The 144179-nt window shown below is 43.6% G+C and overlaps 1 protein-coding gene across 2 annotated transcripts; it reads right to left on the bottom strand.

Annotated features, from left to right (window-relative positions):
* Positions 1-59509: 59509 nt before the first annotated feature.
* Positions 59510-143291, bottom strand: OAZ2 (ornithine decarboxylase antizyme 2). 2 transcript variants are annotated; one of them, XM_030187952.1, is made up of 5 exons: positions 142886-143291; positions 108620-108770; positions 95671-95846; positions 87725-87810; positions 59510-62014 (listed from the first exon to the last, which is right to left on the bottom strand). In XM_030187952.1, exons 1-5 carry the CDS (start codon positions 142903-142905, stop codon positions 61884-61886), a joined length of 564 nt encoding a protein of 187 aa, XP_030043812.1. In that variant the 5' UTR covers positions 142906-143291; the 3' UTR covers positions 59510-61883. The 2 variants fall into 2 exon arrangements, with proteins under 2 accessions (XP_030043812.1, XP_030043821.1); XM_030187961.1 differs by having other exon boundaries at positions 108620-108767.
* Between the last annotated feature and the right edge of the window lie 888 nt (positions 143292-144179).

Raw genomic sequence — 144179 nt, 5'->3', positions numbered from 1 at the left:
GCCCATTCAAAGTGAATCGGCTGTGTCGACATTAGCACATGACAGCCGCTAGTGTGGCTTAGTAATCAGGGGGAGAGTTTAGGTGGAGTATCAGCGGAATTTCCAAGCATACACATACATTATTTAAGTATGCACATAAATTAGTGCACATTAGAATCTAGGAGTGAGCACTTCCTCAAGAACAGGGATAAATGTCCACACCTATAATAAAGGCATGATTTCTGTGACTTAAGCTAGAGAAACAGAGCTCGTATTTGTTTTTATGTTCAATACTTTTTATTGATGATACGTATTTCAATACAGCATTTGCATTTTACAAAAAGTCCACACCACAGAAGTTCTTAAACTAACAGCCTTCAACTAGATCAGTATCATCGAAGTTTTAAAAACTTTCCTACCTCTCCCCATCCCCCCCCCCCCCCCCCCCCCCCCAAACAAAAAATCCCAATTCTGGTCCCATCTCTTCAACCCAGAGCCTTACTCCCAATTCTGATGATCTCCTCTCTCCTTGGATATTTAGCAAATACCATTCAAATATCATCTGACAAGCCTATATCGTGTAATAAACCCTACACCAGATCTCCCCCGGTCCCACGCCCCCCCCCCCCCCCCCGCCCATCTGGTCCACTCCCTCCCCATAAAGATTCCCTCTGCTCATATTTGTTTTTATAAAATAGCAGCTAAGTAGGCCCCTATTTGTTCTCTTAACCCTTTAGTGTCCAATGTTCCCATCAATCTGTTCCCATATGGCTTATTACAGGAACATTGGACACTAAAGTTAAACTAGCCCCCCTCCTTTATAAACTGACCCTCTTAGAACACATGAAGACATTTACACTTTCTTTGGAGTTGTGTAAATTTGTGCATGAGGATTTGTGCATTAATGAGGCTGGCCTGGGTGCCTGTATCTGTTCCCTCTAAGCTGAGCGGGTGTCCTCCACCTGGAGGTGCTATTTCACTATCACATTTTCAATAGTGAGGGACAGGAAGGTTCTGCAGGGCTCCAAGGAATCTGCCTGTCTCTAGCGATTGAAAAACACAGTATTGAAGCACCGCCACAAGTTGGAAGACTTCCACTCAGCTTAAGGGAACAGTGGTGCCTGTATTATAAGTGTGTGTTTGTGTGTGTGGTACGGGGAGAACAAAAAGACTGGGAGGGGAGCTTGCACTATCTCTGTACCTAATCTATGGATTAAAGTGAGAGTTTCAGCCTCTACAGCTCTCGGCTGAGCCACTGCTGGCATTGCAACTAATCCTATTTGGCCGCATTCCAGTATAAACTATGTACTACAATCTGAAGGACTCCCCTCCTCATGTCTACCAGTACACTGGCCAAATACTCTGGCAGTGGAGCCAGGGAACAGACGTGGCAGCGGACCACTGCACTGCTTATGATACTTCCTGTTGGAAATGTTTAATTCTGTTTGTTGCAGGCATCTAGGTGTGGGAAATGGGCTGTCTGTTTCTGTCTTAATCTTTGAGAGCTTCAGCTGTAGTTTACAGCAGCACAGGAGCCAGCTTTGTGAGTGCAGAGGGTGCTGAATACCCCCAATAGTGAGCAAGCTCCTTCATTGTGTCCATGGAGGGGTAACTTGCATTGTGTTCGGCACACCCAGTAGTGTCTGCTAGATTCTGCAAACCAAAAGCTTGCTTGTATCCTGATCATACTGCATTTTCTGAGGGTTTCATTCTAAGACTTCCTTTTTTTTTTTTAACCTTGGACAGGAACCAGTACTGCAATCTGGCACTATAAGCGTTCATTTGCAACTACCCAGGGAGTCTTAATGAATTTTATACCCCCTCCCAGATCACATTCATCCACCTATTGCAATGATAGTCCTTAGCCAGAGACCATGCACCACACACGGTCTGGAACCCTGTAATCATGGCTCCTAAATTTGGCCACTAGGTGTCACCACTGTCTGATTGGGACTTCCTGACCTGAAGGGGCTCTGAAGCTGTCACGGCAGCACCCAATCCCCAGCCACGCAGCACAATGGAAGACCTGAGGTGGGAATCAGCTCCCAGTTTCTTCTCAAGGCAATGTGCAGCACTGCCACTAAGCCACCAAGACAGCCCTTGCTTTTGCCTTGAGGTATTTTGTTATGGAAAAGGACTACTTTTCAGTGGCAGCTCAAGGTTAAATTCGGCAGCATCATTTTTAGGATTCTGCAGCACTTCTGTGGCACATTTGCAATGAGTATTGATATGGTTCCATATTAAAAATCACAGCGAAGCCTATTTTTCTCTCTGGTGGTATAAAAAAACAGAATTGAGAGACTGTCCTTTGGGGCTTTCCTCTGTCAGTCTTGGCACTAGGCCACTTGGAGAACACCAAGACTTTGCCTTTTAGTGGGACTGGATGGGGGAGACCTGCTTGGGTTTGCAGACTGTGTTTTACTCTGGGGGAGAGAAAGAGAGGGGGTTTGGAGGGAGTTCATTTTTTGCTTTGTTTAGAAAAATACTTTTATTTGGCTCAGGAACTATAGCATATACCTTTCTTTGAACGTGTTGAATTTGTACTTTTTAAAACAATTATCCAATAAAAACTGAAATGGAAAATAAGTCTTTCAAGTTTCCATTCTCATTGAAGGATGGACTATAGAGTTTGGAATGATGGATGCTGGAATGGTACACAGGGGAATGTACAAAGAGGGTCATTTTAAAAGCTACTTATGCATTCTGTATGTTGCTTTGATTACGTTACAGCACTCTTGATCTTGGAGCACTGGCTACCTATTAGCGCACGGTTAAAATGTAATGTTCTTTTGGTGGTCTTAAAGGCCTCTCTTGCTTCATCTCCTCTTTATTTGGGAGACCTTCTTCTCCCTTATGTTCCTACTCATATCCTCAGATCCTCACAGGCTAACCTTTTAACCCTTCCACCCTGTCCCCAATTTGGCTAGATGCTACCCAGAACTCCACATTGTGTTACCTAGGGCCCTCTCTTGGAAATCCATCCCTCCTCCTATACATGCAAAAACATCCTTCAAGGCTAGAAAGCTGTGGACATCTGGCCAGTTAATCCTAACTTTGGCAAACATTCTCTGCTATATAGTGCTTTCCTTGTCTTTTCTCTTCTTTTTCTTCCATTTTCCCTTCCCTCTCCCCCTTGACTGGGATCACTTCTGTTCTCTCTCCACGATGTCTGGAATATCTCCAGTAACCTGTCTTCCAGAGGCATAGCTAGGTGGGGTGCAAAGGGAGCGGCCACTCCCCCAAATGAATTTTAAATAAAAAGGCACCTATGCAAATCAGCCCTTCAGCTTCACACTGACACCTATTTTACAAAAGGTCTGCTCCCCCTGACATCGCTTCTTCTGTCTTCCCTTGTCCCAGCTGATGGACAATCATAAGTATATAAGTAATGCCACTGGGAAAAGACCAAGGGTCCATCGAGCCCAGCATCCTGTCCACGACAGCGGCCAATTCTTTTACTGCTTCCTTTTTCCTCCTCCACCTCCCTCTACAGTCCTGTGCCACCCCCCTGAACCTTTTCTTTTTCATCTTATGTTCCCTTTCTTCCACTTTTTTAAACTACTATTGTATGCCATCTTGCTGTGCCTTATCATTAGAGGTGGTATAAGCAAGCTTAAATAACTAAATAAACAAACAATGCACAGAAATGGCTAGTTATAAAACTGCCTAGAATACGTGTGGGTAACAGTATGTTCACAGGGGGAAATTGTATAAAGAGCACGAAAATGCAGAGCGCTGAGCATGAATTCTCTAATGGCATGTGGGCGCTCAGATTCTCTTATAGAATACATGCCGGACAGGCCAAAGACAGGGAATGCAAAGATGCATACAAGAAGCAGAATGAGCCTTCAGAGTTGGGAAGCATCAAAAGTTTATTGAAATACCCAACATGGGCCATGTTTTGGCAAATGTCTGCGTCACAGGTAAGCCACATTGAGCCTGCAAATGGATGGGAAAATGTGGGATACAAGTGCAATAAATAAAATAAATAAATCAAATGTAATGAAGTATTTATCTAAAAAAAGAGTGGAAGGAAACACCTTACCAACCACAGTATTCCTGTGATGGTTCACTGCAGTCAGTCAAAAACGTCTATTGAAAAAACAAGCGGTATCTCATAAAAATAGAACAGACATAAGACAAGCAATGTGCTATAAAATGTAGTGAATTTGAAAAAATTGCTGGATGTTAAAAAGTGCCATAAAAGGTTAGTGTTTTTTGCACTATTTTTTCCCTGCACTAACGAACATCACACATGCCAAAATTTTTAGGGCCTCTTTTACTAGATTGTGCTAGTGATTCCTGAGCAGCAAATGCAATGCAGCCCATTGGGCACCGGGAATTGCTAGCATGGTTTAGTAAGAGGCCCTTAGTATCATTTAAAAATAAATGTGCGCATGCACAGCTCAAATAAAAAGGTAGAATGTAATAACGTGTACAAAAAATGATATGAAAGCTTTAAATCAATGAGATATACTAAGCACAGAAAGTAGTACACTATCAATCAAAACAAATTTAAAACCGCACCCTTCAACATCCCTGTAATAATCAATCTTTCAGACGTTAGATTCACTGAAACTGAAACATTGGTATGACAAACCTGTCTCAAATTTGTTCCTACGAGACCCTATGAACCTTTTCAGACATCATGTAAGTGCAAGATTTACATATAATTGCAAAAAATACATAAGCTGACTGATATAACTAATGTTTTAAATGTAAATGATGAATGCTGAGGGCTAACGCAAAGGAGCTGCTTCAAAATCCAAAATTAAAATATCTATATATATATAAAAGGCAACCCCAACATTCTATGAAGCCTCCAGCCGGAAGTGTGAAACGCCAGAGATATCCGGTTTCCCCATGAGTGAAGGAAAACAGCACAGCACGAAATCCCTCTCTCTGTAACAGTGAGGGACTCAGAGGGGGGGAGGAGAGAGATGCCCTCACTCTCTCTGCAACACAAACACAGCACAGCAGGAAACTTAACACTGAAGGACTGGACTCGGAGTGGGAGGGAGAGAGGGCAGAGGGCAGGGACACTCCCACATGCACACTCTGAAGAAAACCTTGCTAGCCCCCCCCCCCCCCCCCCCGTTTCATTTGCATCACTACTACTACTACTGTGATATAAAACACAAAGCAAATAACTGGCCTCAGAAAGGATAAAAAGCTGAATACTCGCACTACTAGCTACGAGCAGGTACACCGTGCTGTCTTAACAATGCACAAACAAGTAAGATGCTGGTGTCTGAGTTTTAAAGTGAATGAGTCGCAGGGATGACATCATGGGCTAGTGGAGCATCCAATGTATAAACACCAAAAGGAGAGAACCATTTGACCACAAAAAAACTAAATGAACCGCTACAAAATGAACCTAAATAAACTGATAAAGACAACTAGTCCCAAATGTAAAAGTGAGACTAAAAATAAAAATGTGAAAGTAACTACGTTGTAAACATTGAAACAAACACATGTTCTTTGATCTGGTCACGGATTCTCCTTATTTTTCATCTTCCTTTGAAAATGGCCGGTACACTCTCTGTTCTTCAAACCTGGACATTGAACTTCCGGAATCTAGCCATAAGTTATTTCATCTGTTGCTAGCCTTTGCCACCCACCTCATCATCTGTAACTGGAAAAATAAGTCCAAGCTGTGCTTCAATATGCATAATTAGGAAATATTTATTTATTTACATTTTGCTCACACCTTTTTCAGTAGTAGCTCAAGGTGAGTTACATTCAGGTACTCTGGATGTTTCTCTGTCCCAGGAGGGCTCACAATCTAAGTTTGTACCTGAGGCAATGGAAGGTTAAGTGACTTGCCCACGATCACAAGGAGCAGAGGTGGGATTTGAACTGGCCACCTGGATTGCAAGACTGGTGCTCTAACCACTAGGCCACTCCTGTGAATCTCTACTGGCTTACAGGCAGTTACTTACTTGCTCTGTGTTAAAAGTGTGGTAAAAACATGGGCTCTCCTTGACTCCTTATGCTGTAGCACCCTACTAACTGCATCATAGGTCTTCTAGTCAGGGCCGCTGGAGGGGGGCAAGATTCCCTGAGTCTGGCCTCCAAGGGGTGGGGGGCTTGGCGCCAGAAGGTTTGTCTCTCTCCTGCTCCTGTGTGTCAGGATCTGGGTACGTTAACTTGACAACCTGGGTCCCAACACACAGGAGCAGGAGAGTGACAGACTGAAGGAGGAGCAGATGCAGGAAGGTAAGGGGGCAGTGGCCTGAGTGGGGGGGGGGGGGCGGTTATGGCAGCCCTGCTTCTAATATATTTGATTATGTCATTTATTTATTTGGATTTATTTACCGCCTTTTTGAAGGAATTCACTCAAGGCGATGTACATCAAACATTATCTTTTATATTTTATTCTTTACCGTATTCCTGGAAGGTGCCAGTTATCTTACTTGCATTATCTGCTTTGAACTAATTTTTTTTGGAATATGTGGAATACAAGAATATTATTATTATCCTTTTTTTTTTTTTGTTACACCTGGGGCAATGGAGGGTTAAGTGACTCGCCCAGAGTCATAAGGAGCTGCCTGTGCCTGAAGTGGGAAGAACAAGGGATGCATCTCTGTGAGAGGCTTCGGACCAATGAGGCAGTGAATCAGGGAAACTTGCAGTATTGGGTCCTCTTGAAGGGAATGTAGTGACGTTTTCCAGTGTTTGAGATGGGAATCTTCCAGATAAGAGCAGGCAGCTGTGTCTTCCTCTCAGGTGGTGTCGGTGACTACAACTGCCTGTGTTTCTTCTTGCTAAGCTGGCTGATGTGACCCTTAATATATGGCAATTAATTGCTGATGTAGGTAAGACTATGTCCCCAGGTTCATATTTTGGAACAGAAAGTTTTACAGTTGTAGCTTAAAATTGATAAGAACTCTGCCGATATCTTTGTCTGAGTTGAGAATTTAGAAAGAGAAAGGAATGGAAAACAAAAATGAGGATGTTATAATGCCTTTGTATCGCTCCATGGTGTGACCACAACTCGAATATTGTGTGCAATTCTGGTCACCACATCTCAAAAAAGATATAGTGGAATTAGAAAAGGTACTGAGAAGGGCGACGAAAATGATAAAGGGGATGGGACAAATTCCCTATGAGGAAAGGCTAAAGCGGCTAAGGCTACTCTGCTTGGAGAAAAGATGGCTGAGGGGAGGTATGATAAAGGTCTATAAAATAATGAGTGGAGTGAAACAGGTAGATGTGAATCGCTTGTTTACTATTTCCAAAAATACTAGGACTAGGGGGCACACAATGAAGCTAGAAAGTAGTAAATTTAAACGAATCGGAGAAAAATATTTCCTCAGTCAACATGTAATTAAACTCTGGAATTTGTTGCCAGAGAATGTGGTAAAGGCAGTTAGCTTAGCGGGGTTTTAAAAAGGTTTGGACGGCTTCCTAAAGGAAAAGTCCATAGACCATTATTAAAATGGACTTGGGGAAAATCCACTGCTTATTTCTAGAATAAGCAGCATGAAATGTATTGTACTGTTTGGGAATCTTGCCAGGTACTTGTGACCTGGATTGGCCACTGTTGGAAACAGGATGCTGGGCTTGATGGACCTTCGATCTGTCCCAGTATGGCAATACTTACATACTTATGTATGACCCAAAACATACAATCCACAATTATTAAATTATTACAGCTGTTCCCTGAATGTTTTGCTTCTTCAGCACCCTTAATTCCTTTGTTACATTGGAAGCCAATTTATGTTTGTTTTCTTTCATACTGTTCTTATATGCTATTATATAGTGAAAATTTCTCAATAAAATATTGAAAACAAAATTATGCCAATATGAAAATAAACAGCCATGCAAGGATGACAAAACTCAAACTGAAACAACGTAAGTTAAAGAATTATCTAGTAATGACAACCTTGTTTTTAAAATCCAGTACTTTATACCCACTTATTTATCACAGACAGTCTATGAGCTCTGTGCATTTCTAGTTCTGACATTATGTAATGTTGTGGCCCACTAGGTACTGTAGCCCCTCCTTGCAGGGAGCCCACACAGGCCGGTTACAGCACTGTCATTCTGCATGAGCCAATGATGCCACTCGCCTATTTTTTTGCCACTGAAGTTACTACCCCAAATGAAGACTTTGAGGGGCATAATCGAACGCCCATCTCCATGGGTGTCTATGTCTGAGAACGGGTACATGAAGGGGCAGGACACTACTACTACTACTACTACTACTACTATTTAGCATTTCTATAGCGCTACAAGGCGTTCGCAGCGCTGCACAAACATAGAGGAAAGACAGTCTAATAGACAAAAAATAAAGTAAGCAAATCAAATCAATTAATGTGTATGGGAAGAAAGAGAGGAGGGTAGGTGGAGGCGAGTGGTTACAAGTCAAAAGACCGTATTTTCAAAAAAAATGGTCGCCCTTCTTTTTTTTCGATAATACGGTTTGTGCCCAGAAAATGCATCGGATTTGTGCGGATTTGAGCTGGGCGGTTTCGTTTTTCAGCGATAATGGAAACCGAAGGCGCCCAGCTCAAAAACGAACAAATCTAAGGCATTGGGTTGTGGGAGGGGCCAGGATTCATAGTGCACTGGTCCCCCTCACATGCCAGGACACCAACTGGGCACCCTAGGGGACACTTGTAACAATTAAAAAAAAAGTTAAATACCTCCCAAGTCCATAGCTCCCATCCCTTTGGTGCTGAGCCCCTCAAATCCCCCCCAAAACCCACTGCCCACAACTCTACACCATTACCATAGCCCTTATGGCTGAAGGGGGGCACCTACATGTGGGTACAGTGGGTTTTGGGGGCGGTTTGGAGGGCTCCCATTTACCACCACAAGTGTAACAGGTAGGGGGGGGATGGGCCTGGGTCCACCTGGGTGAAGTCCACTGCACCCACTAACAACTGCTCCAGGGACCTGCATACTGCTGTGATGGAGCTGGGTATGGCATTTGAGGGTGGCATACAGGCTGGAATAAAAAGTTGTTAAAGTTGGTTTTTTTTTGGTGGGAGGGGGTTAGTGACCACTGGGGGAGTCAGAGGTGGTCATCCCCGATTCCCTCCAGTGGTCATTTGGTCATTTAGGGTACTTTTTGGGGATTTGTTCGTGAAAAAAAATGGTCCAAAAAAAGTGACCCAAATTCGCGCTAAAAACGCCTTTCTTTTTTCGATTATCGGCCGAAGGCGCCCATCTCTCCTCGGCTGATAAACACACCCCAGTCCCGCCTTCACCACGCCTCTGACACGCCCCCCCATTAACTTTGCCCATTTCTGCGACAGATTGCAGTTGAAGACGCCCAAAATCGGCTTTCGATTATACCGATTTGGGCGCCCATCTCCCGATTTGGGGGTCGAAATATGGGCACCCATCACTTTCGAAAATATGGCTGACAGTGACCCCATGAGGGGTCGTGACTCACAGTTTGGAATGACTGGTGTAGAGGGATCCTGGAGTGGAATTTGAATCTATGTATGCACATTTCACCTATACTGCCAGTTAGAAAATTATCCCCTAAATATCTCTTTTTGCTATAGAGAATCCAGAGGGGGGGAGGGGAGGTTACCAAAAATGATGTGCATTAATAAATAAATAGCAGTAGTACTGGTACCAGATTGCAGTGTTGACAAAAGCTACAATGTATCTACTGTGCTCTTTGTTAAGAGGACATACATGTTAATTCCTTCCGCTGATTTATTTTCTTATAATAAAAATAATAATTATACAACATCCAGTTTTAAATTTTTATGTTAAACATGAACATAAAATAGGTGTTCATCTTTATTTTCTGAATCTGAATATTTTTTATTTCTTTTCATCTGTTCTTTCCCTGTCCCTCTTCTAATTTTATCCTCCCACGCCTCTCTTGTTACAGCCTTTCTGTCCACTTTTCACAGGTTCCTCATTCACAGTTTCTGCTCAGCCATCTTTTCCTCTTTTCAACCCCACATCCCATTCCTCCTCTCCTTCCAGCCTATTTTCTCTCTTATAAGCCTTTTTTTTTCCTCTTTCCCCTCCGGTTGCTCATCTCATCTCATCTCTACTCCATTCTCCGTTTTCAAGTGCCCTTTTACTAAGCCGTGTAAGCGTCTACATGCGTCCAACGAGCGCCAAAATGGAGTTACTGCCCAGCTACCGCATGGCTCTTGCGGTAATTTCATTTTTGGAACGCGTCCGATACATGCATCCAAAAAATAATTTTTTTATTTTCAGATGCGCGTATCGGACGCGAGCAGTGGCATTTGACGTGCTAGGTCAATAGGTGGCGGTAAGGTCTCAGACCTAAAATTGATACGCGGCAATTTTCATTTTGCCACACGTCTATTTCGGCAAAAATTTAAAAAAGGCATTTTTTAGAGGTGCGCCGAAAAATGATTCTGCACACACCCAAACACACATCTACGCTATCACAGGCCATTTTTCAGTGCGCCTCTGTAAAAGAGCCCCTCAGTTTTCTTCCACCTCTCCTGCTTGCCCTCCATCACATTTTTTTCCTTTTTCCTTATCCTTTCAGTTTCTTCCCTTCCCCACTACTGTAAAAGAAGATATTTGGAAAATATTCAGCAAAACAAGAAAATATTAATCACTGGCTGAACCAAAGATGATTATGACATAATCAAATACTACTACTACTACTATTTATCACTTCTATAGCGCTACAAGACATAAGCAGCGCTGTACACCATACATGAAAAGACAGTCCCTGCTCAAAAATACTAACAACATCCTCTCAAAAGAGGTGAAAAAGTATCAAAATCCCTACCAAAAAAACCCCCAAAACACCTTCTCTAATATATTGTACAAGTACTCAAATTAAATACACTTTATTGTGAAAAATCTTTTTTTAGTACCATCAAAACGGAGGTGACCATATTCCTATGGGTGTAATACTGTACACTGTGGTAAGCGTATCTGGGTTCCTGGAGGAAAAGTCCATAGTTTGCTATTGAGATAGACATAGGAGGAACTACTGCTTTCCCTGGGATTGGAAGCATGGAATGTTGCTACTATTTGGGTTTCTGCCAGGTACGTGTGACCTGGATTGGCCACTCTTGCAAACAGGATACTGGGCGAGATGGACCATTGGTCTGACCCAGTATAGCTATTCTTATGTTCTTACCATCTGCAATTAACATCAGTCCATATGAAACCTTTGCCCAAATTTAAGACAAGTTTTTTTGGATTGGATTGGGTTTGAAACTATTGAATACTTGGAGAATCACTAATATGAAACTATATAACTGATTCATATGGACTGATGATTTCCTCTCTGAGCACACCACCCGAACTCTCATCACCTCTCGCCTTGACTACTGCAACCTACTCCTCACTGGCCTCCCACTTAGCCATCTATCCCCCCTTTAGTCCATTCAGAACTCTGCTGCACGTCTTAACTTCCGTCTGGACCGATATACTCATATCACTCCTCTCCTCAAGTCACTTCACTGGCTTCCGATCAGGTACCGCATACAGTTCAAGCTTCTCCTACTAACCTACAAATGCACTCGATCTGCAGCCCCTTCTTACCTCTCAACCCTCATCTCCCCTTACGTTCCTACCCGTAACCTCTGCTCTCAAGACAAATCCCTCCTTTTAGTACCCTTCTCCACCACCGCCAACTCCAGGCTCCGCCCTTTCTGCCTCGCCTCACCCCATGCGTGGAACAAACTCCCTGAGCACATACGCCAGGCCCCCTCCCTGCCCATCTTCAAATCACTGCTCAAAGCCCACCTCTTCAATGTTGCCTTCGGCACCTAACCACCACACCTCTACTCAAGAAATCTAGACTGCACCAACTTGACATTTCGTCCTTTAGATTGTAAGCTCCTTTGAGCAGGGACCGTCAATCTTTGTTGATTTGTACAGCGCTGCGTAACCCTAGTAGCGCTCTAGAAATGTTAAGTAGTAGTAGTAGTAATAGTATGATGACAACTGCAGATGGTAATTCCAGAAATGATATAATCAGAGCATTATGAAGCAGAAGCCATGTCAAATGCCTTATTAATAATACCTTCCATTCTGCATATAAACTTACCTACTAACAGTCAATCACTCAATATACTGTACACACACTTCTTATTCAACTCCATAAACTTCAAACGGAATACATTTGTTTCTGCTCCAGACTCAACTAAGTACAGGAGGCAGCAAATGACATGAGTCGTGCAATTTCCAGTGCTTCCTATGGGTGAAAATCTGACACATTTTTAAATTTTATTTTTACATGTTTCAAAAGTAACTTGACAAAACCTTCTTCAGATAATATCAAAGTAGTGTTAGAACTCTCTCCTATACTAGCTAGGATTTTGCTAGTAAAAGTAACTTTTAAAATGCCAGTCCCTTTCCTCATCCCCCCCCCCCCCCTTTTACCCTTCCTGCGTTACACTGCTCTGTATCATGCAGTCTAAAATTCCTGTGTAAAGAGACTTTACTCAGATTTCCTGTAAGCATGACCTCTGGTCTATATATATATATATATATATATATATATATATATATATATATATATATATATATATTAGAGCTAAAGAATGTTCTTCAGAAAATTGAAGACGGATCCAAACGAAGATAATAGGAAACAGCATAAGGAATGGCAAAGTCAAACGCAAAGTGCTAATATGGAAGGCAAAGAGAGACTCTGAAAAGAAGTTTGACTTCTATGGTTATGCTATGAGTTTATTTTGTGGGTCAGACTGGATAGATCGTACAGGTCTTTTTATCTGCCATCATCTACTATGTTACTACAAAATGTTACAAAAAATTGATATATTTTTTAAAGTATACAGAAACAAGAAGGCATAAAAAAATAGCTGGACTGCTAGATAACCAAGGGATAAAAAGGGGCACTCAGGGAAGACAAGGTCATAATGAATTCTTTGCTTTGATCTTCACTGAGGAAGATGTGGGGGAAATACCAGTGTCAGAAATGGTATTTAATGGTGATGAGTCGGAGGAACTGAATTAAATCTCTACAAACCCAGACGATGTAATGGGGCAATTTGACAAACTAAAGAGTAGCAAAATCACCTGGACCAGATAGTCATTGCCAGGGCATGTGCAGGTCCCGGCACAGAATATCCAGGTATGTCTGCCTACTCAAAACTTAACCAGGCACTGGCTGATACTCAGTTAACTCGGAGCATAAAGTTAGGACAGCTGTTTTGCTATCCTAACTTTATGCAGGAGAAGTGGCCTAGTGGTTAGGGTGGTGGACTTTGGTCCTGAGGAACTGAGTTTGATTCCCAGCACAGGCAGCTCCTTGTGACTCTGGGCAAGTCACTTAACCCTCCATTGCCTGCCGCATTGAGCCTGCCATGAGTGGGAAAGCGCGGGGTACAAATGTAATAAAAATAAATAAAATACTTAGCTAGTTAACAGCCAGTATTCCCTTCTCACTTAGTCTATTCTCTCCGCCCCCACCCCATGCCTCGAGCTCTTCGGCTTTGCTACAATTATGTTGCAGTTCAATTCTTTCTTCCTTATTGTTTAGATTGTAAACTATTTGATTCCCCCAGTGAAAAGTGATATATCAAACACTAAGAAGACATAAACAAACAAAATTGCCACTAACTGGCCAAGCTGACACTCCACCCTAACCCCACCCACCTCATTTGCATGCACAACTTAATTAGTTAACAAGCCAATGAGCGCTAATAATTTAGGCATCAGCATTTACACCAAGTTTTACTTGGTTTATCTGCCCGTGACTAAATGTAGTCACACAGACGGGCACTCAGCATATTCTATAAACCATGTGCAAATTTAGGCTTATTCTGTAAAGCACACCTAAATTTAGGTGTACTTTATAGAATACTCCTAGGTGTATTTTGTTTCAGTGCCGATTTTATAGGCATGATATATAGAATTTAGTCCTAAGTGGGGATGTTCAGCTGCACTAATTTAATGCCACTGAATATCAGCTGCAAGTTTGCTCAGCCTTTCATGCCCGATTAAACCCTTTTAAATATCGGGCCCAACGCTATTCAAAGTTGTTAAATCACAAGAGAATTGTAGGAAACTGCAAAAGGACTTCAGAAGACAGAGACTGGGCATCCAAATGACAGATGAAATTTAACGTGAGCAAGTGCAAAGTGATGCACAAAGAAGAGCAACCCAATTTAAAGCTACATGATGCCGGAAAAGATCTAGGTGTCATGGTTGATGATAAAGTTGAAATCCTAGTGTGCAGCTGTGGCTAAGAAAACAAATACACTGTTAGGAATCATTAGGAAACGAATGGAGAATAAAGCAGAGATTATAACGCCTTTGCATTGCTCCATGGTGAGACTGCACCTTGAATACTGTGTGCAATTCTGGTCACCGCATCTCAAAAAAGATATAGTGAAATTAGAAAAAGGTACAGAGAAGGGTGACGAAAATGGGTTGACTTCCCTATGAGGCAAGGCTAAAGAGACTAAGACTCTTCAGCTTTCAGAAAAGACAGCTGAGGGGCAATATGATAGAGGTCTATAAAATAATGTGTGGAATGGGTAGATGTGAATCGCTTATTATTTACTCTTTCGAAAAATACTAGGACTAGGGAGCATGTAATGAAGCTACTAAGTAATAAATTTATGTAAACACAATTTTACCATACATAACAATGGTAACACAATGAATCCCACATTTCACCTCCACCCCCTTCCACCGGGGGTGCAACAGTCTGAAAATACAACTGATATCACAATTGGGGGTAAGTCTGGGTTCTTATGACTCCTCCCTGGTAAAACAAATCACATTAGCAAGAATACCTATGTCATTTCAACCACTCAAGAACCTCCCAACTTCCCACCCTCACTAAGTAATAAATTTAAAACAAATCGGAGACATATAATTAAACTCTGCAATTCATTGCTAGAGTGCACTACGAATGCTGGTTCCTCCCACGACCAAAGGGCTTGCATTTGGTTGTTTCTGAGATGGGCGTCCTTGGTTTCCATTATCGCCGAAAATCAGGGACGACCAGGGGCATAGCCAGACTTTGGCAGGAGAGGGGTCCAGAGCCCGAGGTGAGGGGGCACATTTTAGCTCCCCCGGCGCTGCTGACCCCCCCAGCCATTATCGACCCCCCCGCCATTGCTGACCCCCCCCGCCGCCAACTTTGACGACCCCTGCCAACAACCCTCTCGACCCCACTCCCACCGCCAACCCTCCCCAACCGTCGCCTACCTTTGCTGGCGGGGACCCCAATCCCCACCAGCCGAGGAGGTCCTCTTCTTCCCGCGAAGGCTTCGTTCTGTTTCTGACGTCCTGCACGTTGTAAGTGCAGGACGTCAGAAACAGAACAAAGCCTTCGCGGGAAGAAGAGGACCTCCTCGGCTGGCGGGGATTGGGGTCCCCCATCAGCAAAGGTAGCCCACGGCGACGGTGGGGGAGGGTTGGTGGCAGGGGCGTTCAGGGCCAAATCTACGGGGGCCCAGGCCCCCCTGGCCCCACGTAGCTACATCACTGGGGACGACCATCTCTAAGGACGACCTAAATTTCAGGATTTGGGTGTCCCCGACCACATTATCGAAACGAAAGATGGACGTCCATCTTGTTTCGATAATATGGGTTCCCCCGCCCCTCCATCGGGACGTTTTGCGAGGACGTCCTCAGCAAAACTTGGGCGTCCCTTTCGATTATGCCCCTCTTTATGTTCTAACTCTTGGAAAACCCATTCTTCTGTTCACTACGCCAGTTCCATTAGTACACTATAAAAATCCTTGGTGGGATTCTAGTTAGCGCTCTAACGTTTACACCTCAAGTTTCTCTAGCAGTAAAGTGCTCTTTTTATAAACTGCGACTAATCCATTCTGTATGATCTCTACTCCATCTTCCAGCATGCAATATCTTGATCCACTCACTGGTTCTTAGCTAACTAGACTATTGCAATGCTTTATATAAGGGACTCAGAGCAAAGGACCTCCAACGTCTGCAATTAGTTCAAAACACCGCTATCAAACTCATTAAAGGTGCAAAAAAATATGATCATGTGACCTCACTCTTGAAGACTGCTCATTTGCTACCTCTTTCTCATCGGATAATACATAAACCACTACTGCTAGTCTTTAAAATTTGTAGTTCTGGCGAACCATGCTTCCTTTCATATTTCTGACACTGTACTCTCCTCCTAGGTCACTCAGATCATCTAAGCAAAATTGTCAGGTTGTTCTCACATTTAGGGAAATTGTTTATGATATGACTCGGCAATCTATGGGGTCCTTTTACTAAGCTGCGGTAAAAGGGGGCCTGCGCTAGCGTCAGCGAGTGTTATTGACGTGCAGTGAGTAAAAGGCATCTTTTTTTCTCCCAAAGAAATGGCTGTGTGGTAAGTGAACCACTTGTGGCACGGCCATTTGGGAGGGGAGGGGGACTGGGAAGCACTTACTGCCACCCATTGAGGTGGCTGTAAAGGCTCCTGCGATAATTCAGCAGTAATCCGGCTGCTCGCTGTGCTGCCCGATTTCCACCAGGTAAGCACCAGCGCTACAAAAATAGAAAATATTTTTGTAGCGCTGGAAATAGCGTGCACTGGGGGTGGGAGAGCCCGGCAGTAGTTCCAGATTGGCACACAGCAAGCCTGTTGCCATTTTGTAAAAAGGCCCCTATATTTTGTGTCCAAGGACCAGAACTTTGGAAGATGCTACTCCAACATCTAAGATTACAGTCTTCTCTTGAGTATTTTTTCTTTTTGCCAATGCTTTTCACCAGCCTAGCCATTCACATTTTTTTTTTGGGTTGTACTGAATGGAAGTCTTAGCTACACAGTCTCCTTCCCCGCCCCACTATCCTATTCAGAATTTTGTAGTTCCTCCCTCCTTCCCTTTTCTTTTCTCCAGTCTTGTTTATCCATTACAGTACCTCCCCTTTTAGCCTGTAAGCCACCCAGATAGCTGGTTTGATGAGTGAGATAGAAAGTTCTGAATAAACTTGGAAACTTGTTTACCCTTTCCAAAAGTACAAGGACTAGGGGGCATGCAATGAAGTTACTAAATAGTACATTTAAAACAAAAAGGAGAAAATATTTTTTTCACTCAATGTATAATTAAGCTCTAGAATTCATTGCCAGAAAATGTAGTAAAAGCTGTTAGCGTAGCAGGGTTTTAAAAAGGTTTGTACAAGTTCCTGGAAGAAATTTCTATAAATCATTAAGGTGGACTTTTGAAAATCCACTGCTTGTACCTGGGATCTTTGACCCTCTTTCTCTGCACATATCCAACAGACTGCTAAAACCTGTCATTTCTTTCTCTATATCACAAAAATACAGCCCTTCCTTTCTGAGAACACTACCAAAAACCTTTATCCACTCTCTTATCACCTCATGATTAGACTACTGCAACTTGTTTCTCACAGGTCTTCCACGAAGCCATTTCACTCCCCTTCAATCTGTTCAAAATTCTGCTGAACGATTTATATTCCGCCAGTGTCGCTATGCTCTTATTAGCCCTCTCCTCAAGTCACTTCATTGGCTCCCTATCCATTTCCGCATACAGTTCAAACTCCTCTTACTGACTTGCAAGTTCATTCACTCTGCAGCTCCTCAGTATCTCTCCACTGTTTTCTCTCCCTGCACTCCTCCCCGAGAACTCCGTTCATCGGGTAAATCTCTATCATCTGTACCCTTCTCCTCCACTGCCTACTCTGGACTCTGTTCCTTTTATCTTGCTGCACCATATGCCTGGAATAGACTTTCTGCATCAGGATATCAAGCTCCGTCTCTGGCGGTCTTCAAATCTAGGCTAAAAGCCCACCTTTTTGAGGCTGCTTTTAACTCCTATTCACTTGTTCAGTACCCAAGTCTGTTTTATCATTCCCACCGTAATTTCCTTATCCCTTATTTGTCCTGTTTGTCTGTCCTGATTAGATTATAAGCTCTGTTGAGCAGGGACTGTCCCTTACATGTTCAGTGTACAGCACTGCGTACATCTAGTAGTGCAATAGAAATGATAAACAGTAGTAATAGTAGTAGTGGGATAAACAGCATGGGTTCTATTTTACTCTTCTGGGATCTTGCCAGGTACTTGTGACCTGGATTGGCCACTGTTGGAAATAGAATATTGGGCTTGATGGACCTTCAGTTTGTCCCAGTATAGCAATGCTTAAGTGCCTAACACAGGACACAAATATTTATTTACTAAATATCAATTGAAGGTTTGTGGGTCACTTATATAGCCATACAGATATTATACCAAAAGATCTCCACCATTTCAGCTGTAAAATAACAGCATCCAATAACAATATCCACTGAGGAAGGAAAAAGCCTCAGGAAGCGCTTCTCACAAAACAAAATTTAAAAAGAGTCTTCCATATCAATGATTGGCATAAAAAACTGTCCCAGAGAAATACTTAACTTCTAGCTTCTTCAAACAAAACAAAAATCAGTTACTAATCTTGACAAGTTAACAGCCAATACATGAAGTGGCCTAGTGGTTAGAGCACTGGTCTTACAATCCAGAGCCAGGGTCGTGCAATCCAGAGATGGCCAGTTCAAATCCCACTGCTGCTCCTTGTGATCTTGGGCAAGTCACTTAACTTAGATTGTGAGCCCTCCTGGGACAGAGAAATATCACCTTGAGCTACTACTGAAAAAGGTGTGAGCAAAATCTAAATAAATAAATATTTCCTAATTATGTATATGCTTGGACTTATTTTTCCAGTTACAGATGATGAGGTGGGTGGCAAAGGTTAGAACATTTTTTTCCTCTCTCTTAGCAGCACTAAGTTATGGTCAGATCAAGAGAGAGGAAAAAAATTTTCTCAATGCTTTCCCTGTCGAAGCACAGCCTTTAAAAAAGCCACAAGCGAAACGGATGGGGCCACCGTCGGGCAACAGATAAGTGCTCGACTTTACTCTATCTTTGTAAAGCTGCTTTAGAGCACTTCATGAGAATCAGTGAAGGTTTTTATGAACCAAAGAAAATTTGAAGTTAGCATTGATATTGTCAATATATTTAAAAAGATTTTCTTGTAAAAAGAGCAAAATTGTTAAAATCTATTTGGAAATAAATTAAAAGTTAAAATAATTCTTTCCAAGCAAGGTTTTTATGACCAGTGATGAACACCACGCCCCCCAGTTAAAGTCACTGAAAACTGAAAGTAAGCGGTCGGGCGTTTTGAGGTCTTTTCCTTGCTTTCTAGAAATATTTTGTTAAAATCAAACATTATATTTCCATATAAATTTTATTGGATTCCTCTTTATATGTTCGGTGACCTTACATCTTGGAGTCCTGTATGGTAATCCTCTTACTATTGTCTACTTAAGGTCCCTAAAGTTATGCCAAGTCAATGGCAGTTGTAACTGCTGGTGCCTAAGTGTGCCCTCAAGTGTGTGTAACGTATAGTATTCTGTAAGTGATATGTGTATTCTAAAGCCACTCCCATGACCCACCCATACTCCACTCACATTTATGCCCACTCATGGTTATATGTTTAGACTGGGGTAGGCAACCATGGTCCTTGACGGCCATAGTCGGGTTTTCAATATTTTTACAACGAATAGGCATGAGACTGATTTGCATACACTGCTTCTAGTGTATGCAAATAGATCTCATGCATATTCATTGTGGAAATCTTGAATATCTAACTGCGTTGTAGCTCTCAAGGACAGTAGTTGCTCACCCCTGTGCTAAGCAATGTTGGCACATACATTATAGAATAGCACCTAGCACTTATGCGCACAATTGCTAATTAGTGGTACCAACACATAAGTGCCAATTTATAGAATTGCCCTTCATATCTTTTTATTTATTGTTTACACTTGCTTGCCTGATTTTAATCACAAAACCCCATTCAAAATGTATAAGAGCAAGTCAGAACACTCCTCATTTCTTAATCTCTTCCTGGGCTAGCATAAGATCTGAGAAATTAGCTAATATTTGGTCCCTTCGGGGGCAGTTCTACACTGGGCACTTCTATTTAGGCATCCCAATGCTGTCTGGTGAGACCCAGACTCCTTTATAGAATATTAGCATAACCCAGCATTAGCATGCCTACATACCCACAGTTGCACCAGCCATAGACCTGGCATAACTACAGTCTTGTCAATGTGGCAGGGATGTGCGTACTTAGAGTATTCTGTAAACTATGCACATAAGTGGCAGCCCCGCCCATTGTCTACTCACGCTCCGCCCATGTGTTCACCATCTTGCATTTATGCACTATTCTCCAGATTCTATACATGATGCCTAAAGTTGCACGTGCAAATTTAGCAGTACGGCTAAATTACATCTGCACCTTAATTGGTTAACGAGCCAATCGGTGCCGATAACTGGCCACTAGCACACAATTATCGACACTAATTGGCACTCCCTGGAATTTACACACGCAACTTTCTAAGTGTATTCTGTAAAGTGGTGCACGTAAATTATAATGTGTGGATCACAAAAGGGGGCACAGCCATGGGCGGGTCATGAGCATTCCTAAAAGTTACGCACACAGTTAGGCATGGGCATTTCATCAGGTTTTAGTTGGTGTAAATGGTCACGCCTACATTTTAGTTACAGGAATAGGCACGATGCATATTCTATAAACCACGCCTAGGTGAGGTTTATGGAATATTGCTAATCGTGGTTTTTTCAGCAACGATGTTTTTGGCACCATACATAGAATTCACCCCAGTGCCACTTATGTGTGCTCTTACGGGATAGCGCTTAGGTGCCCTGCTAGCACCTTCACGGGTAAGTGTAAATTTACACAAGTGCTAGTATTTTGTAATTTTGTGTGTGCAAGGGGCACAGAAACGTGTGCACCCAGTTATAGAATTGCCTTGACTTTAGTCTGGGCTTAAGAATCTGTGCAATGGTGGGGGGGAGGGGTAACATCTTCCTACTGAACCCCTATTGAAGAGACAAAAGTCCTATGAACCTTTCCAAAAAGAGGAAAATTAAACCCATGTTAAGACAAAATGAGTAGGTTAGAGCCCTAAAATCTAGTTTTGCTCTGCTTCTTCCCTTGATGCTATGTTTTCCTTGCAAGTGATTTGAAGAATGAAACTCAAGATAATTACTCTGCAGAATTTAATAATAACATATGTGAGTACATAATGAAGTTTTTGTTCAACTCTGAAAAATGATCACAGGTATTATTTTGGGGGCAGATTTAGTTCACTGGACTTTTAATGAAATGGCACAAAAAGTATGCAGAGGAGAGTGAAACAAGCATAAAGTAGCTGCCTCTATTGTTTGTATCACAAATTTGAACATATTTATAAAGCCTGAGTCTTTTGTATTTGCTATGTGTGTCACCTATATATAATCTGAGGTTTAGTATCTCGCACCAGGTGTACAATATGTTTAACGCATACAGTTGAGGAGCAATTTGCCTCCACCGTGGATAAAGATCTTTCCTTAAGTTCTAAATACAGACACACGTACATACAACAGAACAGGTTTGGGGAACGGTTGTGAGACCCTGGAAAAAAGCCACAGGTCGCCAGGCTCCTGGCAATCATGGTAACTAAAACTCCGCCTTCTGTCCCCGTTCAAAACCGACAGCATCAGCACAGCAAGATAAAATAAGCACAAGTCAGGGAGAGAGCAAAATGGGCACCAGGACCTTGGGACCATAACAATGCAATGCAATAAAATCCAGCAGTCTTTTCCAAACGGGCATAATCTCAGCCTAAAACGTAATTTTTATCAATCTGCCCGGTGGCTCCTCTTCATGATGAGGGATGCTTATGATGCGCCTGGGGAATTAACTTCCTCCTCCCACCCACCACTCCTAACGCAAAGTCTAAAAATAGCAAGCAGTCTGCAGCCCCATCCCTTACCTTTTGTAATCTGAAGAAAATATGCCCCCACTGGCAGGATCGTGCCCGTATTCGGGCTCCCCCAGGCTGGAAGATCCCCCTTTCTCATCATTATAGGCTTGGCTAGCGGACATGGCTGAGAATGAAGAAGGTGTACAGGCGATTGAAAGAAAGGAGCGCGGCAGACCACAGCCGCTGTGCCCTTATAGAGACAATGGCCTGAAAATCAGCGTGGGGGAATCAGAGAGGCCGAGGGGTGGATGGGATTGCAGCTCTTTCCCTGGTGCTGATGTCAGAGCTCGGATCTGCTGGGGAAGAACGCTCCGGCTTCCTCCCCCACCTGATCTCTAGTGAGAGGTTCCGCCTCTTAAAGAGATACTAATCTCTTGTGCCAGGAGCTTCTCAGTTACACAGCACGGTCGATATTTGTGCCAGGTTCTGTATGTGAGGTTGAATTTGATTATGGCATCCCAAGTGTTTTATTCCAACCGGAATTCAATTCCAACACCAAATCCTAAACTCCGTTTGTTTCAGGGGTCCAACAGCTGCACTTTATGAAGACACCTGCAGGAACTGAACTGAACTGAACAGATTGGTTTTCAGGCTGAAATTCTGGCGCAAATCATTACAAATAAAATAAAAGAAAGCATAGAAAAGAAAATAAGATGATTCCTTTTTTATTGGACTGTCTTAATACATTTTTTTATTAGCTTTTGAAGGTAGCCCTTCTCCATCAGATCAGAGATAAGCAAATGTTGATAAATAACTGAGGGGGGGGGGGGTCTTTTACTAAGGCACACTTGATTTACTAACGCGTGCACTAAAAATAGGCACGCGGTAAACGTCTCTTACATTTCGCGCATGCCTATTTTTAGTGCACGCTTTAGTAAAAGACCCCCTGTAAATATAAGTGAAATATCAAAGCATTTCAGTGACAGTCTCACAGGATAAGGGTGGGGTGCGTTAGGTGAGAGACAGGGAGAGCTGGGTGGATGAGGGACAAGGAGATATGCATGGTGATAAGAGGATGACAAAGCAGTAGAATTTAATATTTCATAATGCCCTAGAAAACCCAGATCTTTGTTAAGTGCTGTCTGGTGGGTGGCAAAGTATATAGTCATTCTGACTTCAAAGGTCTTAAGTTTCTGGATTGTCTCAAAGTTTTCTTTTAGTATTTTCACCATAAAATCATTGCTACGGTGTTCTGGTTTTGTAAAGTGCTGCCCCACAGAGGTGACATATTGGTTGGCACTGCCATTTTTCATATGATGTCTATGTAAATTAAATCTCTTCTTTAGCATCTGGCTTGTTTCTCCAATATAGCACCTTTCCTCACACTGCCCAAATCTCTTTTAAAGTAAGCTATACCAAATGTTCTGGCAACCCATTCCATCACTTAATTAGTATTAAGTGGACCCCCCCTCCCCCCCGCTTTTCACAAATTTGAAACCTGCTACCTATTTTCAGTGTTCTTGTTCTAGAACTATTTGAACATATCTACACAGATAAATGTATAAAGTTATTAGTAGGGTTATTAGTGTTCTGTGCAACATTGATATCTCACCTTGAGCACTTTGCTGATAAATAAATATTGTAAGCAAATAATAAACAACTGTTCCTTATTTACCTCATCATGTTTTTTATAGACCTTTATAATTACTGTTCTTAGCCATCTAGTCTCCAAGTTGAAGATTCCTAACCTCTTTAACCTTTCTTCATAGGGAATCTGTTCCATCCCCTTTATCATTTTCATTGTGTAACCCAGGCGCAGTGGTGGAGTATTTCTAGGGTCTTCCTTCAGGTCCAGAATGAGCATGACCCATAACTCCTCTTAATAGTTCAGGACACAGGCTAGGCCTAGAATACACTCCGGTAGGCTGGAGGGGTTCTCACCAGCTTTTCCACGCTTCAGCTGGGGAAAACCCCCCACTGCACACCAGGTAGTTAACTGAGCCAACAAACTTTACTAAACTTTGATGCTGAACTTCTCAATTCAAATGTTTACATAAGGAAATGTATATACAGTATTTGCAGTTCTCATGATGAAAAGTGTGGTTCAACAGTTCTGATATTCAAGCTTCTCAACCATATAAATCATTTTGTCACCAGGTTTCCACCCTTAATTTTACTAGGGTGCCAGTTATCCAACTGTCCTGTCCCAGCAGAGGCAGCCCTACCATTAGGCCTACTGAGGCGGAGGCCTCAGGCAGCTGACTTCAGGGAGCAGCATCCTCCCTTCCGCAACCCCTTCCCCCAATCTACCTTCTTTTCTTGTTTTCCAAAAGGTGGCAGCATCAGCAATTCCCATAGGCTGCCCTACCCCCGGCATTGGCTTCTTCTCTATACTGCAGCCCTCCTCTCTGATGTATCTTCTTTTTTCCTCAGAGGCAGGCCGCAGTAGAGAAAAGAGCCTATAGGAATTGCTGCCGCCCCCACCACCTTTTGGAAAACAAGGAAAGAAAGTAGGGGATTGAGGAAGGAAGGGCAGGGGGAGTTGTCAGACCATGGCTGCTGGGAGGAGGGAAGGAGTTGGGAGAGAAAGAGAGTGTGAACAGAGAGAGGTTTTATTTGTTTATTTATTTGTTGCATTTGTATCCCACATTTTCCCACCTATTTGCAGGCTCAATGTGGTTTACATAGTACCGTAATGGCAATTAACAAGTCTGGTATGAGAAATACAGAGTGGTATTGCGTTAAAGTTCATGAGTGACAGAGTAAATTAGGTAAACAAGGAGAGAGGGTTAAGTTTTGTCCTGTTCTGGTATAAGTTTCATTGTGTTGCAGGGCTCAGGTGTTTAGGTTGGATCGTTATGGTATGCCTTTTTAAACAACTTGGTTTTTAATGATTTCCAGAAGTTTGTTAGGTCATGCATTGTTTTCATGATGTTTGGTAGTGCATTCTATAGTTGCGTGCTTATGTAGGAGAAGCTGGATGCATATGTTGATTTATATTTTAGTCCTTTGCAGCTTGGGTAGTGGAGATTTAGGTATGTGCGTGCTGACCTTTTTGTGTTTCTGGTTGGTAAGTCTATGAGGTCTGCCATGTAGACCGGGGCCTCGCCGTGAATAATTTTATGAACCAGGGTGCAGATTTTGAACGCAATTCATTCTTTGATTGGGAGCCAATGTAGTTTTCTCGTAAGGGTTTGGCACTTTCGTATCTCGTTTTTCCAAATATGAGTGTTTTGGGCAGTTTGGAGTTTCTTAATGATTTGTTCTTTGCATCCGGCATAGATTGCATTGCAGTAGTCTAGGTGACTTAGCACCATTGATTGTACCAGGCTGCAGAATATTTCCCTCGGGAAGAAAGGTTTTACTCGTTTTCCACATTGAGTGGAACATTTTCTTTGTTGTAGTTTTCGCTTGGCTTTCTAGCTTGAGGTTTCAGTCAATTGTAACTCCCAGAATTTTCAGGCTGTCTGAAACAGGAAGGGTGTAGTCTGGGGTGTTTATATTGGTGGGTTTGTTTGTGTTGTATTGTGATGAGAGGATGAGACAGTGTGTTTTTTTTCTGCGTTGAGTTTTAGTTGAAATGCATCCGCCCATGAGTTCATGATTTGCAGGCTGAGTTTGATTTCGTTTGTGATTTCTGTTAGATCGTGTTTGAACAGGATGTATATTGTGACATCGTCTGCGTAGATGTAAGGGTTGAGGCCTTGGTTGGATAGGGATTTGGCTAGTGGGGTCATCATTAGGTTGAAAAGGGTCGGTGATAGCGGTGATCCTTGGGGTACTCCGCATTCAGGTTTCCATGGTGATGATATATTCGAGTTTGATATCACTTGGTATGTTCTGTGGTTAGGAGACACTTGATCCAACTACGTACACTTCCAACGATCCCGAAGTATTCTAGGATGTTGGGCTCGGGGGGGGGGGGGGGCAGTGGGGTCCAGGGATGGCATCTCATCCCTCACATGAGGTGGTAGATGGCCTTGGGCTACCTTTTTGTCCCAGACCTCGAGGTGATCTCTATGTCCTCCACTCCAGGCCCCCTTGTATCTTTGTCAGGTCCTCTTAGAGCTGCCTGCCTGAGAGCAGGGCTCACCAGTCATTGCCCTCCCTCCCCAGGCACAGTTACATCTCACTTTCCCTGCTCCTCAGGGTGAGAAGCAAATTCTCTTTAGTCATGCTTTGCTGTAAAGAAGAAGATAGACCTCATTTGGTTACTGTGGGTCAGGCTCTGAGGCCTGGGACCCCCGTCAGTTCTGTGGGTCTTGGCGGGTGGTAGGAGGACAGGCCACTAAAGACCTCAACCCTCAGTTACCACACCTTTTTATCTCCCCACTTATCCTGCTCCTCATGGCCTGGATCAAGGAGGTTAGATTGAGAACAGGAGATGGTATGAGCCTATCTAATCCTTTACATGGGCTGAAGCCAGTAGGCAGAACTTGCTGGTAGTGGGTGGAGATTGCCATCATTTTCTCTCACCCAAAACAATAGCAAAAGATTCTTAGAAATAACAGACTGCCTATCCGGGGTCCATCTGTAAAAAGTCAAAAGCTGTTCCAGTTGGATAGGCAGTGCCTTAAAAAGTGGAGGACAAAATATATTTTTTTTTATTTATTTGACAGCTTCCCAGATTTAGATATAAATATCATGAAGTAAAAATTAAATATCACTAAAACTACTTAAACAATTATTGTAGCTGGTAGAAATAGCAGTTATTAACTCTGTTTTCTAATCATTTTTCTGCACTGTTCTATACAATACAGATGGCTGAGGATATCCTGTTTCCTGATGGGTTAATCTGAACTGTTGTTGTAATCTGCCTTGGGAAGCCTGGTGTTATAAAAATGGATGGAAATAAAATTAAACTCTCCTTTCATTAGGGCACATGGAATCACATATTCACTTCATCTGTTTTGTAGACGTTTAACATTTTAGATACACAAATGGATTATGCTGTTTTGACAAGTTGTTTTATAAGTCAAAATAAGAATACATATTTTGTTTCATGCACATCGCTTTTGTTTAAACATAACTAAATAGGCTATAAGCCCCTAATGCAGTCCATTGGGTTTCTTATATTTTGTTCTTCTGATGACATACTATGCCAAAACTAAAAACTCTTTATCTTTTCTATCTGGTTGATAATAAAAGGAGCTCATTGTAAGTACTATCCACCCTAAAAGGTTGTTTTGTGACTGTACATGAGGAATTGTGATATTGAATAAATAAGTATGTTTTTGTTCCTAGTCATGCACCAAAGGTTATATAACCCTTTCAAGAAAGCAGTTAATCATTTAACTCATTAGTGGAACATAACCACAGAGACATGGTATGGTCACATTTTCAATATGGTAATTGTTAGAGCTAAGGAACAGGTTATTTTGAGTTAATTTTCACTGGACCAAACTTGCTTTCCTTGTGCCATCACCATCCAGCTGGATAGGCAATATCTTAAAAGGTGGCGGATAAAGGATTTTTAAAAAACATTTATATCCCACACTATCCCAAGCAAACTCAGGTTCAATGTGGCTTACATTTGAAAATATGAGTGAGGCAGAATAATAGAGTTCAGTTATATCATGGGAGCAAGTAGATGAATATGTCTGAAAGACTTAAAGTTGAGATTAGCATATATACCCAACTGGGCATGTAAAAGTCTGTCCTTTAATGATGCTGCATGTTCAGAAATCATAGCCATAAGTATAGACAGTTATTCAAACATTATCACATGCACACACCAGAACAGGCATCCATACACACATTGCAAACGTGAACAACTTCTACAGAGTACATCTAAAACTTAATTTTGATTTTCTTATTTCCATCTTCCAAAATTCTAGACAGCAGATGAACAGATCAGTATGACCCAAAGCAGTCCAAAACAAGTAAAGTCAGGCTCTACTCACCCACATTGTCTGCCTGTTCCCTGGATTGATGTGCTGCCGTTCGGTGGTAGAGGAACCTGAGGGAGGCGGAGATCGGAGACAGGCCCTTGCACCCCGTTCCCGGTGTGGAATCAAGCCGCTCTCTCAGCCCAGAGGTAGTAGGCACCAAGACTACTCCATGCCTTCATTCAATCTGGCTTTCGCCCCCTCGCCTCCTTCATTCAACCGAAACAGCACTTGCTAAAGTCTCCAATGATCTGTTCCTGGCCAGATCCAAAGGTCTCTATTCTATCCTCATCCTTCTCGATCTATCTGCTGCTTTTGACACTGTTGATCACAACCTACTCCTTCATACGCTGTCCTCACTTGGATTTCAGGACTCTGTTCTTTCCTGGTTTTCTTCTTATCTCTTCTAGCGTACCTTTAGTGTATACTCTAGTGGATCCTCCTCTACTTCTATCCCACTGTCAGTTGGTGTACTTCAGGGATCTGTCCTGGGACCTCTTATTTTCTCCATCTATACTTCTTCCCTTGGTACTCTGATCTCATACCATGGTTTTCAGTATCATCTTTATGCTGATGACTCCCAGATCTACCTCTCCACACCAGAAATCTCAGCCAAACTCCAGGCCAAAGTATCAGCCTGCCTGTCTGACATTGCTGCCTGGATGTCTCAGCGCCATCTGAAACTAAACATGACCAAGACTGAGCATCTTATCTTTCCCCCTAAACCAACCTCTTCTCCTCCACCATTCTCTATTTCTGTGGATAACACTCTCATCCTTCCTGTCTCATCAGCTCGTAACCTTGGGGTCATCTTCGACTCCTCCCTCTCCTTCTCTGCACATACTCAGCAGACTGCTAAAACCTGTCGTTTCTCTCTCTATAATATCACAAAAATTCGCCCTTTCCTTTCTGAGCACACTACCAGAACCCTCATCCACACTCTCATCACCTCTCACTTAGACCATTGCAACTTGCTTCTCACAGGTCTCCCACTTAGCAATCTCTCTCCTCTTCAATCTGTTCAAAATTCTGCTGCATGACTAATATTCTGCCAGTGTCGTTATGCTCATATTAGCCCTCTCCTCAAGTCACTTCACTGGCTTCCTATCCATATCTGCATACAGTTCAAACTCCTCTTATTGACCTATAAGTGCATTCACTCTGCAGCTCCTCAGTACCTCTCCACTCTCATCTCTCCCTACATTCCTCCCCGGGAACTCCGTTCACTGGGTAAATCTCTCTTATCTGTACCCTTCTCCTCCACTGCTAACTCCAGACCCTGTTCCTTTTATCTTGCTGCACCATATGCTTGGAATAGGCTTCCTGAGCCGGTACGTCAAGCTTCATCTCTGGCCGTCTTCAAATCTAAGCTAAAAGCCCACCTTTTTGATGCTGCTTTTAACTCCTAACCCTTATTCACTTGTTCAGAACCCTTATTTTATCATCCTCACTTTAATATTCCCTTATCTCTTGTTTGTCCTGTTTGTCTGTCCTAATTAGATTGTAAGGTCTTTCGAGCAGGGACTGTCTCTTCATGTTCAAGTGTACAGCGCTGCGTATGTCTAGTAGCGTTTTAGAAATGATAAGAAGTAGTAGTAGTAGGAAATCCCGCAAGAAAAATGAAGTCCAAAAAGAGCAAGACCGTCCCAGCCTACGGCCTCTGTCTTGCCCCTCCAAAGGCAACCCACTACCCAACCAATATGCTGCCAGCTTCAACCCTCCTGTTTCCTTAAACCCCAAACATTGTACAACCCCAAGCACATATTTCACATTCACACCATAACTCCAATGCAGACCCCCCAGACCCACACAACCCCTCCCCCTCCTCCTCTCCCCCCATCCCTACCTCTCTGCCCCGAAGATGTTCCCCAATGGAACAAATCACGTTCCCGACGCCTCCCCCTCCAACCTCCCTTATCAAAACTTACGTACAGGTCCCTTAGCATACCCCACCTGCCCACTTTAAACCCCCAGAGGTTGACCACAAGTTGCCCGTCTCTACAATAAATTGCAACATTATCTTACTAATCTCTCTATAACATGAACAAGGCATTAAACAAGTATTCACTACATATGTAAGTGAGAAAGAGAGAGAGAAAAATTTTTGTTCTCAACCTCTCCAATCGGGCTTCCATATAGGCAAATTGCAGCAAAATGGAGATCTTATGTGTCTGAGAAAAAAAACAAAACACCCCTATTCAAACTCTGTTCCACTCAATCCGTAGACTGTGTACCTGGCCGGCACATACTCCTCCACTAATCGGGATAGAGCTGATCCAATAATAATGTTACAAGCAGTCATCAAAAACAATCTGATGACCAGCTCCTTCTTGGTGCTACCACAGGCCACAAATAGCCCATTTAATCCAAATGATCCAGCGCCCTCAGTCCTCCCTCAGTTCTCAGCTGGGCCCAAAAGGCGCCAAAGGTTCTTTGCCTCATCCACCGATCCATATGTTTTTGTAACTGACTGGTGAGTAATTCTCAGCTTAGCCAGATATAGTAAAGCAAATTTTATCTTTCTAGCAAACAGTTGAGAGCAGACTGGGGAAAAATTCTTCTTTTGTGCTGCTACCGATGCCGAGTAGTCTCGGAAATACAAGAATTTTTAATTGTTGAAGCAAAGCTCCTTCCCTCCTCGCAGTGTTTGTAATATCATTGATTTCTGAGAAAAATTAAGGAAGCGACAAATTACCACTCAGGGCCTGGACTCCACATGCTCGTTAGGGCCTATCCAATGTGCCCACTCTATTTGAATTGGGCCTACAGAGGGGGCCAGCGCCAGCTCTTGTGACAGCCAAGACTCCAAAAATGTGCGAATTTCACATTCGTCCATTTCAGGCAGCCCCACAAAATGTAAATTGTTCCTCCTGGACCTGTTTTCCAGGTCTTCAATCTTTTCCTCATATGCTGTTATCAGTTTTTGCATGCGGGCCTGTGCTTCCTCTGCTGTTGCCATCCAATCCTCCAGCTCCCCAGTGCACTGCTGGTATGCTACCAGATCCTGGCGTAACTTTTCCACATTATTCTGTAGCAACTCCAATTCAGAATCTATCGGGCTCAGTCTTCTGTCCAAAATGACCTGCATTGCCCCAGTTACCTCGGCCGCAATCTCTGCCGCCCACGCCGAGCTGCCCAATGAGCTTGTGGGGCTTGCAGGCGCCGCCATCTTGTCCTCGTGAGCCCTGCTACGGTCTTTGTCTTTCCGCAGCGATTTCACAGCCATTCTCCATTGCAGCTTTCCAATACCTCCTTGCAACTCTGCAATAATCTCCGCGCACTTTGGCGTCTCACAACTTTAGGGGCTAAGTCAGCAAAATTGCGGGAACCTTGAAGAGGTGGCAGGAGCAGAACCGTTAGCAACTGCTCCTGATCATAGTGTCATGTGATCATCCAAAATAAAACAAAGTTTAAAGCAAATGCCCTTAATATGTAATACTTGGTAGCAATAATGAAACAGTGATGGAATATTCATATAGCAAGCAGCCTGAGACAACAGATTTATTTTTCATTGAATGTAATTAAAACTTTGTATGAACTTGGCAGCTAATAGTGTGCTGAACTGGACAATGTTGGCACATTTAGACTGATTCTGGACAGAACTTCTGCATGAAGGAAGCCCTTCCCTCATTATTCAATACCCCCATGTGAAATAGTAGTAATAAAAGTGAATTTTTTATAAATATACCACTGCATTCCATAAAACAAAAGGAGCAAGTTCCCACATGCCATCTTTTTCTTTTGATGTAGGCACAGAAAAAAAAGATGTTAAATGCTCACAGGTTTCAACTTAATGTTTTTTTTTAAATTGTACTATAAATAGTCTTATTGTTAATTGCCTGATTCTCATAACATGATGTCTGTGTTCCTGGCCCTTTACTAGGTGAAAACATCTCTGTACAAATACAGGAACTCCCTATAACCAGCCCTCCAAATGACAGAATGATTTACAATTTAGAACTAATTACTACTCTAACCAATGAAACCAATACTTCCTCTACGTACATCTATGCTGCATAAGCTAGCATGTTTGACAATATAAGTGAAATCAAGTAAAAATGCTACCAATAATAAAGAACGTCAATGTGGGTAGAGCAGTTCATATGTTTGCTTTCTTTGTTTTAGGGTGCACAGAGGATAGGGGAAGGGCCTGCCCTGGGCTCCTCCCACTTTTACCTCCCCCCAGCAACAGACTGATGTAGGGGCTGCACTTACTCTCCAGAAGGTTCGTGACATCCAGGATCCAGCATAGATGGAGTTCTTCTGGGAGTTACAATTACTCTTTTGATTGATTGATTGATTGATTGATTGGGATTTATTAACCACCTTTATGAACAGATTCATCCATGGGGGTATACAGCAGCTACAATGTAATATAAAACTTACAATTTTCTGAACAGCTTAATAATAGTAAAATGACCAAACATAAATACAATCAATGAGGTAAACTTGGAAATGGCAAACTGAAACCTAGTAATAGGACTAAATGAAACAATATTAGAAATATATACAAGTAACAGCACTGTAGAACAGCCACATAACAGAAATATGATAAATGTCAGTACAATACAAATAATGCCATAATAGACAGCATGGAAGAACATTAAAAAACAGATATGATGCTAATGCTGTTCATACAGTACAATGAAACATTTTACTATGTAGCTGAGGGGCCAAGTGCAGTTGAGATATATAGATGGGGATATGATGGTTGAACAGAGTCAATTGGGATAAATAGATGGGTGGCTGACCTGAAGGCAAATTATATGTATAGTTGAATAAAATATAAGGAATGAGTCTAAGTTACAGGGTGTTCAGCAAGTTAGCCCACTTGCAGAGTGAGTGAATACTCAGTCAGGCTTGAGAGAAGAGCCAAGCTTTCACCTGCTTCTTGAAGTAGAGATAGTCTTGAGTTAGATAAAGCCCCTCTAGGAATAAGATCTAGTGTAGGGACTACTCCTGAGAAGCAGCAGCGTAGCCAGACCTGCCATTTTGGGTGGGCCCACAGTTAACCTGGGTGGGCCCTTCCCACCCTCACCCTCGTAAATGCATACAGTTTTTTTTAACCTTCCCCTCCCTTCCCTTCCATCTCCTCTGCCCCTACTCATGTTTTCATCTTTCGCCCTCTCCTCCACCCCAGACCAGCATCTGCTCACCCATTCCATGCTCGTCTGTCATCTGCCCATCTCTGTCTGAACCCCCTGAAGGGCACCAGGTCCATCCTGCCGCTACGCTGCTGCCCTCTGTTGTCATCTTTTTCTGGCAGAGTTGTTAGTTCTTCTTCTGCTGCTTATCTGCAGCGGATCCGCGCGCTGCCAGGGCTGTATGCTGCTGCGCCTGCTTCCTTCCGGCTGGCCTCACCTTCTCCGATACTCTTAAGAGGCGGGGCCAGCGCAGAGGAAGCAGTCGCAGCAGCATACAGACAGCCCTGGCAGCGCGTGGATCCGCTGCTGCAGATAAGCAGCAGAAGAAGAACTAACACCTCTGCCAGAAAAAGATGACAACGGAGGGCAGCAGGGTAGCGGCAGGACGGACCCAGTGCCCTGCAGCTTTGCTGTAGTAGACTGCTGCGGCGCTGTCCAAAGGGGAGGTAGGGGAAAGAAGGCCTGCAGCGTGCCGGCGGCAGATCGGTCTAATTCTTTTGGCGTCTGCGACTCTGCACCGTTGCTGGGTGGGCCTGAGCTCAAAGTGGGTGGGCCCAGGCTCACCCAAGCCCACCCGTGGCTATGCCCCTGCTAAGAAGGCTTACTGGCAGGTATCATATCGTGTAATTTCTTTTGTTGAAATTACAGGTAGTGATGCTTCTTGAGAGGACCTTAGAGGTCTCAAAGGTGTGTGGAGGGCTGTTATTAAGTACTCTGGCCCATTTTGTCTGAGGACCTTGAAAATCAAACAGTTTTAAATTTAGCCTTGAAGGTATTGGTTTTTACAGGAAGGGTGTAACGTGGTCACACATCTATGAGTCGTTCTACAGCATTCTGAATTAGTTGGAGCCAGTGCAAACTCTTTTTGGTTTTTGACCAGTGTACAGGGCAATGCAGTAGTCCGTTCATAATGTTATCAATGCATGGACCATTGTGGTCAGATTTCATAGTTGCTGCAGGTGACAGAAACAGTTAGTAAAGGTTGTTTGAATTTTCAGGATCAGAGTTGAGTGATGACTCTAGCAGTATTTCAAGATTCCTGACCTGTGTTTTGGGGGAAGTTCATACTTCCCAAAAAGTATTTCAAAGTCAAGTACTTGTCAAAATCTCTGTTTTGCTTGGGTTCAGGCAGAGTTTTATTTTTTGGTCATTCCTATGTTGCAGTTAGACAGGCAGGTCAGTTTATTCAAAGCTGTGGGTAGATCTGGTTCCGTGAATACGAGCAGTTGCACATTATTGGCAGAGATATAAAATTCTGCATCCACTGACTGAAGCAGTTCAGCTAAAGGCTTGAGGTAGAAGATATTAAATGAAATAGGTGACAGTATGGATCCCTGTAGCAATCCACAGTTCAGTGCCCAAGGTGATGATGTGCTGTTGCTGAACAGAACTGATTGTTGTCTGTCTGATACAGAGGCGTATCTGGACTCGGGCGGTAGGGGGGGCCAGAGCTAGAGGGAGGGGGCACATTTTAGCCCCCCCGCCACCACTGATCCCCCCCGCCATTGCCAGACCCCCCCGCCACCGATGACTCTCTCCACCCCCCTCCCGCCACCAACCCTCCCCCGCTGCCATCACTTACCTTTGCTGGTGGGGGACCCCAACCCCCCGCCAGCCGAGGTCCTCTGTTCCGTTGCAGGCTGCAAGTTGCAAAGCTTCCTGTTCTTCTGAGTCTGACATCCTGCATGTACAACACGCAGGACGTCAGACTCAGTTTCAAATTCTGAGTCTGACGTCCTGCACGTTGTACGGGCAGGACGTCAGACTTAGAAGAACAGGAAGCTTTGCAACTTGCAGCCTGCAACGGAAGAGATGACCTTGGCTGGTGGGGGTTGGGTCCCCTGCCAGCAAAGATCGGTGACGGGTTGGTGGTGGGGGGGTGGGAGGGTGGAGAGGGCCAGCGGTAGAGGGGTCCAGGCCAAAATCTGCGGGGGCCCAGGCCCCTGTGGCCCCATGCAGATATGCCCCTGGTCTGATAGATAGGATTTGAATCATGTAAATACCAGAACTTTCGATGAATATACCTCCTGGGATTATGGTAAAAGCGGCAGAGGTATCTTTGGATACTTTGTGGGACTTAGTGGCTCAAATGGTACAATATTTATTACAACAAACCAACGTTCTCTCTCAAAAAGTTGATGTGATTGAAAGAAGAGTGGAGAAAAGTGAAACAGATATTAAATCCTTTTCTGAGCGGTTTGATATTATGGAGGAAAAAGTTACCAATATAGGAAATATTCAGACAATTAGGTTAAAAGATATTTCAAACCTCAGAACTAAAGCGGAATTATATGAAAATCATATGAGAAGATATAACCTTAGATTTATAAATTTTCCGAGAGTAAAAATGGTAAGCCCATTGGATATGTTAAAACGATATCTTAAAGAAGCCCTAGAGATACCAGAGGCAAACTTACCACCTTTTACCCAAGTGTATTATGGGCCACAAAAAGAATGGGACCAAACATAGCAACAGACCCCTGGGGAACCCCACTAACTACCCTTCTCCATTGAGAATACTGACCATTTAACCCTACTCTCTGTTTTCTATCTTTTAACCAATTTTTAATCCACTATCTCCTATCCCATGACTCTCTAAATTCTTCTGGTGTCTTTCGTGAGGTATTTTGTCAAATGCCTTTTGAAAATCAAGTTACAACATATCAACCGGCTCACTTTTATCCATATGTGTGTTCAGAGATAATCAGAAAACATAGATAAAGAAAAAAAACACTCAAATATTGTAAGGAAATAGACATTGATCTTTCATCAACAAGTCAGGAAAATAAAGACCCAAGATACAAGACCTATATTATTTTCAGAAAAATTAAGATTCCTAATTCAAGTAGAAGCTCCCTCCAACTGCTATCTCTAGCTTGCCTCTAAAAGAATGCATTCAGGATTTAATTATGACTTTCAATTCCTCTTTATCTTCTAGAAAATCAATTAGCTGTTTTGGGTCAAAAAATTGAAATTGTTTACCCTCATAAAATACAAAACATAAACAAGGAAATCATAACACAAAATTGGCTCTTAAAGCTAATATTCTAGGCTGAAGGGCCAAGAAAGTCTTACGCCTCATCTGTGTCTCTCTTGAAAGATCTAGAAATAAAAGAACTTTTGATCCCAAAAAAAGCATCTCCAAATGTCTAAAGGAAAGTTTCAAAACTGCATTTCGATCAGGTTCCAAGGCAAAAGTAACTAGCATAGTGTTGGGGTTTAAAGGAGGAATCCAAAAGAATCTACGGTAATTATTGGGTAGTCTGTGTTAGTGAGACAGGTTGTAAATCCACAGCAGATCACATGTGTATGCACCTACACGGCTTAGTAAAAGGGCACCTGAATCTACTGCTGATGCTCAATGATTCTCACCATACAAAGCCATGCTAGAACCTTTGGTTCCCCCTTATGATACTTATGCATAGACAAAAATGGAAGCAGTCTCACTCCACCTAGTGGACATAACACATTTGACTTAAAACTTCCCTCACAACATTTTCCCTTCTCTAAGTTACAAAATACCAAAAGGATGTCTACAAGTGTTTCATTGACTACAGCAAGGCCGTTGAACGCATAAATCATAGAAAACTCCGAGTCACATTAAGAAGCAAGGGTATAAATCTGAAAGTTTTCTTGCAAAATCATTACATCGATCAAGAAGCAACAGTTCAAACAGAACAAGGAAAAACACCATGGTTATTGGTTAAGGTGTATGACAAGGCTGCAAACTTTCCCATATCTGTTCAATTTATGTACTGAACAAATCATCAGAGAAACAGGACTGTATGAAGGCACCCAGGGTGTGGAAATTGGTGGAAGACTCATCAACAATCTTCACTATGCTGACAGTACCATGTTACTGGCTGATAATGAAGGTGATCTGAAACATTTGCTTATCAAGATCAAGGAACATAGTCTCAAAATGGGTCTGCACTTTAATGTTGGAAGAAAAAAATCCTGATAACTGGTAAATCAATAATTTCATCTTTGATGGAGAAGCAATAGAAACAGAAGACAACTTCAATCTGCTCAGATCAATCATTAATAATGAAACAACATGTAATCAACAAATCCAACATAGCATCACTTTTGGCACAATTGTTATGAATGATCTACAAAAAATCTTCAAGTGCAGAGATGCATCTATGCATACAAAGATTTGACTTGTCATAGTATTTTCAATAGCGTCATATGGATGCAAAAGGTGGACAGTGAAGAACAAAAGGAACATCACCACTTCACCTTATAGTCTAACTGGTCTCTTTCTATGCCTATTATCCTATTCTCTATACAACTCCAAATGTAACTTACTACTCTGGAATGGCGAAAGCCATAACCGAACATTGTAAGCCACATTGAGCCTGCAAAAAGGTGTGAAAATGTGGGACACAAATGCAACAAATAAAAATTATGATGCTGTGTATACCTTGGACTGCAATCAGTAAAGAGATCAAACTTAAGCTTTCCTTGGCAACTTAAATAATGAGATTTTTACTTTTGTATTTTGGATACATCATGCAAAGAGAAAGATCATTAGAGAGAGACATCATCTTTGGCAAGGATAAAGATCAACCTAAAAAAGGAAGACCAGCAGTGTGATGGATCAATACTATAACAGTAGCTATGGACAACCGATCTGGCAAAGATATTATTTAATCTATATAGTAATATCAATGCCCTTAAAATAGATGTTTTTCAGCAATCCTACAAATGTATATCAGTACTCAAAGCATAGACAATTGCTGTATAACTAATTATTTGACATTTTTCTTTTAAGACCGTCAGAGTTAGACCCCGACTTAGAAAGTCATCACCATATCAATATTTTGTATGGGATAAAGGTTCTTGTCTTCTCCTCATCGGTCCAACTTATCTTTATATCTTTACAATTATATATATATTTTCAACAAATTTTTTGATGACTAATAGTCTTTTACTTAGCTTTATATAGAAGGCTCAAGTCGGTTAGGCATTCTACTCTACTTCTTCCGAAGTTAATATCAAAGGTAACACGCTGACACGTGTTTCGCCTCACAAGCTTTCTCAAGGCATGTGTTACATCTGTGCTTTCCTCGCCCTCTGGTGGCCAGAATGGGTGGCTGCTATGGACCATCACCCGTTCCAGATTTCTGCTGAGTCTGGTCCGGATCTTCCAGGCTGCCAGGTTTGCTTGTGTTGTTTGAGCCTGCACAGCACCCGTAGCTGCCTGGTGATTGCAGCAGCTGAGCCTCAACTGTTTCTGGGCTTATTAGCCATTTTGAAACATTTCTGCTTTACCTTTGCATCGTCTAAGGCCCTGGTATGTTGGGGTGCTGGTGCACTTCTGCTGAGTCCAGTTTCTAGTTTGGTTTCCTGCCTTGATTCTTGTCTGTTCTAGTTAGTCTGTGGATAGTTAGATTAGCTTTTTGTTTGTTTGTTATTCTTGTCTCTGGGTTATAGTTTTGTGTGTAGTCCTTGTCTGTTTGTATCTTAGTGGCTGCTCTGCAGCTTTTAGTTTTGTAAACAGAACTAGATGCACTTAAAGCAGCATCTAGGACCGCACAATATCATACTGCACAGAATCATACCAAATTATCACCACTACCACCACAAAGGATAAAACCACCTAAGAATAGATGGATCATGGTAGGTTCAGGCAGACTTCGTTATGTGAAAAGAAAACATCCGACCTCACAAGTGTTGCCCCTACAAAATTCTTTTACTCCATTACAGCACTGTGATGTTCTTGAAAACAGAACGGAAGCCAAAGAAAAAACAATAAAAGTGGAACAAAAAGATATGAAGGTGCCCAAAGAGAAAAGAACCCCCCAAATCACTAATGTTGAAACGCATACCAGGAAATGTAGATGGAAAGCGATGACCACAAATGCTCGCAGTCTAAGCAATAAAGTTCATGACCTTCAGGCCCTGATGTTGGAGGCAGACTTAGACATTGTTGCAATCACGGAGACGTGGCTCAATGGTTCCCATGAATGGGATGCAAACATACCAGGCTATAATCTATTTAGGAAGGATAGAGAGGGTCGTAAAGGTGGAGGAGTAGCTCTGTATGTGAGGAATGATATCACGGCAACTGAAATGACAGGGACCTGGGGAAAGGAAGAAGCAATATGGATCACCTTAGAAAGAGAGGATAGAACCTCTGTCCACGTGAGTGTTGTCTACAGACCCCCGACACAATTAGAGGAACTAGATAAAGATCTGATGGCAGATATTCAAAAATTAGGAAAGAAAAAAAGAGGTTCTGTTGATGGGAGATTTCAATCTGCCGGATGTAGATTGGAAGGTTCTGTCTGCGAAATCTGAAAGAAGTAGAGAGATAGTGGATGCTTTACAAAGTGCTCTGCTCAGACAAATGGTGACGGAAACCACGAGGGAGGGAGCAACACTGGATTTGGTGCTCATAAATGGGGATAGTGTATCAAATGTCCGAGTGGGTGCTGTTTAAAATAGGGGTTCAGAGACCTCAAATCTGACTCCATCTCTAAAGAACACTAGTACGGGGGTAATCAAGAAGTTGTGAAGTTCTAAAAGGAATTGCCACTGAGAGAGACGTTAGGTCTAAGGAAAAGATACCAGCCTTATGACAACCTGGATTTAGATTACAAGTTATACAATGCAGCGAAAGATAGCCTGATACAGCAAAAGCATTTATACTTACAGCCTCTGATCATAAAGTGAAGTCCACAGAACATCATTTGGGATGAGGAGTTTATTTGCCAAGATACAAGTCAAATCAGTGATTGAGAACAGGCATGTACAATCAATTAATTATAGGAATATAATAATCCAGCTGCAAACAGGTGTTAATTAGTTCCTAATCTTTTATAATTTCTTTTACCAATTAAAGGTTTTACAAGGGAAAGCAATTAGGTAATTTGTCAATTCTGCTGGTCACATTGGTTTCCCTTGGAGAGAGAGAGTGGCAACCCTTCTCTCTAACTTAAACCAGGAAATACTCTGATTTTTATAGGTGCCCTCAGGATATGGATAATATGACAATAGATATACCTGATTGGATCTATGCTAATGTCATGGTTACCACTGATTGGCTCATACTAATGAGTAGCTTCTATCTTTGTCTGTAGCTCGCTTGACCACAAATCTTAAGCAAGACCCTGCATCCAGCTACACCTTTCCTTTCTCACACCATGGCTGACCACAATGTCACTCTGTCCTTTGGACCCCCACCTTTGTGTTTCCTGTTGTTCTCCTTAGAGCTCCAACACTGGGAGTTCAAGCAAGAGTCACACAGGCCTATAAGCTTTTCCCTCATTTTAGAACCTGAATCAAAGTCTAGGCAGGGGACCAAGGCTCATAGCTGTAGCATTTTTATACAGTGCCCACCAAACGGTTTGGTTTGATATGACAGCTGAAGTGGAGGATGGCCACTCTAAACTCAAAGTCTTAGATTTCAAGCTTGCTGATTTTAGTAAAATGGGGGAATACCTGAAGAAGGAGCTGATGGGCTGGGAGAACGAACAAGAAGTGGAAGGATAGTGGTCCAGGCTGAAAGAAGCTATAAATAGAGCCATAAGCATTTATGTAAGGAGAGTAAATAAAAGCAAGAGAAAAAGGAAACCAATATGGTTCTCTAAGCAAGTGGCCGAGAAAATAAAGGCTAAAGAGTTGGCATTCCTGAAATACACCAAAACTCAAGAAGCTGAACACAGAGAGGAATACCGGAGGAAACTGAAAGAAGCCGAGAGAGATACGTCTGGCGAAAGCGCAAGCGGAAGAAAAAATGGCTAGAAATGTAAGGAGAGGTGACAAAAATTTCTTCAGGTATATTAGTGAAAGGAGGAAGACAAATAAGGGAATTGTGAGACTGAAAGACGCTGCGAACCGCAATGTAGATAATGATGAAGAAAAAGCAAATTTGCTAAATAGATACTTTTGTTCTGTATTCACAGAAGAAAATCCTGGAGAAGGACCGCGATGGACTGGCAAAAGTGCAAATGAAAATGGAGTAGATATAGCACCGTTCATGGAAGAGAGTGTGTATAAACAACTTGAAAAGCTAAAGGTGGACAAAGCCGTGGGACCGGACGGGATTCACCCCAGAATATTAAAGGAGCTCAGAGAGGTTCTGGCGGGTCCTCTTAAAGATTTGTTTAATAAATCATTGGAAACGGGAGAGGTTCCGTGGGATTGGAGAACGGCGGATGTGGTCCCTCTTCACAAAAGTGGTGATAGGGAAGAAGCTGGGAACTACAGGCCGGTAAGCCTCACTTCGATTATTGGAAAAGTAATGGAAGTGATGCTGAAGGAAAGGATAGTGAATTTCCTGGAAGCCAATAAGTTGCAAGGTCCCAGACAACATGGTTTTACCAAAGGGAAATCGTGCCAAACAAATCTCATTGAATTCTTTGATTAGGTGACAGGAGAACTGAATCAGGGATGAGCTATAGACGTAATCTACTTAGATTTCAGCAAAGCTTTTGACATGGTTCCCCACAGGAGGCTCTTAAATAAACTGGATGGGCTGCAGATAGGACCCGAAGTGGTGAACTGGATTAGGAACTGGTTGACGGACAAACGCCAGAGGTTGGTAGTTAATGGAATTCGCTCGGAGGAAAAGGTGAGTAGTGGAGTGCCTCAAGGATCGGTGCTGGGGCCGATTTTGTTCAATATTTTTGTGAGTGACCTTGCCGAAGGGTTAGAAGGTAAAGTTTGCCTATTTGCGGATGATACTAAGATCTGTAACAGCATGGACACCCGGTAGGGAGTGGAAAACATGAAAAAGGATCTGAGGAAGCTATAAGAATGGTCTAAGGTTTGGCAATTAAAATTCAATGCGAAGAAATGCAAAGTGATGCACTTAGGGAATAGAAATCCATGGGAGACGTGTTAGGTGGTGAGAGTCTGATAGCTACGGACGGGGAGAGGGATCTTGGAGTGATAGTATCTGAGGATTTGAAGGCGACGAAACAGTGTGACAAGGCGGCGGTCGTAGCTAAAAGGTTGTTAGGCTGTATAGAGAGGTGTGACCAGCAGAAGAAAGGGGGTGTTGATGCCCCTGTATAAGTCATTGGTGAGGCCCCGCCTGGAGTATTGTGTTCAGTTTTGGAGGCCGTATCTTGCTAAGGATGTAAAAAGAATTGAAGTGGTGCAAAGAAAAGCTATGAGAATGGTATGGGATTTGCGTTGCAAGACGTATGAGGAGAGACTTGCTGACCTAAACATGTATACTCTGGAGGAAAGGAGGAACAGGGGTGATATGATACAGACGTTCAAATATTTGAAAGGTATTAATCTGCAAATGAACCTTTTCCGGAGATGCGAAGGCAGTAGAACGAGAGGACATGAAATGAGATTGAAGGGGGGCAGACTCAAGAAAAATGTCAGGAAGTATTTTTTCACAGAGAGAATAGTGGATGCTTGGAATGCCCTCCCGCGGGAGGTGGTGGAAGAGAAAAAGGTAACAGAATTCAAACATGTGTGGAATAAACATAAAGGAATCCTGTTCAGAAGGAATGGATCCTCAGGAGCTTAGCTGAGATTGGGTGGCAGAGCAGGTGGTGGGAGGCGGGGCTGGTGGTTGGGAGGCGGGGATAGTGCTGGGCAGACTTATACAGTCTGTGCCACAGCCGGTGGTGGGAGGCAGGACTGGTGGTTGGGAGGCGGGGATAGTGCTGGGCAGACTTATACGGTCTGTGCCCTGAAGAGGACAGGTACAAATCAAGGTAGGGTATACACAAAAAGTAGCACATATGAGTTGATCTTGTTGGGCAGACTAGATGGACCGTGCAAGTCTTTTTCTGCTGTCATCTACTATGTTACTATGGTAAACTTACAATACTAGTGTTAGGGCTGAAGCTGTAAGCATCATCCCCTTTAATCTTTTTGTACCCATACTTCCATAAAGTATTTCAGTTGCCACATGGCAACAAGGACATGAAAGTGTTAAGCAGCAGCTCAGGAGCATCAAGCTGCAGCTTTGTGACCCAACACTCCCCAGGCTGGCAAAATAACTGCTTATGAGGTTGACTGACGTGTGTTATTGTTCTGCCATGAAAGTCAGTAACCTGCGATACTAAAGCTACTGCTGGTTGGTGACTCCCATTGTACATCAAAGTGCAGTAAAAACCTGATTTTTATCACAACTTAATACCTACCACCCTCGGTTTGCAAAAACTTGGCAACAGTTGTCTAAGGGTGGAATTCTGTTCTTGGTTCTAGTTTACAATTTTATTTGCCAAGGACGAGCAGGACTATGAAATCCTCACTACTGGGGACATCACTGATAAAGCCCAGTGTGGAAAACTGTTAATCCAGCAACTTTTTCTAGAAGTGTTTGGGTAGTTTCACCAGAGAGATCGCTGAAGAGGGAGGATGCCAATGCAGGGTTAAGAAAATGCAAGTACGGTCAGAGAACATAGCAAAAGCAGCAGGCAACAGTAAAAGGGGACAAAACAGAAGAAAATTATCAATTTGCAACTATAAATGAGGATGAAAGAAAAAGGTTGTTTTTGCAATAGAATCTAGTTACTGCTATAGGTCTGTTGGATCTCTGGGCTCTTCACAGTTTTAAAGACTTCGTGGGATTTAGATGGGAGTAATTTGCAATATTAGTTACCTAAGAGCATGGACAGTAGGCTGGGTGAAATCACTTCCAGTGATCTCAAGAATACAATTAGAAAGTATTACCATTCTGGATCAAGTTCTGGTAAAGATCTACAGCAATACCGAAAAGGGCAAATGCACAATTAATGCTTAAAACAGTCTTAATCCATCTGCCGGTTTCATCACTAAAGTGAAACAGGATTCCATAATTAGATTTGATTTTCTTAAATTAGCAGGGGGGTGGGGGAATGGGAACCATATACTTTTTTGACCAGCACCGCTTAACTTCATGCTGAGAGAGCAAAAGATGTATTCCTTACAATGAACAAATCTTTGCCTCTCTTTTCTTCAAGAAATTTGTAACATTTTAAAATACTTAGGATAGAAATCTATTATTCACTCGTATTCATAAATAAAACTCAAAAGAACTACAACGTTTAAGATGATAAACTCCATCGGTAACATACTCCCAAATATTATATTAACCAAAGCATCAACTGTGGTACAGTACAAAACATGAACCTTGTAGGAACATAGGGAGCTAGCAATATAAAACATAGTTATATTAAATCTCTCTCTCTGTTTCAAGGCCAGCATCAAAGAATTAGGGAGAGTCCATAATATATTATCAAAATTATGCTCAGTAAGGCAGTTTCATATATCTTTTATTAAGTGTGCAGGGCATGGTGGGAGGGAACTGGTGAACTTGTACAACATCCAGATCAATTTAAAACATGTGGTGCATTAGGCCATCAGAGAAAAAAAGAGGAGCATATATTTTTACAATTCAAGATGTGATCTCATGAGTGGAATGCTCACTCAGGAACTTAAGGTTCAGTAGTACAGAAAATCCTTTGGGTGCTTAAAGGTAATCCTCATTCTGACAGAATAGATGAAGCTGAAGCAGGTGCCCATTCAATTTAGCTGTTGTTTCAAGGCTGGAAACGGCGGATAATTGGTCCCAGTAGCTTTGGCCAAGGCAGCCACAAGCAGCAGTTCATTGACTCCATGTATGACTGAAGACTTAGATTTTGGCTGCTATGAGAATCTGCAGTGTTTAAAGAAGATTGGGAAAAGATTTTGCTAGCAGTGGAGCACAGGTTCATTCATCCTTACAGGAATAGTTAAGGGTAAGATTAAAACACTTCAGAATAAGATCTCTACCAGATGGCACAGGCCCTTGCGGCACTTCTGGGAGACTGAGGATGTTTATGTTATCATCCATTTCTTTTTTAGGTCTGCTGAAGTTGCCAGGTATCCTCAAGACCAGTAGCATTATCATCGGCTTTGGGGTTACACTGTTGCCAAGCAGCCCATCCTCTCTTTTTAATATCATGTATAGTTTCTCCATTCTCTTTTTGCATGACACAAATACCTTGGATCGCCTGCATAAATTAAGCTAGCCCAGCCTGAATCTTATGCAGAGGTGCCATTTTTTTTTCAAGGAGTGCGTGGAGCTTGTACCAATGGCAATTAGCAAAAAAGTCACAGGAGCTAGCTCTGAGGGCCAAGGACAACCCTAATACTAAGCAAGCTCCTGCAGTAGGTCAAGGCCCCTAATAACTGTGAAATGGTATCAATGGCAAAAACGTTGCTTTGATTTTATTTTACTTTCTGTCATCTTCTGAAGTTTAAGCAATGATTGAAATCGGCTAACCTAACACCAAGACAAACGATATGGCAGAAACCTGTCAGGGCTCCCATTCTAGATTTCTAATAAACATACTACTCTTTGAGTCATTCTTTAAAAGGATGATTATAAGCTCATATCACTTATTCAATTATAAATAGCTATCACTGAGGGCAGGAAAAAGAAGGTATATCCTTCATTCTGCTCATTTCACATAACTGGAGTGAGGCAAAGCTCACAGCATCTGCTGACTCTAGACTCCTCAACATACCCATTTCCAGTTGCCCCAGATGTTGGTTGACAGATGAGCATTTTCCTAGTAAGCATAACATAAACATCCCTTATGGGATGGTAGAAAGAGTTTATTAGCTGTATTGATTGGGGATGGGTGGCGAACAGAGCAGAAACAGGTTAAAAGCTGAGAACAGAAGGACAGACTGTGAAAACTTAATTTACACATGCTGGATTGTTCAAACAGGCAATCATCACTGAGAAATTAGTTTATCATGCAGCACTGAGTTTATCCCTTCACAGCAACTTGAAATATAAATTGTATTTGCCAGGCAGATTCAGCTCACTTTACTTGGAATACTCCGTCAACAACACTAGCTGTCCCTGGCCACTACCACAGCAATCATCACTAAGGCAGTAGGCAAGCTACAACATAAAGATGACATTAAAAATAGGAAATAAGAGCCAATAAATACTTGGGAGCCAATTCACAAAGACATACAAAAAAAAAAATCAAAAGATGACTTTTTTTAAGGAAGATATAAACATTGTGGAGTAAAGTATGGAGTAAAGTGGTCACAATTCTACTGCGTAATCAAACTAGAGCTATTTAATAGCAGTATAACATTTAGAAATGTACTCTGAAAAGATTATCAACTATATTAATTTCTATAGTGCTGCCAGACATATGCACCATCACATTTTGTATATGACAACATCATAAAATTTCAATGAAACTATACAACTAGCAACCTAATTAACCCATACGACTGAGCTTTATTAAATCCTAAACAAAAACAGTTATGAAGCACTGGCATACCTAATGTCAAAAGCAACTTCAGCAACAAAACGTAAAGTGTGCAAATAAATCAGTAAAATGATACAGATGCAAATCACTTATTAAAAAAAATAGCATCTCTTCCCACTATGCATTCTAAGTACAATTTTCAAAATCCCTCTACTTGGGTAATAGGCTCTCTAAAGACTGACCACACACTATGTGGTTAAATTACATCTAAGCTAACATGCATACTTCTAAGCCAGAGGGACAGTAGACAGTCTCAAAAAGCAAAGTTAGGATTAGGGAGGCAACATGTGCAACTTGCATTTTGAAAAGGCACCTGCAGGTAAAGCAGGTGACACTATCGGTGGATACTATTTCCCTAGGCAATTCTCAAAGAGGGCATTTACAAACTTTCCCGTTCAGAACTGGTGCAAAGTTCAGGTTCCATTTCTTTGATATACCACATGTTTGTCAATGACAAAGTTGGTAAGTACTTAGCAACTACCCACCTAGTTTTGAAAACTATCCCCCCCCCCCCCACCTTAAGCTTTTCTGTTTTATACACTGCTGCTCTTATCAATTTTTAGGGCTAAAACTCAAAAACAATAGAAGAAGTATGTATACTTGTAGTGATGTATTAATCCATCACATCTGGTTTCCCTTGGAATAGTTAATAGAGGAGGACTTCTACAGGCACAATAATTCAGCATCTAACAGATTTAATTCATTCTTATAATACATGTTCTGTTTATGTCATCTTCCTGGTGTCTGTCTTTGGCTTTTTTTTTTTTTTTAAATAAAAGAAAACCAGAAATGCAAACATAAAAAGCTGATCATCTTTTACCATGCACAAATAATACATGTAGTAGGTTTGAGATTTAAAAAAAAATGTCTTGATGATGCATTGCTGTATCTAATGAGGTAAGTTTTTGATGTCCACTTTGGGAGAGTTAATAAACATGCGAAATTGGCTGAAGCTCATTCATCAAGATAGCACAGTCCTACAGCTGTTTAAATGAGGATCATCCACACAGCTGAACGTTTGACCTGAGTGGAGTGGAAAGGGTACACACGAATCGCTCGTTTATTCTTTCCAAAAACACTGGGACTAGGGGTATGCAATGAAGCTACATAGTAGTAAATTTAAAACAAATTAGAGAAAATATTTCTTCCCTCAACGTGTAATTAAACTCAAATTTGTTATCAGAGAATGTGGTAAAAGCAGTTAGCTTGGAAGGGTTTAAAAAAAAAGGTTTGGATAGCTTCCTAAAAGGAAAGTCCATAAGCCATTATTAAAATGGGCTTGGGAAAATCCACTGCTTATTTCTACTATAAGCAGCATACAATGTATTGTATTGTTTTGGGATCTTGCCAGGTACTTGTAGCCTGGATTGGCCACTGTTGGAAACAAGATGCTGGGCTTCATGGACCTTCCATCTGTCCCAGTATGGCAATACTTAGTTTTTACTAACAACCTATTTTATCCATAATATTTTAGACTATAAAGTACTTAAATATATCTGATTCATCATACGCATCCTGAAAAATGCTCACCAAGTGACTGCTCATGAAGCCTCCGAGTGATCTGCAATCCACCATGAATTGGCATACTACTTCACAACATTTGCTCTGTACAAGAATGCCAATGTCTCAAACTCTAATGCTCAAGCTATGTAGACAGTAAGGAAAAGGACCAACTGTGTCATACTGCTTTGTAAGAAGAACTCCGAGTTTATGCCAGTCTCCCCTTCTAACTTAAGAATGCACAAGATCAGTGTTTCCCAAGTCTTGTCCTGGAGTACCCCTTGGCAGTCGGGCATAGGCGTAGTTTGACTGTTTCATTTGGGGGGGCAAAGGAAGGGGCGGGGCATATTAGCATATTCATTTGCATATATGTATATGCAAATTATGCTAATATGGAGGAAGGAAGGGAGCAAGAGCTGGCTTTTTTGGGAATAACCAGTGTTCGTTTGCCAATGGATAGCCACTGAATCAGAGAGGCAGCTGGTTTGGCGACAGGCAGTGGTGTGCTGGCAAATGTTTAACAACAGGCTCTCCCCCCAGTCCCCCTCTGCGCCCCCCCCCCCAAATTGCAGAGCTGGCTATAGCCGGGGAGAGAGCCTGGGGGGGGGGGGGGTATAAATAAGTAAATATAAACTTTTAATGTTGAGCACCTGATTCTCAAAGTGAACATATTGTAAACACTATAATGAAAATAAAATGATTTTTTTCTACCTTTGTTGTCTGGTGACTGTTTTTCTGATCATGCTGGTGCAGTATCTGATTCTGCTGCTATCTGTCCTCTTAACTCCGTTTCCAGGGCTTCCTTTCCATTTATTTCTTTCTTCCTTTCTTCTTCATTTCTGGTCCTCAGCTTCTGCCTATTTTCTTCATCCATGTGCAGTTTTTCTCCTCTCTTCCTTTTCCCTCATCTCATCTCCTTCCTCACTCTTTCCTCCCCTCCATCCATGTCCAGCATTTCTTTTCTCTCCCCTGCCCTCCATCCACCCAGTCCAACAGTGACCCTCCTCTTCCCTGTCCCCATACCCAGTGGCCCTCCTTTCCCCTGCCCTCCATCCACTCAGTCCAGTAGTGACCCTCCTCTCCCCTGCCCCCATGCCCAGTGGCCCTCCTTTCCCCTGCCCTCCATCCACTCAGTCCAGCAGTGACACTCCTCTCCCCTGCCCCCATACCCAGTGGCCCTCCTTTCCCCTGCCCTCCATCCACTCAGTCCAGTAGTGACCCTCCTCTCCCCTGCCCCCATGCCCAGTGGCCCTCCTTTCCCCTGCCCTCCATCCACCCAGTCCAGCAGTGACCCTCCTCTCCCCTGCCCCCATACCCAGTGGCCCTCCTTTCCCCTGCCCTCCATCCACCCAGTCCAGCAGTGACCCTCCTCTCCCCTGCCCCCATACCCAGTGGCCCTCCTTTCCCCTGCCCTCCATCCACTTAGTCCAGTAGTGACCCTCCTCTCCCCTGCCCCCATGCCCAGTGGCCCTCCTTTCCCCTGCCCTCCATCCACCCAGTCCAGCAGTGACCCTCCTCTCCCCTGCCCCCATACCCAGTGGCCCTCCTTTCCCCTGCCCTCCATCCACCCAGTCCAGCAGTGACCCTCCTCTCCCCTGCCCCCATACCCAGTGACCCTCCTCTCCCCTCCCTTCATTCCGCCCTCTCCCCGTTCCTTCCCCCCCCCTGCGAGCCAGTTCTCCTCCCTCCCTCCGGATCCCCCTCACCAACGATCTTCGAATTTTTCACCTGCCCGGCCCGCTAGCGCTGACTCTCCACTGCCGGTTCACGCTTCAAAATGGCCGCCGAGACTTCTCGCGAGGCCGCCTCTGAAAGTCTCGGCGGCCATTTTTAAAGCGCGAACCAGCAGGGGAGAGAGCGCTAGCGCCTAGCGGGCAAGCAAAGGATTCGAAGATCAGGTCGGTGAGGGACGGATACGGAGGGAGGGAGGAGAGCCGGCTCACGGGGGGGCCGGGGGGGGGGGGGAGGAGAAGGAACGGGGAGAGGGTGGGGTGAAGGGAGAGCTGCCTGTTGCCGGCCCTGCGTTTGGGGGGGCATTGCCCCCCCTCGTCTACGCCCATGCAGTCGGGTTTTCAGGATATTCACAATGAATATGCATAAAAGATTTGCATATAATGGAGGCAGTGCATGCAAATCACAGCCATGCATATTCATTGTGGATATCCTGAAAACCTGACTAGTAAGGGGTACTCCAGGACTGGATTTAGGAAACACTGCACTAGATCATTGTTCCTGAATCTGTTAAAGGTATTATGGCTATTCCATAATATATCCACCAAAATCAGATGTAGCACATGTAAGAAAACCTCCTTTATTTCAGGGATACTGGGCTTGGACCTTTAGTCTCTTCCAGTATGGCAAAGCTTATGTTCTTATATAGAAGAATTTTAGCTAGGGTATAAACCTATCTACAAACGCCTTAATATACATCCATTGGTTGTAGGTTTCCGTCCAGTAGCAAGTACTTGAATTCTTAATTTATGAGCAGGTTTATTAAGACATATAACATTCTGCATAAAACTCAACACAGGGTTAGATCAAGATACAGTACTGAGACCTTACTTCTGGTGCTTACTTCTGAAATTAAACAATATCTAAGGACAGCAGGTTATCCTGCTCCAATTTATTTCTACAGCGTTTGATGCTATAAATCACACTACATTGCTTCTCAAATTAAAGTGAGCTGGGCGTAACAGGCACAGTATTAACCTAGTTTGGACTTCCGGTGGAGACGAGCAGCGAGATGGAGGTCGCGTTGTGAGCTCCGCTCCGCCCGAACGAAGCCCCGAATTTTTTCAGCGCCGATTCCGCTCCTAAAAAGACCCAATGAGCACAGGGGGCTCCCGGGACCCGGATAAACAAAGAAACGGCGCTGCCGGCGCCCTGCCCAGCATAAAAAAGAACTTTTAAAATGCTCGCGAGCGCTTCCAAGATGGCGGCGGCAGAGGAAGTACGGAGCTTTTGAAGAGAGCGGCGGGCGGCTTGCAGGAGAGACGGGAGTCCCGGCGGATGGGGGAAAGCTGGGACCTGCTGCGAGGTCGGAGGCAGTGAGTACCCATTACTGAATTTGGGGCAAGAAGCCAAAAGCCAACCATAGTAATGGTTTAGAAGGGGCACCACAGGAGTCAGAAGAGTGAAGGAACGCCAGCTGGAAGACACGCTCTCTCGGTGGTCGCAATAGTGCAATTGGTGGATGCGACCCCGGGATAGAGGGAAGAAACTTTAACAGAGTGGGCTTGTTGGAAGGTTTCTAGGGGTCTGGAATTGCCCGCTCTTTGAAAGGATACTTTGGAGTGTGTAATCACGACAGCGCGAGGTGGCGGGCTGAAGGCCCAGTATAAGAAACCCACGAAGCTTGAAGCCCAGAATAAAAACGGCGCCCGGATAGAGGCCACTTGTCTTAGAGCGATTGAGCTGCACGTTAAAGTGTCGGGAGAGGTCTGAGGGCAGTGCTGCTGAATGTATGGAGCAATATTTGAAACCCATGCCACCTGGAATCACCCGTAGAGGCACAAAATTTGATAAAGAAAGGTCCTCACCTCCTAAGCCTGGCCACAAAATGGCGGACTTGAAAGGTACAACCGGGGGAGAATTCACTGAAAAACAACTGGCGCAAATAACAGCAGCGGTGAGTGCAGCTCTCAACCCACGATTCGACCTGTTGGCCGGACAGTTAAAGAACTTAGAATCTTCAGGAGCCGAAACGGAGAAGAGAGTAGGAGAGGCGGAGACCCGGATAGCAGCAGTGGAGGACTCCAGCTCCCAAAACACGCAGGAGCTTGCCAGGCTCAGGACTCAACTTAAGTTGCAACAAGACAAAATGGATGATATGGAAAACCGAGCCCGGAGATGCAACTTGAGAATTCTGGGGATCCCTGAAAAGGTTCCAGAAAGACTTCTTGGACAATTATTAGAACAGTGGTTGAAAAAAGAGTTGGCTCTATCGGATAGCCGAGGGGAGTTGTGCATCGAGCGAGCCCATAGGCTAGGGCGCTGGCAACCAAATTTGCAGAGGCCACGAATTGTCATTATTAAGGTGTTTAATTACCTTCATAAAGAAGAAATATTACGAGGATTCCGGACGAGGCGAGACTCTCTTCAGTATGAGGGTTCCCCAATAAAGATTTTTCAAGACTATTCGGCAGGAGTGCAGGAACAAAGACGTCGCTTTCATCCTATATGCTCCACACTGGTCGCCAAAAACACTAGATTCATGTTATTATACCCAGCCATTTTAAAGATTCAACATGGAAACCAGTGGAGATCCTTTCAGACGGCCCAGGAGGCTCAAAGGTTCCTGGACGTGGAAATGAAAGAACCAGATACATGACTTTGCAGCAGAGTCTGAGCAAAGACGGGCACCTGGGGGAATCTTCCCTTTGGTGAAAGAGGTTACGGGGGTTAAACCCGCATGAAGTGGTATATGGTGGGAGATGTATTGCAAGTTCAATTTACTGTTTCAAGGTTCTTGTTGTTCAACCGTTACGGTTAAAGTGGGCTGAGTTATAAGGGACCCCAGTATATGTTGGGGGATGGGGGATGTGGGTGCCCCGGACAAATAACTTAGTTGATTACTATGGGGGAGGAGGATTAAGGGATCAGAAGGTTATAGATAACCTAGGGGCTTCAAAGGGCGAGAGAAGTCAAAGGCATGGAAGGGCCTTGGGAGAATGACAGGAGGGATAGAGGGGGGAGGGGGAGAGGGGAGGGACGGAGAAGGTTGGGGGGGTGGGGTGGGAGGGAGGGATAAGATTTGGGAAGAGAACAGGGTGTGTGTATATATGCAGTGATGTTATGATTGATACATGGTGTGGTGCACGAGTAAGGATAATTTGGAAAGAGGAGTGGGAGGGGTGGTGGCTGGGACACCCCCCCGTAAAGATTGTGGAAAGATTGCAGAGAAATATTGATGACCAAATGAAGATTACATGACCCCAATACAAGTAGTAACTTGGAATGTAGGGGGCATCCACTCGCCCATTAAACGACAAAAGATTTTAAAAATCCTCAATGATCAAAAGACATCAATTGCATTTTTGCAGGAGACACATTTAACAGGCATAGAACATGCTAAATTGAAGCGATGGTGGGTGGGAGAAATTTTTGAATCCCCGGCAGTGGGGGGGAAAGGAGGAGTGATTACACTGATACGGAAAGGTATACACGTGAAAGTAAATCAGGTAGTAGGAGATACTGGGGGAAGATATGTATTAGCATCCGTAGTATTAGACAGGCAACCAGTCTTGCTTTGCAATATTTACGCGCCAAATAAGTTTGACCACCACTTCTATACACAGCTCACTAGTGCCATGCAAGGGATGGGAGGAGCCCCGATTATATTGGGGGGAGACTTCAATGAAGTCGCAGACCCGGCGCTAGACAGATTGGGCGTAAGTGGGAGAGGGAGAGCCAAACCAGGGAAGGGCATAGCAACATTGGAGGAAGCCTTCGCAGTAGTAGATGTGTGGAGAACTCTGAACCCCCTAGAGAGGGATTACACCCATTTATCGAGGGCCCATGCCACTTTATCCCGAATCGACTACATATTGGTAACTGGAGACATCTTCACACAGGTGGACACAGCGAAAATAGGGCCCATAGCGGTTTCTGACCATGCCTGGGTTATGGTGAGGTTGGAGTTGGATGGAGGGGTAAGAGAGGATTACATATGGAAATTTCCAACTTGGCTATATAGGGATGGACAATTCTTACCCCATTTGACTAAATGTTGGAAAGATTTTGGTATCAATAATGAGATTCACAAGAATGACCCGGTATTGTATTGGGAGACAGCCAAAGCAGTGCTTAGAGGGGAGATTATAGCATATGTTAGTTTTAAGCGGAAAATGAGGCGCCAAGAAATTCTTAGATTAGAACGGAGAGTGACTAAATTGCGACGTCAGTACAGCATGGGACACACTCAGAGCCTCCGAGTGCAATTGCTAGAGGCCCAACAGAGCCTTAATGAATTGTTGCATCGAACAGTTAGAAAATCCCAAGCTTATTATAAATATCAACTTTATAAATTCGCAAATAAGGGAGGGAGCTTCCTAGCGAAGGTTATGGGCAGAAGAGTAGGTTACCAAAAGATACTCTCACTCAGGGACCATCAAGGGACATTAGTACACAAGGACAGTGAAATCTCAGGAGTCTTTAAAGATTTCTTTGCACGGTTATATAAACCACAGGAGGACCTGGTCAGGCCTGCTGAGACATACTTGGCTAGCGTTGATTTACCTCAAATGGAGGCTGAGGAGTTAAGGGTGTTGAACGCAAATATCACTGTAGATGAAGTTATGTGGGTGATTAAACAAAGCCCTCTGGGGAAGGCACCGGGCCCTGATGGAATGAGGAATGAGTTTTATAAGTTGCTGCAAACCGAAATTAGCCCGGTGCTGACTGAGGTGTTCAACTTAACGGTCCAACGGGGCTCTTTACCATTATACATGAACCAGGCCCATATAACAGTACTGCTTAAACCCGGTAAAACAGCTCTCCATCCAGAGTCGTACCGACCAATTTCACTCTTAAATTCAGAAGCCAAGTTTTTGGCTAAATTGCTGGCAAATAGGCTGGCCAGATATCTCCCCTCCTTGGTAGAAGAGCCACAAGCAGGATTTGTCCAGGGCAGAAAAATAGCAAAGAATATGAGGAGAATACTTATAGCGTTGGAGAAAGCACAATGGGAAAGACAGCCAACCATGTTAATTAGTTTTGATGCCGAAAAGGCTTTTGACCGGGTGGATTGGGGATTCCTATTGGAAACACTTAAAGCATATGGGGTGACTGGGTTTTTTATGCAGGCGATTAGAACTCTGTACACTGATCCTAGGGCGAGAATTCTGGTTAATGGTCTGGCCTCGGACTGGTTCCCCATTGGCCGAGGTACACGTCAGGGCTGCCCTCTCTCACCCTTACTTTTTGTTCTAACACTTGACCCATTGATACGGGAGATAAGTGACAATGTAGACATAAAGGGAGTACAAATAAAAGACAGGGAATTTAAAATAGCAGCCTTTGCAGATGATTTACTGGTGTTAATAACAAACCCTAAGAATTCTTTGGGACATCTAATGGAAAGTATAAAGGAATATGGGGACTTTTCTGGCTTTCAATTAAATTTGACAAAATCGGAGGCCTTGGCGAGCCCAGACATTAAACATGCAGATTGGGAGAAATTCCCCTTGCGGTGGGCGACGGGGTCCTTCCGATATTTAGGTGTTCAAATGGCCCTGGACCCGGCTCAGATATACACTTCTAATGTCCCACAATTGTTGAGAGATACGAGGGAGCAATTGAATAGATGGAGTTCTTTGCCATTAACTCTTTTGGGCCGGATCCACTTGTATCGTATGGTGGTGTTCCCGAAATGGTTATACGTACTGCAGGTATTACCAATACGGCTCTGGAAAAAAGACCTTCGGGCCCACCAGAGACAGGTGGCACGATTTTGTTGGGCTGGAAGGAAACCAAAGCTTAGATGGGAATATCTTAGTGGGGCACAGGTGAAGGGGGGCTTGGGGATCCCCAATATGCGTACATACAATCAAGCATGCCTCTTAAGACACTTAGGAGATTGGATCATGGGTACGAACAATTACACAGATGTACAACTAGAGAGATTGCATTTCAGCCCCTGGCACTTTAATTATTTAATACACGCAAAAGGTAGAAATCTTCCGCAGCAAGTAAAGCATAGTCTACTTTTACAGCCTTTAAGATATCTGTGGAAAGAGATAACGAAACTTTGGCAACACAGCTCAGAGTGTAGCGTGCTCTTGCCAATCACGGGTAATGCGGAGTTCGCACCTGGGAGAGAAAGTAAATTCTTTCAAGACCTGGGGAAGCAGGGTGTCATACTATTTGAAAACTTTTTACAAGCGGATGGGACCGCTATGGCTTACTCAGAGTTTGAGAGACACTATGGGGGGGGGGGGGATGTTAGCGAAATTAGCCTATTTCCAACTCTCACATTATATACATGAGCTCCACACCGCAAGTCTCCTACCAGGTTTTGAGAGGGAAATTAGGGAGCTTCTAGCTGGGGATGCAGTAGGACAGATCTCAGTGTCCGGGTTCCACAAGGTGCTGGAGGGGAAGCAACCACAAAGAGATGTTAAGATGGTCGTGGAAAGATGGAATCGGGAGGTGAAAGATCAAATAACAGAAGGGAAGATATTAGCGGCACTTCAGGGAGGGGTACGGGTGGTGCATAGTGCTGAGTTGCAGGAGTGCCATTTCCGCACCATACATAGGGCATATTTTTCAGTTAAACAGGCATGGTATGCAGGAGTGGTGGAAACACATAAGTGTCCCAAATGTGCAGAAGTAAATGCATCACTTAGCCACGGCTTGTGGCAATGTAGAGAGATACGGGGGTTTTGGATGGCTCTCTCCAGGTTCATGGGCTGGGTCCTGGGGTATCGGGTGGATCTATCCTTTGAAAGGGTGATACTAAGCTCCATGGCGGCATGGCACAAAGGAACGTTGGAAGAAAAGATGTTCCTCAGTAAACTTTGTATTTTGGGGAAAAAATGTATTCTAAATTGCTGGACAATGGATAGAGGACCCTCATACTGGTATTGGAGAAATAGGCTACATGAGCTCATGTTATGGGAAATGCAGGACGCCCGTAATACACCCAAGAGACGCCAACGATTTATAAAGATCTGGGGGGCATACCTACACAAAATATCACCACGAGCACGTAGCCATGTGTTGAATACACTGGGTTAGTTTATAAACATGACAAGAGTATAATTAGAAATATGAGACACAAATACAAAGTCAAGGTGGGGAAGGGGGGGGGGAAGAGAGGGAAACCAAAAAAATGATAGTATCACGGATAATGAATATTCAACTGCCTGAAGTGTCAAGGTATGACCAATGGTTCTGGCATTGGTATGATACAAATTAGCAGAGCATTACGAATTGAAGAAGATATTGACTAGATGGGCATGGGAGGGGTGGAAGAAAGGGGGAAGCGACACCAGTTGGTTGATAGAGGATACCCACATGTATTAGTTGTTTGTCTAACCATGGTTCAGTTAAGGTACTTTTTCAAATGGAATGTAGTATTTATTTTGCAATGTTAACGGGAAGTGCCGAAATATTAGAGGTAATATTGGGAGGGGAGGGCGGAGAGGTACCACTGAGCCTATAAGAGTACAAGGCTCTGTGGGGAGCTATATGGGATGGGTGGGAGGGAGGAGGGGAGAAAACGAATTAAAAAGTTTGATGATGGATGTTATTGCTGTTTGGTATGATGGAAATCCTTGGGGTAGCACTGAGTGTACCCATGATTGTTGTTGTAATAATATGTGTCATCAATAAAAAATGTTGAAACATAACCTAGTTTGAACAGTTTTTGACCTTAAGATCATGTGAGGGGGAAGGAGAGAGATTTGTGTAGCTGGAACCTGAGCTGTGGAGTCCAACAGGGTTCTCCATTCGCTCCTTCTCTTTTCAATATATACTCAGAGTTCATTAGGAAAATATCTTACGGAATTGGGAGTTTTTGCATTATCCTATGCAGCTGATATTTTTAATGTCCCGTTTCAACCACAATTACAGAAACTATTAGGTAAAAAATTTATATCTCCATTACAGATGAATGGGTTACTACTCATTTTTTAAAATTAAACAAGCAAAAAAATTTTTTTAGATCAATAGTCCAAGCAGTGATACTTCCGCAGCTGGACTATTGCAATTCTCACCCGAATTGCAGACACATTTGCAGTTCTTGCAAAATACAACAGCTAAACTTATCTACGGATTGAATTTGATAGAATTTCTCCAGTCTTACATGACCTGAATTTGTTGATGGTGTATACAGTTTAAGAATATTAACATGATTTACAAAACTGTGTATATGGATTAAATTCTGAGGGGGTAGCTGATTTATTAGCTGATTCATTGCAAGGTCGATGAATGTTTTTCAAGGTCATGTTTGGGATTTTCACACACTAAGAACATACGTTATACTACTACTACTACTTAGCATTTCTATAGCGCTGCCAGGGTTACGCAGCGCTGTACAAGTAAGAACATACGTTATAAAACTATACATAAGCTATTTTCAGTTCAAGGCAATAGCTTCTGGAATTTATTACCAATATGTCTGAAAAAAGTTGTCACCTTTACAATTTCAGAAACTTTTTAAAACTTTCCTCAGAGTCTTCTTAGGTTTTTGAGATTTAAAGATTTTTAAGAAATGTTATTTTAGTGTTGTGTTGATACAAACAAAAAAAGGAGCAACACTGGGCCTTCAAGGCTGGGACAACAGGAGTATTTTATTGAAAAATGACCCGACACGGGCTGTATTTCGGCATTAAGTAACGCCTGCCTCAGGGGTCAGAGTTTGGTTGTAAATTATACAAGAATGAATTGGAAAAAAACTTCTGAGCCAAGCGATCCTGTCAAGGACAGCCATGGTAAACTCCTCTGTTAGCCATTCCTTTGATAAAACTCTGACCCGAGGCAGGCATTACTTAACGCCGAAACACGGCCTGTGTTGAGTCATTTTTCAATAAAAGAAAACTCCTGTTGTCCCAGCCTTGAAGGCCCAGTGTTGCTTTTTTTGTTTGTATACTTTCTATGTATGCTGTATACTCTCTCTGTTTGTTTAGTGTTGTGTTGATACAAAGTTGTTTTGTTCTCTCTTGATGAGAAGAGCTTTTCTTATTATGAATTGCTTAGACATCCTTTTCTTTTTGGGATAATTTGTGCGGTATACAAAACAAAATAGCATAACATAAAGGCCCATAGTGGTGGGAGGGGGTTGTTTCATACTGTTGGGTCTTCATTGTTGTTGGCTTATAAGCAAATTGCTCAGGTCAAGCTTGCTGAAGTGTATTTCTATATACCTGTGATAGAGTAGCTAGAAACAAAAAAAACAAAGACGAGAAAATTAAAAAACATACAAGTAGAGCATCTTTTGTAGCTGTAGACCAGCTATCCAGACTACCTATAATTAAAGTGTAAGAGTTCAAGATATAGCTAATGAATGCACACAAAACTGAGATCCTTGAGGATGGGAAGGTCCATTCCCCTGCAACAGTATTTTCACTATGTACCCTCCCTGACTACATATTCCCTTTAATGTATAAAAATGAGAAATGGGCACAGCTGTAATAAAAATCATTTCTGGAGCTCAATAGCACTTTTATTTATAATCTGCTATTAAACAGAGCACAGGCACCATACAGAATTCTCCTTCAATATGTTTTGTTTTCCCAGAGTACAATTTGTTCAACACTTTTCCTAACAAAAAAAACAAAAAACAAAACAAAACCCCAAACCCCCTTTTAAAGGATGGCTATGCATATACACACATAGCCTTGAAGAGATTCAATATGCTGCATTGTAACTGTTGCCATGTTGTACCCAAAAGTCATCTTATTTATTGACATTCCTGATTTGTGAATTTAAAAATATGCATGGATATGCTTAGAGAACTGGCAACTGAAGCCACTGCATAACAGGGATATTACAGGATTGATAGGGCCATTTGCAGAATAATGCATGCCTAAGTTTAAACATCATAATCCCATTGATTCCCCAACTGGAGTGTATTCTACAACTCTGGCATCAATTTAAAAACCAACAGCCTTGCTCCCCTGCTTTCACATGAGCTATCTTGTTGTATAATCAATAAAAAAAAACATCCATTACACCAAACAACTACAACCTGAAAGTCACAGAAGGATCAGATGCAAGTGTCCTCATCTTAAAGCAGTTAAATTTAGCAATATTTTAATTCCTTTTTTTTTTAATCTTATTTTTAAGTGTCCATTTTGTGCCTTGAGTGTTTTTGGTCCTTCATTTTCAACTCTCAGCAGTCCCCACCTTTCCTAATGAACACAGCATTTTGGGGCATCACAGAAATCAATCAATGGCGATGAAGGCCTTAGAGGTACTGTTATATACATCAATGCAACAGTGTAAATTTGGAGTTTGACTTGGAAAGGTAAGCTAATTAAAATCTAGAGCTCAAAGTAAGTTACATGTTCTGGTACAATGAATATTTCTCAGCCCCCCCCCCCCCCCCCATGTCTTCGTAAGTTTTATACAGTCAGTATAGGGTAAAATGACTTGCCCAAGGTTCCTGGTTCTCAACTCACTGCTCTAAATACTACAGCAGTGCTTCCCAAATCAGTCCTGGAGTACCCCCTTGCCAGTCAGGTTTTTAGGATATCCACAGTGAATTTGCATTGAAGATTTACAAATAATGGAGACAGTGTTTGCAAATCAATTCATGCATACTCTTTGTGGATATCCTGAAAATCTGACTGGCAAGGGGGTACTCCAGGACTGACTTGGGGAAACACTGCTCTAGGTCACTATTGTTACAGCTAGTGTAGATATCAGTAGTAAACACCTGCCTTCCCTCCTTTGGTCATGAGCACCCCACCTTTGCATAATACTTTGTTTCTTCTATGAAAAATCTAGTTACATACCTCTGAGATGACAGTTTCCTCCTCTGGGCTTCAAGGTCAACAGAAAATAGGCCTACTTTGGCTACAATATCAAGAGTCTTCAATTACAGTCACTCAGGACTTGCCTTTCATATTTATTTTCCCCTTCCTGACATTGCCCATCATACTGCTGCATCAGCCAGGAGCCAAAAGAGTAGGACTTACTCCAGAAGCTGGTATGGACTTGGCCACCCTGTGAATGCTAGGACTCCCTCCCATCCATGAAGTATGAACATTCACTTTCTCATTAGTCTAACAGAAGTTGGACTGAAGATAGAATCCAAATGATCTGCTCACATATTTAAACAAAAAGTTTAAGTCATTTGTCACCTGCATATGAAATATAGTGTAGCACTCTGGTAGAATACTGGTCTAGAAAAACACAAATCCTGAGCCTTTGTCATGGACCAACTTAAGAGCTGTCTAAACATACTATATATGAGCTTGAGACCAAAGGTCATCTCCTGCAATGTTGCCACCAGTGAAATAATAAAAATTCATGTAATATCTTTGGATAATGCTTATGATAGTCCAATGTAAGAGACCAGGGTCTACCCCCCTAAAACAAACATCTTGTCATAAAATGTGCTCCTGGAGTTCTGATGAAAGTCAGCATGCAACTCCACTTACTAAGAATTATACATATCAGAACATTAACCCCCCCCCCCCCCCCAAGCATATCACCTCAGAAATTAAAGGTAGAACCTTAATCACTTTTATTACTGCATTTGGTTAAGAAAAGATTACAAGAACTGCTGTTGAAAAATTGACAAACAGGTACTGTAGGATCAAACCTCTACCTTCACACCCTGCTCCCCATATTAAAAAAAATAATCCTACAATTTCAGGACCAGTGAAGATTAAGGGTGGTAGGCGCCTTAGGTGAACCTTCAGTCTTATGCCTCTCTCAATTTCCATAGACCCAGCCTGCCCCCACACAAAATGATAAATTAAATCTCCATCAAAAATGCATAATTGGACATCATACCTTTAAACTTTGTTTTGGGGGTATATATACATTACACATAATGAGGGCAATTCCCTAAAGCTAGTTCCCTATTTAACCTACAGGAAAGATGGCTGGTTTACAAAGTACTTTGCTAATGGTTCTTTGTGATACCATGACTATCGGGACCTACTGTGTCTGCTAAACTCTTACCCAATAAAGCTGGCTGGCCCTGTATGGAGTGGTTGTTGCGCTTGTGGTTAATAAACAATGACATTTTACAAAGTTTGCTCAGTCAGTGTAAGGTCTTGCCTCCATCTCTACAGTTTGGAAACCACTAATGAACACAAATGCATAAAACACAATAGCAACTTTGAACATACACCAGTGCTGAGTAACTTAGTGCAGGGATTGATATTGTTTCGCAGCTGAAAACCATGAGTTATTCAAGTTAAAACACATGCCCCTTCAAATTAGTTCACATCCAAAATAAATCATATATTTGAGTTTAAGTAAGCATTAACCGATACAAATCTGAACAAAAAAAAGAAAATAGAAAAAATCCAGATATAAAAAAAGGAGCTCAACTAAGATTCAAAACAAGTCATACACATAAAATTCCAAACTAAGAAGTGCAGAAATTGTAACTTCACTCATGCCCTATTCCTTACCATACCTCAAGTATTAGGTACATCTACGCTAATGGCTATCACACAGCTGTCTTTAAAATGCATCTAAACAGTTCATGAACAGCTTCATTTACTACTTGAATACATGTTTGCGTGTATATATTTTGATATATATAATAGATTATCTTGATCTAAGAAACACGTTTCCAATGAAAATCAACTCAAGAGAAAACATAGCCCGCTCTAATGACAAAGCAATGCAGTTTCAGTTCAGGGGTCTGTGCGTTTTCCTTTACGTCAACCGAGCTGCTAAGAAAATTCCTCAGTTCCACTTTTCCCCTCCCTCACGAACACATCATCTGCATTCACAGCAAGTTATCTTCAGATTTGAACAAACATGTAGCATTTTACTATGGTTTCTATTCTTCATCAGAGGAATTTTGATCTAGAGCATAGACCATGAACATGACATCTGGTCGAGATGGAACACTGGGGTGACCTGGCCGCACAATCTCAAAGCCCAGGAAACTGAATGTCTTCAGCAGTGGTCCTACAAAGATAATGGAAGATAAGTTAAGCTTTAGACTTGAAAACACAGACAACCTTTTAGTAAAAAAAAAAAAAAAAAAAAGTAACTATTTGGACCATTATGTTGTACTGGATAAATACCAGTTGCTGTTCAAAATTCTGAAATTTGAGAAATAGACGTATGATATGAAAATTCTCTACAGAACATAGCACAGTGTACGATCTTGATTTTTTTTTACATTTCAGAATAGTTGCTGCATACTATTTAACTGTAAAGAAAGGGGAGAGAAATAATTTACTTGATAAATATGGCTAAAACCATGAGAATGAGTCAAGAAACTGGAAACACACAATGCAGTACATTATTCACACCTTTCAGTTTGTGCAATTTTTTTTATACATTCCTTCAGCCAAAAATACCATTTCAGGATCTGCACAAGCAGACTTCCAAATGTCTTATTTTCTCAATATCTAAAGTAAAAATAACTTTGGATTTATAAAAGTGGTATTATGCAGATTTTGCTTTTACTGCCATTTGTTAATAAGCATGATTTGAACATAAAAGTGATATGGCAATTAAATGGGGATGGGGGGCTTTCTGGTGCCCTTTTGGAGAAATAAAATGTTAAAATACAACTACAGCCTTACGCCAGCAGTGGAGCAACAGGGTTTTACCATAGGTTGGGCACTTTTGAAAAAGATCACACACTTTGGGCCCCTTTTACAAAGTTGTGGCAAAAGGAGACCTGCACTGGTGTCAGCACGTGTTTTTGACAGATGACGAGGCCCCCTTTTACCGCAGCGGTTAAAAGGTAGATCTTTCTTGTTTAAAGAAATGGTATTACGGCAAGTGAAGCACTTGCCATGCAGCCATTTTGTGTGTGTGTGTGTGGGGGCCCTTACCGCAACCCAGTGGCGGTAAGGGGCTCCAGTGCTAAACCAGCAGTAACTGGTCAGCATGAAGCACTGCCTGATTACCGCTGGGTACACACTGGCGCTACAAAAATAAATATAAATAAAATAAATATATTTTGTAGCGCTGGATATGACGGCATGCTGGGGGTCAGAAGTACGGTCTGGCTGCTGCAGTAGCAAGCCCACATTGGGTTTACCACCGCTTTGTAAAAGGGGTCCTTTGATAGGTCTGTAACAAACCAAACAGCTATCATAAATTATATAGTTGCACACCTCACGATTGAAACGTTTAAATAACTAGCTTTTCTTTAAAAAAAAAAAAAAAAAAAAAAGATTATCTGAACACCGATCATTTGGATTTCCAATTAAATCTTGAGACAAACATCTGTTTCAATAATTTGCTTTTCTTTTATATATATATATATATATATATATATATATATATATAAGGAAAAAAGGCCCGTTTCTAACACAAATGAAACAGGCGCTAGCAAGGTTTTCCTCGGAGTGTGTTTTACAGAGTGTGTGTGACAGAGAGTGAATGTGTGAGTGTGTGTGACAGTTGCAGGGTGGCCCTCTCCCTCCCATTTCCAGGATCACCACTCCCCTGGGGGGTGGGGTGTCAGTGATTGAGTGTGTAATACATACAGAGTGAGTGTCCATGTCCTGCATCAGTGTGTCTGTGTGTGATCGGGGGGGGGGGGGGGGGGTGAACGGGGTTCCTGCATCGTTATCGTTATGTGTCACACAGACATTGTGACAGGGTTGATTCTGCTTTATTGGGAGGGGGTGGCAAGGGGCTTGGAGGTTGGTCAGCGTTGCTGGGGGGGGGGTGGCTGTTTGTAAGAGTGCTGTTTTCATTTTATTTGCTGTGGGGTTTTTTTTTTTTGAGGTGTGAGGCGAGGTGCAATGAGTGTGTGTGAGGAACTGAGGGGTGGAGGGGTCACCACTGCTGGGCAGGGGGGGGGGGTCAGTGATTGAGTGTGTAATACACACAGAGTGAGTGTCCATGTATCTATGTCCTGCATCAGTGTGTGTGTCTGTGTGTGTGAGTTTGGGGGGGGGGGGGGGGGTTAACTGGGATCCTGCATCAGTGTGTGTGTGTGTGTGAGACAGAGAGTGTGACAGGTTTCATGCTTCTTTACGGGGAAGGGGGGGCTTGGAGGGGTGTCAGCGTTGCTGTGGTGGATGGGGTGTCAGTGATCGAGTGTGTGATGGGGGGGGGGGGGTGAGGAAGGTTCTACGGGGTTCCTGCATCAGTGTGTGTGTGTCACACAGAGAGTGTGACAGGGTTGATGCTGCTGTTCTGGTAGGGGATGGCAGGGGGCTTAGAGGTTGGTCAATGATGCTGGGGCGGGCTCAGCTGTTTGTAAGACTGCTGTTTTTAGTTTCTTTGCTGTTGTTTTTTTTCGAGGGGTGATGCGAGGTGGAATGAGTGTTTGTGTGAGGAACTGAAGGGAGGAGGGGTCAGCATTGTTGGGGAGGGGGGGGGGGGTAGGGTGTCAGTGATTGAGTGTGTAATACACAGAGTGTGAGTGCCCACATATCCATGTCCTGCATCAGTGTGTGTGGGGAAGGGGGTGAGCACTGCTGTGGTGGATGGTTTGTCAGTGACTGAGTGTGTGATTTATTTGTTGCATTTGTATCCCACAGTTTCCTACCTCTTTGCAGGCTCAATGTGGCTTACAATACATCATGAATAGTGGAAACATATAAGATATACATTTAGCATTACAGAAGGAACATGGGTTATATGATAATGGTAAAACATACCAGTAGTTTAATAAGCAAATATTGTAAGGCAGTTCTGGATATTTGTATAGGAGTTCACATTTGCTGATCTTTGTGGTATGCCCTGTCAAAGAGATGGGTCTTCAGTAGTTTGCGGAAGCTGGTTAGTTCATAGAGCGTTTTTAAATTGTGCAGCAGCGCGTTCCAGAATTGTGTGCTCAGGTAGGAAAAGGTTGACGCATGCGTTAGTTTGTATTTTAGACCTTTACAGTCGGGGAAGTGAAGATTAAGGAATGATGGGGGGGAGGGGGTGAGGAGGGGCTGAACTGTGTTCCTGCATCAGTGTGTGTGTGTGTCACACACAGAGAGAGTGACAGGGTTGCTGCTGCTCTACTGGTAGGGGTTGGCAGGGGGCTTGGAGGTTGGTCAGCATTGCAGGGTTGAGGGGGGGGGGGGGGGTGTCAGCTGTTTGTAAGAGTGGTGTTTTCTTTTTCTTTGCTGTGGTTTTATTTTTTTGAGGGGTGAGGTGAGGTGGAATGAGTGTCTCTGTGAGAAACTGACGGGGGAGGGGTCAGCATTGTTGGGGGGGGGGGGGGGTAGGGTGTCAGTGACAGGTCTCAGATCTTTCCGTGCTGTTTTACTGCGAGTTGCTGGCAGGGGTCTTGGAGGTTGGGCAGCATTGCTCTCAGTCACAGATCTCCGACAGGTCTCAGGGCTGGATGCATCAACCAAACGTTAAAAAAATCTAAATCGTAAAAGTGCTTAACGAATTTGAAACAACGAAGAATGCACAAAAAAAACAGCTCAGAAATGTTCGGTGCGGTATTGAAAAGTACAATGTATCAAGCGTTCGTTATCCCCGTCGTTAATTTGCTCCTTAAGCATGCGCAGAGCAGCCACAAACGTATTAAACCTACGTAGGTTGCTTACATCAGACTGGGGCGTGCGAGGGGGGGGATCCCGACCTGCAAGCCTTTTAGCTGTCTGATCTAGCAGAAGAGTGCAGTTGAAGATAACTCTAAAAAGAACGACCCTCGTAAATCCCCTTTTGTAACAAAAGACCTCTTTGCAGTTTTGTTTACAGTACTGGGAAAATTGGCTTTAGGGGATAGCAGAGAGTGTTAATTTTCAAAGCTGTTGGAGAAGGGGAGAGACAGGATTTTTAAGCTGCAGGGAGAAGCAGTATGTTTTGTTTTGTAATGATGCAGGGGAAAGCGGAGAGCCACGTGTTTGTGTCTCACTTTTCTTTTTAAACATGCTGGCTTGGATTTTTATGGTGGAGGGGGCAGCGGGGAGATGATAGCTCAGGCCTTAACGACAGGTCTGAGCACACGTAAAATTTCTGACGGTAAATGATTCGTTGCAATCATCGGTATGGTTAGTGCATTCCGAATTGTCCACATTTCAATGGTAGTTTCTCCTTTGCATTCCGTTTTTGTTAGCTGCTTGCTTCGAAGGAAAAAGGCCTTTAATGCATGCAACGGTTAGGAATTTCCTTCGTTAAAGGGTTGTTAGAGGTCGTTAAGGTTTACTGCATCTAGCCCTCAGATCTTTCCGTGCTGTTTTACTGTGAGTTGCTGGCAGGGGGCTTGGAGGTTGGGCAGCGTTGCTCTCAGCCACATACCTCCGACAGGTCTCAGATATTTCCCTGCTGTTTTACTGTGAGTTGCTGGCAGGGGGCTTGGAGGTTGGGCAGCGTTACTCTCACACACCTCCGACACGTCTCAGATCTTTCCATGCTGCTTTGACTGCAAGTGTTTTCCTCGCTCGCAGGGCTGTGACGTGAGGAGCAGCAGCTTTGAAATTGTTGTTTGGGAAGCCTGTCGGTAACGTTCCACCCTCGTCATCACGTTTTGACGAGAGGGTGGGACAGACAGAGATGGTGACAGATTTACGAATCTAACGAAACTTACGAACCCTTCACTTCAGTGAAGCCACGGAGTCAGCTTCAGAACGTTGGAGGTGCTTGTTACTATAGTAGATATATATATCCAGATTTCCAATTATACAGACCCCACTATCTGCCCAACATTACAGTACCTTACTAGCCAATCCTTGCAGTCCACACAGTCTTCTGCAGGAAATGATGTGAATGATGTGAACGAGAGCAGGGACAGGAGAGGAAGGGAGTTGTTCCAGAAAAACCATGAAAAGGTCATCTATTGAAAAGATAGATAACGCTTTATATCTGATTCCTGCAAAAATGATCCTTGGGATATCTGATTTCTGGGCCGCTACTAGCCGAAAAGGCGATGGCTTTTAGTAAGCAGCTTCAGGGGGATTCAGACTTCAAAGCCTGCATTGGATGACTTTGAAATTTCAAGCAATAGGCAAGGAATAAGGCAAATCAAAATCCATGGTGAAAAACTTTCTGGAAACATACCAGCAGCTAATGACCTTATCAAGAACTATAAGTCTGACTGTGACTATAATGCAGATGAAATGGGTCTCAAATGGAAATCGCTCCCCAGTAAATTGCTGGTTAGTCGAAAGGAGCAATCTGCTCCTGGATTCAAGTCATGTAAACATGTCACACTGTTGGTTGGGGGAGATGCAACCGGTAGTCATAAGATGGGAGTTATTGCTGATTTGTAAATCTAAAAATCCTTGTGCATTCAAAAACATACATAACCTTCTGATGTTGTACAGGAGCCAAAAAAAAAAAAGCTTGTATGAGTTGCGAGGTTTTCCTTGAGTAGTATGACACATGCTTCATACCGGAGGTGAAAAGATTTCAGCTTCATACAGGAAAAGATGAAGATGTCATTTTAGTGTTGGACAATGCACCTTCACATCATACAGCAGAAAGCCTAGAGCGAAAGGAAGGTAGATTCAAAGTGCTTTTTTTTTTAAACCACCAAATGTAACATCTGTAATGCAGTCAATGGATCAAGGAGTTATCGTTTCATTAAAACAACTTTATAGGAAACAGATGCTACAAAAACATTTTTTTTGGCTAACAGAAACTGAATGTGGCATGATTCAATTCATAAGAGATATGAACATAAAAGATTGTTCCTACCCCTCCGAAGGGACACCACCTTGTTAGTGGTGGAGGGGCTTCCGTGTTTCAATGACTCAGAGGGCTATGCTGAAGGGCTACTTGTATCAGACAGGCCTCTGAGGAGAAACCAAAGAGTGTCCCAAACTGGGAGAGTGGTGAGATGGTGACCTGGAGTTCGTATGCCCAATGGCTCAGCTGCCCTCTGAGGTTCTGTCTTCTTTATATAAATTTCCTCTCTGCAATTGCATTTTCCTTAACTGAGAGGAAGGGAACAACCGGTGGTCAGCCGCTGATGGCCAGCGTTTTGTCCCCTGAGCAGCAAGTGTGGGGCCGCTGCGCATTGAACTGCCCACAGATGAAAGGGTTGGAGAGTCCTTTGATTAGCGCCGGTGAAGGAGCGTCGATGCTCTTGGACCTGGAAAAACAACTCCATCGCTCCCGAATTATTCAACCACCATGTCCAAAGGAGTGGAGGAGTGAGTTAGAGGCATATGCTAAAATGGAGGACGTTTACAGCAGAACCCGAATCAGCGGAACCACTCCTAAACACCTCAAGAGAAATCATCTTGGGAGTTTTTGGCTTCCATGGAGGTCACATTGAATACCATCTGGAAGGTGCTTCGGGACCTAATGGCGGTAGTAAATAACTTTGTTTCAGATATGATCTTATTGGAGAGTTGCATGGACAATTTGACTGAAACCTCTGAGAGTGAAAAAAGTGATATGACAGATGAAGTGGTTATGATCTTGAAAATGATAATGGACCAGAAACTTTGAATAAGGTGGATGCTTTTGTGGATGATTAATGTTGAGATTATTGTTTTTCCCAGAGTTCCAGGTATGACTCAAAGTTTTCCTCAAAAATATTTCCTTAATTATTACTTCGAAAGGAGTGAAGCCTGTGAAAACTGGGATTGCTTTAATCAGTGGGATTTGAATTAGAGATTTGAGTATATGTACCGTTAAATAATTTCTGGTTTTTAAGAGAGAGAATGTAATCAGATGTATTATTTCTAACTAAAACCTGGATAATAAGTATGTTCTCAATGAAATGAATTGACTATACGCCGTATTTGGTCTTGAGGAAGCCAACCAGATGATCAATGTGGAATAATGAAGTAGATGAGTAATATCTGGGGATAATCAGGTTAATACCATGTTTTCTTTTTTCTGTTTACTGTTTGATCTCCTTGTCTTATTTCACTCTCCCTATTATTCTTCACTTTGTGGTCTAAGAAAGAGGAAGATTGTATATAATCCATATATCTAGTTGGGATTGTTTTCTTCTTGTATTGTATTGGTGTGCAATCATCTCTGTATTACTGTTTGCAAGTGATCCTTGTAAAATGAAAATTATAAATAAATGATTTAAAAAAAAAAAAAAAAAAAAAAAAAAAAAGATTGTTCCTACATGGTTGCTGATGCTTGGAATCAGGTTAAAAACGAAACCCTGAAAAATGCACGGAACATCACATTAAACAAATCAGACAGAAAGGGAGAAGAAGTTGATGTCCTTGAAAACATTGCAAAAGATCTTCTACAGGTTCCTAGTTGCTCTTACTAATGTTGAGAATGCCAGCGAATTGATATGCAGTGATGCAAATGATCCAGGATATCAGATCATAACAGATGATAAAATTGTGCAATCAGTAAGGAACGTGAAGAATCAGAAACTGATGATGATCACCAGGTTAATGCTGATGCGGGACTGACACATGCAGAAGCCTTTGAATGTTTAAATATAGCAATGGCTTGGCTGGAAAAGCAGGAACAAAGCAATGTGATTCAGCTCCTTTGAAAAGACTACTTCATCTTGCAGCAAAGAAAAATTGGACTTGAAACAATTAAGAATTACTTCTTTTTTAGTGTACAGTAGTGTATATACTGTACATACTTTACTTTTAAATACTGTACTTTATTACAGCATATATCCCTTTTTTGCCAGCTACTGTTGAAAATAAAACAATTGTTCAACATTAATTGTTAAGGAGTGAATAGCTTTTTAGATTCACTCCTACTAGTTTTACCCGTGACGCAGCCTGAGGGCAAAACGTGGCCACGTCGGGTATTGTTCCAATAAATTTCTTAACCCTCTCTGCTTTTTTGTTTATTGGAAATATTTTTACAGAGCAATATCAACCTTGTTAAGTCTGATGGTGGATCAGGAGTCACATGGCAGGGATATGCATTTGTTTGAAACCACAGGGAAATGTCAGACATTTCCCATGTTGTTTTGGTGCAATTTTTCCCCTGAAATTTGCTAAGAGGGTTCACGCTCCAAAAGAGCATGCACTCTTTTTGATACTGCCCCTGTAAAGAAAAATAAAATACAAAAGAAAATTTGACAGCGTCAAAAGAGCACAGGGTTAAAACTGAACTGATTAATGAAGAAAACACTGAAGTACGGCTCAGACACAAGCCACAGCATTTATAATATATAGTACATGATACAATTTTGCTGAAGCTTACTTTAATGACATCAGTGCTCATGAACTGTAAAGCAAAAGTTGCTTACCTGTAAACAGGTGTTCTCCAAGGACAGCAGCATGTATCTGTTCCTGTATAACTGAAATGCAAGCTACTAGAGTTTCATAGGATGCTCAACTGAGTATATGTAGACATTCGGCATCACTGCTGTTGTGCAGAGCCGCCTCAGTATCATATAATGCTTGGGGGACGGGGGGGACCTAACCCTTGCAGGTCATATAATGCTTGGGGGACGGGGGGGGGGGGGGGGGGGACCTAACCCTTGCAGGCCGATGCCCAGAACTCCTGTGGTAAAGCCAACAGAGCAGAAAACCAGCTTACCAATGCTTAAAGATAACAGTATTCAGGTTTTAAAATTATATGCATGCAGTAAAAGTGAAAGGGTGGGGGGGACACAACATGCTTGGTATATGCACAGAGCAGTTTTGCGGTAAGCTCAGTTCTTCTGCACATGTGCCAGGCAAACCTGAAAGCAAAATACACATTGGTGCCTGTTTTCTGCACCTTTAAATATAAAGCTTTTTACATCTTTTTTTTTCTTGGAAGGCTTATATTTAAGCACAGGAAACAGGCACCAATATGTGCTTTCACTTTTGGGTTTACTCAGACTTGTGTATATTTCTTCCTTAGTACAGGCACTTAAAGGCTTGGATGGGCTTTCTTCCAAAAGAAGTCAAAAACTGGCAGATTTTTAAAAATGAAGACATGATTTATCACGATTTTAACACCTTAACGACTGCTCTGAGCTGGAATTAGGTTTTCAGTGGTAAGGGTGGCTTTGTTTTGTGCACTCTTCTCTGAGTATTGGGATAGAATAGGAAATGACCTCACTAACATCAGTTTGACTACATTTGCATGCTATCTGTGCTAATCTTTGGTGCACATGGTCTCCTGCAAAAGAGCCCTCTGAGCATTCACTGCTCACTAATGCCAGTGCTATCGCTTCTAGTGCCGGTGTTATGTTTTGTGCATCGGTCTGTTGGAGAGGAGGGAAGACTAATATCCTGGTATTCACTGAGAACATGTGCTACAGGTAAGCAAATTTGCTTTCTCCAAGAACAAGCAGGATGATTGGTCTTTGTATTATTTTTCTCTTACAAAAAATCTGTGGCTAAGGTTCCAGTATGCAATGGGCAAAACAAAGTATTTGTTAACAGGTCATTTTAACAAATTTTCCTTGTTTTGGTTTACAAAGGCAAATCTGGAGATAAGCAAGCCCTAAAGGAATGAAACTAGATTCTAACCACTGGAGAGATCTTATAGAACAGAGGAACCAAATGCTGGAAATCCCTTTCTCTTAACAGTATGGAGATGAGAGTGAATGCATGTATGGAACGGCACCAGCATATTTCTTTCATGAGGCCTTGGCAGATGGGTTACTACTGCACTCCTCAGATGTACCTGAGTGTTAGAAAGACATCATCTGTGTGCTTACCAATAGCAATACTAGGTTTATTAATTAGGGTTAAAAGAAAAAAATGCTGGGTGGACTTCCGTTCACTTCAGGTGAGATCCAAACTATACAATGCTCATTCATCTCATGAAAATGGGGCCTGGGGAAAAATGTTGGAAGCATGACTGACTGACTGGATAATATGCACATATCCTATTATGAAGAAACTTCATATAGGGTGATTATATAAAACTAAGGGGATGGACTTTATATCACCTTTCTGTGGTTATAATCAAAGGGGCAACAGAGCACTAATTGACTTGCCCAGAGTCACAAGGAGCTGCAGTGGGAATTGAACCCAGTTCACCAAAAGCCCTCTGCCCTAACCACTAGGCTACTTCTCCACTCACTTAAATGATTTTTTTCCAACCAGACTTCCCTTAATCTCCAACTGCTCATAATCTGCATGCAAAAGTGACCACTACCAAAAGTAAGACTTTCATGCTCAGGTACATTACAGCAGCCAGACTTATATTCGGCAAACCAACATACGAAAGCGCAACACCCCTTCGCGAAAAACTACACTGGCTTCCACTCAAAGAACGCATCACGTTCAAACTCTGTACCTTGGTCCATAAAATCATCCATGGCGACGCCCCAGCCTACATGTCGGACCTAATAGAACTACCACCCAGAAATGCAAAAAAAATCCTCCCGCACATTCCTCAATCTTCATCCTCCTAAATGTAAAGGCTTGAAATACAAATCAGTGCATTCATCAACCTTTTCCTATACAAGCACACAGCTCTGGAATTCACTGCCATGTAACCTGAAATCGATCTACGAAATGACCAATTTCTGCAAACTCCTGAAAACTTATCTCTTCGACAAAATATATCATAAAGAACAACACGCATAACTCTACTTTCTTTAAGTTACCCAGGAATGTTCTTAATGTCTTCTGCTTTCACACTATCATGCACCTAATGTCTATGGCTTTAACACTATTATGTATTTTACCATCATGTAGCCAAAACTTCTGCTAAAACAAATGTATACTCTTTTCTATTTCTAATATTATGTATTTCACCATCATGTACCCAAAACTCGCTGTAAAACCAAATATACATTCCCTTCTATTTCCAATATCCATGATGAATTGTAAGCCACATTGAGCCTGCAAAAAGGTGGGATAATGTGGGATACAAATGTAATAATAATAATAATTTTGCCAGGTACTTGTGACCTAGATTGGTCACTATTAGAAACAGGATGCTGGGCTTGATGGACCTTCATTGTCCCAGAATGGCATACTTAAGTACTTATTTATGTACCTGTATAGTCCATGCAGTCTGCCCAATAAGAAACTAATAGCATATGTTGCAATAACACATATTCTTGATCTGTTCTTGCCATTTTCAGAACTCTGCAAGGCACTGGACATATTCCCCAATTACTGGAGTTGCCATCGAAAACTACTCCAGCCCATCCAGATGTGTCTAGCTATAATCGGGGCACAGACTGTAGAATTCTGCTCTACTCTGGCCTCATGTCCCACTGCAATTAATTACTATGGCGTATGTTTGAACTTACTGTATGACTAAATGTTTTCCTATACTATATGGAGTCCCTTTTCTTAGATATTTTGACTGTACACCGCCTTGATTGGCACTGTAAAAAAGGTGGTTTTAGAAAACTCAATAAATGGTAAATAGGATTAGCTCTTAAGCATCTAATGGCACAAAAAAGTTTTCATCAACTGAGTTAATAGTGAGGTCCCAAGGCACAGCAGGTGGTTTGATGGGAGACCAATATTTATTTATAAATCATCTATATAAGGGCTTCTTTTATAAAGCCGTGCTACCAATTCTTGGTGCGGCAAATCAGAGAAAGCCCATTCAATTCATATGGGCTTCCTCTCATTTGCCGCACCGAGAATCGGTAGCATGGCCTTGTAAAAGAAGCCCCAAAATTCTAAATGGTGGACACTAAGAAAGTCTAAAACAGATATCAAAACGTATAACAAATCATTAAAAAATGTACTAAAAAAAAACAAAGCACAACAAAAGCCAAGAAAGAAAAAGTTGCATCCTTGAGCAGAAGAAAGCAGTTGGTGATTAAGGGAAGTCTGGTTGGAAAACAATAATTTAAGCAAGTGGTTAATATGAGCTTTGGGGGGGGGGGGGGGGGGGGGGGGATTTTTCTCTGTCTCTCTTTTTTTTATTTTTTCACACACATAGGTCCATGTTAATATCTCATCTACATCAGGAGTTTCTCTTGGAGGAGGTGGGGTGGGCGAATGCTGGCAGAAAGAAGAAAACACAACACATTTAGATTACTGACATTTTCTTTAATGCTTTTCTTTGCTTTTAACAATGTAATTTAAGCAACTTTAGGTAATTAGTACCAAAATAAACATCAAACACTTATTTTACCACAAGAACTCACTCCTAATTTACTCTACCATGCAAAAGCGACATCAGTTTGATGTCACTGTTTACATTAACTGTGAAAATGGTGTCTGGGTTGTTATCAAGTTATTGCAACAACTAAGCATTATGGTGTAGAATGACGTATTGCTGAATTTCTGACAAAGAATTGGTGGGGTGGGTGAAGGGCCTGGGAGAAAGAAAAACAAAAAGTTAAAAAAGAAATCCCAAAACTTAGGTTACTGACATTTTCTTTAATATTGAATTATGCATAACCATAGAACTGCACTACAAATTTAGACAAAAAAGCTAAATATGACAGAATAAAAGCAGTATCTTTTCTTTAAATTTTATAATAGAATTCTATGGTTGTGCATAAGTCAGTATTAAAGAAAATGTCCAATACCCTAAATGTCTTTCTTTATCCCTACCAGGCCCTTCACCCCCCCCCCCCCAATTCTTTGTCAGAAATTCAGCAGTCACCTTACTTTCTAATTCTTCCTACTTTCTTACTCATCTATATGTTGCAACTTTACCTTACCCTTCACTACCAATTATTTTTTTAATTTTTTGTTACATTTGTACCCCGCGCTTTCCCACTCATGGCAGGCTCAATGCGGCTTACATGGGGCAATGGAGGGTTAAGTGACTTGCCCAGAGTCACAAGGAGCTGCCTGTGCCTGAAGTGGGAATTGAACTCAGTTCCTCAGGACCAAAGTCCACCACCCTAACCACTAGGCCACTCCTCCACGTTCTATTACGTACTGTGTAGTCATTGCAAGTAGTATACCATGCCATACTTTGTATTGTTACTTGAATATTTTTACTGTTGTAATTGCATATTGCTCATGTTTGACTATTCTTATTGTACACCGCCTTGAGTGAATTCCTTCAAAAAGGCAGTAAATAAATCCTAATAAATAAATACATCATTCTACACCATAATGTTTAGTTGTGGCAATAACTTGATAACAACCCAAACACTATTTTCACAGTTAACGTAAACAACTACATGAAACTGATGTTGCTTTTGCATGGTAGAAAGAGTAAATTAGGAGCAAGTTCTGGTACTCAACTATACAAAGTGTTTGACATTTATTTTGGTACTAATTACCTAAAATTTGCTTAAATTACACTGTTAACAAAGTTAGAAGACAAAATCTAGGGGTTCCCTTTTCCACCCCCAATCACCTCATATAAATGTTATATATCTATATAAAATTATATGTGCATGTACATATTTTATTACCAGGTGATACCCAAACCTGGTCCTCAAGGGTCCTAATCCAGGTAGCTTTTCAATATTTCCACGGGGAATATGCATGAGATCAAACCAAATACAGAAGACAATGCATGCATTCATGCATATTTAGTTGGGGAATCCTAGTAATTTGACTGGGCTATGGCACTTCAGACTGAGTTGATGACCTCTGTTCTGTACACACAACCCCCCCCCCCCTCATGTATTCCTAAACTCAACAGGAAACCTAGATGTTTGCAACTAAACATCATCTGTTGTTCATGCTCCATGTGCCACTCAACAGGTAGCAGAGTATGGAACCCCTAACTAGGGCATCATGTGGGGTAAGACTTGAACATGTACTTGTGGTTGAGTTTGGGTGAATGGGGTGTTGGATAAACTGATGCTGAAGGATTCCTCCCCAAGTCCAATTGCACTGTCATTACCAGGGCACTGTTTTGAATGGACAGTGTGTAGCACCAAGACATGCAGAAGATGTTGATAAAATATATAATCAGTATAATATATTCTTCAGTGTCCATATCTTCAGTTGCTAATTCAGGTAACTTCTCATATCAATTACTGTATTGTTTTTTTGGCCTGGCTCCTCACATCTTCATTACAGATATTTCAGTACCTTCAGGACTGTGTTACAATGGATTTCCCAGCTGCCCTACTGGTCCTCAGCCATTCCCTCCTCCCCACCCCCCACCCTAACTGGCCATCTGCCCAGTGCTACTCAATTCTAATATACTTGCTCTTGTGTTCCATTTTTCTCACTGTTCCTTATGCTCCTAAGCTCATATACTCTTACTGCACCAAGCAATCCTCTTCATTGCTTTTTCTTCTATCATTCTGTGCTTGCAATAAACTCCCTTCTGAGGCTGCAGACCAGAAGTGGGCAAACTATGGCTGTAAACTAAAACTGGTTTATGGGATTGAGATGTATAGAACTTCACCTCATTTATTTTTATGAAGTACACAGCCAAGGAAAATATGCATGCAACAAAAACAGGAAAGAGCAATCTAAAAGCTCAAGCACAAAGAACAAGACTCCCATAAAGTGATGCTTTAGAAAAACTATCATCTCTGTATATATTCCTGCTGTCTGGTCTGCCGATGCTTACTCCATCCCTGGCAAAATGCAGCAACCCCTAGATCTAAATCTAGCTCTGTAGTTTCCCTGGCAATGTTATCAGTAAAAGGCAATATCTGGAATATTTCTGGCAGCAACAGAGCTAAGATTTATTGTTTCCCCAGTGTTTTAACATCAAAAAAACTTTCCATCACAGAGCACCTGACACTGCAGTGAGACCCAGGTCCCTAGAGGCTCACTGCCAAGTACTGTTTGTTTTCTACCCAGAGAGGTATGCAGACTACACAGGTATGTACCATGCACTTGCACTGTGAGGTAGATATAAGTGGGTGTAGTTATTAGTATACTAACCATTACTACTTTTCTCATGTTTTCTCCCATGACTGGTATCATCGGATTCAATTTACTACAGAGCTACCACAGCTTTCAAGCATGTTCAAATGACCATGTGCAGTTGTCTTGTAGTACAACATTCATGAGTTCAATACAGGATAAATAAGTTGCTGTACTTGAGAGTAGAGGCCGACCGAATTTCAATTTCAGCACAGAAACAGACCTGAAATCTAGGTTTGGTTTTTGGCCAAAAAATGCCTGTTCATTGTCGTCATAAACCTGAAACTGTAACCCTGTCCCACCACCGCTGCAAGCCAGTATCCACCCATTCCCCCTTGCAGAAAGCATGTTCCTCCTCCCAGGTCACCCAATCCCCTCCTGGTGGTCTAGTGGTGTCTTCATAGCCGGAGCATCCCAAGTTGATAAAATGGTGGGCGAGACTGCCGCAGCTGCCATTTTGAAATTGGGAATGGCCCGAGCAGCAGGGAAGATGCGGCTGCTATTTTTACAGTTCAGCCAATGGGGGCAGGAGTAATTTGGGATGCTCCTGCCTTGAAGACACCACTAGATCACCATGGCCTTTACAAGATAGGCTCAGGGAGGGCAGAGTGGTAGGTGGTGGTGAAGATTGGCTTGCAGCAGCAGTGGTGGGGGATGGGGCCAGTTTCAGTTGCAGCTAAAACCAAGCCATGGATTCTGGTTTGGTTTTGGTTGGCCTCTACTCAACAGAAAAAAAAAAAGAAAGATTCTTGTTATATGTGAACAGCTTCATAAACAAGCTGGATAGCAGTCATTACTCATTGCAATATTTGGCTACAGGCTGTACTTAAACAAGGTAGATGGGTAAAACAAAAGCAATTCTATAAGGTACCAACAGTTAATCTAGATTATAGATTACTAGCATTTAAACATGTGCCTGGTGCCAATAATTGGCAGATAAATGCACTGTTTATATAATAGTGCCTGGCACTTATGCGTATAACTCGCTTCACATGCAACTGTCATAAGGACATACTGCCAAGCGACGCAGGCAACGTTTAGAACACTTTCAGCTACACAGAATGCATGGCGTGCTTAGCTTGCATCCACTATCATAAGCAGGTGTGTCTAACTTTTGGTATGCCATTGTGGCTTTGCACTAATATTCTAACACAGCATGGGCACACTCAAGCCATTATAAAAGTCACACTTGTTGCCCTTTTTTGGTACTTAAAATGAGGCACCAATTTATAGAATTGCCACTACTACTGGATTTTATTATTCACTTTTTCCAAATCTGAGCTGAAGGTAAGCAACATACAGGTACATAAATTGTTTTCCCTGTCCAAATATACTCACAATCTAAGCTGTACCTGAAGGGACTTGCCCAAAGTCCAGATTAGAACCCTGGCTTCCCTGCTTTCAAGCCCACTGCTTGAAGCAATAGGCTACTCCTCCGCTCCATTTGCAAACAAGTTGTTTAGGGTTTTTATTTAAGCCTGGTCAGTTACAACTGAAAAATGGCTGTGATTATACTTTAATTGGATTTAAATCTTAGTCGATAAGCACCTATGAAATGGTGAAAAGTAATGGGTAAATATCTACTGCAGCCTCACCTGCAAACCAGTATCCTAAATGTGACGTGTCACAAAGAGAAAGTCGATGTATACACAGAAGAAACAAATCCTCGCAGAATAGGAAATATACAATATAACAGCAAAGAGGACTAAAAAATGAGCAGATGATGCTTCAGATGTGTAAAGGTTTATTGTGGAACAAATGAGACTCGACACAGCTGTGTTTCAGCCAACAAGGCCTGCATCAGGAGTCTCTTGGATTGTACTGAAATGTCCATTTGAAATAATATCTGTAGTCAATATGAGACAGCAACTAACAAAATGCACCATGCATCAAAAGCAATCCACTGGCTCACATGAACTTCTAAACTCCGAACCAAGCTCGTTTGAAAATTGGATTTTTCAGTCCAATCCAAGAGACTCTCCTGATGCAGGCCTTGTTGGCCGAAACATAGCTGTGTTGAATCTCGTTTGTTCCACAATAAACCTTTAGACCATCTGAAGCATCATCTGCTTATTCTTGAGTCATCTTCGCTGTTGTATTGCATGTGTCACAAACAGCCATAACAAAAAATATCTTGCCTGATAATTTTCTTTTCCTTTAGTTGCAGCAGATGAATCCAGAGACCTGTGGGTTGTGTTCATCTACCAGCAGGTGAGATAGAGAGCACTGATTTGCCCTGTGTATAGCCCTGTGTATACAGAACATGACACTGCCTGTCCAGTCAGCATATCTTGTACCAAAGCACTCCTTCATAGACATGCCTCTCACATAACAGCGATGAATTGAACCTTTAAAAAAGAATACAAACACAAAAGACAACCCCCCCCCCCCCCCGGAAACCTGTAGCAAAACCCTGCTCAGGACAGAAACCTTCTACCAAAAACAAAGTACAAGCAGATAGGGCGGTACTTTGGATTCATCTAAAGACTAAAGGAAAGAAAATTATCAGGTAAGACATAATTTTTTATTCCTTAGCGTCAGCAACAGATAAATTCAGAGACTTGTAAGATGTAGCAGATCCAAAAACAGAATCCACCCGGGCTGAAATGTCTACACAATGTCTGACAAACATGTGCATGGAGGACCAAGTAGCTGCCCTACAAATCTCTTCCAAATTCCCCACACAGGTCTCTGCCCAAGAGGATGCCAAAGCACGCATGGAATGAGCTTTCAGCCGCTCCACAGGGGAACAGCAAGCCAAAACATAGGCTGCAGAGATAGCCTCCTATAACCACCGAGCAATGGTAGACTTGCCGACCTGAACATGTATACCTTGGAGGAAAAGAGAAACAGGGGTGACATGATACAGACATTCAAATATTTGAAAGGTATTAATCCGCAAACGAACCTTTTCCGGAGACGGGAAGGTGGTAGAACTAGAGGACATGAATTGAGGTTGAAGGGGGGGGGGGGGGGGGCAGACTAGGGAGTAATGTCAGGAAGTATTTTTTCACAGAGAGGGTGGTAGATACGTGGAATGCCCTTCTGCGAGAAGTGGTGGAGATGAAAACTGTAATGGAATTCAAACATGCATAGGGTAGACACAGAGGAATTCTGTTTAGAAGGAATGAATCTATGGAATCTTAGCGGAGATTGGGTGGTGACGCCAGTATTTGGAGAATAAAACTGGTGCAGGGCGGAGGTCGTGCCCTGATCGTGACTGAATAGATATGGAGGGGCTGGAGTGTAAATTTTAAGGGGCTTCGATGTTAGCTTCATAACTTTTAATACAGGAACAGTGCTGGGCAGACTTTTACGGTCTGTGCCCTAAGAAAGGCAGGGACAAATCTATAAAGTATTGCATACCATGTAAAATAAGCTTATCTTGTTGGGCATACATGAGCTTATCTTGTTGGGCAGACTAGAAGGACCGTTCAGGTCTTTATCTGCTGTCATTTACAATATGTTACTAAGATAGAATTGAAAAATGAACTGGCGGAACTATTGTTAGTAATATGCAATTTATCTTTAAAATCAAGTGGGGTACCGGAAGATTGGAGAGTAGCCCATGTAATGTCAATATTTAAAAAAGAGGTTCCAGAGGGGATCAGGGAAATTATAGACCGGTGAGCCTGACATCGGTGCCAGGCAAAATGGTAGAGACTATTATAAAGAACAAAATTACAGAGAAAATTCAAAAGCATGGATTAATGAGACAAAGACAACATGGATTTAGTGAAGGGAAATCTTGCCTCACCAATCACATTTCTTTGAAGGGGTAAACAAATATTTAGATAAAGGTGAGCCGGTTGACACTGTGTATCTGGATTTTCAAAAGGCATTTTACAAAGTATCTCATGAAAGACTCCAGAAGAAATTGGAGAGTCATGGGATAGGAGGTAGTGTCCTATTGTGAATTAAAAACTGGTTAAAGGATAGAAAACAGAGAGTAGATTTAAATGGTCAGTGTTCTCAATGGAGAACGGTAGATAGTGGAGTTCCCCAGAGGGCTGTGCTGGGACCGCTGCTTTTTAACATATTTATAAATGATCTAGAGATGGGAGTAACTAGTGAGGTAATTAAATCTGCTGATGACACAAAGTTATTCAAAGTTGTTAAATCACAAGAGGATTGTGAAAAATTATAAGAGGACCTTACGAGACTGGGAGACTAAATGGCAGATGTCGTTTAATGCTAGCAAGTGCAAAGTGATGCATGTGGGAAAGAGGAACCCGAACTATAGTACGTAATGCAAGGTTCCATGTTAGGAGTCACCGACCAAGAAAAGGATCTTGGTGTCGTTGTTGATGATACGTTGAAACCCTCTGCTCAGTGTGCTGAGGTTAAGAAAACAAATAGAATGCTAGGTATTAGGAAAGGAATGGAAAACAAAAATGAGGATGTTATAATGCCATTGTATCACTCCACGGTGTGACTGCACCTCGAATACTGTGTTCAATTCTGGTCGACGCATCTAAAAAAAAGATATAGTGGAATTAGAAAAGGTACATAGAATAGCAATGAAAATGATAAAGGGGATGGGATGACTTCCCTATGAGGAAAGGCTGGAGCGTCTAGGGCTCTTCAGCTTGGTGACAAGACGGCTGAGGGGAGATATGATGGAGGTCTATAAAATGATGAGTGGCATGGAACAGGTAGACGTGGGACTAGGGGGCATGTGATGAAGCTACGAAAATAGTAAATTTAATACGAATCAGAGAAAATGTTTCTTCACTCAACGTGTAATTCTGGAATTCGTTGCCAGAGAATGTGGTAAAGGCGGTTAGCTTAACGGTGTTTGAACTTTTTTGGGATCTTGCCAGGTATTTGTGACCTGGATTGGCCACTGTTGGAAACAGGATACTGGGTTTGATGGACCTTTGGTCTGTCCCAGTGTGGCAATACTTTTGTACTTCTGTAAAGCAGCCACTCCTTTTCGAGGACCAAGGAAAAGCACAAAGAGATGATCCGACCGATGAAAATCGTTAGTAGCTTCTAAATACTGAATCAGAGTATGGTGCACATCCAGACAGCTCAAACGGTGAAATTTCTTCAGATACTGACTCACGCTAAAGGAAAGAAGAAACAATGGCTGATTAAGATGAAAGGTGGAAACCACCTTTGGTAGGAACAAAGGTACAGTCTGAACTGTCACTCATGTGTCTGAAAAACAAAGGAAGGGGGTCTCTACCAGAGTGCACATAAAGATCTGACACCCTGCGGGCTGAAGAAATGACCACCAGAAAAGTTGCTTTAAGAGCAATATCATTCAATGTGATGGAGCGCGAACAGGCTTGAAGGGAGGCGCCTCAAGTACCTGCAGAACCAGATTCAGGCTCCAACTAGTGTAAAGGCAAACAAGCAGAAGCTTAAAATGGGTGACCCTTTTAAGGAAATGGACTATATCTGGATGAGAAGCCAGAGGAAGACGAGCAATGCGACCGCAATAGCAGGCAAGAGCAGCGACCTGTACTCTCAGTGAACTGGCAGCTAAACCCTTCTGCAGCCCTGACTGCAGAAAGGCTAAGATATGCGGCAATGAAGCCTGAAAGGGGGAACTGCCCGCTTGGAACACAGGACCTAAAAAATGTGCCAGACCTGTGTGTAAGCTGCCGAGGTGGATCGCTTTTTGGCATGAAGCACAGTACTGATAACCGAATCAGAATAACCTCTTCCTCAATTTCACCCACTCATGAGCCAAGCCGGAAGACCAAAGTGGGAGGGATCCTTCATGAGGACTGGCCCCTGCCGCAGAAGATAGGAGGAAGGCGGAACGGTCTGTCCACCGCCAGACTGATAAGATCCGCAAATCATGGGTGTCTGGGTCAATTGGGAGCTACAAGGACCACTCAGTCTATCAACGACCAAGGGGGAAAGACAAGGAAGAATCTTCTCTGGCCACGGTTGCAGTACAGCATCCAGCCCTTCGCGCCACGCTCCCTTCTTCTGCGGAAGAACCAAGGGTCCTTGGCATTGGTGCTTGTCACCATCAAGTCCATGGCTGGACTTGAATGATCAAGTGAAAGGCCATTGACGAGAGTTCCCATTCGCCTGGATTCAGAGTGGTACAGCTGAGAAAGCTGGCCTGTACTTTGTCCACCCTGGCGATGTGCACCGTGGACAACTGCTAAAGGTGATGCTCTGCCTCCAACATCAGCAAAGGACTATGAGTGGTCTCCTGACGGTTGATATAAGCAACCACGGTTATGTTATCCGAGAGGACCCAAACTGGTTTCCCCTGGAGAAGGTCCTGAAAAGCCACAAGTGCCTTGCGAATCGCTCAATCGATTGATGGACCAGAGCGCCTCCGTCGGGGTCCAAAGGCCCTGTGTGTAATGAGAGACAATGCGCTCCCTATCCCGAGGGACTAGTATTGGTGATTAGCACCATCCAGTTGGGCGCCAACAGAGAAACACCATGTCAAATTGCTGGATTGGAGCCACCACTGCAGGCTGTGGTGAGCCAACGGTTGCCAAAGTGGTCACCTCTTAGTCTTCTGAAACAGTGGACCAACGACTCAACAAGGATTGTAGTAGGGGTTGCATGTGTGCACAAGCCCACAAGACCACTTCCAGGGTAGCTGTCATCGACCCCAAAACCTGAGTATAGTTCCACACCCGAAGGGGGGGGGGGGGGGGGGGGGAGGTGGATCCCGTAGTAAGAGCCAAATTTGTTGCTGAAGTTTGATTTGTTTCTGCTGGGGCAGAAAAACATGACCCTGCACCATGTTGAACAGCACCCCAAGCTTTTTCAGGTGCTGGGAAGGGACGAAGGGACTCTTGGGCACATTGATCATTCAGTCTAGGGACTACAGAAGGGATACCACTCGAGACGTGGCTCGCAAACTGTCCTGGAGCGAGGGAGCTCATATTAGCCAGTTGTCCAAATAGGGATGAACTTGACTGCCCTCCCACTGCCAACACCACTGCCAGAACTACCATCACTTTCAAAAAGGTACATAGAGCAGTGGCCAGGCCAAAAGGAAGGGCCTAACTGAAAATGCTGATCCAGAATCGCAGAGAGTACAAACGTCTGATGTGGAGGCCAGATGGGAATGTTTAAGTAGGCCTCCAAGAGATCCAAAGCCGTCAGAATTTCCCCTGGCTGAACTGCTGCCGATGATTGAGCAAACAATCTTCATGCAAAAGTGATGCACTCAAAGTGAATTGTTCACCCAATGAAGGTCAATGATCGGACAAAAGGATCTGCCTTTCCTGGGAACCAGAAAGTAGATGGAGTAACGTCCTCAACCGAGCTCCAGTGAAGGAACGGGGACCCCTGCCCCCAGATGGAGCTGTATTAGAGTGGAATAAATGGCCTGTCACTTGAGGAGCAGCACATGGGGATGCCAAGAAAAAAAAAATCTCCAATGGGAGAGGAAAACTTGAGCTTGTAACCGTCTCGAAGGAAAATTTGAGCTTGTAACCATCTCGAATAAGCTCTAAGACCCACTGGTCTGTCGTCAGTTTGGCCCATTCTTCAAAAAAGCATGACAACCGTTCCCCCTACAGAAACCAATGAGTGGACCAATGCCCCATCATTGGGCATGTCAGGTAGCAAGAGAGGTTCTGCCAGCGCTCCCATACGAGTGCTTATTCTGTCAAAAGGACTGCCGTTGCTAGAAAATCGAGACTTGACACGCCAGAAGGGTGACCAGGATGGTATGTTCTAGTATCACGAAAATGTGACTGCTGCCGACTGGGCCTAGATAAGGGCCACAGCCTGTCTTCCAGCAGGCGCTGTGTCTTTGAATCCCCCAGGTCCTTGACCAACTTCTCCAATCCTCACCGGGGTTTATCCTTAAAAAGGCAATTTAACTAAACACTGCGTCTGTGGCCCAGTGGAATAACCACAACTGGTGGCCCGAAATAGCCAAAGCCATCTGCTTGACTAAAGCTCTAACCAGATTATATAAAGTATCTGCCAAATATGCCAAGCCCGTTTCCAAATCAAGAAATTCCAAGGATGGCCAAGTCCCCGAGGCCAACAAGGTGTCAGCCACCTGTTGGACCCACAAAAGAGAAGTGCGGGCAGCATAAGAACCACAGATGGCCGCCTGCAAAGACAAAGCAGCCACCTCAAAGGACATCTTCAGAGTGGATTCCAGTATATGGTCCTGCATGTCCGAGAGGGCAATGCCACCCTCCACAGGCAGGGTAGTCTTCTTAGTCACTGCCACTACTAAGGCATCCACTCTAGGTAAGCACAAATGATCTAACTCATCCTAAGTAAGCGGATAAAGATGAACCATAGCCTTCGCCACATGGAGTTCGTGTCAGGCATGGACCACTCCACAGAGCTCCTGAATGACTTCATGCACTGGAAAAGCCCTAGGAAGCTTTTTACAGCTGGCAATTTTAGGGTTAGCAGAAGCTGCGGATTGCGTCTCAGGAGAAGAAATATCCAAAGCCTGCAAGGCTTTAGATATAAACGAGAGCAACTGCTCCCTATGAAAGACCCGCACAGCTGTGGGGTCATCTGCCTCTAAAGCCTGAAGGTTTGGGTCCTCCAGCCCCTCCAAGTCAGCTGCAGCTAAGGACACTGAAATCACTCTCCTATCAAAAGAGGCAGGAGAGCCAGGGGTGTCTAAATCCCCCTCAGACTCGGACCTCCAATGTCCCCACTTCGATGCAGGAGCCACTAACTCTGCAGAAACAGAATCTAAGGGAGCAACTTGTAACGTGACAGCCAGGCTGTCAGACCCAGCAACAGCCTGTTTCAATAAAGACACACAATGAGCAACAGCACAAATCCCAGGGATAAGGGAATGCCCACAGGTCTCTGGATTCATCTGCTGATAAGGAACTAATTTTTATAGCATTAAAGGACATGACATATGCAGCCATGTACAAAAGGGGTATCTCCGCAGATGAAAAATCACAGATGGAAAAAAAATTAATAGCAAAACTAGAATAAAAAAAAAAAATTGGAAGACTTCAGACTATTCACATTTGTACTGTGCAGCTGCACAGGCTTAAGTATAAAAATTGAGGTCAAGGATATGGTGGAAGTTTGGAGCAGAAATCAGAATATGGCACAAGTAACACAATTCTGGATGATGAAAACGGCACTGAAACTCACTTAGACCCAGATGATCAAAAGCCCTGCGCTGTTCCAAACAGCGCCCTAAAAATAGCGCCGGGACAGCGCAGGGTTTTCTGCATCGATGATCAAAGATAATGCATGCAAATCTAAGCAACGCTATTATCTTTGATCATGATGTTTAAAGTGCGGGAGAATTATGCTGAGCGCATCCTCCCGCACTTGTTTGACAGGTCTGGGCTGTCAAAAGCCCAAACCTGTCAAACAGCCTGCCCCGAGGCCCGAACGAGCCCCCCCCCCCCCCAAAAAAACGTCCTGGCCGCCGGCGGCCAAACCCTCTCCCACCCACCGACGGGGGGGGGGGGGGGGGGTGATGGTGGAGGATCGGTGGGTCTCCAGCCCCCGAAACCCCCAGAAATCGTTGATTGGATCTCCCACTGTGATCCATCGAGGGGGGGGGGGGCTCCTCCCCCCAGCGTTGTCCTTAGATTCCCTGGTGTGCTGTGGTGTCGTGACACCCCCCTGGCCCCCTCCCGGCCCCCCTACCTTTTGTTGGAGGAGGGACGCAGCCTGCCTGCCTCCCTCCTCTTCCAGTCAGTTGACGCCCAAAATGGCGGCGCCCAGCACCGCCCACTGCATCCTGGGATGCACTGGGCAGGGCTACAGACCATGTCGATGGATCACAGTGGGAGATCCTTTGGCCGGAGGCGGCCAATCAACGATTTCTGGGGGTTTCGGGGGCTGGAGACCCACCGGATCTCCAGCCGTCCGTGAACGTGGGGGGGGGGGATCGTCGGGGGGACCGGAGGTCCACCGGACCTCCAGCCCCCCCCCCGTTCGCGTTTGCCTTGGGGGGGGAAGGGGGGGCCTGCCAGCATGCAACTGCATGCTGGACAGGGCTCACCATTCCTCCCCAATGATCCTCAAAATCTAACGCCAGCTCGGAGCTGGCGTTGATTTTGCTGCGGCCAGCGACCCAATCTTTGGCGCGCTGGTCGCTGATCACTGGGGATGAATGCGTTAAGCGCCAATTAGCATGCATTTGCAAGCTAATTGTGCTAGAAGCTCTGTTTAGCATGCATTTGCATGCTACTTGTGCTGAAAGCCCTCGAGTGCGCTGTTTCAGGCGCTCGAGGGCTCTGATCATGGGTCGGCTGCAAACTCTGGCGCTAGTATGGCGTTAACAGCCTCTAGCACCAGAATTTGCTTTTGATCATGAGGGCCTGAGTGACCAGGAAACAGAACTGGCCCTACCAACTAGGGAGACTAGGCAGCTGAGGGAGGTTGCATGATGGCAAGGAACAGCACTTTATTAATGTTGCTCTTGGCACAGCATGGGGCCTCTAAACAGAAAGCTGCATTCCAGCACTGTTGCACCTGCCCCCTCCAATTCAAACTTCCTGCTGGGGATAAGGGTGGCATGCAGCGGTGCTCAAGTATAGGCCTGTGCCTCATGCCATGCTCTTATTTTGCTGCATACAGGGTAGTGGGAACATGCTCAGCAGGGGGTTGGGCGAGATGTTTGATATGGCAGTGAGGAAGGGGAGGTGATGGACTGGGAGGGGTCAGGATAGGGCCTCAGCTGCTCCCAAAGGGTCCCCCCAAAGTACCATATAATCCTCAAGCCAGTCCTACCATGAAATACAAAGTTACTTATTCAGTGATCTCATATCTGACAGTAGAGGAGAATGCTCTGAAGAATAATATTTCTTTAGAGCATTCTCCTCTACTGTCAAATGTTATATAATGTCAAACTAAGGGAAGGGTTAGGACAGTTAGTGGTTTGACCCTTAGCAATGTCAGCTGGATGGCTGGGAGGGTCCCTTGATATCTGTCTGCCTGGTTTGAATGTGATGAATCTTACATCACCTAGACAGATTTTATAGGGTGTTGGGGAGGTTGTTTGTGGATACCTGTATTTTATGAGGTCTTTCCAAAATACACATAAAATAAGTGCCTTTTGGACCTGTCCTGTTATAGATAAAAGAAAAAAAAAATCAGGTCTTTTAGGTATGCGAATTTAAACAGGAAGCCCAAGAGAAGAGGTTGGTCAGTCTCTCACCTTTGTCTTCACGACTTTTTCTAAAGCATATAAAGACATAGCCCACTTTCATCTTCTCTTCTGCAAACTCCAATAGTGCCAACAGTCTGCCAAACACAGGGAGGAATACATCAGTTTGATCCAAGTCTTTAAACAAAGAGACAAGTTGTCTCAAATAAACCATGCAAACCTGATAGAAAAAGAACTAGAAATTGAAGGGGGATAGCATTAATTCAGAAGGGAGCGGGAAATTACCCGCTATCAAAAAGAAATTCAACTAACATAATAAATGAAAGCAGATAAGGACCTCTATGGTCCATCCAGTCTAAGACCTATTACTAAATTCTTCTGTGGTACTGGTGATCTGAAACGGATAAATTCATGTCTGCACAGTTTAATAATGTTAGCCACAATTCTTTTAACCCAGTTGATTACAACTTTAATTAGAACCAGTGCTGGGATCCTGCTGCTACACCACTTCATTTGCAACTATTTGGGGAATTTTCCTTATTTTAACCGATTCCACTCTTTCTCCCTCTGTATCTACTGTAGTTATTGCAATATACACCTGGACTCTAAATCTGGCCCTGATGATCCATCATCTGTGACCACCACCCCCTTCCCTCCACCAAGCCACAGTGTGGAAGACCTGACCTAGGAATCAAGCTGCCAATGAACTAGGCCAGCTTGATTTGTTATTCAAGACAGTTTTTTTTTTTTTTTTTGAGTGTAGCAAGTCATAGTAGTAAAGATTCTGGGTTTTGGCACGCAGCAATTTGGCCATATTAACAACATAGGATTAAAATATTTAAAAGAACAAATTAGCAAACTGTACCAAATACAAGCTTAAACATAAAATGTATTTTAATTAAATAGGGGATTCAAATTTTGGAAACCAGTCGGTGGATTTCAGAACCATTTCCTAGAAAAGAATCCAATGACCAACATGCAATATTTGAGTGCAAACAGTTAAGTTTACGTTTAGACCCGTGTCAAGTGTTCACACACCAGTGGATCATCAGCTGCTGCAGGAGTTTCCACCAGAGAATCTTTTTTGTTGAGCTTGTAAACATTGTATCCTATAATAGTATTCTGTTCCAGACAACTCAAGAACATCTTACATAAAGAGAAACCCGTTCTCATTCTGTAAAGTCAGTATCATTGCATTTATCTTCATTACCCCTTGCATCACAGTAATAGTTCACTGAATTTACAGAACACAATCTGATTTAATTTTGGCTACTTCTGAGTCACCAGAAGGAAAATTTGCATCCCTGCCATGTCCCCCCCCCCCCCCCCCCCCCTCTCTGCAATTGGCTTTAAAGTGGCCCGGCAACATGATTATTCAATTTCTAATATGTTAAAATGTTATAATTATCATATTTTTGATGTTTTTCTTGAATGTAAGCCACATTGAACCTGAGCTTCTTCAGGATAATGTGGGATACAAATGTAATAAATAAAATAAATAAATGCCTGCCCTGAATTGTTGTATTCTCTACTGGTATGAGAATAGAGGACACGTGAAGAGTTGCAGAGCAACTGTTACATCAACTTCATATTAATTTACAGAAAATAAAAAATCCAAGTCTTGCCTCTGCAATGGGATGCTAAGTAGCTTGGCAAGTGGCACCACCTTGTAAACAAACCAAACCAAACCAATCTGAGATATGAACTTTTGAGGACTACAGTCCACTTTAGTAGATGCATTTGGGGAAGTGGACTTTGGTTCTCAAAAGCTCATACCTATAAAAAGGTGCCACCTGCCTAAACTAAATAAACTGTAAAGATGCTAAAATACATTAAAATTACAGGGGAATTCTATAATAGTGTTCAAATATCAAAAAGTAAAGGTGAAAATATTCAGAAGCTAAAAATGTATATACCAGGGTTGTCCAACCTCAGTCCAAGGGTCACAATCCAGTCAGATTTTCAGGATTTCCTCAATAAATATGCACAAGATTTGCATGCACTGCCTCCAAATAAATCTCATGCATATTCATTGGAGAAATCTTGAAAACCTGACCTGGCGGGAGCTGAGGTTGAACACCCCTGGTATATAAACTTTTACATGATCACAATTGTGCTTTCTCAGTTACTTTTAGTATTCACTTAACAGGCAAACTTCAAAACTGCAAGAGCTGCTCTGCTTGAAGAATCACAGTTGTTGATGAAACAGAGCAGAAAACTTGTAATTAATCCTCCTGGGCATTCTCCAATAGCATTTTTAATATAATCACATACTTTAATTATATCTGTACTCATACACACAATGAAAAACAGAATGCCTTGCAAAAGCCTTTATACCTTTGTACATTGTTCATGTTCTGTTGTCTACAAAATATAATCCAAAATGCATTAAAACAGGAATTTGTTGTTTCATGGTGAATGCATGAAATTATGCTATGTAGATCAGTGAAAATTGAAATATTCAGAAAATAATTAAGAAACCAAAAGTTCTGATGTCAGAAGTCTTCAAAACACCTGAATTAATTCTTGGTGGAAGGCCCTTTCACAGTAATAACAGACGTGAGTTGCTTCAGAAAGGTTTGCAACTGTGCACTTCTGCCAAGAATGAGCGAGTGAAAACTGCACCAGGCTGAACAGCTCAAGCTCTTTTACTCTGGCTGGGGCTCAACTGGCCTGCAGTATTCAAAGTCCTGCCACAGATTTTCTACTGGATTCAGGTTTGAGCTTTAGCGCATATTGCTTCTATTCGTAAAGTCATTATTTTCATTGCCATAGCTAAAACAGAATGAGTCTGTAGCACCACATTACAAACCCAGGTAGCAGAGGCCTATCAAAGCTCTATTCCGCAGAGAGGAAATGGTCAGGGGAATGTGTGGAAACTGAAGGGTATCTGTAGTAGAAGTATGTGAGGACAAAGGTTATACTGAATGCAAAGGGTGAGATATGCAAGAGACAACAGGACCTTTTCTTTATTGGGGGACACAGTAGGGGTGTGGTGTGTGGGATTGTAAATATATGGAGGGGAGTCGGTTGTAGAAGTGTGTTAGACTGAGGAGAGAGGTGTCAGGCACACAGCAATTGTGAGGGTGGAGATATTAGGGGTGCAGAGGAGGGTCAGTGGAAGTCTTCCCCACCATAATCTGCCTATATTTCGCACCATCCATCTTTCCCTCAATCTTCATAAGCCTCGCTGTTCCTGCTGCTACAAAAACATCCCCATAAAATAATGCTACCACCAACATGCTCTACTGCAGGGATGGCATTAGCACAGTGATGTGCCGTGTTTTATGCCGCACACAATTTCCTAGCACTGAGACCAAACAAGCAAAGTTCCATTGTAATCTCAGACAACAAAAAACAAACACTTTCTTCCACAAGCGTGACATGTCCCCTAAGTATTTCTTTGCAAACACTATAGTGCTCATTTCCGAAGCAGATGGATGTCTCAAAATGGCCAAAAAAGGTCCATCTGCCGAAAACTCTAAGTTGTGATTTCTGAAAAGCAGAATTTGGACATTTTATACTGCAGTTCATCCAAATAGCAAGACGACATGTTTTGGGTGGGACAACGGCAGGCCCAAAATTAGAACGTCTTTCAGACATAATGGACTGGGAAGAAACATCCAAGGCAAAAAAAGAACTTTTTTTTTTTTTTAATAGACTGGTTTCAATTATACCAGCCTACAAAAAAGGTGCCCTGATTTGAGTAGCTGACCACTGGAGGAATGATAGCATGACCCCTCCTTAATCTCCCAGTGGTTACTGATCCCCTTCCACCCCCTTAAGAAGTGAAAATGACAATGGATACCAGGCCCTAAAACAGCTTCAGGTCAGGGGCGTTAGCTACGGGTGGGTGCTTGTATTCATCGCTATTGGCGCTGCCTCCTCCAGCCTCCGTCTCCCACTCCCGTGGCAGCGCTTGCAATTTGCTACGGCACTGCCTGACAGCTCAGCTGACAGACGCGGCGCAACGTCCTGCTCGGGGGCCTTCCCTCTGCCGTGCTGATTCAACTTCCTGTTTACGCAGGGCAGAACGCACACGGCAGAGGGAAGGTCCTGGAGCAGGTGGTCGGCTCCGCGTCTGTGATTTGATGTCAGGCAACGCCAGTAGCAAATTGCAAGCGCTGCCACGGGAGTGGGAGACGGAGACTGTGAGGTGGAGGATGTGACCACCTGTGCACCAGAGCCTTGTTTAGCAGTGCCCAGACAGACTGCTTTTAGATGTAACGGTACCAAAACAACTCAGCTACATTCCAGTAAGTCCACAGGCATTTCCACATTTTTATGGCAGGCTATTAAGTTTTATTTTTCATTTGAATCGTGATGGGGACCGGTGGTCATGCATGTTATGATTCCTGACACTTACTTAAAAGCTAGCTGTATTAATGCTATTTCCCGTAGTGTCTAGACTCTGCTGAGTGCATCTGGCCCTTAATGAAGTTAGCTGGCTTCTCCGTTTCTTTTTGAGCTGTTGAAGCCCAATTTCTTTCTCGCTTTTAAAATTTCCTATAATAGTTCAGGTCAGCCCCGTATCCTCGTCAAACTCTATCCGTGTGTGTGTGGGGTGGGGGGGGGGGGGGGGTAGTGCCCACCCATCCAACCTGTTGGCCCACCCAAAAATTGCCTTCTGGCTATGCCACTGCTTCAGGTATTATGGCTACTCCTAATAGCGCAGCAAGCAATTGTAAGGAGTAGCCTAGTGGTCATGGCAGTTGACTGATCAATTTGAAGCGGGGGAGTCGGAGAAACTAAACAAATTCTCTGTAACCTTGGAGGATGTAATGGGTCAGTTCAGCAAGCTGAAGAGTAGTAAATCACCGGGACCTGATGGTATTCATCCCAGAGTATTAATAGAACTAAAAAATGAACTTGCGGAGCTACTGTTAGAAATATGCAATCTGTCCCTAAAATCGAGTGTAGTACCGGAAGACTGGAGGGTAGCCAATGTTACTCCGATTTTTAAGAAGGGTTCCAGAGGAGATCCAGGAAATTATAGACCGGTGAGTCTGACGTCGGTGCCGGGCAAGATGGTGGAGGCTATTAAGAATAAAATTGCAGAGCATATACAAAAACATGGACTGATGAGACAAAGTCAGCACGGATTTAGTGAAGGGAAGTCTTGCCTCACCAATCTAATGCATTTTTTTGGGGGGGGTAAGCAAACATGTGGACAATGGGGAGCCGGTTGATATTGTATATCTGGATTTTCAGAAGGCGTTTGACAAAGTGCCGCACGAAAGACTCCTGAAGAAATTGCTGAGTCATGGAATCGGAGGTAGGGTATTATTATGGATTAAGAACTGGTTGAAAGATAGGAAGCAGAGAGTAGGATTGCGTGGCCAGTATTCTCAGTGGAGGAGGGTAGTTAGTGGGGTCCCGCAGGGGTCTGTGCTGGGTCCGTTGCTTTTTAATGTATTTATAAATGACCTAGAGATGGGAATAACTAGTGAGGTAATTAAATTCGCCGATGACACAAAATTATTCAGGGTCGTCAAGTCGCAGGAGGAATGTGAACGATTACAGGAGGACCTTGCGAGACTGGGAGAATGGGCGTGCAAGTGGCAGATGAAGTTCAATGTTGACAAGTGCAAAGTGATGCATGTGGGTAAGAGGAACCCGAATTATAGCTATGTCTTGCAAGGTTCCGCGTTAGGAGTTACGGATCAAGAAAGGGATCTGGGTGTCGTCGTCGATGATACGCTGAAACCTTCTGCTCAGTGTGCTGCTGCGGCTAGGAAAGCGAATAGAATGTTGGGTGTTATTAGGAAGGGTATGGAGTCCAGGTGTGCGGATGTTATAATGCCGTTGTATCGCTCCATGGTGCGACCGCACCTGGAGTATTGTGTTCAGTACTGGTCTCCGTATCTCAAAAAAGATATAGTAGAATTGGAAAAGGTACAGCGAAGGGCGACGAAAATGATAGTGGGGATGGGACGACTTTCCTATGAAGAGAGGCTGAGAAGGCTAGGGCTTTTCAGCTTGGAGAAGAGACGGCTGAGGGGAGATATGATAGAAGTGTATAAAATAATGAGTGGAATGGATCGGGTGGATGTGAAGCGACTGTTCACGCTATCCAAAAATACTAGGACTAGAGGGCATGAGTTGAAGCTACAGTGTGGTAAATTTAAAACGAATCGGAGAAAATTTTTCTTCACCCAACGTGTAATTAGACTCTGGAATTCGTTGCCGGAGAACGTGGTACGGGCGGTTAGCTTGACGGAGTTTAAAAAGGGGTTAGATAGATTCCTAAAGGACAAGTCCATAGACCGCTATTAAATGGACTTGGAAAAATTCCGCATTTTTAGGTATAACTTGTCTGGAATGTTTTTACGTTTGGGGAGCGTGCCAGGTGCCCTTGACCTGGATTGGCCACTGTCGGTGACAGGATGCTGGGCTAGATGGACCTTTGGTCTTTCCCAGTATGGCACTACTTATGTACTTATGTACTTATCATGTGGCTTTCTTTCAGCAGTGGCTTCTTTCTTGTCACCCTCCCAAACAGGGCATACGTGTTGATTAATCTTGAACAGACATTACCCCTGTTCTCAGCCTCGGACATCTGTAGTTATTTTCAAGTAAACTCAGGCCTTGGTGACCATCAACATTTTCTTTAACCAGGATGGCTTGATAAGGTAGTTTCTTTGCGATACAAAATTGTTTCAATTTTAAGAGTGGTGGACCTGACAGCGCCCTAAGGGATGTCACGCACCGATATTTTCTTATTGCTATCCCTCAATCTGTAGCTTTAAACAACTCTTTAAGTTCTATTGTTAGCTCCACATTTGGCATGTTCAGACCTGTATATCAAATTCAATACATACAATAGAAACAGCTTGATTCCTTAGCCAGCTCAAGTACAGAACTGAACAGAACACAGCTGGGCTCTATTTAACTTATGTGCTTTAAGGCAATTTAAATTTAGAGTTAATTTGTGTTTGCTATGACAAAGGGTATGAAAAGACTTTATGAAATTAAGATTTTGATTTCTGATTCTTAATTACTTTTTCGGTAGTTCTATAACTGTCACATTGAAAAGTGTAAGTGTATACTGGGCAGATGAGTGAAACACTCCTATTTAAAAATACATTAGAAAGCTGAAAGCCAAACTGTATAAGAGTGTGAAGATTTTTTACAATGCCCTGTATAAAAAAGGTTGTGCTTATTCAATTGATAAAGCTTTAAAATTTCAGATGCTAATGAAGGAAATGGGAGAGAAAAATCTATAAAAATCCAAGCAAAGCATGGCACCACAGCCCAAATCAGTTTGAGAATACCTTCAACCAGGGGCGTAGCCAGACTTCGGCGGGAGGGGGGGCGAGCCCGAGGTGAGGGGGCACATTTTAGCCCCCCCCCGGCGCCACTGACTCCCCCGGCGCCGCCACCACCACCTTGGACCCCCCCCCCCGGCGCCAACCCTTTCGACCCCCCCGCCTTTCCGCCACCACCAACCTTTGCTGGCGGGGGTCCCTGACCCCTGCCAGCTGAAGTCCTCCTCTCCAGCGCGGCTGCATTGCTGATCTGCAAGGCTTCTGTTTCTGTGAGTCTGACGTTGGATGTCAGACTCGCAGAAACAGAAGCCTTGCAGATCAGCAACGCGGCCGCGCCGGAGAAGAGGACTTCGTCTGGCGGGGGTTAGGGACCCCTGCCAGCAAAGGTACCTGACGGCGGTGGGGGGGCCCATGACCCAGTGGCCCCACATAGCTACGTCCCCGCCTTCAACCTGCTAAATTTCATTCTCATAGAATGCAGGGTTGAAACCTCATTTGTGTTACTGCTCACAAGTGTCAAAATTTGAGCTAATCAACTCCTTTGTTGTTTCTATCATTATGTGAATGTATTTTTCTGTGAAATCAGTATCCAGAAATGAGTAACCAGCCTAGAAAGGTAGGTCAAATGACAGTAAAAGTCATATGCATTGCTTATTGAACAACTACACCAGCATTCATTCTATACTATCCTTTAGTCCTCAAATCCTGAAGGTATAATAGCTAACGTACCCTTCTTTACTTCCATCAGCTAACAGACCATCAGGAATTTCTACAAAGAGGCTCTGATTGGACAGCACTGCCTCCCAGGAAGACACTTTCAAATCTGTAACCTTGTAGTGAAAGTGGATGTGATGAGGTTTCCCATCTTGCACTTGGAGATCCTGGGTAACAGTTAACTTCTCGTCCTTAATAATTTTAAAATATTAGAGAAAAGAAAAAGAAAATGGTTATAAACAGTAAAGCTCAAGGAACCCTTCTGAAATCATTACTAACACTATCATATAACAAGGAAGTGACTCCGTCCCCACACTATTGGAGAAAAACATCTTGAGTGATGAGAAGATGAATATAAAAGTTTTATTACAACACTGTCAAATTTTAATACACAACAGGCATAACGTAGAATAAGACCAAACATATAAATTGTGAGTGACCGTACTCGCCCGCAAATGCGCAGTAGAGACTTTCCCTCTCTGTCCCGCCCCCGCGTTAATACGTGATGACGGGGCGGGACAGAGAGGGAAACTTAGCGAACGGGAGGGAGGGAGGGAAACCGTCGAGGTCGCTACCGCTCCCCCCCCCCAAGCAGAGTCACTGCCGCCGCCCCCCCCCTCCACCCGCCCCGGGCCCTCTCTTCGCAATTCAACTTACAGCACCGAAAACGCAGCAGGCAGATCAGCTGAGCTGCCGTCGGCCTTCCTTCCCTGCCTCTGTCCCGCCCTTGCCGATGTTATGTCACACGAGGGTGGGACACAGGCAGAGAAGGAAGGCCAATGGCAGCTCAGCTGATCTGCCTGCTGCGGTTTCGGCGCTGTAAGTTGAATCGCGGAGAAGGCCCGGGCCGGCAACTCGGCGAGGAGGGTAGCTGGAAATCTCGCCCGTTTTAACAGGCATAATGGCTAGTTAAGAAATAAACCAAACATTATATCCTTTTGCTATACAAGGCAACTCAAATCAGACTGCACTACTGCTGAATCTTGGGTACCCAAAGGCAGTCCATCGAGAACCCCCAAGTTCTGAGCAGAGTATCATATGAGAGCTTACAGCCTTGATCAGGGGAACAGTAGACAAATACCCTATGCATCCCACTAAACTAGTCATCAAAATGACAAATTGCCGGAGGATACATGCCATTTCATACCAGTTTCCTAGCCCTCAATCTTATTCCTTGGCAGCATTTCATATTAATATAATTACACATACTGTCAGACTTTCAATTATTCTGGCCATGCCTACAGAGCAACTATTTTCTTCAAGTTTCTTGAGCTACACATGGCTAGACCCAGATCTTCTTTGTGCCATAAACTGGGAATAGCTTTGCAGGTGTAAGTTAAAATGAAAAATAAAAACCACCCCTTCTATCGTCTCTGGAATGAAATGATATACAAGAATAAATGAGAAGATTGAAACTATTTCTTGGATAGTCTTATCATATTTATTGTGAAATACAAAGCGCTCGGAAAGCAGATCAGGAACACACAACAGGCAAATCCATGTTTGGTCTCAATTATGGACGAACAGAAAAAAAAAACCCAGCACGAATTCCGAGGTGCAGCTTGCCTGCTAATAGAGCACATGCTAAAGACCTTCAGTGTTTTACAGCAGTTAAAAGGAAGGCTAACATGACAGACTGCCATCAGGTATAAAAAGCGCTAACATTACATATTAAGGTGAATAATCTAAAAGCTAAGCAAAAGGAAAAAGAGCATGCATGCTGCTTCTCAGTTGATTTTCTTTTCCAATCCAGGAACTACCATATAAAAAACTACAGCATCAGTACCAGCAGAACACAAATAAACCTAGATAAAAACAGACTTGATGATGCAACATCTATGTAACACCATTCACATAAATATGGTATTAAGAATGAAACCCACTGTACCAGAGAATTTTAATCCCAAAAAATAGTCTACTAGCAATATTTACATATACACAGTTGCATCAATTCTACAGACTAAAGTCCTCATTTACATGCAAGTATATACTCAAAAGAGTAAAGCATAGCAGATGAAGTGACTCATCAACTCTGCTCAGCAAGGTGTTAGGTACTTGTACAGAGCAGAGTTTAACCCTGTTATAACCTGAAACTATGCAGAACATTCTCATTGTTTGCTCCTCTCTGTCCTATTTTCTTGGAAAAGAATATCACTCAACTATTTCCTCCATACTCACAAACAAACTTTAAGAAATATTTAGTAGCACAGTCTTATGGAGGACAGCATTGCAGTCTATGCTGCCTCTCGGGAAGCTGCCTTGATTAGCCAGTCACTGAGGTAGGGGAAGACGTGTATGCCCCACGTGCACAGTGTTGCAGCTACCACTATTAGGGAAGGGAAGGGAAATGGGACTTGATATACCGCCTTTCTGTGGTATTTTGCAACTACATTCAAAGCGGTTTACATATATACAGGTACTTATTTTGTACCTGGGGCAATGGAGGGTTAAGTGACTTGGCCACAGTCACAAGGAGCTGCAGTGGGAATCGAACCCAGTTCCCCAGGATCAAAGTCCGCTGCATTAACCAATAGGCTACTGTGAAGACTTAAGGAGCCAAAGCTAAGACAAAATGGTAAGAACTTGTACTGATAATGTAGAGTTCCACAGCGGAAATGGAAGAACTTTCTGTGGGCAGGGAGAACAGGTATGTGAGTGTATGCCTCCTTCAGATCTAGACAGCAAAGCCAGTCATTGAGTTGGATCATGAGGAGAAGTGATCCCAGGGAGACCATGCAAAATTTTTCTTTGAGTAGGAATGTGTTTAAATCTCACAGGTTGAGAATTACTCCCCCCAACCTCCCCAACACACTATTTTTTGGTATGAGAAAGTACCTGGAGTAAAACCCTCGACCCATCTCTGGCAGAGGAACTGATTCTATTGCTTTCTGCCAAAGGAGGACAGAGAGCTGCTCCCGAAGTTTATCGTTTGGAAGACTGAAACGAGACTCTTGGTGGACGGTCACCAAACAAGATATCACCATAACAAGGGACACTTGCTAGACTCTCTTGGACAGAAGATTCGAGGTCAGATACTCTGAGCCAGAAATACAACAAAGGTTTGCCTTCCCAGATATTCACGACAATCTAGAAGTGGAGGACTGTGAGGTTTCTCGAGCTGAATGGAATGCAGGACCAGAGGCAGCATGGCTTCAATACAGGCAGATCATATCAGACAAATCTGATTTCTTCGACTGGGTGACCAAACAGTTGGACATGGGAGGGGCACTAGATGTGGTGTACTTAGATTTCAGCAAAGCCTTTGACACGGTTCCACACAGGCAACTCATAAATGAACTAAGTACCCTTGGTAAGGGACCTAGAGTAACTGACTGGGTTAAAAATTGGTTGAACGGAAGGAGACAGAAGTAGTGATAAATGGAGCTTGCTCTGAAGATAGGGATGTTATCAGTGGAGTACTGCAGGGATCAGTCCCAGGGCCAGCTCTTTTTTAACATCTTTGTGAGCGTTATTGTGGAAGGGCTGCCTGGTAAGGTTTGACTCTTTGCGGATAATACCAAACTCTGCAACAGGGTGGACACCCTGAAAGGTGTGGATGACATGAGGAAGGACCCAGTGAACCTTGAGGAATGGTCCAATATTTGGCAACTAAGATTTAATGCTAAAAAAGCATGGTAATGCACCTGGGTCACAAGAACCCAAGGGAATGGTACAATATAAGGGGTGAAGTGCTTTTGTGTAAAAAGGAAGAGCTGGACTTGGGGGTGATTGTGTCTGATGACCTTAAAGTTTCCAAACGGGTAGAAAAAGCAACGGTCATAGCCAGAAGAATGCTTAGGTGCAAAAGGAGAAACAAAAAGGCGACAGTGCCCTTGTAAAAGTCTCTGGTGTGGCCCCATTTAGAGTACTGTGAAATTCTGGAGACCACACCTATCTATGGAAGGATATAAAACAGGATGGAGTTGGTCCAGAGAGCGGCTACAAAATTGATAAGTGGTCTTGGACATAAAACTTGACAGGCTTATGAACTTCAACATGTATAAACTAGAAGACAAGAGAGAGAGGAGATATGATAGAGACGTATAAAAAATATCTCAGGGGCATTAATGTACTGGAAGTGAGTCTTTTTCAAATGAAGGAAAACTCTGGAATGAGGGGGCATATAATGAAATTAAGAGGAAATAGGATTATGAGGAATCTAAAAAAGTATTAGTACATGGAAAGGATGGTGGAAGCGTGGAATGGCCTCCCGGTGAAGGTCGTGGAGACAAGGACTGTGTCAGAATTTAAGAAAGCGTGAGACGAGCACGTGGGATCCTTTAGGAAAACAAGCAAACAGTTTGTGGTTACAGAGGATGGGCAGACTGGATGGTCCATTTTTATCTGCTGTCATGTTTCTGTAGGTTCCTGTGAAGCCTGAGGAACTCATCAGCCTTCCCACGGGGGAAGGAAGTCTGCAAAGGAGAGAGTACTCTGTATTAGAGATTAAGTAAATTATGGAATAAACTTGATAATCTAATATGTGATTAGTTAGCACAGAGGCCTGAAAAATTCTTCTGCCAAAAGAGTCAAATGTTCTAGCAGGAGCACAAGTTGTGAGTACATTTTAAAGCAGATTCCACAACTAAGGAATTGTGAAGTAACTGTATTTTTGTAATCAATTTCCTTTGGAGCAATTTCAACTGTCAATGGAGTCTCCCAGTTTTTGAGCAGAGTATTTTCATAATTGTATGAACTGGGACAGCGATTCCCTCTTTAGGAGGAGAGTCATAATAGAACCTCAAAGAATTCTAAACGAGATTCCTCCTCTGTCTTCAATTTGAAAGGTAAAGTAACTGATACAAAAATACAGGGGGTCTGAAAAAACAGTTTCCATTGGAGCAACTTCTGCTGTCAATGCAGTCTCCCAGTTTTTGATCAGAGTATTTTTCATAATTGTATGAAGGGGGACAGCAATTCCCTCTTTAGGAGGGGAGTCATAATAGAACCTCAGCGTTCTAAATGAGGTTCCTCCTCCGTCTTCAATTTGAAAGGTATGGTTTGGGCAATCTCATAGAAGGCCAGGAAAGGATATAAAATGAATAAATGATAAATGAATGATATACTTTCTGGACGAACATTACATCTTTCAGGATGCTGAGAAGGATCAGATGGAATACCATAGGACTTCTCAGCTGAGTGGTCCTGCTCTGTCTCCCAGGAGAGGTCCGAGTATGACTCTTCAAAAGTACTGGCCCTGGGAAGTACATGGAAGAGAGCGTTGACTAGAACATTGGCTGTGCATCAAATTGCATCGAGGAAGATGAGTCTATGATGCTGTTCCTCTGCCGATGTTGACACATTCATTGATCAGGTTCGTGGTGCCCCGAAGGTCGACGCCGAGCTGGTGTGCGGGACCCTCTCCTGTGTCTCTCTGATGTAATTACAGGCTTGGCCGAGGCTGGCACAAGCACCCTGTTAGCCTGAATAGACTGCGTATGCAGTAGGCCCGAGAGTTCCTCTTGAGTATAGCCCGTATTTCCTTCTGTACAGTAGGCGTCTGTACTGGTTGAGAAAGTAGTGTAGACGCAGCATGAGCTATAGCCTGTGCAGGCTCTCAATAAGTAATTAGTTGGAGAGAAGGACAGCGTTCACTGCGGTATGGACACTTTCTGTGCACTCAAGACATCAATGCAGGGCAAATGCTTGCTGAGTGCCTGGAGCGAGAACCGATGGCAATGCTTCTTAGCTTTTTCATGCTGCAGGTCTCTCAATGTATGCAGCACCAAAGAGGACGGTAAAGTTTAGTCTACATGATAATTTCTTTCCATTAGTCCCAACAGATCAATCCAGAGACTTGTGGGTTATATCCCTCTGCCAGCAGGTGGAGACAGAGAACTTCAGAGGTTTGCTATATGTAGTTCCATGCAGCAGCCTAAACCTCAGTATTGTTGATAAAGCAGTGGAAACACCTGAAAACCAAAAGAATAGTCCTCTCCTGCCTCTATAAAACCTATGCAGGCCTTTCAACCGCTCCCACGAAGGTAAAAAGAAAGAGCTGGCTTTGAAAGCAAAGTGGCCTGTTGGCTCAGGGAGGCATATCCTCAGCTTACCTGGCCATGGGCAAGTTGCCTCCATTGCAGCTGAAAGCACATTCTACTAGGGCACAGGCGACTTCCTCTGTGGCCGAAGTTATAGCCACCAAAAAGACTGCCTTCAGCGTGAGATCCTTCACCGACAAGGTGTCCAAAGGCTCAAAAGGTGGTCTCTGCAGAGCGCACAGCATGAGGATTTATTTATTGCATTTGTATCCCACATTTTCCCACCTATTTGCAGGCTCAATGTATCTTACATTATGCCGTAATGGCAATCGTCATTTCCGGAATGAGAAATACAGAGTGGTAGTGCGTTAAAGTTCATAAGTGATAGAGTAAATTAAGCAATCAGGTATAGAGAGTTCATTACCGGAATGAGAAATAAAGTGGTATTGCATTAAAGTTCAATAGTGACAAAGTATTTAAGCAGTCAAGTATAGAGTTCGGTTTTGTTCAGTTCTGGTATAAATTTTGTTTGTCTGGTATTTAGGATGGATCATTGTGGTAAGCCTTTTTGAACAGGTTGGTTTTTAGTGATTTTTGGAAGTTTGTTAGGTCGTGCATTGCTTTTATGACGTTTGGTAGTGCATTCCATAGTTGCATGCTTATGTAGGAGAAGCTGGATGCATATGTTGATTTATATTTTAGTCCTTTGCAGCTGGGGTAGTGGAGATTCAGGAATGTGCGTGCTGATCTTTTTGTGTTCTTGGTTGGTAAATCTATAAGGTCTGACATGTAGAACGGGGCCTTGCCGTGAATGATTTTATGAACCAGGGTGCAAATTTTGAACGCAATACGTTCTTTAAGTGGGAGCCAGTGTAGTTTTTCTCTTAGGAGTTTGGCGCTTTCGTATTTCGTTTTTCCAAATACGAGTCTGGCTGCTGTGTTTTGGGCAGTTTGGAGTTTCTTTATGATTTGTTCCTTGCATCCAGCACAGATGGCATTGCAGTAATCTAGGTGGCTTAACACCATTGATTGTACCAGGCTGCGGAATATTTCCCTTGGGAAGAAAGGTTTTACTCTTTTGAGTTTCCACATTGAATGGAACATTTTCTTTGTTGTATTTTTCGCATGGCTTTCTGGTGTGAGATTTTGGTCAATTGTAACTCCGAGAATTTTCAGGCTATCTGAAACAGGGAGGGTGTAGTCTGGGGTGTTTATAGTGGTGGGTTTGTTCGTGTTATATTGTGATGATAGGAGGAGACACTGTGCTTTTTCTGCGTTGAGTTTTAGTTGAAATGCATCCGCCCATGAGTTCATGATTTGGAGGCTGTGTTTATTTCATTTGTGATTTCATGTTTGAACGGGATGTAGATCGTGACATCGTCTGCGTAGATGTAAGGATTAAGGCCTTGGTTGGACAGCAATTTGGCTAGAGGTGTCATCATTAGGTTGAAAAGGGTTGGCAAAAGCGGTGATCCCTGGGGTACTCCACATTCTGGTTTCCATGGTAATGATGTATTTGAATTTGATATCACTTGGTATGTTCTTACGGTAAGGAAGCCTTTGATCCAATACGCTTCCTCCAATCCCGAAGTATTCAAGGATGTTTAATAGTATTTTGTGGTTTACTATGTCGAACGCGCTGGACATGTCAAATTGTAGGAGGAGTACACTATTGCCAGTTGCAATTGTTTGTTTGAATTTGGTTAGGAGAGTGATTAGTACTGTTTCAGTGCTGTGGTTGGATCAAAATCCTGACTGTGATTCATGTAGTATTGAGAATTTGTTTAGGTAGTCGGTGAGCTGCTTGGTTACCATACTTTCCATTAGTCTGACTGCCAGAGGGATGGATGCTACCAGGCGGTAGTTGGTTATGTCATTTGCTTTTTTCTTTGAATCTTTAGGTATTGGGGTGAGTAGCATGTTTCCTTTATCCTTAGGGAAGAGACCATGTTGTAACATGTAGTTTAGGTGTGACATGAGGTCTGTTATGAAGCATCGAGGGGGTGGATTTATTAGGTTGTTGGGACATATGTCCAGTTTGCAGTGGGTAAGAAATTTGATGCGCTGTCGGGGTGCAAGAGTACACCAATTTGCATAAGATAAGTGCTGTGTGCATAGTTATAAGAATGGCTATGTTAATTGAAATATGAAGATGTCAGAAGCAGATAGAAGTGTTTAAATATTGAATGGATTAGGAGGTGGGGCATGAGTCTATGATTAATAAAAGAACACGAGCACGTGATTCACCCTAGAGTGAAATGAAAACAGCCGTGTCAGTTATATGAGACTCTACCTCACTGAGAACTATATAGCCAACTCGTTAAACACACTGTTAGCAGTTTTATCCTAGAAATAAGCAGTGGAGTTTTCCCCAAGTCCATCTTAATAATACCTTATGGACTTTTCTTTTAGGAAGCTATCCAAACCTTTTTAAACCCTACTAAGCTAACTGCTTTTACTACATTTTCTGGCAAAGAATACTAGAGTTTAATTACACGTTGAGTGAAGAAATATTTTCTCTGTTTTAAATTTACTACTTTGTAGCTTCATTGCATGTCCCTAGACCAAGTATTTTTGGAAGAATAAACAAGCGATTCGCATTCTCCCGTTCCACTCCACTCAATTTATGGACCTCTATCATATCTCCCCTCAGCCATGTGTGCTAGAAAGTTCCTTTATCAGTTGTCTATACTTGTTATATCTTCTGAACTCTGATGCAAACACTATGATGAGCAGTAGCAGTACATTTGACACCCCAAAACCATACGCCATACACTTTGGCTTAGTGATGAAGCTCATTACTGTTATGGTGTGTGCAGAACTTATTCAGTTGCACATGAGGGAAAAGTCTCAACTGCTATGGCTATGTTTGCACATGAATGTTCATTGTATAGCACATAGAAAAAGTCATCATAGACTTGAAAAAACCCTCTAGTATATACTCAAAAAATATTTTTTTAATTTTTTAATCAATCTGTGTGTAGGTCTAATTAGACTTGAAACTCTGTGATCATATCAAAATAATATCAGAAAAATGACGATAACAAAAATAACATCACTTAGCTTATCACGAATCATGGAATGATGTCGTTCTAATAAGGCGGTGGATCCAAAAAAATATATATTATGAATGCATTGGTTCCTACGGTCCCGTTTCGTAAATCTTCATCAGGGAACCCGCTAATTCATGGAACCCCCGCACCTAAATCGCTGTCAATCAATCAGAACGAAAGAAGGTATAACTAAACACGGACAAATCCATTGAAACAAATAGTGAGATCACAATTATCATAATCCCTTAAAAGCAACATCATGTCGTTTTACCTATATTTGCAATGCAATTCCCACGAAACTCGTGTCTTCTAGAAAGAATTGTTGGCGTCCTCACCTGACTTCAGTATGAAATTAAAGAAAACTTTACCCAATCAATGACTGGAGCGTCATATGACGCAAAGATCGCTTTGACCAATCATCGACTGCCACATCAGTAATCAATTTAAATTTAAAGGGCCATAGACTGACCTCTGTTGTCACAATCCAACACTGAAACAACATTCTCTTTCAAAGAAAAAACATTCTCTTTCCAAGAAAAGTATAATCCCAATCTGATGTATTTATAGGAATGCTCCCCATTGTATGGTTGAATTCAAACCACTAGGTTCCAAAGTCTGTAATCTGTGGATCCATCTTTGTTCTGCCTGAAGTAACAGTTTGCTTCGATCTCCACCTCTGATGTGTGCCACCACATGATCTATCACTGTGCATTGAAAATGTTCGAAATTGTGCTTGAACTCTTTGCAGTGAGAGACTAAAGGGGCTCCACATTTTAAAGAATTAATACAGGACTTATGTTCACTCAATCTCGTTTTTAAACTTCTGTCTGTCTTGCCGATATATAGTTTTTCACACGGACATTTGAGAAAATAAATCACGTAATCGGTCTTGCATGTAGTCAAATGTCTGAATTTATATGTTTTAACCGTCTATTGGATTGCAGAAACTGTCATTTTCAATCATAATATTACAGAAAGAACAGGATCCACATTTGGTGTGAGAACCTGTAACGGTGTTTTTTCTGACCACAATATCTGCTGGACATAAAAGTTCCCTTAAATTGCGTTCTCTTGAAAAAGCTATCTGTAATTCAGAATTGTTGAATAAAGGATGTTGTTGTACAATATCCCAATTTTTTCTAATTAAATTAGCCACCTCTTCCCCACCCTTCTGATATTTTACAACAAAAGTGTGTTTGCGATTTTTATCTTCAATGCCTGATCTGTTGTTATTGGAAAGTAATAAAGATCTGTTGTTGAATTTCGCTCTTGTGTATGATTTCTTAAGTACATGCACTGGATAGCCTCTTTGATGTAATGAATGGGCTAATACTTTTGCCTGTTGTTTGAAAAGACTATCATCTGAACAAATTCTTTTGTATCTCAAAAACTGTGAAAAAGGTAAGCTGTCCTTTAAAGTTCTAGGATGACAGCTATTGTATTGCAACATAGTATTTTTATCCGTGGATTTTTTAATTTAATTAGAAAAAATTGGGATATTGTACAACAACATCCTTTATTCAACAATTCTGAATTACAGATAGCTTTTTCAAGAGAACGCAATTTAAGGGAACTTTTATGTCCAGCAGATATTGTGGTCAGAAAAAACACCGTTACAGGTTCTCACACCAAATGTGGATCCTGTTCTTTCTGTAATATTATGATTGAAAATGACAGTTTCTGCAATCCAATAGACGGTAAAACATATAAATTCAGACATTTGACTACATGCAAGACCGATTACGTGATTTATTTTCTCAAATGTCCATGTGAAAAACTATATATCGGCAAGACAGACAGAAGTTTAAAAACGAGATTGAGTGAACATAAGTCCTGTATTAATTCTTTAAAATGTGGAGCCCCTTTAGTCTCTCACTGCAAAGAGTTCAAGCACAATTTCGAACATTTTCAATGCACAGTGATAGATCATGTGGTGGCACACATCAGAGGTGGAGATCGAAGCAAACTGTTACTTCAGGCAGAACAAAGATGGATCCACAGATTACAGACTTTGGAACCTAGTGGTTTGAATTCAACCATACAATGGGGAGCATTCCTATAAATACATCAGATTGGGATTATACTTTTTCTTGGAAAGAGAATGTTTTTTCTTTGAAAGAGAATGTTGTTTCAGTGTTGGATTGTGACAACAGAGGTCAGTCTATGGCCCTTTAAATTTAAATTGATTACTGATGTGGCAGTCGATGATTGGTCAAAGCGATCTTTGCGTCATATGACGCTCCAGTCATTGATTGGGTAAAGTTTTCTTTAATTTCATACTGAAGTCAGGTGAGGACGCCAACAATTCTTTCTAGAAGACACGAGTTTCGTGGGAATTGCATTGCAAATATAGGTAAAACGACATGATGTTGCTTTTAAGGGATTATGATAATGTGATCTCACTATTTGTTTCAATGGATTTGTCCGTGTTTAGTTATACCTTCTTTCGTTCTGATTGATTGACAGCGATTTAGGTGCGGGGTTCCATGAATTAGCGGGTTCCCTGATGAAGATTTACGAAACGGGACCGTAGGAACCAATGCATTCATAATATATATTTTTTTGGATCCACCGCCTAATTAGAACGACATCATTCCATGATTCGTGATAAGCTAAGTGATGTTATTTTTGTTATCGTCATTTTTCTGATATTATTTTGATATGATCACAGAGTTTCAAGTCTAATTAGACCTACACACAGATTGATTAAAAATTAAAAAAATATTTTTGAGTATATACTAGAGGGTTTTTCAAGTCTATGATGACTTTTTCTATGTGCTATACAATGAACATTCATGTGCAAACATAGCCATAGCAGTTGAGACTTTTCCCTCATGTGCAACTGAATATCTGCTTTACAGCCATTTAGATTATCTAGTATAGTTAGCAGAGAATCTGTTAGGTATTTTGATATTTTGATGTGTGCAGAACTTACCCATTTGGAGATACTGCCCTGGAAGAAAATCCAATGTTTGCCTAACAATCTTTTCTTTCCAGGATTCCAGATAAACACAGTTCCACGATTTGTTTTAAAATGTGCCATTACCCTTTCAAGTTCTATTTCCATAGATTTGCCAACTCCCATGTTAGATGTATGTCTTAGTTGACTGGCTTGTTTCTATTTCTGTGGAGACATACTATCTCCTCAAAGCTTTTTGGAACCTCCCCCATTTGAAAAGGCAAGCATAACAGACAAAAAAAAGCTTGAGCTCTTGATATCCCAGGATGCACTCCAGCAGGTCCAATGGACTCATCTACTCATTTGAACAAGTACTTCCAGAACTTCCTTGGGGGTAGGGTCTCCAAATGGGTTATTTTTGTGCATACTATAACCAGTAATAAACCTCACTCCTAAGCCAAAGTATATGGAGTATGACCTCCGTATCAAAAATTTACTAGTAAAGCCTCTCTGTATGTTTGTAGGCCATTTGAAGCCATTTAAGCCACTTGTTTGCTATATGTACATCACTTCCCCCTTCTGTAAATGAGTAACAGGACTTGCTCAAAAGGATTAGCTGGCCTCCCTCCTCAGTAAGTCCACATTTGCTCTTTGAGTTAACCCCCCACCCCCATCAAAAAAATGGAGGTAGTGGGGGGGGGGGGGGGGGGGGAGTAGTCTCTATATATCCAAATAAAATTAAACCCATTTATTGATTATTCTATCTTCTCTCCTTGTCTCTTCTTTTCCTCATAATCCTAATCTTTTTTTCCATTTTGTGAACGTTAGTCTCTTTGCCCTTACCATTCCTGCTTCATTAGAAAGACGTTAGTTTATTTTATCTCTTCCCTCTATATTATTTGTCTTACATGGGTTTGTTGCCCTCTTAAATTTTCTCTTTTATTGCTGCCTACTGTTCTGTCTACCAGTCATATTCTCGATTCTGAAAAGATTATATACATGGACTTAGTTATTATTAGCTATAAGCTTACCTTGTATATCACAGCTGGGAGAGCAGGATCCCTGCTGTCCCCTCGCCCACCGGGGATCTTCAACAGTGGGTGAGGGGCATCAGGAGCACCACAGAGGCCCTGGAACATGTGCGTACAGCACTGGACACAATTACTCAAAGGTAAAATACTACTGCAAAAAAAACAAACAAGACAATACAGACAGATTAAAGATACTTAAGGGTCTCCTACAGAAAGGAGAAAAAACATTAAAAAATTTTACAAAACCATTTTCTTAGAAATTCACGGTTTTATAGCCTGAATTTTAAAGACCTTCTATAGCAAAAAATTGTAAAGTAAAATGTTAACAGTTTGCTGTCAACCACACTGCTTCACAGTAGAATCAAGAGTAGGAAATTGAGTTGAAGAAAGGGAAGAGACAGGTACCACAGATTTTAAATGTAATAACAAAGAAATCAAACATGCACAATCCTGGTCCTCAAATATTTCAGATAAATACCCATGATGAATTATGTACATGTCCCACTGGTACAGCTGCAAATTCCTTTGGTCAAGTGCTCTCCAGGACACCAATGTCCACTGTGAGAGTCATGCCCAAACCTGCAGCCACGCTCACCTCTCCAGCCACCACCTCTACTTGCAATTATATGCAATAACTCTTGGGGTTCTGCTACAAGGAGTCAAGGCTCTCACAGAGCTTCAGTGCCATGATGTTAACACTCAAAGTAGCATCTTGATTGGTAACCACAGATGGTGAAGGGATGGATACTTCATCTTGTACAATCTCTGCTAACATTCTCTGAAGTTCTCTGCCAATATTGATCATGCAGTGTTTTCCCAGGGTGTACAGGGCTAAGTAAAATTAGGGAGTTGAAACTGGAAGCAAATCCCTTTGTTCTGTAGTTGAGGTGGCATGAATACCTACTACAAAAAACTCAAACAAGTGGCAGCAAACGACAGCAACAACTGAGGCACAATCAAGAGGCTGACAGACATGCAGGCAGGCAAACTGGCAGTTGGGAGGCAATGAAAGGAAAACCAGAGGAATCAGTACACTGAATCTAATAGATGAGATGAGAGAATATGACAAATTACAATTGCAGAAGAAGATACTGGAAGGATGGAGGTAGCTGTAGGTGATATTTGTCAAAGATAACTAGGTCTGACTGTCATGGCACTAAGTAGGCAGGCAAAGAGAGCAGCAATTGTATGAATGACCAGTTGAAGATCGTGATTCATCCAGTGCACTGAATCAACATTTCAGTAAGAAACTTGAGAGAAAAAAAAAGGGGAAAATGTGGAAGAGAGGGCATTGGTGGCTGCTCTAAAGACTTGCTCCTGCTGGAAAGCAGCTCGGGCATTGATGGCTGCTCTAAAGACTTGCTTCTGCTGGAAGGCAGCTCAAGGAAACAACTTTAGCTCAGTGGAACAGCATGTGCTTTGCATGCAGGTAATCCACGTTCAGTCCCCTGCACAAGTCTCTACCCAAGAAGGGTAGAGAAAAAAGCCTGTCTGGTCCCTGGGGAAACGCTGTTAGCCAGTGTTTTCTTTACTCATTTCTGTCTTCTCACCCCTGACTGAGTAGCTCGAATTCAGGAGAAGAGAGAGAACAGACTGCCCTTGCACACACTGCATTCTTGCATGCCCTCTTTTCACTATGGGGCTGATGCAATATGGTTATTTTCCTTCCAAATTTCCCCAAGCTAATCTTACTCCTGATGTAGTAAGAATTTAATGTGGAAAAATCTGGAATAAAACCATTGTAATAAAGGGTAGCGAGATAGGCACACAAAACTGCCAAATCAGAAATTCTGTGTTTAACCTCCCCCCTCCCCCCCCCAAACCCTGCACTTTTTTTTGGCTTTCCTTGTAATGCTGAATCCCAGGAATGGAGTAAACTGTATTCTAGCATGGAAGCAAAAGGTGATCTGAAGTGCAGCGTTTCAGCTCTAGATTACCCAGACTAAAGATCTTCAGTAGCCCAAGTGGGCCCTAGACATACCCATTGATTCAGGAAATCTAGACTGCCCCAATTTGATTGACTGCACTTTCCTGTCCTTTAGATTGTAAGCTCCTTCGAGCAGGGACTGTCCTCTGTGTTAAATTGTACAGCACTGCGTAACCCTGGTAGCGCTTTATAAATGTTAAGTAGTAGTAGTAGCAATACTCCAGCCTCCCAACCCACCCTCCCCTTTCCACCCAGCGTCTGACCATTCTCTCTCCCTCCCCTTTCCACCCAGCATCTGACCCTTCTCTCTCCCTCCCCTTTCCACCCAGCGTCTGACCCTTCTCCCTCCCTCCCCTTTCCATCCAGCATCTGACCCTTCTCCCTCCATCCCCTTTCCATCCAGCATCTGACACTTCTCTCTCCCCCCTTTCCATCCAGTCTCTCTCCTCCTTTTCTCCCTCCTCCATCCAGCATCTGCCCCCTCTCTCCTCACTTCCATCCACTCAGGCCCCTCTCAGCAGCAGCAGCAGTAGTGGTGGCCGTGGCAGGAGGGTATTGGGTGGGAGTGGGGAGAGGGGCAGGCATCCAGGCCCAAATGGTCAGTTCTCCCCTGGCCTGTTAAATGTATTGGATATTTCCCCTATTCGGTCAGAAGATGGTGCATATTTATGCTTAAAGGGGAACAACTTGTTTTTTGCTTAAAACAAGCAGGAAGCAAGCAGCTGTATATGTTTAAAACTTGTTGACTGGGCTCTGATTGGCCTGGAATTTGACATTTCCCAGTAGTGCTGACTGTTGCTTCAGTCTTAGACTGGAAGAAGAAAAAGACAGATCTTTTTGCAAAGGCTCTATGAACAATTATATGTCCTGATCTTTCCAGGTACGGTTTAGGAAGTATGCAAATGTTTTAGTTAGTTTTCTAATTGATCCATATTTCAGTTACCTGTTGCCAATTGCACATTTTTGTCCATTGTTCCAAGTTCTGGGAATAAACACAATTGTTTGTTCATTCTGCTTGTCTGGACTGATAAAAGAATCCTGGTGGTTTGTGTGTTGGTTCTGCGAGTGCTTTCTGGGACCACTGGGAGTGTGGCCCCAGTAACCTAGAAGTTACTGGGGATAATTTGGGAGCGGGAGACTCGCTCAGAGGTGGTTGTCATGCAGTCAGTGAAAAGAGGGTGCTAGTGTAGAACACAAGCGACAAGTGCAGGCGGACCTGAGCTGTGCTGGGGGATAGATTCTCCGAGTGGCCGCAGGGTAAACCCAGGCGGGTGGCTAGCTGTTTCGTGACACCATCAAACTCAAGAATGACAGCAGCACAGTTATACAAAATGTTTGCAAATCATCCTGCTTGAACTTACTTCAGGCAAATTAAAGTTCCTTGCTTTTTTTTTTTTTTTTTGGGGGGGGGGGGGGGGGGGGGGAGGAATATCAACTGCAGAATGCATATCTCAGCCAAGTCAACACAACCTCCATTCACACAGACATTAGGGCCTGCTTTGGTCTCCAGCAAGCAATTATCACATGTGTTTCAATCAGCTTATTACCTTTTTTGGGAACACAGAGGCTGATGTAGTTGTCCTTGTGTTAGACCCCTGTGCTAAAGCTCACTGTAAGTTTTCCTAACACAAGCTTAATGCCTTTGCACCCACATGCTGTAAGCAAATATCATTCGAAATTACTGCTGTGTTAACGTATACTATCCAAACAGCACACATTGCCACAGAAATATACAGCCTTTGCTGCACAGTGAGCACAATATTTCCCTTCCTATCAGTGTGTGAGCAGGGACTTGCTCATGCATGGACAGGTAGGAAGACAAAAGCTGTACTCCTGTCCCCTACTCCTACTCAAACAAATGCTCTCTTCAATCTTGATCTCATCCTTCCAAATGCTCCGAGTACCTCCCTCCTCTAACTCTCTGTACCTCCCTGACCCCCACAAGTATCCCATGCCCTCTACCTTCCTTCAGAAAAAAAAAAAAAGGATTGGGGACCCAAAAAATTCCCTCCCTACATATTTCCAGCATTGAGAGGCAGGAGTGATGGCCACTCTCTCCTGCCTCACTGCCAGCATCTTCAAAAATAGTGGACATTACAGTCCCATATGGTGCATTCTGCAATGTCCTGCTCGGGGTTTGGCACCCCCCATTTTCAATTTGGCAGTAGAAGTGAGTGGGCATCACTCCTGTCTCCCACGTTGGAGGTACTGGAGGGGGGGGGGGGGGGGAACACTGGGACCCATTGGGCTGCCATGATCTTGGGTCATCTGAGGTGAAGTGCCCTTTTGCTCCTGTGTTACATCTTTATGCTAGTCCTGAGATGCAGTGGTTAAGAGTAAAATCTGCAATTCTAGCACAGTTACTTAACATTTATTTTTCTGCACACATCTCAGTAATAGCTCAAGGTGAGGTTACATTAAATCAAAGCAATATGCAGTACCAAATCAAAATCTTAGAAAAGGAAAGGAATTACAAGTCACAGGAAAGATAGCGAGAAAAGAATGCTATGAGAGGAGAGAGAGGAGAATAGAAAGGATGCTGCCCAAACGTTCATCTACCATTCTATGTAGCTCTGAAAAGCCTGACGTGTTTTTAGGGCTGATCTAAACTTTAAATACAAGGGCTCTGCTCAAAGAACCAACATAAGAGTTCCATAGTAAAGGAGCCTAGATTCAATCTATAGCACCAGATTTCGGCTTGCTCCCAAGATGAATGCACCGTCAATAATTTGGTGCTGACAACCAATTATTGACATTCATTGGCACCAATTGGATTTGCATGCTATAACACTTGGTGCCTAAATCCCATAGCGTGCATGGACGTGTCAGGGGCATTGCAAAAAGTTACATGTGTTGTTACTAAATAATGGATCAGCACACCTAACCTGGGCGCCAGTATTTACACCAGGTTTCTGCAGACATTAAGTCTGGTGGCTCTAAGATACTGTGTGGGAATTGGCACCCTTTACAGAACTGAGCTTATATCTTTTCCAGCACCCATTTCTGAGCATCATTTCATAGAATCGGGCCCATAGTGTCTTGTAGTGTCAAGGCGCGAGCAAGAGACTGATGGGATACAAAGACAATGCTCTGGTGCAGACAGAAGGGCTCCTGAAGGGACATAAGGAATTATCAGTGAAAACAATTTTGCATTAAAAAAAAAAAAGTTAAAAGAAATGCTAAAAAACAAAAACAAAACAAAAAGAACAACAACTTCCATATCATCAAGCTGATCAATCCATAGACTGGTGGGTTGTGTCCATCTACCAGCAGGTGGAGATAGAGAGCAAACTTTGCCTCCCTATATGTGGTCATGTGCTGCCGGAAAACTCCTCAGTAGTTCTCTATCTCAGCAGGTGGTGGTCACACACAGCAGCAGCTCTGGCTAGGCCTCCAAGCCTAATTTTTAGGTTTTGTTGAGTGCCTGGGTTGAGGGCTCTTCTTGAGCAAGTGCAAACCTGGTGGCGCCAGGTCCCTCCTTTTCTCCCCCCTCCCGCTGGCTCCGTTAAAAAAAAAAAAAAAAATTTTTGAACGTCCTTAAAGGCGTTTATTTCGACGTTTATTTAAACGTTTATTGCAGCTACTCACTGGGACACCAGGTCGTTACAGCTCGGAGCGGAAAGCAGGTAATTTTACCTTTTTATAGCGGGCAGGGGTTCCCCGATTCATCTCCACGTGGCCTATGGCGTCGGAGGGCGAGGGCGCAAAGTGTCGCTCCCCTGATCGCTTGGGAGCTTCTAGAGGGGATGCGGGGGGTCTTAAAGTCTGATTCGCCCTTGTTGGGTGACAGTTTCGTGACCGATGATGGTCCCGGTCCTTCCTCCGGTGTGGCGGTTTTTCCCGCCATAAACGCCCATCCCCCCGCTGCTCGCCTCCGCCATCTTGGCCGGCCACGCGGCTCGGACTGCTTCTTCTTGGGCCGCCCTTGAGGTGGGAAACATTAATGCCATGAACGCCCCTTAATTTGGGCGACGGCACAAAAGCGGCTAAAGTTAAGCGCCGTTTCCTTCCCGCGCGGCTCCTTCGCGGAGTGTCGCGCCGGACGCCATCTTGGATGCGCAGCATGTCTCTCCCCCGCTCTTGCGAGCGCCGGTTGAGGGTGCGTCTAGGGCTGTAGCCCAGGCTGCGGAAGTGCACAGTCTGGGGGGTTTCTCCCCCGAGTTTGTTTTGCTGCTGCATCAGGCCTTCCTTATGCAAAACGCTGCCCTGCTCCCGTCATCTGGTAAAGAGGTTGAGGCCCCCGGAGGTAACGCTCCTCGGGTTGATTCCCAGGCCTTGGAGGACTTTGTCTCCTCCGATGTAGATGAGGGCAGCGTATCTGAGTTCTCCAACGGTCCTTTGCGGATTCCTTGGAGGAGACGGATCCCCGCTCGGATGGAGCGGATGACCCCTCTGCAGCGCGGCTCTTTAGCTCACAAGGATTTGCCCAACCTGTTAGTGCAGGCCATGGGCACTTTTGAAGATTTCCTCTCCGGAGGACGTCTCTCCTCAGCCCCTGTTGGCTCTGCCATTATGCTGGGGACGAAGCGCCCGCCTAGAACCTTCCACGTGCATGATGCCATGCACACCTTAATTTCGGCTCAATGGGATGTCCCCGAAGCGAGCCTTAAAGTGGCTAGGGCTATGTCCCGCCTCTATCCTTTGCCTGAAAGTGAACGTGAGGCCTATCTGTGGCCTACCGTGGATTCTTTAATCACTGCGGTGACTAAGAAAACGGCGTTTGCCGGTGGAAGGTGGCACGGCCCTAAAGGACACCCAAGACAGAAGATTGGAGGCGGCCTTAAGGTCGTCCTTTGAGGCGGCTTGCTTTAAGTTTGCAGGCCTCAGTTTGCGGTTCCTATGTGGCCAGGGCGTGCCTGACTATGGTGCAGCGGGCTTCCCCCCTCGGATCATTCCTTGAGGGCTGATTGGCCGGCCCTGGAATCGGGCTTGGCCTATTTGGCAGACTTGCTGTATGATGTCTTGAGGGCCTCAGCTAAAGGCATGGCTCAGACATCTCTGCGAGGCGGTGGCTTTGGCTGAAGCATTGGTCTGCTGACCACACCTCTAAATCCCCGCCTAGCTAAATTGCCTTTTAAAGGCAAGCTGCTCTTTGGGGTCGAGCTGGACAAAATCGTGACCCGATCTCGGCACGTCTAAGGGCAAGAAGTTACCAGAGGTCAGGGCTCGGGCTAGTACTCGTCCCGGTACCTCCAGAGGACGGTTTCAGGAAGCCCGTCGGTACCGCCCGGGCAGGTCGGGCTCTTCTGCCTCCTCTTCCTTCAAGAGAAACTTCTCCCCCAAGCAGCATTCCTTTCGCAGAGACCGCCGTCCCAGAGGTGCTCCCTCCGGTCCTCCCCCAGGGTCTCGTACCCAATGACGGGGCCTTGGTCCACCCCCCAGTGCAGACTGGAGGGCGGCTGTCCTCGTTTCTGGGCGAGTGGACCACAATAACTTCAGACGCTTGGGTGCTGGAAGTCATCAAAGACGGCTACAAGCTAGAGTTCTGCCGACCCTTAAGAGGACGGGTTTGTACTCTCTCCTGCAAGTCTCCGGTCCAAGCTGTGGCAGTGCAGCAGACCTTGGACAATCTGATCGCCTGGGTGCGGTCGTTCCGGTGCCAGAAAATCAGCTTGGCACGGGACGTTACTCCTATTTACTTTGTGGTACCAAAGAAAGGAGGTTCTGTACGGCCTATCCTCGACCTCAAAGGGTGTCAATCGGCCTTGAAAGTTCGGCACTTCGCATGAAGACTCTCCGCTCTGTTATAGCGGCAGTGAAGGCAGGGGAGTACACTGGCATCCTTGGACATCAAGGAAGCGTACTTGCATATTCCATCTGGCCTCCCCATCAACGCTTTCTGCTGGTTTTGCAGTCCTGGGCCGACGCTTCCAGTTCAGAGCCCTCCCGTTCGGGTTGGCTACTGCTCCGCGGACCTTCTCCAAAGTAATGGTGGTCATCGCGGCCATTCTGAGGAAGGAAGGAGTACAAGTCCATCCTTTCTGGACGACTGTGATCCGAGCCCCCTCTTATGCAGAGTGCGGCAAAGCTGTGAACCGGGTGGTTGCTCTTTTGAGCTCCCTGGGGTGGATCATCAACTGGGAGAAAAGCCAGCTGCGCCCAACTCAGTCCCTGGAGTATCTGGGAGTTCGATTCGACACCCAAGTGGGCAGAGTGTTCCTGCCAGACAATCGATTGTCAAGCTTCAGCTCAGGTGGACCAGTTCCTAGTAGCCTCTCCTCTTCGGGCTTGGGACTATGTGCAGCTGTTGGGCTCTATGACGGCCACGATGGAAGTAGTGCCCTGGGCCAGGGCTCATATGAGACCACTACAACTCTCTCTGCTGCAGCGCTGGACTCCGATGTCGGAGGATTATGCTGTGCGGCCTTCCCTTGGACCCAGCAGTGCGCAAGGCGCTGAGCTGGTGGACGCAGACAGACAAGTTGTCTGCAGGAATGCCTCTGGTGACCCCGGAGTGGATTGTCGTCACGACGGACGCCTCTTTGTCGGGCTGGGGAGCCCATGCTGGGAAGACAGCGCAGGGGCTCTTGTCTCCTGCAGAGGCAAGTGGTCTATCAACCTCTGGAACTCAGAGCCATTCGGTTGGGCGCTTTGGGGTTCATCCCGGTACTGGCGTTGAAGCCTGTACGGTCCTGTCGGACAATGCCACGGCTGTGGCCTATGTCACCGCCAGGGAAGTACCAGAAGCGCCCCTCTTAGCCAAGGAGGCCATGAATTATGCCAGTGGGCGGAAAGCGAACCTGGAACAGCTGTCAGCGGCCCACATTGCCGAGTCATGAATGTCAAGGCGGACTTTCTCAGTCGCCATACCTTGAGCCCGGAGAGTGGCAGCTATCTGTCAGGCGTTCTTGGACATCACGAAGAGCTGGGGCCTGCCGAGCCTAGATCTGGATGGCGGTCATCGGCCAATTGCCGCGCTTTCAGCAGAGGGACGGGACCCTCGATCCCTGGGGAGTAGATGCTCTTCTCAAAAGTGGCAGACACAAGAGCTTCTCTATGTGTTCCCAGCCCTGGCCCATGTTGGGAGCAGGGTGATAGACGGGTGTGCAAAGCATACCGGGCCGGATAATCCTGGTGGGTCCGGATTGGCCCAGACGTCCCTGGTATGCGGACTTGATCAGGCTCTCAGTCGAGCGATCCTTGCGGCTGCCAGTGGAGCAGGGTCTGTTACAATCAGGGTCCCGTGGTGATGGAGGATCCCTCCCCGTTTGTCTACGGCCTGGCTATGAGCGGCAGCGTCTGAGGAAGAAGGGCTTCTCAGACAAGGTCATCGCCACTATGCTGAGAGCGAGGAAGCGCTCTACTTCTACTGCTTACGCCAGGGTTTGGCGTACCTTTGCAGCGTGGTGTGAAGCAGGCTCATTTCCTCCATTCACATGCTCCAATTTCTCAGTGTTGCATTCCTGCCAGAAGGTCTGGAGAAAGGCCTGTCGCTCATTTCCCTTAAAGTCCAGGTAGCGCCCTGGCTTGCTTCAGGGAGCCGCTGAAGGGGCCTTCCCTGGCTTCGCAGCAGATGTAGTGCGTTTTCTCAAGGGAGTTATCACCTGCGCCCTCCTCTGCACTCGGTGGTGCCTGCGTGGAATCTCAATCTGGTGCTAAGAGCATTACAGAAGCCGCCTTTTGAACCCTTGTCGAGGGCATCTCTGAAAGACCTGACGTTGAAAGCAGTCTTTTTGGTGGCTATCACTTCAGCCAGAAGAGTTTCCGAGCTCCAGGCGCTCTCATGTCGAGAGCCTTTTCTGCAGTTCACTGAGGCAGGAGTGACTATTCGCACAGTGCCTTCCTTCCTGCCCAAGATTGTTTCTCGCTTTCCATGTGAATCAGCAGCTCTGTTTCCCTTCCTTTCGTAGGGAGGACTACCCAGAGGAGTACTCTGCTCTTAAATATCTGGATGTGAGACGAGTCATCATCAGATACTTGGAAGTGACCAAATGATTTCCGGAAAATCGGATCATCTGTTTGTCCTGTTTGCAGGTCCTCGTAAGGGTCTGCAGGCTGCTAAGCCTACAGTGGCAAAGATGGGTCAGGAAGCCATTGCAGCGGCGTATGTAGTCGCAGGGAAGGTGCCGCCTATCCAGCTGAAGGCTCACTCCACTAGAGCTCAGGCTGCCTCGATGGCAGAGGCCGGGTCCGTCTCCTTGGAAGAGATATGCAAGGCGGCAACTGGGCATCGGCCCCATACATTCCTCCAAGCATTACCGCTTGACGGTGGCGGCACGGCGGAGGCCCGGTTTGGAGCTTCAGTGTTGAGGTCAGGATTTCAATGTCCCGCCCTGGGTGAGTACTGCTTCGGTACATCCCACCAGTCTATGGAATTGATCAGCTTGATGACATGGAAGGTAAAATTATGTATCATACCTGATAATTTTCTTTCCATTAATCATAGCTGATCAATCCATAGCCCCTCCAAGATATCTGTACTGTTTATATTCTGGTTGAATTTTAGGTTCAAGTTTAGTCTTCAGTTACTTCAGGAGGACTTCGTGTTCAAGTTTTTTCACTGGATTCTTCAAGAGTTGAGACGAGTTTGTGTTACAGTGAGCTGCTGCATTCCTCTCCCTCCGTTTTACGGGGCTGGATTGAGACTTAAATTCTGCCGGCACTCCCTCCCGCTGTCGTGCGGCTGTAGGGCAGCTTTGTACCCCTCCCGCTTCGGCGGTGTTAGGGTCAGTCAGCTCCTCCCGCGGTTGCAGGATAAGCCAGATCCCCCCGCATCGGCGGGGTGGTGTCCCTCCCCCGCTCCGCGGGGATGAGCTGGACGGATTCCCCTCCCCACTTGTGTGGGGATGAGCTGGGTTACTTCCCCTCCCCCGTTTCGGCGGTGGTGAGCTGGGCAGAGTGTCCTTTTGTGGGTGTAATTCTCTAAGTGCTGAGTCCTGCGGATGGAGCTTTGATATCGACATACTGAGGAGTTTCCGGCAGCACATGACCACATATAGGGAGGCAAAAGTTTGCTCTCTATCTCCACCTGCTGGTAGATGGACACAACCCACCAGTCTATGGATTGATCAGCTATGATTAATGGAAAGAAAATTATCAGGTATGATACATAATTTTACCTTTGTACCATGCAGCGATTGCATCTGAAGCTGTTAACCTGCAGTTTGATAAAGTATATTTCCCCCCTTCTCACCCAAATGATAATCCAGGGCAAAAAGCTTGGATTATTTTGGTTTAGTTTGAGTTTTGTGTCAGTTTTACCAAAAAGTAGGTTCATTTAAGACTAAGAAAAAAAAAATTGTCACCTGTATTCAGAATTATTTTGATTGGAACAGAACTGTCCAGTTTCTTCATATTATTATTTCCCCAGATAAAAAGCTTGATGCCAATATAGGAACGCAGAAAATGACAGCAGATAAAGGCCATATGGCCTATCCAGTCTGCCTAGTTACATAATCCACTATCTCTTCCTCCCCAAGAGATCCCACATACCTATTCCATGCTTCCTTGAATTCAAATAGTCCTCATCTACACCACCTCCACTAGGAGGTAGTTCCACCACCCTTTCAGTAAGAAATATTTCCTTAGACTACTTCCAAGCCTATTCCCCTTCTACTTCATCTTATGCCCTCATTGTTCCAGAGTTCCTTTCAGCTGAAAGAAATCTGCCTCCTGTGCATTTAGCCATGTACAATCTCAGACATTTTACATGGTCTCCAGAATTATACACAGGCACTATCACCTCCTTTTTCCTGCTGGCCACCCTCTTCCTACGCACCCAGGGCATCCTTCCGACTTTGGCTGCTGCCTTTTCTACCCGTTTGGCTATCTTAAGATGGGCAGAAACAAATCACACACCAAGTCTTAACTCTCCTTTTGAGCAACAGACATACTCCCCCCCCCCCCCCCCCCCCCTGTAAATGGTACTGCTCCCTTGGGTTTCTGTAGCCCAAGTGCATGATCCTGCATTTTTTTTTAACATTAAATCTTAGTTGCCAATTTCTGGACCATTCTTCTAGCTTCGCCAGATCCATCAGGGGTGTCTACCCTATTATGAGTTTTGTATGATCCTCAAAGAGGCAAATCTTACCCAACAGACCTTATGCAATACCACTCACAAAGATGTTTTAACACACACACACAAAAAGAGATGGGCCAAGATCAATCCCTGCAGTACACCACTGATACTAATCTTTCAGCATGTCCAAGGTTCTACTCGTTCTGCTGGTCATGCCTGAACCTAATAATCACTCAAACTCTCTACATCTATTTCTGTTTTGCAGCCCATTTGTTTGCCCCTCTCCTGGACCGATCATTTGCTAGTCTCAGTATCTATTTTCACTTCCTACTTGCATATGATTCAGCACCATCTCAACAATCTTCCACTTATACTGCTCTATTCACTTCCTTCCCTAGTAATTTTTGGGACTTAGCCTTGATGACGCTATTCACTGCTGGAACTCTACGCGTGTCCTGTCTCTTCTGCAGTTCTTCTCAGCCGTCTATTGTGCTCCAGCAGTATCCCCCAAAACCATGGTATCACAATGGACTTTCTTCTTTGCCAACAGATCAGACGTGCAGAACTTATTTGGCGCAAATCATGTTCAAAAGACTCGCTGATGGCTGCCTCCTGCCATTATTCATCTCAGATTAAACAAGCTTAAAAGGACATACTTTGTTAAGCAACTGGCCAAACCCAATAACCCTTGTAAGAATGTTTGCTATTACTTCCAACTAACTTGTAAACCTTTTCTAGAGTTCTCTTTTGTTCAGCCTTCAGTTGAAACCACAGTGTATCTTCACTTCAGGCTTCTCTCCCCCTGCTCTCTCCTCTGTCTTTCCTGGGCAGAGAGGGTTGTGCCTCCTAATCAACTTTCATCATTCCTTCTTTCACATAGCTCTCACTAATCCTCTCTCATATGCACATCACTACCTTGTCTCTTGATCCTCTTCCTTCACGCTGGCTTAAATTTGGTAGGCATGTCTTCTTCCTCGGTAACTCTGAGCCTCTCTACCAGTCATGTTCCTTCCACATGGAAGCAGGCAATTGTCAAACCTATCCTTAACAGCCCTTTTCTTGATCCTCTTTTACCAGCCAATTATTGCCCTCTCTCTAACCTTTGTTTCATCTCAAAAATTACAGAATGCGTCGTGTTTGACCAACTTTACAACTCACTGATAGCTGTTATACCTTTCATCCTATCAACTGAATTTCGCACCTTGCACAGCATTGAAACTACACTTGCTACTCTTGTCAGTGATTTACATTCCTATCTTGATTCTGGTAAAAACTGTTCTTGTTTCACTAGACCTCTCTGCAGCATTTGACTTAGTTGATCACTCCCTCCTCCTTTTGCATCTTGAAACTATAGTATCTGGCTCAGTTCTTAACTGGTTCTCGTCTTCTCTCTTCAACAGATGTTTTTCTGTTACTACTCCTCCATTACCATTGTCATGTGGTGTGCCACAGGGCTCTATCCTCTCCCTGTTATTTAATATCTTCCTTAGTCCCCCTGCTCTTCTCATATAGGACCACAACATTAACTTCTTCTTTCATGCAAATGGTATCTTGCTAGTTTACCCTGGTTGGCTGCACTCAGTGAACCTTTCTCCCCTACAGCATTGTCTTTATTCTCTCTCAGATTGACTGACTCACTACCCATAGACTGGTCCTTAAAACCCAGCTAAGACAACTGCATGCAGGGTTTGCAGGTCATTCTCTGCCCCCCCCCCCCCCCCAACTCCACTTTACTTTATTGGGATTTATTTACCGCCTTTTTGAAGGAATTCACTTAAGGCGGTGTACAGTAAGAATAGATCAAACATGAGCAGGAGGCAAGTAGACCAGTAAAAATATTCGAACAACAATACAAAGTATGGCATGGTATACTACTTGCAATGACAACACAATATGTACTAGAACATTATAATTGGTAGTGAGGGTAAGGGTTAAAGCAAAGTTGTAACATCGTCGACTCTAAGCTCTCATTTGACTCCAAGTCTCCCAGGTAGTAAGGAAAGGGTTCTATTGGCTACATTGTATTTGCTCCATTAGTAGATATTTAGATTTTCAACTCACTTCATATGCTTGTCTATGCATTTGTAATAACTAACTTGATTATTATAACACTATTTACTGTGGTATTTCCTCTAGTCTTCTCCATCGTCTTCAATCCCTCCATAACTCTGCTGAAAGATTTCTTGAAGTCAAAATATTTGACCATATCACACCACTTTTCATTCGTCTACACTGGTTGCCTGTTCAATATAGGCTGGTTAAAGTACTTTAACTCAGAAGGCTCTTCATCTGGATTCCCCACCGTATCTTTCATCTTCTGCGATCCCTTATACTTCTTTCCGTTCCTTGCACTCACTGGATGCACACCGTCTAGTACTTCCCTCCCCAAGAATGGCTCATCATAAATCCACTAGTGCCAACATACACAGTACAGGAGTGATGTTCATTCCTCTCATGGCAACCTGTCATTAAAGTTGTTAGTAGTACCTGAAGATTGGAGGGTGGACAATGTGACGCTAGTTTTTAAAAAGGGTTCGGGGTGATTCGGGAAATTATAGATTGGTAAGCCTGACGTCAGTGCCGGGCAAAGTAGTGGAAACTATTATAAAGAATAAAATTATAGAACACGTAGACAAACATGGTTTCATGGGACGGAGTCAGCGTGGGTTCAGCCGAGGGAAGTCTTGCCTCACCAATTTGCTTCATTTCTTTGAAGGCGTGAATAAACATGTGAATAAAGGTGAGCCGGTGTAGTGTATCTAGATTTTCAGAAAGCTTTTGATAAAGTTCCTCATGAGAGACTCCTGAGAAAATGAAAGAGTAATGGGATAGGAGGCAAGGTTCTTGTGTGGATTAGGAATTGATTATTGGACAGAAAACAGAGGGTAAGGTTAAATGGTCAATTCTCTCAATGGAGTGGAGTGCTGCAGGGATCTGTACTGGGACCAGTACCATTTAACATTTATAAATGATATGGAAATCAGAACGACGAGTGAGGTGATCAAATTTGCAGATGATACAAACTATTGGGTCATTACATGCAAGTGGTCTAAAATTAAAAGAAGTTCCCACCATCATGTTCTCCAATTTTGTTCAAATTTTATCTGTTGCGCGAGTCAGGTGTTAAACAAAGTTTCCCAAAATTTGAGGTCTCTAACTGCAATAGTTGCAGATCTAGACCCCCTTTTCTGAAAGGTTGTCAGTCCATGAGCGCGTGACATTTAACAAAATGCCATTTTTGGGGTCTAATAAAATCCAAACACACTTATTAGAATGGCTAAAAAATTCAAATCCTGTACAGTTTTTGATGCTAATTCCAATGAAATACATTTTAACATTATGGATGCAAAATCCAGTCAAACACGTTGACTCAAAGTGTGCATCAAAATTGGTTGCGACTCATCGGAACATATTTGGACCAATATTCAGACCGCAACAACTTCTATGCAAACAAAGATACGGACTTGAAATTTTGAACAAGCATTATGCTTGTGCTGGACATAGTATTGCCAGATTTGCAACTAACCAGCATCTATAACTGCCCTGCAGGATCTCTTCAAAGTTGGCACTGTCAGCGCAAATGGTAAAATGTACCAATGTTCAAAGCCAATTATTAAAAAAGAGTCTGCCTGAATCAGCTTGTGACAGTATCATCTGAAAGAGAAAATTGTGCTCTACAACACTGATATGTTTTTGTTTTGCAATGCCACCATTAAGTAGCCATTTACTCAGGTCAAAGTATGTTATATTTAGTACGCTTGACGCGCTAATTTTTCTTCATTTCTAGGAAATTGAGTCTTAATAGTCACTTAAAAGTATTGATATATTTATTCATTCGTATTTTATTGTTGATTGTCCAATCATTTATTGTGCACTGTTATCAGTTTGGTCGTGCCATCTCAGGTGAATATTCCAGCTTAATAAAATCTTTTAAAAAGTGTGTTTATCATCTGTTGTACCATTAATTATAGATGTCAGAAGACAAGAAAAATGAAGAATCCTTGGCTCCCTGTTCAATTGGAAAAAGCTGGTATTTTATTTTATTTATTTATTTTAGTTATATTTGTACCCCGTTGCTTTCCCATCATGGCAGGCAGGTACATCAAAGTGCCACGTAATTTTCTATGCTAAGAAGGCAGGATTCAAACCTTTTGGGGATTTCACAGAATGGACCAGAAATTGCTTCTTATGCGTTCAGAAGCAACTCTTGATGAAGATTCCGTCATTTGCTTTCACCATGAATCCCTTGTCCTAAGTATGTTGCTTGCATTTATGAAAATAAATGGGTGGATTGGAAACGTTTGTGAAACGTCAGTTGAACAGAAAGATGCTTTCATAAGCTTTACACATCCTCATGGTCCCACTACTTCATTTTATTGGCCGGTAAGATGCGATACTTGCTGGATCCCAGAACAACTTATCATTGCTGTTATTCCAGCTCCATCAGTGACATCATCTGGTCAGCAATAGTAGGTTTCCCTGAAACTGTTCTCTTGCAGATCAATGATACTTTCAGAATGATGAAGTAACTGAAGAAGGCAGGCTTGGGAACCTGCAGTGAAGTAAATGAAGAAGGCAGGCTTGGGAACCTGCAGTAAAGAAACCCACAATCAGGCTTGGGATCCTGCAGTAAAGATACCCACCCGTGGGTGTTACTGCATGGCTATTGGGCGTGGCCCCTATGGCGATGGGGATGCTGGTTTCAATGTGATAACCAGTAATGGGCTCAGCCATCATGGACCAACGCAATACATCGCGCACACAAAATATAACATACTTTGACCTGAGTAAATGGCTACTTAATGGTGGCATTCCAAAACAAAAACATATCAGTGTTGTAGAGCACAATTTTCTCTTTCAGATGATACTGTTCACAAGCTGATTCAGGCAGACTCTTTTTTAATAATTGGCTTTGAACTTTGGTACATTTTACCATTTGCGCTGACAGTGCCAACTTTGAAGAGATCCTGCAGGGCGGTTATAGATGCTGGTTAGTTGCAAATCTGGCAGTATTACGTCCAGCACAAGCATAATGCTTGTTCACAATTTCAAGTCCATATCTTTGTTTGCATGGAAGTTGTTGCGAACTGAATATTGGTCCACATATGTTCCGATGAGTCGCAACCAATTTTGATGCACACTTTGAGTCAACTTGTTTGACTGGATTTTGCATCCATAATGTTAAAATGTATTTCATTGGAATTAGCATCAAAAACTGTACATGATTTGAATTTTTTAGCCACTTATAAATGTGTTTGGATTTTATTAGACCCCAAAATTGGCATTTTGGTAAATGTCGCGCGCTCATGGACTGACAACCTTTCAGAAAAGGGGGTCTAGATCTGCAACTATTGCAGTTAGAGACCTCAAATTTTGGGAAACTTCGTTTAACACCTGACTCGCGCAACAGATAAAATTTGAACAAAATTGGAGACATGATGGTGGGAAGGTTTACACCACTTATCATGGAATGACCCTATTCACGGTTGTTAAAACACGTGCGGACTGAAATATTGCAGGAAGACCTTAGCAAATTGGACTGGGCATCTAAATAGTAGATGAAATTTAATGTGGACAAATGCAAGGTGATGCACATTGGAAAGAATAATCCGAATCACAGTTGGGGGTCAGCACTCAAGAAAAAGATCTGGGTGTCGCTGTAGATAATAAAGTTGAAACCTTCTGCTCAGTGTGCGGCGGCAGCCAAAAAAGCAAACAGGATGATAGGAATTATTAGGAATGGGATGGTGAGTAAGACCAAAAATACTATAACGCCTTTGTATCACTCCATGGTGCATCCGCACCTTGAGCGCTGCATTCAGTTCTGGTCGCCGCATCTCAAAAAAAGATACAGCAGAATTAGAAAAGGGTCAAAGAGCAGCAACTAAAATGATAAAAGGGATGGAACTCCTCTCGTATGAGGAAAGGCTAAAGAGATCAGGGCTCTTCAGCTTCGAAAAGAGACGGCTGAGGGGAGATGTGATTGAGGTCTACAAAATCCTGAGTAGTGTAGAATGAGTAGATGTAAACCGATTTTTTACTCGTTCCAAAAAGTACAAAGACAAGGAGACAGTCGAGGAATTTACATGGAAATACTTTTAAAACAAACAGGAGGAAATATTTTTTCGCTCAATTAACAGTTAATAGTTAAGCTCTGGAACTCTTTGCCAGAGGATGTGGTAACAGCAGTTAGCGTACCTGGGTTTAATAAAGGTTTGGACAAATTCCTGGAGGAAAAGTCCATAGTTTGCTTGCCTTGGGATTTGTAGTATGGAGTGTTGCTACAATTTGGGTTTCTGCCAGATACTTGTGACCTGGCTTGGCCACTGTTCGGAAAACAGGATGCTGGGCTAGATGGACCATTGGTCTGACCCGTCTGACCCAGTATGGCTGGAGGAGTAGCCTAGTGGTTAGTGCAGTGGACTTTGATCCTGGGGAACTGAGTTTGATTCCCACTGCAGCTCCTTGTGACTCTGAGCAAGTCACTTAACCCTCCATTGCCCCTGATACAAAATAAGTACCTGAATTATGTAAACCGTTTGTAAGGAGGTGCTGAAGGGAAGGGAAGGGAGAGAGGGCTGGATGTGCAGGGGAGAGCTGTGGACCTGCAAAGAGTGCTGGAACGAGGGAAGGGATGTTGAACCAAGGAGATAAATTGTTCATACTGGAATTGGCTAACGCCGTTTACGGTACTATGTAAGCCACATTGAGCCTGCAAAAAGGTGGGGAAATGTGGGATACAAATGTAACAAATAAATAAATAATATGCCTGCAGTTTGAAGAATTTCTTAAATATACCCTGAAAATGAGAATAAGCAGTAAATGGTAGTGCGGTAGAGGTGGAGAATGGGGTGGGGTAGGTACAAAGTATGGGTGCATTAGGTGACTTTTTTTCTCTCTTTTAAAAAGTTGGCAACTCTAGTGCCCACCCATCCAACCTGTCGGCCCACCCAAAAACTGTTTTCAGGCTATGCCACCGGCCCCTCCTAAACATGTGGGCACAAAGTACATGCAAAAAAGTTTGCCAAAGACTTAATCTGACCCTGCCCACAGCAACAGATATTACTAGGCAAATTCTGTATAGGTCACCCAAATTTGGGAACAGATCCCAGATCAGCGCATAAACTAAATTAGCTAATTAGGTAATATTTGAATTAACAAGCACTTAATTGGCAGTAAATAGGAGTTATGCACAGATCTGCCCTACACCCTATTCTATAACATGCATGTCTACATTTCATAGTGTGCAACTTCAAAGAGTGCACATCTACTACTACTACTACTTAGCATTTCTATAGCACTGCCAGGGTTACGCAGCGCTGTACAAGTTTAAACATGGGGAAGGACAGTCCCTGCTCAAGAGAGCTTACAATCTAAAGGTTACAAACTATGTAGTCAGTGTAGGTATCATGAATGGGGAAGGTGGTTAGGCGCCAAAAGCAAGGGAGAAGAGATGGGCTTTGAGTAAGGACTTGAAAATGGGCAGGGAGGGCGCATGGCGTATGGGCTCGGGAAGTCTGTTCCAGGCATAAGGTGATGGGGAGGCAGAAGGGGCGGAGTCTGGAGTTAGCGGTGGTGGAGAAGGGTACAGATAGGAGTGATTTGTCCTGAGAGCGGAGGTTATGGGTGGGAACATACGGGGAGAGGAGGGTAGAGAGGTAATGGGGGGCTGCAGATTGAGTGCACTTGAAGGTCAATAGGAGAAGCTTGAATTGTATACGGTAACGGATTGGGAGCCAGTGAAGCGACTTGAGGAGAGGGGTGATATGAGAGTATCGGTTCACGCGGTGGATAAGACGTGCGGCGGAATTTTGGACAGATTGAAGGGGGGATAGATGGCTAAGCGGGAGGCCAGCGAGAATAAGGTTGCAATAGTCAAGACGAGAGGTAACGAGCGAGTGGACGAGGGTTCGGGTGGTCTGTTCAGAGAGGAATGGGCGAATTTTGCTAATATTATAGAGGAAGAAGCGACAGGTCTTAGCTGTCTGCTGGATATGGGCAGAGAAGGAGAGGGAGGAGTCGAAAATGACTCCGAGATTGCGGGCTGAAGAGACGGGGAGGATGAGGGCGTTGTCAACAGAGACGGAAAGTGGGGGAAGAGGAGAAGAGGGTTTGGGTGGAAAGACAAGGAGCTCAGTTTTTGCCATGTTCAGTTTCAGATGCCGGTTGGACATCCAGGCAGCGATATCTGAAAGGCAGGCCGAAACTTTGGCCTGGGTTTCGACTGTGATGTGATGTCTGGAAATTAGATGCAATGCTATAGAATACCTGCATTTGCATACCTAAACTACCACTGGTTGCCTTTTGCAGGCCTAAATGCTCATGTCCAAAGCTGGGCATGAAAAGTATGCTAAGTTAGTATTCTATAAAGATCGTTCCACGTAGAATACTAGCTTAAGGGAGGAAGGGGGGGGGGGGGGGGGTTCATGGACTGACATACTGCCTTTCTGTGGCTACAACCAAAGCGGTTTACATAGATTATATGCAAGTACTTTATCTGTTCCTAGTGGGCTCTCAAACTATGTTTTGTACCTGGGGCAATGGAGAATTAAGTGACATGTACAGGGTCACACGGAGCTGCAATGGGAATTGAACCCAGTTTCCCAGGTTCTCAGCCCACTGCACTAATCATTAGGCTACTTATCCCAGCGCTTAACTTTGGGCACCATTTATTGAATCTAATCCGCAGCAACCAATTAAGTTCCCTCCTTCCCAGTAGAATTAAGAAAGAAAATGAAATAAAGGGATAAAGAAAATGTATAATATCTGCAAGTGCCAATATCACAAAAGGCCCTAGATCAATACAGGCCTCTCTACTAAACCAAGACAGGCTAATGCTGCCACCTGCACCTTAAGCAGTAAGCCCTGGTCAAATTCCCTTTGTAGGACGGCCAGGATTGCTGGAACATCTGCTTGCCATGTATATTAGGCTTCAAACACACATCATACATACATAAGGGAGGTTCAACATCCTTTTTGCTCCCAGCAGCAGACCTAGTACTGATGCAGAATAACCTTTGTGCTTCAATCTACCTCTTTCAAGGGCCAGGCTGTAAGCCAAAAGTGGTCAAGATGCTTCATTATAGGCCCCTGCTGAAGCAGGCCTAGACCTGGGGAAACCTTAGCATTTTCCCCCACACAAGATTGCATAGCATACCAGAGCTGTCAAGGCCAATCCAGAACCACCAGGATCACCATAAACGGATGCTTGGCAATCCTGCACAGAACTCAACTGATGAGCGGCTAAGGTGGCACACAAAGGGGACTTTCTTGAGGCCATGGCTATTAACAGTGCATTGATGACTTGCACACCAACTTTCAGGTATTTGAAAAAAAAAAAAAAAGCCAGCCTTGGTATTACAGAGCAATTCCATCAAGCTTAATGTCAATGGTCCCCAGCAATCCACATGCATCAGGAATGCCCAGGTCCCCAGCTCCCACTGTTCAGATCCAGAACACTCTAGCTAAGGAAATCTGCCTGAATGTTCTCCATCCCCCAAAAGTGAGTTGTGGAAACAGCCTCTGAATGGTCCTCTGTCTATATGCAGGGCAAGGTGACCTCCACTACCACTGCCACACTCTTGGCTCTTCCCTGCTTGCCCACATAGGTCACTGTTGTTGGATTGTCCAACAGGATACGGACTGTTGACCCTGCAACCAGTGGGTAAAAACTAGTCTAAGTTTGACCATGTCTCTCCACTGTTTAGAGAGCTGCACTGGATACCAATGCCAGGCCTGAATACATTTTAAGACAATGTGTCCAATTTTCACAACCTTAGGTGGTCACTGTCTCAATGGATTGGTCCCTTTAATTAATATTTGTTGGTTTTATTTATAGAAAGTCAAAAATGTAATCTGCTTTTGGGATTCCTCTTGGTAAAAATGCTAATTATAACTCGTTAGTATCAAATTCATTTAAATATTTATCAGCAAAACTCTGAAATGACTTGCCTAATGAATTCACTCTTCTATATGTTATTTTTGTTTTTGAAAGTTGACGTTGTTATTGTTCCCTAAATTTTTGTAAAAGGTTTTTCCTCTTCATTTAGTGATTATATTAGACTAATTCCTGGCTACTGTACCAGTAATTTCTTTTGTTAACCTGCTTTGAACCTTAAGGGATTAGGCAGAATCCCAAGATAAGACCCTGTGCCACCTGACCTGAACAGCAAGCTCTCCTCCCCCCTTCAAACTGGCGCCAGTATGACTATCATCCAACTGGAAGGCTCCAGGTTCGTTCCCCTGAGAAAATGAGATTGGATTCATTATCACATCAGCTGCCTCCAGAGCCAAGACTTCAGGAGAAGGAACATGTCATACTCCTGTGATTTGGGGAATGGAAAGATGACATCTTTAGAGGGACCTCTCATCCAAAACAGAAGCTCTAGTGTTGCCACCATGGATTCTAGCAGTAGGAAGCACTCAAGGCCTCCTGGGTGCAAAATGTCTGAAGCTGCTCACATACCCTGGCCAGCATCTCCCTGTACTGAAATTGTATTGGAAACAATCAACCAGATCAACCGTATCTTGCTAAGGATGTAAAAAGAATTGAAGCGGTGCAAAGAAAAGCTACGAGAATGGTATAGGATTTGCGTTACAAGACGTATGAGGAGAGACTTGCTGACCTGAACATGTATACCCTGGAGGAAAGGAGAAACTGGGGTGATATGATACAGACGTTCAAATATTTGAAAGGTATTAATCCGCAAACAAACCTTTTCCGGAGATGGGAAGGCGGTAGAACTAGAGGACATGAAATGAGATTGAAGGGGGGCAGACTCAAGAAAAATGTCAGGAAGTATTTTTTCACGGCGAGAGTGGTGGATACTTGGAATTCCCTCCTGCGGGAGGTGATGGAGATGAAAACGGTAATGGAATTCAAACATGCGTGGGATAAACAAAGGAATCCTGTTCAGAAGGAATGGATCCTCAGAAGCTTAGCAGAGATTAGGTGGCAGAGCCGGTGGGGGGAGGCGGGGCTAGTGCTGGGCAAGACTTCTACGGTCTGTGCCCTGAAAATGGCAGATACAAATCAAGGTAAGGTATACACAAAAAGTAGAACATATGAGTTTATCTTGTTGGGCAGACTGGATGGACCGTGCAGGTCTTTTTCTGCCATCATCTACTATGTTACTATGTAGATTAAAATGAGTTTACAAGTGCAACTTGATAAGGTTGTCTTAATTACATATTACACCTTAACCCCAAGAGGCAGATTCAGTATTCAGACTGGTACCACCAGTAATTCAGAGACCGCAATCATCTTCAAGATACCATGACAGATGAACTTAAGCTTAAGGTAAGTGCAAAGCTAGCCCACTTCAAGACATTACCCTGACCACAGCATGGGGGTGAGATAAACAAAGACTTCAAAAATAGAGTCTTGGAGCAGTTTTGGAAGAAGGGTTTGAACCTCATGAGTCCAAGAACTCCAGGACCTACAAGCAGAGTGGTTAGCATTCAGAATCAACACTTTCAAATCACTACAGAGAAAAAAAAAAAAAAAATCAAAGAATATCAACAGGGCTACCTACCCTCGATCTATGCAGTCAAGAATTCATCAACTAGGTTTACTCATACAGCTTAAGCATTAAAAGGATGCCTAAACCCTGGCAGACTATAGCAGGCTTTGGTCATATGAGCACAAACGTAACTGGAAAAACTGGTACTATACAGCCATCCATCTGGTCTAGCTCTCAAATTTGGGATTGCTCAATAGATACTGTTATCGTATAGCTACGATAGTATGTGCAGTTTTGTTTTTTGCATAAAAAAGAGATGTGTGCAAATACCATTAATGCACGTTAATAATAAAGTCCCATTCCATAATATGGGACCTGTGGTAAATGATTTATATTAATGCAGGTCAGCATGTGGTCATGTAAACCTAGCCCAAACTAAAGGTGAGAAATTGGGACACTAATGACAAGTCAAGCCACTCAGAGGGTTTCAAGTAACATAATACGGGTCAAAGAAACTGGAAGCTTTTACTCTCCAGTCAACTAATATCAACGACTGCCATATAAAAATGTTACAGAAATGACACGCTTAAAATTAAAATGGACAATCCAAATTTCAGATTCCTTCTCCATGGTCTTCAATGTATAGAAATCCACCTCACATGGGTCCATGCCAGAAATCTTCCATTTTCAAACTGGGAAATAAATCAATATTTAAATTAAGGACTTGGCCAGCATCAATGTACAAATTATTTCCATGCCCAAAAACCTCAACTTAAGAGTCTATGCACCAAGGTACATATCCCCATTAACTAAATCAAAATGCAGCTGTCACACTACTGAAACTGTTTACTCCCCATCACATCTTAGCCTTAAGGCAAGTCTGAAGGTAAAATTATGTATAATCATACCTGATAATTTTCTTTCCATTAATCATAGCTGATCAATCCATAGACTGGTGGGTTGTGTCCATCTACCAGCAGGTGGAGATAGAGAGCAAACTTTTGCCTCCCTATATGTGGTCATGTGCTGCCGGAAACTCCTCAGTATGTCGATATCAAAGCTCCATCCGCAGGACTCAGCACTTAGAGAATTACACCCACGAAGGGACACTCTGCCCAGCTCACCACCGCCGAAACGGGGGAGGGGAATTAACCCAGCTCATCCCCACACAAGTGGGGGAGGGGAATCCGTCCAGCTCATCCCCGCGGAGCGGGGGAGGGACACCACACCCGCCGATGCGGGGGGATCTGGCTTATCCTGCAACCGCAACCGCGGGAGGAGCTGACTGACCCTAACACCGCCGAAGCGGGAGGGGTACAAAGCTGCCCTACAGCCGCACGAAGCGGGAGGGAGTGCCGGCAGAATTTATGTCTCAATCCAGCCCCGTAAAACGGAGGGGAGAGGAATGCAGCAGCTCACTGTAACACAAAGTCGTCTCAACTCTTGAAGAATCCAAGTGAAAGAAGAACTTGAACACGAAGTCCTCCTGAAGTAACTGAAGGCTAAACTTGAACCTAAAATTCAACCAGAATATAAACAGTACAGATATCTGGGAGGGGCTATGGATTGATCAGCTATGATTAATGGAAAGAAAATTATCAGGTATGATTATACATAATTTTACCTTCCATATCATCAAGCTGATCAATCCATAGACTGGTGGGATGTACCGAAGCAGTACTCACCCAGGGCGGGACATAGAAATCCCTGACCTCAACACTGAAGCTCCAAACCGGGCCTCCGCCCGTGCAGCCACAGTCAAACGGTAATGCTTGGAGAATGTATGAGCCGAAGCCCCCGTTGCCGCCTTGCATATCTCTTCCAAGGAGACGGATCCGGCCTCTGCCATCGAGGCCGCCTGAGCTCTCGTGGAGTGAGCCTTCAGCTGGATAGGCGGCACCTTCCCCGCGGCCACATAAGCCGCTGCAATGGCTTCCTTGACCCATCTTGCCACTGTAGGCTTAGCAGCCTGCAGACCCTTACGAGGACCTGCAAACAGGACAAACAGATGATCCGATTTCCGGAAATCATTGGTCACTTCCAAGTATCTGATGATGACTCGTCTCACATCCAGATATTCAAGAGCGGAGTACTCCTCTGGGTAGTCCTCCCTACGAAAGGAAGGGAGACAGAGCTGCTGATTCACCTGGAAGCGAGAAACAATCTTGGGCAGGAAGGAAGGCACTGTGCGAATAGTCACTCCTGCCTCAGTGAACTGCAGAAAAGGCTCTCGACATGAGAGCGCCTGGAGCTCGGAAACTCTTCTGGCTGAAGTGATAGCCACCAAAAAGACTGCTTTCAACGTCAGGTCTTTCAGAGATGCCCTCGACAAGGGTTCAAAAGGCGGCTTCTGCAATGCTCTTAGCACCAGGTTGAGATTCCACGCAGGCACCACTGAGTGCAGAGGAGGGCGCAGGTGATTAACTCCCTTGAGAAAGCGCACCACATCTGGCTGCGAAGCCAGGGAAGCACCCTTCAGGCGGCCCCTGAAGCAAGCCAGAGCCGCTACCTGGACTTTAAGGGAACTGAGCGACAGGCTTTTCTCCAGACCTTCTTGCAGGAACGCCAACACTGAAGAAATTGGAGCAGTGAAGGGAGAAAGTGAGCCTGCTTCACACCATGCTGCAAAGATACGCCAAACCCTGGCGTAAGCAGTAGAAGTAGAGCGCTTCCTCGCTCTCAGCATAGTGGCGATGACCTTGTCTGAGAAGCCCTTCTTCCTCAGACGCTGCCGCTCAATAGCCAGGCCGTAAGACCAAAGGGAGAGGGATCCTCCATCACCACGGGACCCTGATGTAACAGGCCCTGCTCCACTGACAGCCGCAGAGGATCGTCGACTGAGAGCCTGATCAAGTCCGCATACCAGGGACGTCTGGGCCAATCCGGACCCACCAGGATTACCCTGCCGGGATGCTTTGCCACCCGGTCTAGCACCCTGCCCAACATGGGCCAGGGCGGGAACACATAGAGGAGCTCTTGTGTCGGCCACTGTTGGAGAAGAGCATCTACTCCCAGGGATCGAGGGTCCCGTCCTCTGCTGAAAAAGCGCGGCACTTGGCAATTGGCCGATGACGCCATCAGATCTAGGCTCGGCTGGCCCCAGCGCTTCGTGATGTCCAAGAACGCCTGAGCAGATAGTTGCCACTCTCCGGACTCCAAGGTATGGCGACTGAGAAAGTCCGCCTTGACATTCATGACTCCGGCAATGTGGGCCGCTGAAAGCTGCTCCAGGTTCGCTTCCGCCCACTGGCAAAGACTCATAGCCTCCTTGGCTAGAGGGGCGCTCTTGGTACCTCCCTGGCGGTTGATATAGGCCACAGCCGTGGCATTGTCCGACAGGACCCGTACAGGCTACAACACCAGTACCGGGATGAACTCCAATAACACCAACCGAATGGCTCTGAGTTCCAGGAGGTTGATAGACCACTTGCCTCTGCAGGAGACTAGAGCCCCTGCGCTGTCCTTCCCAAGCAGTGGGCTCCCCAGCCCATCAAAGAGGCGTCTGTCGTGACGACAATCCACTCCGGGGTCACCAGAGGCAATCCTGCAGACAACTTGTCTGTCTGCGTCCACCAGCTCAGCGCCTTGCGCACTGCTGGGTCCACGGGAAGGCGCACAGCATAATCCTCCGACATCGGAGTCCAGCGCAGCAGCAGAGATAGCTGTAGTGGTCTCCTATGAGCCCTGGCCCAGGGCACTACTTCCATCGTGGCCGTCATAGAGCCCAACAGCTGCACGTAGTCCCAAGCCCAAATAGGAGAGGCTACTAGGAACTAGTCCACCTGAGCCTGAAGCTTGACAATCCGATTGTCTGGCAGGAACACTCTGCCCACTTGGGTGTCGAATCGAACTCCCAGATACTCCAGGGACTGAGTCGGGCGCAGCTGGCTCTTCTTCCAGTTGATGATCCATCCCAGGGAGCTCACAAGAGCAACTACCCGGTCCATAGCTTTGCCGCACTCTGCATAAGAGGGGGCTCGGATCAACCAGTCGTCCAGATAAGGATGGACTTGTACTCCTTCCTTTAGCAGGAAGGCCGCTATGACCCCCATTACTTTGGAAAAGGTCCGCGGAGCAGTAGCCAACCCGAAAGGGAGGGCTCTGAACTGGAAGTGTCGTCTCAGGACTGTAAAACGCAGAAAGCGTTGGAGAGGAGGCCAGATGGGAATATGCAGGTACGCTTCCTTGATGTCCAAGGAAGCCAAGAACTCTCCTGCCTTCACTGCCGCTATAACAGAGCGGAGAGTCTCCATGCGAAAGTGCCTCACTTTCCAGGCCCGATTGACCCCTTTGAGGTCGAGGATAGGCCGGACAGAACCTCCTTTCTTTGGAACCACAAAGTAAATGGAGTAACGTCCCTTGCCAATCTGATTTTTTGGCACCGGAACGACCGCACCCAGGCGGATCAGGTTGTCCAAGGTCTGCTGCACTGCCACAGCTTGACCGGAGACTTGCAGGGAGAGAGTACAAACCCGTCTCTTAAGGGTTGGCAGAACTCTAGCTTGTAGCCGTCTCTGATGACTTCCAGCACCCACGCGTCTGAAGTTATAGTGGTCCACTCGCCCAGAAACGAGGACAGCCGTCCTCCAATCTGCACTGGGGCGTGGACCAAGGCCCCGTCATTGGGTACGAGACCCTGGGGGAGGACCGGAGGGAGCACCTCCGGGACGGCGGTCTCTGCGAAAGGAATGCTGCTTGGGGGAGAAATTCCTCTTGAAGGAAGAGGGGGCAGAGGAACCCGACTTGCCCGGGCGGTACCGACGGGCTTCCAGCAACCGTCCTCTGGAGGTACCGGGACGAGTACTAGCCCGAGCCCTGACCTCTGGCAATTTCTTGCCCTTAGACGTGCCGAGATCGGTCACGATTTTGTCCAGCTCGACCCCAAAGAGCAGCTTGCCTTTAAAAGGCAATCTAGCCAGGCGGGATTTAGAGGCGTGGTCAGCAGACCAATGTTTCAGCCAAAGCCACCGCCGCGCAGAGACTGTCTGAGCCATGCCTTTAGCTGAGGCTCTCAAGACATCATACAGCAAGTCTGCCAAATAGGCTAAGCCCGATTCCAGGGCCGGCCAATCAGCCCTCAAGGAAAGATCCGAGGGGGAAGCCCGCTGCACCATAGTCAGGCACGCCCTGGCCACATAGGAGCCGCAAACTGAGGCCTGCAAACTTAAAGCAGCTGCCTCAAAGGACGACCTTAAGGCCGCCTCCAATCTTCTGTCTTGGGCGTCCTTTAGGGCCGTGCCACCTTCCACCGGCAACGCCGTTTTCTTAGTCACCGCAGTGATTAAAGAATCCACGGTAGGCCACAGATAGGCCTCACGTTCACTCACAGCCAAAGGATAGAGGCGGGACATAGCCCTAGCCACTTTAAGGCTCGTTTCCGGGACATCCCATTGAGCCGCAATTAAGGTGTGCATGGCATCATGCACGTGGAAGGATCTAGGCGGGCGCTTCGTCCCCAGCATAATGGCAGAGCCAACAGGGGCTGAGGGAGAGACGTCCTCCGGAGAGGAAATCTTCAAAGTGTCCATGGCCTGTAACAACAGGTTGGGCAAATCCTCTGGGCTAAAAAGCCGCGCTGCAGAGGGGTCATCCGCTCCATCCGAGCGGGGATCTATCTCCTCCAAGGAATCCGCAAAGGACCGTTGGGAGACCTCAGACACGCTGCCCTCATCTACATCGGAGGAGACAAAGTCCTCCAAGGCCTGGAAATCAACCCGAGGGCGTTTACCTCTGGGAACCTCAACCTCTTTATCAGAAGAGGGAGCAGGGGCAGCGTTTTGCATGAGGAAAGCCTGATGCAGCAGCAAAACAAACTCGGGGGAGAAACCCCCCAGACTGTGCACTTCCGCAGCCTGGGCAACAGCCCTAGACGCACTCTCAACCGGCGCTCGCAATAGCGGGGGAGAGACATGCTGCGCATCCAAAATGGCGTCCGGCGCGAAACTCCGCGAAGGAGCCGCGCGGGAAGAACGGCGCTTAACTTTAGCCGCTTTGTGCCGTCGCCCAAATTAAGGGCGTTCATGGCATTAATGTCTCCAACCTCAAGGGCGGCCCACGAAGAAGCCGTCCGAGCCGCGTGGCCGGCCAAGATGGCGGAGGCGAGGAGCGGGGGATGGGCGTTTATGGCGGGAAAAAACCGCCACGCCGGAGGAACGACCGGGACATTCATCGGTCACTAAACTGTCACCCATCAAGGGCGAATCAGGTTGTAAAACCCCCGCATCCCCTCTAGAAGCGCTCCAGCGATCCGGGGAGCGACCCTTTGCGCCCTCGCCCTCCGACGCCATATGCCACGAGGAGAAGAATCGGGGAACCCCCTGCCCGCTATAAAAAGGTAAAATTACCTGCTTGCCGCTCCGAGCTGTAACGAACTGGTGTCCCAGTGAGTAGCTGCAATGAACGTTTAAAGAAACGTCGAATTAAACGCCTTTAAAGACGTTTAAAATTTTTTTTATTTTTTAAACGGAGCCAGCGGGAGGGGGGAGAAAAGGAGGGACCTGGCACCACCAGGTTTGCACTTGCTCAAAAGAGCCCTCAACCCCAGGCCTCAACAAAACCTAAGGATTAGGCTTGGAGGCCTAGCCAGAGCTGCTGCTGTGTGTGACCACCACCTGCTGAGATAGAGAACATACTGGGGAGTTTCCGGCAGCACATGACCACATATAGGGAGGCAAAAGTTTGCTCTCTATCTCCACCTGCTGGTAGATGGACACAACCCACCAGTCTATGGATTGATCAGCTTGATGATATGGAAATGCATCTTTCAGTACTGCAATCCTATCATATAATCACTTACAATGCCATAAAATTAAATATTCTACATGTTGGGCAAACCCAAGCAAAGGGCTAACTTGTCCTGGCGTCAAATAAGTTCCATTTTGCTTATTCTCATTTTCAGGGTATATTTAAGAAATTCTTCAAACTGCAGAAAGGGTTCAAAATACCAAGAAAAGTCAACCAAATTCCTGTATCATCATACCAATAAGCTATAATTTTTTGCTTTTCATTAGTATACTGCACTTATTACTATGGGGGAAATTTGGGTGGTGGGACAAGAGATAATGGCGTTTGCCTTCAGTAGAATCATTTTATATGATTTAACCAATAAAATACATCCAAACTGTAACAGAAATGTGGGTGTTTTAATATATGCACCTGTTTTGTGAAAGGCTTTTTCTTCCAAGCCGAGTTTACTATGGTGATTTTTCGTAGGGAACTTAAGACTTATCTATGTCAGCAAGCATTTGGGGACACATTTACCCCTGGATTCTATAAATGGCACTCAAATCTGGTGTCCAAAATTGTATTCGCTCCTGAGACCTGTATGCAAGTAAGTTAGTTAAATACTGGATCTAATCAGATCCATGTGTGGACCTAGCTGCATGCGACTCTATAAAGATCTGTGCCCAAATCCTCTCACCTGATACCCAAAAGGGGGAACAGGCAGATCAGGAGTATTCCAAAAAATTATGCGCAGTGTTACAGCATTTTGGGGGGGGGGGGGGCGCTGTGTGTCCAAGTTGCATAAAAGGATTTACATCAGATGTCAGTTGTTTTGGACGCCAGAATACGAGTTAAGTGCTATTCTATAAAGAGCGCTCAGCCTGGAATGCACTTTATAGAACAGCAACAAGTGTAATTTTTTTTTTTTTTTTTTGGGGGGGGGGGGGGGTGCCTACTTTTCAACACCATTTACTGAATCCGGCCCTTAGTCTATAGATGGGCTAATTAGTTTAGGGTGTCTTATTTTATTTAGAGGCTTATAATTTTATTTTATATTATATCTGAAACGTTTATAACATTTGTACATTGTTTGTGTTTCTCTGTACCTTGCCTTGAACTTCTGTAATAAATTGGGCGATAAATGCTTAAACATTTATGATTAATATCGATACATAAAACTGTTCAATAGTAGCTGTTTATGTCTACACATTTAACCGTGAAGTAGCATCTACAGGCTGGCAGAATATTTAGAAACTGGATGTGGTCAAGCCAGCATGCAAATTCACTGGCTGAAAAAGAGCAGTTGTTACTCCCATCTTGAAAAATCCAAACATGGTCCTAACAGTTCCTGCAAGTTTTACCCATTTTCAAGTCTGCTCTTTTTCTCTAAAATTTTAAGAACAGTGCATCATTAACTGGTTGACTTCATAGACAAAACACTAGTTCTCCATCTGTTCCAGGCAGGTTTCAGACACGGGAATAGCAATAAAACATTTCTTGTAGCATATTTTATAATGAAGTTAATAACCATTGAGAAATGTTGATCCAAAGATGTTTTATATCCTTGGACCTATCCTTTGCATTTGATCTTGTGGACCACTCACTTCTTTTGGATCATTTACATCAGTTAGGTATCACTGGTGAAGTACTTGTCTGGTTTCAAATCTCATCTTGCAGATCACTCCTAACTTGTGCTTGAAAATACTCTCTTCAGTCTACTCAGTCATCTGTGGGGACCCTTGAGGTTCTATTCTTTCTCAGTTATTCAACTTTTTTTCTTATCTTACTGCTTACACTCATTCAATTGCAAGGCTGCAATGCATATTGCTAAGCTGACGGTATTAAGATTATTTACCATCTTCCCTCTCTGATTTACTCAATTTCAACGTCTCAGCTAGGTTGTGACGTGGCTTAAGGATCATCTGTCATTCCTCAATATATCAAAATAAGTAATTTTCTCCACCCCTCAATTACACCTCCCTCTTTTTCATCCATCCAAGGACAAACTCTTACTTTGATGACATCAGAATTTTAGGAGTCCAATTTGACCATAAATTGAATTTTCAGGTACATATTGGTAACGTGGTTCAGTCTTCCTTCTTTGCAGAGGATTCGTTCAGTTAAACCTGCACATTGATGTTGATCTCGTCTCGTCATTACTCATCTTGACTACAGTTATTCATTATTCAGTAGTTTACCATTCTCTCAAAGGTTTACAATCAACAGCTGTCAAATTGCTCCATAATGCATGCCATTTTGATCATGTTTCCTCACTCTTAATTTCTGAACATTGGCTTCCTTTATCAGGTCAAATTCAATTCAAGCTTTTAACCTTGGTGCATAAGGGTTTCTTACCAGCTTCTCTAGATTACATCTCAAATCTCCTGCTTTTATAGTTCCCCTATGCCCACTACGTTCCTCCCACCTGGCATTATTGCAATTACCATCTCAATTTCACATTTTTAGATATTACACAGGAAACATTTAACTATGTGGGGCCTAAACTTTGGAACACGTTGCCCTTAGCAGTCAGGCCAGAATGCTCTTTCCCGACTGTCCAAAAATTGGTCAAGACTTGGCTGTTTCAGTGTACCTATGGCTCCCGTGCTTTAGCCCAAGTTTTCTTTTTTTTTTTCTCTATGTATGCTTTTCTGCCCTCTAAGCACTTTTTCTCATATTTAACATGTTGTAAACTATTTTTAACAGTCTCATATAGCCCAGCGTCTTCTATTTCCAAAAACCAGAAATAGAGCAGGTTTTTAAAGATAAAAAGCTATAGACCTCAGTGGCGACTCGTTTCATAAGAGCCAGATCAACTTTATCTTTAAAAACCTGCTCTATTTCTGGTTTTTAGAAATAAGAGACGCTGAGCTATATGAGATTTATCTGTTTATTCTGCACCATCTATTGCAACTGAGATATTCATGTGGGCTTATTGATTTATCATAAACTATTTTTATGCATCTTTTGTTTGCAAGTAGTGGTATATCAAGCAGGAGTAAATAAATACTGGACAGAAGACCTGGGTCTGACTCCAACCTAGTTTTTGCTCTCTAGGTCAACGTAGGCTGCAGATACAACATTCACAGTCCCTGAAAAAAGAATGCAAACCACTGTTCAGCAGTGACATCTATGACTAGATCAGGGGGTACATATTATACTGGGCTGCTGAAGAATTGCTGGGGGCTCCCTGCCAAGAGTTGTCACTGCTCTGGCTGTGCAAGGGAAATCCAGAAAAATATGGGAAAACCTTATTGGTGGCAAGTCTTACTGGTGGTACTGCCCAACAGAGATTAGTTATACCTGATCTAACCAAAAGGAAAGGAAGAAACTTATGTCAATGAAAAAAAAATAATAAGGCAATATTAAAGACAATATTAATATACAAAAATACTACTACAGTACTCCCCTTCAACTGTGGCTCTAACAGAATTTTGTTTACATTGTTTCAAATTTCACCAAATCATCTATGCTATTTTTACATGAGCTAAATATACAGCAAACAATGCTGCTTTTAGAAAGATGCGGGGTTTTTTTTTAGAGGGGTTCTGATCATCAAGTTCCACATACATACACAAAAAAAAATCCTCAAGTTGCTAAATAAAAATTTTAAAATTACAGACATAGGTTGCATTCAAATAAGTGCACACTTTGTATTTATACTACAAAGTAATTAAGACAATCAGGAATTATAAAACGAATCAAAGCTCAAGCTAACATTTCTCTTCAAGCTAAAATTTATATATATATATAAAGTTACCACCTCAATTATTTTAAGCTTTTGGTGAAAACATAGTAAAATAAAAGTGAAATATTGAAATGTACTATTACTGTACTTCTATTATAAACTAGTCCAAAAATACTAGGAGCATCACAGGCTCCTTATCTTTAAGCACAGTAAAATAATAAACATGAGATAAGAACAGAGCTCTTAAGGAAGTGACACTTCGCACTAACTGACACCTTCTTTTGTCACCATATAATCTACAGATCTGGCTATCGACTCGTTTGTATTTAGTTTTCCTCTGAGCTTTGAAGTTCAAAAAGAACGCTGAACCCTCATTTTGTTAAAGGGACCCTTCCTATATATATATATACACATTTTTTTTGGTGGGGGGGGGGGGGGGGGGGAGGATTGCACTTCCTCCTCCCTGGGAATTCTTTTATCTCCTCCCCGTTTCCATTCTTAGTCTTACCTGTCCTGCGTATTTATCATCCTCGGCGTTGCTGCACAGTTGTATCACTGTTTGCTATAGAAAGGTAGGGGAAGGGCCCTGCGTCCCGCACCGAGCGTTGCAACCTGGAAATGTCTCCTCAGCACCAAACAGCGCTGGAGCATCCGGGGAAGTACCGCAACCTCACGACCCCCAGAACGTGCCAAGGACCAGGCCTGGGGACTCTCTGGCCTCCCCGTCCTTCGTTCCGCCTTCCTGTAAGTGCTGAGGTCACTTCTGTGTGCTTTGCGATTCACTCAGATTTTGTTTTGCTCGCTGCCCTTCCTCCACCAGAGACTCCTCGTAACGTCTGACCCAACTCCGCCGCACGGCCGCAGCTTCTGAAACCCACGGCGCCGCTCGCTCCAGAATCTTCCCCTCATCTGCATAACCCCACCCCTCCCCTGTTACACTAAAGAGGGGATCCTCAGCAGGCGGAACCAGGCGACCAAGCGATCCCCCGTGCGTTTCAAGCCTCGTTCGGATCCCTGACCAAAACCAAAACCGTGGCGGCTGCCTGCGTTTCAAACCTCGTACTGGCTCCGTCCTCTCATTCATTTGACCTATGGAGCGGTATAGCTATAGCTTCTGCCCATTTTTTTATAGCGAGACTTGAGAAGTGCTAAATATTTTTTTCCTTATGTAAAAGGAGTTGTGTTTTAAGTCTGGCCTGTGGCTTAATATTTGGTCGGCTACAAATGCTCCGGTTTCTATATATTTTACATGCTGTTTTTATTTATTTTCGTTTTTATTAGTAACTAATGAAAGTGACAGAGTACATTTCGGGTGTTGATTATAATAGAATCCCAATAAATAAATAAATGGAAGAATATGGTAACGAATGTGATACAGCTAACCCATTAACAATAGCTCGTACGTGCAAATTCAGGTGTTACCTTGACACGTAAAATTCCAACTCAACAGGCCACATTACCGAGTACAAGTGCTCTTGAACACTGGTGAACTTACCCCATCAAGCAGTTTTAGATAATGGGTACAAGTACAAGAGGCTTTCTTTTTTAAGTAATTGCTGTGTTCTATTAGCTTTAATGGCAGTGGATCTACAAGAAGCAACACACACGAGAACTCTGAAAATCAGCTGGGTTGCTTTAATCTTGGCCCTTGGAATTTATATGCATAATATGGGAACTAACAAATTGCTAGGAATATGATCTTAACTTTACAAATGTGGTAATTATTTAAGCCTGTGCTTTCTGTAAAGTTAATGTGCCTGAGGGCAGATCTTAATTGGAAAGCCAACTTAAGTGGTAATTAC

This window comes from Microcaecilia unicolor, chromosome 1 (genome assembly GCF_901765095.1).
Source record: "Microcaecilia unicolor chromosome 1, aMicUni1.1, whole genome shotgun sequence".
Lineage (NCBI taxonomy): Eukaryota > Metazoa > Chordata > Amphibia > Gymnophiona > Siphonopidae > Microcaecilia > Microcaecilia unicolor.
The sequence above is the reverse complement of the archived record's forward strand: the minus strand, read 5'-3'. Positions and strand labels throughout refer to the sequence as shown.

Coding starts and splice junctions, on each gene's coding strand:
- OAZ2 (XM_030187952.1), bottom strand. CDS start 142,905: ATGATAAATACGCAGGACAG. Junction 87,811..95,670: donor GCTGATGGAAGTAAAGAAGG/GTACGTTAGCTA, acceptor TGTGTTTGGCAG/ACTGTTGGCACTATTGGAGT. Junction 62,015..87,724: donor AAAAAGTCGTGAAGACAAAG/GTGAGAGACTGA, acceptor TTATCTTTGTAG/GACCACTGCTGAAGACATTC.